Source organism: Salvelinus alpinus, chromosome 12, assembly GCF_045679555.1.
Source record: "Salvelinus alpinus chromosome 12, SLU_Salpinus.1, whole genome shotgun sequence".
NCBI classification, from domain to species: Eukaryota; Metazoa; Chordata; class Actinopteri; order Salmoniformes; family Salmonidae; genus Salvelinus; species Salvelinus alpinus.
Window position 1 is genome coordinate 46,315,298 of NC_092097.1, and position 144,179 is coordinate 46,459,476.

Here is a 144,179-nt window from a genome sequence, read left to right on the forward strand (position 1 = left end):
TGAGTTTGTTTTTATTTACCCATTTTATGTGGAGCCATTCACTCAGTTTGTTGTACTGTCTGGGAACATGTTACCCATAAACAAATGGACCCTTCACCTCATCTGGACAAAAATGTGTTTGCAATGAATCCTGGGACAGAGTGTAATTTTTTAGAGGAGGAGGAGGGATGGCTTGATGGAGGACGAGGTGGGGAGGGAAGAAGGGAGGGGAGTGAGTGAGCTCTTACGCCCCGACAATATCACAAGGGTGCTCAGCCTCAGATCTGTGTCAAGCACAGAGCGAGAGACCATGCCAGGGAGCGCGATCTCTCTCTGGGTCTCTCTCTCTCTCTGTGTGTGTATGTGTGTGTCACTTTCTCCTTTGCCCTACTATTGCCACAGCAGATGCTGTCCTTCTTGTAATTTGAGTGACAGTTACACCTTACCATCATGGCCTTCGTTTTCAAATACAAGCTTGCAGGGTTAAAGGGATGATTGGGCCATATGTGAAATGTCTATGGACAAGGAGAGAGTGCAATCCATGCTTTGGTTTAGTTAAACTAGCCACTGCCACCAACTGCTAAAATGACAATTTTGTAACTAAAGGCCAGTACTAGTCAATGTCCCCCAATTAGCAAACTTCATATTTCATGCCCAAATCATCTCTAAAAGGGATGTTGTAGCTGACTTTGAGATGATTACTAAAATACTGCTTGCTCTGCAGTAAAGATGGCAAAAACAGTATTAATGATTGACGTATTTCTTTCTCTGTGTATTTGAAACTGGTTTGCAGTTGTCTTTTCTCCTCATCCCTGCTCTCCCGCCGCTTCCAGTTCTCTGACAGATGTGGTCTGACACAGCAGAATGAAGCACTGACAATAAGTATTATGGTGGAATGCAGACACTGCCCTGGCTTGCTAGTCTATCATGCCAATAACCAAAACAATGTTAGAGATTTACATTCCCAAGAACAAAAATGGCAAATATCGAAGACGCTTATCATTTTTTTTGTCTCTCTTGTGTTATGTAACAGGTCGACTTAGGAGGCAGGGCAAAGGTAAAGATATGTTAGAAACGTTTGTATGCTCCAACTATGTGATGTTTAGTGTCTATAACAGTCAAATCATTGAAACTCTTGGAGGGAAAGCTACACGAAGGGTAGTCCAAATGAACAAGCGCATTACTTTTTAAAGCACATAATGTACAGTATGGTGTGGTTTTGCTTTTATTTCATAAGTCTTGTTTTGTTTTAAATAGCCAAATGGATTATTGATTGTGGAGCAAGAACATTTCAACACCTTTCCTAAAGGCCTTGTTTACAGTTTTTTGAGAATCTATCATGGCTTTATTACTCTGTCCTCCCACCAACCATGTTTATTGGTTAAGAAATGTAACCTTGTATTTAATAATCTCTCCCATTACAATTACACTTTCCCTTAAGTTCCTCACAGCAGTGTTTTCCCAAATTTACATTTACATTTAAGTCATTTAGCAGACGCTCTTGTCCAGAGCGACTTACAAATTGGAAAGTTCATACATATTCATCCTGGTCCCCCCGTGGGGAATGAACCCACAACCCTGGCGTTGCAAGCGCCATGCTCTACCAACTGAGCCAGACGTACTGGTGGGTTATTTTTCGGTCGCAGCTTTCTCTCCTGGGCCATAGACTACTTTCAGAGTAAGTGGAAAAAAGTGGTTGTTTGATCACTCACTTGGTTCCTAACCCACACTGGCTCCTTTCAGGACCTTCTGCCCTGAGACCCAGGGGGAAGCGAACATACCAAATGTCTGGATGGTCATTTGATCAGCAAACACAAATGATTCAGTCTGTCTAACAGCCACATGTCCATGTAATGTGTCTCCCTAATATATGTACATTGACTAGTATGCTGTAACTACAGCTAGATGGTTGTATATACAGTATATCACAAAAGTGAGTACACCCCTCACATTTTTGTAAATATTTGAGTATATCTTTTCATGTGACAACACTGAAGAAATGACACTTTGCTACAATGTAAAGTAGTGAGTGTACAGCTTGTATAACAGTGTAAATTTGCTGTTCCCTCAAAATAACTCAACATACAGCCATTGATGTCTAAACCGCTGGCAACAAAAGTGAGTACACCCCTAAGTGAAATTGTCCAAATTGTGCCCAATTAGCCATTTTCCCTCCCCGGTGTCATGTGACTCGTTAGTGTTACAAGGTCTCAGGTGTGAATGGGGAGCAGGTGTATTAAATTTGGTTTCATCGCTCTCACACTCCCTCATACTGACTGGTCACTGGAAGTTCAACATGGCACCTCATGGCAAAGAACTCTATGAGGATCTGAAAAAAAGAATTGTTGCTCTACATAAAGATGGCCTGGGCTATAAGAAGATTGCCAAGACCCTGAAACTGAGCTGCAGCACGGTGGCCAAGACCATACAGCGGTTTAACTGGACAGGTTCCACTCAGAACAGGCCTCGCCATGGTCGACCAAAGAAGTTGAGTGCACGTGCTCAGCGTCATATCCAGAGGTTGTCTTTGGGAAATAGACGTATGAGTGCTGCCAGCATTGCTGCAGAGGTTGAATGGGTGGGGGGTCAGCCTGTCAGTGCTCAGACCATACGCCGTACACTGCATCAAATTGGTCTGCATGGCTGTCGTCCCAGAAGGAAGCCTCTTCTAAAGATGATGCACAAGAAAGCCCGCAAACAGTTTGCTGAAGACAAGCAGACTAAGGACATGGATTACTGGAACCATGTCCTGTGGTCTGATGAGACCAAGATAAACTTATTTGGTTCAGATGGTGTCAAGCGTGTGTGGCGGCAACCAGGTGAGGAGTACAAAGACAAGTGTGTCTTGCCTACAGTCAAGCATGGTGGTGGGAGTGTCATGGTCTGGGGCTGCATGAGTGCTGCCGGCACTGGGGAACTACAGTTCATTGAGGGAACCATGAATGCCAACATGTACTGTGACATACTGAAGCAGAGCACGATCCCCTCCCTTCGGAGACTGGGCCGCAGGGCAGTATTCCAACATGATAACGATCCCAAACACACCTCCAAGACGACCACTGCATTGCGAAAGAAGCTGAGGGTAAAGGTGATGGACTGGCCAAGCATGTCTCCAGACCTAAACCCTATTGAGCATCTGTGGGGCATCCTCAAACGGAAGGTGGAGGAGTGCAAGGTCTCTAACATCCACCAGCTCCGTGATGTTGTCATGGAGGAGTGGAAGAGGACTCCAGTGGCAACCTGTGAAGCTCTGGTGAACTCCATGCCCAAGAGGGTTAAGGCAGTGCTGGAAAATGATGGTGGCCACACAAAATATTGACACTTTGGGCCCAATTTGGACATTTTCACTTAGGGGTGTACTCACTTTTGTTGCCAGCGGTTTAGACATTAATGGCTGTGTGTTGAGTTATTTTGAGGGGACAGCAAATGTACACTGTTATACAAGCTGTACACTCACTACTTTACATTGTAGCAAAGTGTCATTTCTTCAGTGTTGTCACATGAAAAGATATACTCAAATATTAAAAAAAAAAAATGTGAGGGGTGTACTCACTTTTGTGATATACTGTATATCCACGCCATTGGTAAGAGGGTTATATATATATACACATGCTGCAGGTATGTGAGATGTAAGTATGCTAATAACCATGTCTACACTGTAATTACATTATACTTGCTTATGTAGCTTACATGTAATAAGTGCTACATCATTATCTTCCTTTATTACTGATGTTTAGTCAGCCACTAGAGATAGCTGCAGAAAAATAAACCCATGCCAAACACTGATTCATTTCTAAAAGGCCTATACATATTGAAAGGCTGGTCATGGCTCAGATCAAGACCATTATAACAGAAACCCTAGACCCACTCCAATTTGCATACCGCCCCAACAGATCCACAGATGACACAATCTCTATTGCACTCCACACTGTCCCTTTCCCTACCTGGACAAAAGAAGGCTATTCATTGACTACAGCTCACGGTTCAACACCATAGTGCCCTCAAAGCTCATCACTAAGCTAAGGACCCTGGGACTAAACACCTTCCTCTGCAACTGGATCCTGGACTTCCTGACAGGCCGCCCCCAGGTGGTAAGGGTAGGTAACAACACATCTGCCACGCTGATCCTCCAAACGGGGGCCCCTCAGGTGTGCACGGCCTCATTCTCATTGACGGGGCTGTAGTGGAGCAGGTTGAGAACTTTAAGTTTCTTGGTGTCCACATCACCAACAAACTATCATGGTCCAAACACACCAAGACAGTCGTGAAGATGGCACGACAAAACCTATTCCCCCTCAGGAGACTGAAAAGATTTGGCATGGGTCCTCAGATCTTCAAAAGGTTCTACAGCTGAACCATTGAGAGCATCCTGACTGGTTGCATCCCCGCCTGGTATGGCAACTGCTCAGCCTCCGACCGCAAGGCACTACAGAGGTTAGTGCGTACGGCCCATTACATCACTGGTGCCAGGACCTCTATACCAGTGGTAGAAGAGGAAAGCCCTAAAAATGCCAAAGACTCCAGCCACCCTAGTCATAGACTGTTCTCTCTGCTACTGCACGGCAAGCGGTACCGGAGCGCCAAGTCTAGGTCCAAAAGGCTTCTTAACAGATTCTACCCCCAAGCCATAAGATTCCTGAACAACTAATCAAATGGCTACCTGAACTATTTGCATTGACCTCCCCCCCTGCTGCTGCTACTCTCTGATTATTATCTATGCATAGTCACTCTTACCTCTACTACGTATGTATATTACCTCGACTAACCGGTGCCACCGCACATTGACTCTGTACCGGTACCCCCTGTATATAGCCTCGTTACTGTTATTTTATTGTTGCTCTATAATTATTTGTTATTTAATTTTTTTTACTTCAGTTTATTTAGTAAATACTTTCTTGGCTTGTAAGTAAGCATTTCACTGTAAGGTGTGTACACGTGTTGTATTCGGCGCATGTGACATAAAATGTTATTTGAAATATCACTGTAGTAGTGAACGGTGGTGTATTGCCCAGAACTGATTGTTACCTGGGTATATGTAACAATGTCTACACTGTAATTACCCTACTTGCTTATGTAGCTTGCGTGAAATAGGTGCTAGATCATTAACATCTAGCTGCAGAAAAAATAAACCCAGGCCTATTCAAATATCACTGTAGTCATTCATTTTATACCAGGAATTAATTTGCATTGGTTCACTGAATATGCATCATATTTCTTTCCCAATTTCACCAACTATACTTTTGTGGGTGTAAGTATATTGAACAAAAATATAAACGCAACATGTAACAATTTCAAAGATTTTACTGAGTTAAGGAAATCAGTCAATTTAAATAAACGCATTAGGCCCTAATCTATGGATTTCACATGACTGGGCAGGGGTCCAGCCAATCAGAATTAATTTTTCCCCACAAAATGGCTTTATTACAGACAGAGACACTCCTCTGTCTGGAGTTTTTATTTCTGCTCATGTTGCTATATTTTTGTTCAGTATAACATATGATTCACCCATGCCACGTGCCAGCCATGTTTCTGGAAAGTAAAGAGTTAACAAAAAAAGCAAACGTTTGGAAAGAAGCTTCAACGGGCATATAAAACCCTTCATCATAAAATACATGTATGTTTTTCCCCTGGCCAGTTGTGTCTGCAACTAATTATTTGCTGGCTTCACATACCGTAAAGTGTCGCTTCTTTTGTTGCAACTTTTCAACGGCGCAGAACATGCGTGGATGTACATCAAAATGACGAATTGCACAAGTAACAACCAGCAATTTTACTTGAAGAAGAGGCTGTTCTATATGTACCCGGGCAATGTTCTCAAATGTCCAAATCCCTAACATTACTTGAGCGTGGGACGGTCATTTTTTCGCATGAATTACAAACGGATTTGGGTCGGATTTGTCGTTCCTTAAGATTCAGGATGAGAAAACCCAAAGTTAATCGGATGGTTCTTGCGATGTGCTTGGGGTGTTTTATAATGGTTATACTCTATTTTCAGAGCAACTTGAAACCAGGTGAGTCGAAAACACTGCACGAGCGTTTTATATGTCGACGTTAATATAGGTTCATAGTTTCACCATGTGTTGTGCATACAGAGTACCTTTGGAACATACACTATGTATATTTAAAGCTCTCAAATGGCATGCCCTACATTGGGATTTTTTTTCTTCTTCATATTAATAAGTATCCTAATTGTACAGTAATAGGCACTCAATATTTGCCAACAGCAATTCATTCCTGCCAACAGTATTCTCATAGTGTTCCTGAATGGTCCAGTCTCAGCCCTGACTTCAATCTGCTTAAAAAACTACTGAAGAGAATGTTTGAATATTGCTGTTCATGAATGATTCCCAAACAAATGTACTGAGCTTGAGCAATGTTTACTAAAACAAATGTTGCCCTACGAGAGTAAAGGTTGGTAGAATCGTATTCAAAATGATTCACAGCTGTCTGTAATGGCTGCCAAAGGTGCTGCCACCAAGTATTTAGCAGGCAGCTCTTTTTACATTTTTTAATTACATTATACATTATTATATATATATATATATTAGGTAGCCTAGTGGAACTAGCGTTGGATTAGTAACCGAAAGGTTGCAAGATCGAATCCCCGAGCTGACAAGGTAAAAATCTGTCATTCTCCCCCTGAACAAGGCAGTTAACCCACTGTTCCTAGGCCGTGATTGAAAATAAGAATTTGTTCTTAACAGACTTTCCTAGTTAAATAAAGGTAAAATAAAAAATAATGCCATTTGGTAAAATGATCATGTGGTTTTCATTATTGGACTCCCACATTCAAAGATTGTTCAAAACCAGTAAGTGAACATGAGAAAAACTTAACCTAATTTACCACATGTTTTTTGTACTAATTGTGTATAAAATGAGAAAATACGTTGTAAAATGTTTAAGATTGATTAAATTAAATTACATAATTTAAGATTGATTAAATTACTTAATGTTGTTTTACAATTAAGGAACTTTTGAAAAATATGCTCTCCTGGGTGGTTGAGTTGCCCGTTAAATGAATGCTATTAAAGGTGCACTATGCAGAAATTGCTCCACCATTTCCTGGTTGCAAAAATTCTAAGTTCGCCTAATTTTAGTTTGTGACAAAACAAGTAAATATAGAGTAGGGAATCATTGTACCTTCTAAACCACTGTAAAATATATTTTCCATAACCAAAAATATCGTTTTTTCAGCAACTTGAAGCTGGTGTATAAAACCAGAAGTAAAAGGCTTAAAAAACTAAACATAAGAAGAGGAAGCATAGAAATTAGGCACATAGAACAGATGTACAGTGTCTTAGACTTGCTTTCAATGAGAATGACAGATCTATAAATTATATTTATATGTGAATTTGGTCGGGTCGCTCAAAAACGTACATATTGCAGCTTTGAGTCAAATCTAGTGATAATGGAGAAATATTGTAATTAGATTTTGTTTGTGCAAATACAAAAAACCTTTCAAATCCATATCATTATCTTATCTTCAATATGTTTCACAATATCGTTCAGTACATGTCATTTTATTGGTATTCTAAGCATATAAAATGTAAACACATTCATTTACATGCTTTCTAATATTTATATTTTGACAGAAATGTATCATTTTATTATTTGAAGTCTGTCCTCATTTACTAGGCCTACATGAAGCAGACATACTGTAAATTAATGTGTCATATTTGAGATGATTTAATGCAAATTCCAATACAACATTTTGTTTACTCTAATTGGGCAACTCAGCCGGCTGGTTGAGATGTTTGACATGCATTATTTATCAAAGTTTAAGTCATGCAAACAAAAAGTCTTCATTTATGACCTATACTGAGGCTAAATACACACTTTACAGAAAAAATATTTGTCAGATATTTTTTTTCTTGGTGTGCCAGTTAAAGGGTTTATTCTGGGGTGTAAAGACACTCAATCAAGGCATCCTCATTTTGTATTTATTAGTAATTTGGAAAATGTTCTATAATTTTTATTTTACTTTGAAAATGTGAAGTAGGTTGTGTCGATCTATAGGGAAAAAAATCAAATGTAATCCCTTTTTTAGATTACATTTTAAGGCAGCAAAATGTGAAGACTGCAAAGTTTGTGTAGACTTTAAATAGCAACTGTATGCCCATTTACTTAGTAATTTGACTTAAGTGAGAAAGTTTGTCATTTTGCAGACTTGGCCTACACCACACTACAGATATAAACACATCTTCCAATGCCTTGCTGTTAGTGAGTAAACCACAGAGATGGTGTGTTTACAGTGTGTGTTAGTTATTGTTGTATTGCGTCTCCACCCCACTCTCAACAGCTTTCATTAATGTTTTACCTCCTGGCAAAACCTGTCTCCATTTCCCTTTGGGATGTGGACCAGAATGGAGGAAAACTTTGATTACTAGTCTGATTGGTTCAGTGTTTCCTCTGCTATGTGGAATAATGTGGTGAGAGTTTCCAGCTGTTTCTGCATTTATTTTACTGCGAGGCCTATCCCACTTTGGTCCTTCTTTGCCAATACAATTGCCATATTCAGACATGCCCAGCCATACTGAGACCAAGTAAGCCTTAAAGAGTAAATTTTTGGGCTTTTTATCAAACTTTTGAAAAGAATGGTCACCTCTGCCTGTTGCTCTGCTTGTTACAACATTGTTTTTAAGAACTTTTCCCATTTCTTAGTGAAAATGGTGCCGGAGAAGAAGGCAGACGTTTTACGTGTCCCCAACCGATTGTGTTTTTTGTTTGTTTATTTGCGTTGTTTGTAACGTATTTTTAAAATGTTGCCGCTACCGTCTCTTATGACCGAAAATAACTTCTGGATATCAGGACTGTGATTACTCACCACGGACTGGCAGAATCCTTTTTTTCCTTTAACGAGTCTGACGAGCCCTACGCGAACGATATACTGCTTTCACGGGAACAAGCCCAGATCCCCGTGATTTGCGTGAATAGGAGGCAGAGAAAAAGGGGCCAGAGGGCGGGCTGCCTTCTGAGAATTTGTAGGCGATCGAATAAACCCCTACTTCCTTCCATTCTACTAGCAAACGTGCAATCTTTGGAGAATAAAATTAATTACCTCCGCGCAAGAGTAAACTACCAACAGGACATTCAAAACTGTAATATCTTGTGCTTCACGGAGTCGTGGCTGAACGACGACACTATCAACATACAGTGGGGCAAAAAAGTATTTAGTCAGCCACCAATTGTGCAAGTTCTCCCACTTAAAAAGATGAGAGAGGCCTGTAATTTTAGTCATAGGTACACTTCAACTATGACAGACAAAATGTGAGAGAAAAAAATCCAGAAAATCACATTGTAGGATTTTTAATGAATTTATTTGCAAATTATGGTGGAAAATAAGTATTTGGTCACCTACAAACAAGCAAGATTTCTGGCTCTCACAGACCTGTAACTTTTTCTTTAAGAGGCTCCTCTGTCCTCCACTCGTTACCTGTATTAATGGCACCTGTTTGAACTTGTTATCCGTATAAAAGACACCTGTCCACAACCTCAAACAGTCACACTCCAAACTCCACTATGGCCAAGACCAAAGAGCTGTCAAAGGACACCAGAAACAAAATTGTAGACCTGCACCAGGCTGGGAAGACTGAATCTGCAATAGGTAAGCAGCTTGGTTTGAAGAAATCAACTGTGGGAGCAATTATTAGGAAATGGAAGACATACAAGACCACTGATAATCTCCCTCGATCTGGGGCTCCATATGAGGCTCTTTCCTCATTTTGTCTGTCATAGTTGAAGTGTACCTATGATGAAAATTACAGGCCTCTCTCATCTTTTTAAGTGGGAGAACTTGCACAATTGGTGGCCGACTAAATACTTTTTTGCCCCACTGTACAGCTGGCTGGTTATACGCTGTACCGTCAGGATAGAACAGCGGCGTCTGGTAAGACAATGGGCTATGTATTTTTGTAAATAACAGCTGGTGCACAATATCTATGGAAGTCACGAGCTATTGCTTGCCTGAGGTAGAGTATCTCATGATAAGCTGTAGACCACACTATCTACCTAGAGAGTTTTCATCTGTATTTTTCGTAGCTGTTTACATACCACTACAGTCAGAGGCTGGCACTTAGACAACATTGAATGAGCTGTTATCCGCCATAAGCAAAGAAGAAAACGCTCACTCAGAGGCGGCGCTCCTAGTAGCCGGGGACTTTAATGCAGGGAAACCTAAATCCGTTTTACCAAATTTCTATCAGCATGTTAAATGTGCAACCAGAGGGAGAAAAAAAATCTGGACAACCTTTACTCCACACACAGAGACGCATACAAAGCTCTCCCTTGCCCTCCATTTGGCAAATCTGACCATAATTTCATCCTCCTGATTCCTACTTACAAGTAAAAATCAAAACAGGAAGCACCAGTGACTTTGATGGCATTGAGGAGTACACCACATCAATCATTGGCTTCATCAATAAGTGCATCGATGACGTTGTCCCCACAGTGACCGTACGTGTATACCCCAACCAGAAGCCATGGATTACAGGCAACATCTGCACTGAGCTAAAGGCTAGAGCTGCTGCTTTCAAGGAGCGGGACTCTAACCCGGAAGCTTATAAGAAATTCCGCTATGCACTCCGACGAACCATCAAACAGGCAAAGCGCCAATACAGGACTAAGATCGAATACACCGGCTCTGACGCTCGTCGGATTTGGCAGGGCTTGCAAACTATTACAGACTACAAAGGGAAGCACAGCCGAGAGCTGCCCAGTGACACGAGCCTACCAGACGAGTTAAACTACTTCTATCATTGCTACGAGGCAAATAACACTGAAACATGCATGAGAGCACCAGCTGTTCCAGACGACTGTGTGATCACGCTCCACGCAGACCTTTAAACAGGTCAACATTCAAAAGGCCGCAGGGCCAGATGGATTACCAGGACGTGTACTGCGAGCATGCGCTGACCAACTGGCAAGTGTCTTCACTGACAATTTCAACCTCTCCCTGTCAGAGTCTGTAATACCAACATGTTTTAAGCAGACCACCATAGTGCCTGTGCCCAAGAACTCCAAGGTAACCTGCCTAAATGACTACCGACCCGTAACACTCACGTCCGTAGCCATGAAGTGCTTTGAAAGGCTGGTCATGGCTCACATCAACACCATTATCCCAGAAATCCTAGACCCACTCCAATTTGCATGCCACCCCAACAGATCCACAGATAATACAATCTCTATTGCACTCCACACTGCCCTTTCCCACCTGGACAAAAGAAACACCTATGTGAGAATGCTATTCATTACAGCTCAGCGTTCAACACCATAGTGCCCTCAAAGCTCATCAATAAGCTAAGGACCCTGGGACTAAACACCTCCCTCTGCAACTGGATCCTGGACTTCCTGACGGGCCGCCCCCAGGTGGTAAGGGTAGGTAACAACCCATCCGCCTCGCTGATCCTCAACACAGGGGCCCCTCAGGGGTGCGTGCTCAGTTTCCTCCTGTACTTCCTGTTCACTCATGACTGCACGGCCAGGCATGACTCCAACACCATCATTAAGTTTGCAGATGACACAACAGTGGTAGGCCTGATCACCGACAACAACGAGACAGCTTATAGGGAGGAGGTCAGAGACCTGGCCGTGTGGTACCAGGACAACAACCTCTCCCTCAACGTTATCAAGACGAAGGAGATGATTGTGGACTACAGGAAGAAGAGGACCGAGCACACCCCCATTCTCATCGGGGCTGCAGTGGAGCAGGTTGAGAGCTTCAAGTTCCTTGGTATCCACATCACCAACAAACTAACATGGTCCAAGCACACCAAGACAGTCGTGAAGAGGGCATAACAAAACCTATTCCCCCTCAGGAGACTGAAAGGATTTGGCATGGGTCCTCAAACATCACCACAAAATCTACGGGAATAGCTTGAAAATTCAAGACCCTTGGGTGTTGCCTTAGATTTACGTTAGAAGTGCACATCCCAAGAAGGCTCAAGGTCATTGGCCACAGATAAAATGATGTCAAATCATATATCTACTGTAGCTTTAATTGGACTGATCATGTCAACATCATACTTTCAAAATCTTAGTTTGCAAGCTAGACAAGCAGTTATCATCATGAGTCAAGTCGACAATCTTATGGCAAATCCTTTTCAACCCTTGTCATATGAAGAGAAATTCTCGATGAAACGTATCGGTCTTCATCGGCCATTGGACATAAACATTACACAACAAGTTGGAAATCGAGTGGTTTGGAAGGAATCAGTGGCTAACTGCAAGTGTTGCAAAGCAATCACTAGCCTGCTATTCAGTAGAGAGGGTGTGTGGTCCAAGTCTGATTTTAAGGGTCTCTTTTCCAAACTTAAAAAGGATAAACATTCACATGCAACACCATGGGCCAGAAGAGGTTGAATACATTGGCCATTCTGTCAAACCAGCATGACTTCTGCCACGTTCAAAACAACTGGGAATTCTCAGACTTCAAGTGAGATCAAGACAACTGGGAACTCTGGGAAAAAATCTAGCTCCGGCTTGGAAAATATGTTTTGAATTGTCATCCAACTCGGAATTCCATGTCGTGAACTCTGGCCTCTTTCTAGAGCTCTGACCTGAAGATCACTGACGTCATGATTCAACTTAGTTTTTTTCGGAGTTTTCAGTTCTCTTGAAAGCACCGTAAATCCAGAGAATGCCAGACTTTGACAAAGTTTGATGACAAAATTTGCCCACAATATGGACCTCCTTCCACCTTCCTGTTAAAGTGATTACAGCACAACAAGGGGAGTCCAAACATGTATTGTATGCTGCTGCATAAATTATGTAATATTGTAGCTAAGAAAGTAATAGGTATGTGTTGTGTAGTAAGCTGTTAGTAGCCCATGTGTCTCACCATAATAATTTTGTCCCTTTCCCCTCATAACTTAGCCTACTGTTCTGACTTGGTGGTGCACATGTAGCTTATAACCTGTTTTAGAGAAATGTAATCATTGAATATTGTAAGAGATTTCATTGTCTGCTTATATGCCCCCTTTATTTATCGTACGGTTCTGACTTTGTGTACAGGGATAATACTGTAAGAACAGCCCATGTTCTGAATTCTGTTGTTATACAGTACAAAAGTGCTGAACAAATAGTTATATTGACTACATCCATCTTAGCTCACTCATTAATGTCTTAATCGAAATTACTGATTGCCTCTTATCCACTCATCTTATGCCATAGTATGTACTATGTACATTTCAATTTTCTGTAGAAACCACATTTGTTTAAGCAAGTCAGCCCTGTCAGCTATGTTTTTTTCAAAAGCAGTAAATGAGGCTGAATTAACTTTTTCGCTGCCAGACAAGGCTCTGCCAGACAAGGCTTTTTCGCTGCCAAATAGCTAGGTGTAGCGGTGGTAAGGATTCATTCCATTGTGCTGGAAAGAAAGCTCTGCTGTTGGAACAGCTTTATGTAGGCCCGAACAGTTTGTGGGCACCATTTGTCACAGTTATAGTGCAATTAATGTGTTGTGTAGTGGCTTTCCTGGGATTTTTGGGGGGGTTCTATCTTACACAATGAAGCTGGTCCCCACCTCATACATGCCTTGCCTGGGCTTGACTCAAGGGCATTACGGTTATATAAGATGTACCTGCTCGACACACGAGTGTCAAGAACAACTGCAGCACCACAGACTAATAAAAATCCCCTTAGGGGCAAATCTGTACATTCTGTTTCCTGTCAGAAGAGTAGGAGCACAGTCTTGAAATATGTTCCAGTTTTTGAAGTGTTTGGCATTGTTTGACTTCAGTCTAGAATGTAGTGTCCCAGAAGCGATAACGACTGACTGTCTCTCATTAAGTAGATCTCGATGGCACTCAGTGTCCCAGGTGAAATCAGTTCTGCCTGGGATTTCCGTCAGATCTGTAGCCATCTTGGAATATTGATGACAGCTCGATTAAGCCCCACTGTTCTTTCCCCCTGCCAGCTGCATATTCATGATGACCAAGCACTCCAGGATTAGATTATTTTGTGATTCCAGAAGACTTATTTCTTCGCTCACTCTAGGCTTGGTTCATAATTGGCCTCCATTACTTCCAGCTGCTCTCACCAAGGCACAAACCCCACGTAGGATTTGATTATCTTCTCACACACAGAGGACTACTGGGAATGCCAATCGGAATTCTCTCCAGATTTTTGTCTTGCATAATTTGTATGTGCTTCGTAAGCTTTTTTTTTGATCTACGGTCAGTCTTGCACTGTCACCCAAATGTTAGTTTTGACGTTAAAAATGTTTCAAGATCTGTGGTCACCTTATCTGCCCATGCTGACTTAACCTTGATCTGGGAAATTGCTGAGTGCGTTAATTAGATGTAAATTCCCCTGTTTTGGGGACCTGCGTTGTTCTGGTACAGGTTCTGACTGACATTTTCACTTTTTCACTCGGAATGGCCGATTTAATTACGGCCGATTTCAAGTTTTCATAACAATCGGAAATCGATATTTAAAAATATATATATATATATTTTTTTTACACCTTTATTTAACTAGGCAAGTCAGTTAAGAACACGTTCTTATTTTCAATGACGGCCTAGGAACGGTGGGTTAACTGCCTTGTTCAGGGGCAGAACCACAGATTTTTACCTTGTCAGCTCAGGGATGCAATCTTGCAACCTTACAGTTAACTAGTCCAACGCTCTAACCACCTGCCTCTCATTGCACTCCACGAGGAGCCTGCCTGTTACGCGAATGCAGTAAGAAGCCAAGGTAAGTTGCTAGCTAGCATTAAACTTATCTTATAAAAAGAATCAATCAATCAATCATAATCACTAGTTAACTACACATGGTTGATGATATTACTAGTTTATCTAGCGTGTCCTGCGTTGCATATAATCGATGCGGTGGCATTCGCGGAAAAGGGACTGTCGTTGCTCCAACGTGTACCTAACCATAAACATCAATGCCTTTCTTAAAATCAATACACAGAAGTATATATTTGTCTACCTGCATATTTAGCTAAAAGAAATCCAGGTTAGCAGGCAATATTAACCAGGTGAAATTGTGTCACTTCTCTTGCGTTCATTGCACGCAGAGTCAGGGTATATGCGATAATAATAAACGTTTTGTTTTCGAAATGATAGTTTCCGGATTCTACCATATTAATGACCAAAGGCTCGTATTTCTGTGTGTTATTATGTTATAATTAAGTCTATGATTTGATATTTGATAGATCAGTCTGACTGAGCGATGGTAGGCAGCAGCAAGCTCGTAAGCATTCATTCAAACAGCACTTTCTTGCGTTTTGCCAGCAGCTCTTCACAGGTGCTTCAAGAATGTACTTGAGCTTGTGTCCTCAAAAGCAGCAGCAATTTATTTAAAAAAATTCCAGAAAGTTGAGATTTTAACCTTTCTTGGAGTTTGTAGCATTACTAGTTATTGTTTATAGACCTCTCATGATGAATAATTACTTTTGGGGATTACATTATATTTTCGATTACATTTAGATACATTTTAAGAGTTAAGAGCCTTGTTCTCCTCACTTGGCGAAACACTTGACTCCTGATCAGCACATGACAGGCATAGCACACAAGGTGTTCCCAGGACAGCCTTGCGAGCAATCAATCCATGAATTAAAGACTTAAACCTTGGTGATCACCCAATCACCACCTGGAAGACCCTCCTTGTGGAACACCATGGCCTGATTTGCTTTTTGGGCCTCTTCCTGCCTAGCAGCTTTGCTACTCTTTTTACCCCTGCGGATTTGCTTATAGGAAAACAGCCCCCACATGTTCTGTAATCCACACAATGTGTCTCTAGGACCAAGACCAAGAAGATACCTGTACCACATCTGCTAACACTCTGTTTTAAGACTCTCACTCTTGTTAAACAGATACCACACACGCGCCCGTGCATACGCACGAACACCCTTCACACACATTGCGGCAACAGCAGGGATCGGCCTCCACACAGCACAGTGTGTCTCTCACTAAAGCGCACTCTCTTTGGCAGACCTGGAGAGCCTGTGGAGGGGGAGGGGGGCCCCTGCTTCCCGAGGGACTTCCACACAGAGCAGTGTTCATGGCAGGGACAGGAGTAACGCATATTGGCCTTTCTATATTCTGCATCTACTAAGCCATTGCTAATGTACCAGAGAGGGAAAGAGGGAATCAGCATGGGGCCTAGTCAAGAGGAAACCAATAGCACTTAACAGATGGCATTAAATAGGTTTAGGGGGAGTGCTATAAACCCCTTTGTAGGGTAGACGGGTATCTACTTGGCTTTCACTGTTTACATTTTTCTCACTTAGCTAGTAGATGATCTTATTCTGAGTGATAGTCCATGAATTAGATCTTCAGCAGTTCAGATTGCAATGCTTGACAATGAAACGACATAGGAACAGTTGTAAGTGCTAGGCTCTAATGTGTACCTACTCTGTAATTAGCTGATGCATCAGAGGAATAGCTACAAACAGTGATTAGATTTTTTGTGTGTAATTTTCAATGGTTGTTGAATGATAATAACAGGAAGGTAAGGTACTAAGAGCACTTATTGGTTCAATGTCAATGTCGTCTCTGCTTATTCCTGGAGTACAGTAGCTAAAGTCACTTTCTGCCAGGTTATTTAGACTGACAGTACATTCAAAAATAGTACTGACGTTGCCTGTACTTCAGGCATTTTAATTAGAAAAAATAAATAAAGGTTTGGGAGTGGTCATATTTAAAATGTCTGCTGCCTGGACTCACAGCCGCAGTTTCCATAAGGAAGTGGTAATGTGTTTAGAAAACACGATAAAAAATGTATGTACAGTAACACTTCACCACAAAATGCCCCACACTTTCGCAAATGCTGAGCAAGGGCCAGGCTGAAGTGACAAAGCCCCTTCCATTGACAATGAGGCAACATGTTTTTGTGATTAGCCAACAAATAAAGCCAACAAGTTAACCCATGTCTGTTGAGAAAGTAACCTTTAAACGGTCTTCTGCATGGAAATAGTTGTTTCTCTACACAAATAACATTTGTACAATCTGTACAATGAGAAAGTTAAAATTGGCATGCAGTTATTCAGATCTAGTTTGCCAAATTTGCAGCTGTTGGGTTGAATGCAGATGGCAAATCTAGAGACTTCTATCGTTCCATCTATTGCTTCTCACACTCTCCCCTCTCCCTCATGGTGGTGCATAGCTCAGGTTATCCCCAGGTACAGTGGGTTTACAGTATATATATTTCATGCATGCCTTGCTGTGGCATGGAGCGTGTCAGTGGGTTCACTGTTTACATGCAGCTTGGCACTCAGACTTGCCAAGTCTCACACGAGTGTGGAGAGGGAGAGACACACACATCGCCTGTCTGCCATTTTCCTTGCCACACACACTACATTTTCCCTCCATACTCTCTATTGATCTTACAAATAGTATTACGTTACATTTATACATGGTGGAACTACCACAAGAGGCTTAAACAGCCTTGTAGACCACGGTGTCTGTCACGTAACACTAAACAATGCATTCAAATTGACATTGATAAATTGCCATTGTGTTCGTTGTCCGTAGCTTATGCCTGCCGATACCATAACCCCACCGGCACCATGAAGCACTCTGTTCACAACGTTGACATCAGCAAACCACTCGCCCACACGATGCCATACTGCCCGGTACAGTTGAAACCGGGATTTATCCGTGAAGAGCACACTTCTCCAGCGTGCCAGTGGCCATCGAAGGTGAGCATTTGCCTACTGAAGTCAGTTATGATACCGAATTGCAGTCAGTTCAAGACCCTGGTGAGGACGACGAGCACGCAGATGACAGTCGACAGTTTTTGACAGTTTGTGCAGAAATTCTTCGGTTGTCCAAACCCACAGTTTCATCATCTGTCCGATGTGGAGGTCCTGGGCTGGCGTTGTTACACGTGTGCAGTTGTGAGGCCAGTTTAGGGTAGCGAAATGAACATTAAATTCTCTGCCAACAGCTCTGATGGGCATTCCTGCAGTCAGCATGCCAATTGCACGCTCCCTCAAATGTTCCCTCAACTTGAGACATATGTGTCATTATTTTGTGTGACAAAACTGCACATTTTAGATTTGAATTTTATTGTCCCCAGCACAAGGTGCACCTGTGTAATAATCATGCTGTTTAATCAGCTTCTTGATATACCACACCTGTCAGGTAGATGGATTATCTTGGCAAGGGAGAAATGCTGACTAACAGGGATGTAAACAAATTTGTGCACAACATTTGAAATAAATAAGCTTTTTTTGTGTATGGAACATTTCTGTGAGCTTTTATTTTAGCTCATGAAACATGGGACCAACACTTTACATGTTGCGTTTATATTTTTGTTCAGTGAATATACATTATTTTAATAAGACACTGTAAAGTCCATTATTTCTCTGAATTAGGCTGTTTGAGAAGATCTGAATCCTAAGCAACCTGCATACACATTATTTGAAGTACACTAGACCAACATAGCTACTGTATTACGTAAAAGCTGTGTGCTGGAAAACCTTGGTAGAGCATGGGTGGAGTAGGCATTGTGGCGCTTGTGAATTTCTTTTAGTTTTTGGCATTAAACCAATGCCTACTTCTCACTTAAAAATGTCTATTTTTTAATTTCCATGTTTTTTACACCGGAAGGAGATTTTCTGTTAAAGGGTCATTATACAACATTTCCATATGCCAAGCCATATTTGTAATTTTTTTACAAACAAAAGTCTATCATTGCCAGTGCTATTGTAACCTTTAATTTGGCCTCTGCCAAAAGGTGGTGTGTGTGCATAACTGCAAGGTTTGTGGGTTTAAACCCTGGTCTGCTGGATGTTACCCTCTAATAACTAAAATCAGTTTTGAACTAACTGTTATAGTATGTTTAGCATTTACCAGGGATAGTCCAATGTAATTGTCTGTAGTTTTCAGAAGGCAAATAGCTCAATTGATTGTGACAGTTTTACATTGTAAAATATGACTCAATTCCCATTGAAAAGAGAACTGTTTTAAGTCATTGACTTTTTTCATGTCACAGCAGCATCATCCAATTGGATATAATGATACTTAACCTGATGGGTATTTAAAGAGCTTGGAGTTCAACTGTGTTGTAAATATTGTGATGGCATGCGAATGGTTGATTGGATTGGGCTCGGGCAAGATTATGGTTGCTATCAGAGCCGGCAATTCGATGTGATAGCATGAATGCTAACAAGACTAACATTGTCCTTAGCTCTTTTTTATCTACATTTAATTTCACATATTCATTTGTTCCAGGGGCACTGTACTACTATGGCATACCCTGTAAAACAACACATATCACTGCACCTATCCGGTGTATGTGACAATAAAACATCTATACGAATTATTGATGCACCCAGCCCTTCCTCTTCTGTCTGTGTGTGTTTAACTTAATCCACACAGCAGTTAGGTGTCACTTTCCTCCCTCTCTCTGAATGTATGCCTTTTGGGTTAATCCGTCTATAGCACATTAAGTTGCGTTGTTTACAGAACTGTTGAGGTAAAAAGTCCATTTGAGAAATCCTTGGGGCTTTGCGGGTTTATCTTGTCCGAAAGTAATTTTTCCAGAATAAACACAACAGTCACCATGAAATCATACCCTGACTCATGCAATAACTGCCTTCCAATAACTTTTATGTGAAAGTTAAAGCAAGGCTCATAAAGTTTGCTCTTAATACGGGTAAATTGCATAGTCATTTGCGTCGGGTTAGTGTCGCAGTACCATACTCAGAAGCGTGGAATCAAGGCTAGCGTTGGGTCCACATACAGATGCCACTTAATTAAAAATGGGGGAATCTTTCCTTTATCCTTTTTGTGCATCTCTGAGCGATTACTGTTCTAGGAGGCAGAAATATAGCCACTATGATGAGTTTTGCATTATATCATAGGTCTCTAAAGCCCTGCTTACATTGGCAGTGACTCAAATGCACGTCCAATTCTAATCCGTTTTTTTTCTGGCAGTCTGAACAGCCAAAAAGCACATGGAATCAGATATTTCAAGCCACATTTCAAACCACCTATGAATAGAAATCTGATTCCTTGCCATGCGACTCAAATCTGATTTATTTGCCCTCAAGTGGTTTTTAGACTTATTTGGCATATCTCATATCTTATTGGTTAGCTAGCTACTCTGTTGACAGTTTTAGAAGAACATATGATATTTAACTACCTTGTCAATTGTTTAGTTAACGAACAAATTAGTGAATGTGCTAGATAGCTAAACAGCTACCTAGCTAGCTGACTGCTGTGGCTAGCCAAAAAGGACTCATTCTGAAAGTAGGATGCTTTTATCCTTTGAGGGTTTAAAAGTGTTCTTACAATATGATTTTAAACATTCAAAGCAACTGGGAAGCATCCATGCAGTGGTGGAAAAATTACCCAATTGTAATACTTGAGTAAAGGTATTTGGTTTTAAATATACTTAAGTATCAAAAGTACATTTAATTGCTAACATATACTTAAGTATTAAATCATTTCAAATTCTTTATATAAAGCAAACCAGACAGCATCCATTTTCTTTTTTCTTTTTTTACAGATAGGGAAAGGGGGATACCTAGTTAGTTTTACAGCTGAATGCATTCAACTGAAATGTTTCTTTCCGCATTGAATCCAACCCCTCTGAATCAGAGATTTGTGGGGGGCTGCCTTAATTGACATCCACGTCATCGGAGCCCGGGGAACAGTGGGTTAACTGCCTTGCTCAGGGGCAGTACGACAGACTTTTACCTTGTCAGCTTGGGGATTACTGGCTCAACGCTCCTACCCACCAGGCTACCTGCTGCCCCCGCCAGGCTACCTGCCGATAGCAAGGGGTATCCTCAGACATAATTTACAAATGAAGCACGTGTGTTTAGTAAGTCCGCCAGATCAGAGGCAGTAGGGATGACCGTGGATGTTCTCTTGATAAGTGTGAATTAGACAATTTCCTGTCCTGCTAATCATTCAAAGTATTTTCTGTGTCAGGAAAATGTTATGGAGTCAAAAGTACTTCATTTCCTTTAGGAATGTAGTGAAGTAAAAGTTGTCAAATATAAATAGTTATTTACAGATACCCCAAAAGCCTACTAAAGTAGTACTTTCAAGTATTTTTACTTAAGTAGTTTACACCACTGCATCCATGACAGGTATTGTTGTCACCATAGCTTGCTACATTACTTTTGAGGGATCATAAACAGTAGCACCACCACCAATCAGCCTACCCCATTGTGCCACACCCATGGTTACTATGGCAACTAGCGTTAGTCACTTCTAACTTGCTGTTTGGACAGTGAGTATACCAAAAGTGATTTAAAAAACTAAACTGATTTGAGCATTAAGGCTTGCACTGTGAACAGGGCTTAAGTGCCTCCGTATAGCTTTACTCTAGAGTAAACATGGCAGGTTTGAGAAGCGCCTCTGTATAGCGTTCCTCTAGAGTTTAAACTCTTTGCCTTTGAACTTGAGACTGACTGCTTTTAAAGTCTTAACAGGACTGAGTTAGTACCAGTCATATTGACAGGAACAGTGCAGGTCATTAAAGCAGGTGAGAAGATATTAAAAGCAACAAAGCATGTGTACCTGCCTAACGAGCTGGGAATGATTTGACTTTGCTGCTTCTAAGAATCATTTAGGAATTTTCAATTGTGAAGCCTATGCTTAAGCAATACGGTCCGAGGAGGTGTGGTATATGGCCAATATACCACGGCTAAGGGCTGTTCTTATGCATGACGCAACGCGGATTGCCTGGACACAGCCCTTAGCCGAGGTATATTGGTCATATATCACAAACCCCCGAGGTGCCTTATTGCTATTATAAACTGGTTACCAACATAATTAGAAGAGTAAAATTAGTAAAGAGTAAATGTTTTGTCATACCTGTGGTATATGGTCTGATATACCACGGCTGTCAGCCAATCAGCACTCAGGCTCGAACCACCCAGTTTATAAAAGGTTTATATAGACCGCACCATATGTCCTTCGTACTGCTAGATTTCATGGTCTGGTTACAGTATGTGCTTCCGCTGTTTGCAATGCCCCTCAAACTTAACATAAACATTAACTGTCTTGCTTTTTCCAAATGAGCCAAACATATAGGAACATATGGGATGACTATATAAACATATTTTCTGAATGTTGATGTCCTCTTGTGCTGATGGATCTCGGGTGTGATGTGAGTAGACTACACATGCAATACTGGTTGAATCAAGCACTAGTGATAACGTTTCATTTTAGACCAATCTACCATGGTTGGGTCAGAGGACATTTGGGTATGTAGGAAGACCTTGTGCAATCAGTAGCAGGCTCTTCAGTCTAAATCTCTCCACCAGACTGGTGTGTAATGTAGGGTGCATGAGTTGGAGATGTTGTTCTCTGTTTGATCTTGTACAGTGTGTGTGTGTGTGGCGCTAGTGACACATCAGTCTGTTTTGCCCAGTCGCAGAAGAATGGTGGAATCTGTCCATTTCAACAAGACCCATTTTTCATGAGCTGAAATAAAAAATCTCAGAGATGTTTCATTCGCACAAAAACCTTATTTGTTTACATCCCTGTTAGTGAGCTTTTCTCCTTTTCCAAGATAATCCATCCACCTGACAGGTGTGGTATATCCAGAAGCTTGTGCTGGGGACAATAAAAGGCCACTCTAAAATGTGCAGTTGTGTCACACAACACAATGCCACATACGTCAAGTTTGTTTTGAGGGAGCGTGCAATTGGCATGCTGATTGCAGGAAGGTCCAACCGAGCTGTTGGCAGCTAATTGAATGTTCATTTATCTACCATAAGCCGCCTCCAACGTTGGTGTTTTTCTGTTTTTTAAGGATAAAATGGCACCGGAAGAAATAGCAGCAGTTTTACGGACGCCCAAACAATTGTGCTATTATGTGGTTTTATTCACGTTATTTGTAACTTATTTTGTACATAATGTTTCTGCCACCATATCTTACTGCAAAAAATAGCTTTTGCATATCAGGACAGCGATAACACACCTCGAGGTAGAGAAAGATTTTTTCTTCAACAAGCAGGACACACGGGATATACTGCTAACACCCGACAAGGCCAACATCCCCGTTATTGGCAAGAGGAAGAGACGCAGGTACAGAGGACATAGAGCAGGGTGCCTCGTAAGGATCCGCAGAAGGCGAGTGGGAAAGCTGCCGTTATCGTCAATATTACTCGTCAATGTGCAATCATTGGACAATAAATTCGAGGAGGTACGTGGTATATCCTACCAACGGGACATCAAAAACTGTAATATCTTATGTTTCACGGAATGTTTGCGGAATCGCAAACAGGAAACCGCTCACCCATAGGCGGCGCTCCTAGTGGCCGGAGACTTTAATGCAGGGAAACTTAAATCAGTTTTACCTAATTTCTATCAACATGTTAAATGTGCACACAAGAGGGAAAATTCTAGATCACCTGTACTCCACACACAGAGACGCGTACAAAGCTCTCTCTCGCCCTCCATTTGGTAAATCTGACCACAATTCTATCCTTCTGATTCCTGCTTACAAGCAAAAATTAAAGCAGGAAGCACCAGTGACTCAGTCTATTAAAAAAGTGGTCAGATGAAGCAGATGCTAAATTACAGGACTGTTTTGCTAGCACAGACTGGAACATGTTCCGGGATTCTTCCGATGGCATTGAGGAGTACACCACATCAGTCACTGGCTTTATCGATAAGTGCATCGAGGATGTCATCCCCACAGTGACTGTATGTACATATCCCAACCAGAAACCATGGATTACAGGCAACATTTGCACTGAGCTGAAGGGTAGAGCTGCCACTTTCAAGCTGCTGGACTCTAACTCGGAAGCTTATAAGAAATCCTGCTATGCCCTCCGACGAACTATCAAACAGGCAAAGCGTCAATATAGGGCTAAGATTGAATCATGTAACACCGGCTCCGACGCTCGTCTTATGTGGCAGGGCTTGCAAACTATTACAGACTACAAAGGGAAGCACAGTCGCGAGCTGCCCAGTGGCACGAGCCTACCAGACGAGCTAAATCACTTCTATGCTCGCTTCGAGGCAAGCAACACTGAGGCATGCATGAGAGCATCAGCTGTTCCGGATGACTGTTTGATCATACTCTCCGAAGCCGACGTGAGTAAGACCTTTAAACAGGTAAACATTCACAAGGCTGCTGGGCCAGACAGATTACCAGAACGTGTGCTCCGGGCATGTGCTGACCAACTAGCAGGTGTCTTCCCTGACATTTTCAACATGTCCCTGATTGAGTCTGTAAAACCAACATGTTTCAAGCAGACCACCATAGTCCCTGTGCCCAAGAACACTAAGGCAACCTGCCTAAATGACTACAGACCCGTAGCACTCACATCTGTAGCCATGAAGTGCTTTGAAAGGCTGGTAAAGACTAACATCAACACCATTATCCCAGAAACCCTAGACCCACTCCAATTTGCACACCTCCCCAATAGATCCACAGATGATGCAATCTGTTTTGCACTCCACACTGCCCTTTCCCACCTGGACAAAAGGAACACCTATGTGAGAATGCTATTCATTGACTACAGCTCAGCGTTCAACACCATAGTACTCTCAAAGCTCATCACTTAGCTAAGGATCCTGGGACTAAACACCTCCCTCTGCAACTGGATCCTGGACTTCCTGACGGGCCGCCACCAGGTGGTGAGGGTAGGTAGCAACACATCTGACACGCTGATCCTCAACATTGGAGCCCCTCAAGGGTGCGTGCTCAGTCCCCTCCTGTACTCCCAGTTCACCCATGACTGCTTGGCCAGACACGACTCCAACACCATCATTAAGTTTGCAGACGACACAACAGTCGTAGGCCTGATCACCGACAACGATGAGACAGCCTATAGGGAAGAGGTCAGAGACCTGGCCGGGTGGTGCCAAAATAACAACCTATCCCTCAACGTAACCAAGACTAAGGAGATGATTGTGGACTACAGGAAGAAGAGGACTGAGCACGCCCCCATTCTGTAGTGGAGCAGGTTGAGAGCTTCAAGTTCCTTGGTGTCCACATCAACAACAAACTAGAAAGGTCCAAACACACCAAGACAGTCATGAAGAGGGCACGAAAAAGCCTATTCCCCCTCAGGAGACTAAAAAGATTTGGCATGGGTCCTGAGATCCTCAAAAGGTTCTACAGCTGCAACATCGGGAGCATCCTGACTGTTTGCATCACTGCCTGGTATGGCAACTGCAAGGGACTACAGAGGGTAGTGCATATGGGCCAGTACATCACTGGGGCTAAGCTGCCTGCCCTCCAGGACCTCTACACCAGGCGGTGTCAGAGGAAGGCCCTAAAAATTGTCAAAGACCCCAGCCACCCCAGTCATAGACTGTTCTCTCTACTACCGCATGGCAAGCAGTACCGGAGTGCCAAGTCTAGGACCAAAAGGCCTCCTGAACAGGTAATCAAATGGCTACCCAGACTTTTTGCATTGTGTGCCCCCCCCAACCCCTGTTTATCATATATGCATAGTCACTTTAACTATACATTCATGTACATACTACCTCAATTAGCCCAACCAACCGGTGCCCCCGCACATTCGTTACCCGGACTATCTGCATTGTGTCCCGCCATCCACCACCCGCCAACCCCTTTTTTACGCTACTGCTAATCTCTGTTTATCATATATGCATCGTCACTTTAACCATACCTACATGTACATACTACCTCAATCAGCCCGACTAACCGGTGCCTGTATATAGCCTCGCTATTGTTATTTTTCACTGTATTTTTTACTGTTGTTTTTATTTCTCTACTTATCTATTGTTCACCTAATACCTTTTTTTAACTTAGAAATTTCACTGTTGGTTAAAGCCTGTAAGTAAGCATTTCACTGTCTACACCTGTTGTATTCGAAGCACGTGACAAATAAACTTTGATTTGATTTTTAATAAAGCCCTTTTTTGGGGAAAGACTCATTCTGATTGGCTGGGCCTGGCTCACCAGTGGCTGGCCCTATGCCCTCCAAGGCCGACCCATAGCTGCGCCCCTGCCCAATCATGTGAAATCCATAGATTTGGATTAATGAATTTATATAAATTGACTGATTTCCTTCTATGAACTGTAACTCAGTAAAAACATTTAGCATTTTATAATTTTGTTCAGTATAGTTGTCACGGCTCTTGTCGGAATGCATGGACCAAAACGCAGTGTGGTAAGTGTTCATGATGTTTTATTAATCAAAAAACACTCGAACAAAATAACAAAGAGAAAAAAACGAAAAAACAGTTCTGTCAGGTGCAGACACTAAACAGAAAATAACTACCCACAAAACCCAAACGAAAAAGGACAACTTATATATGATCCCCAATCAGAGACAACGATAGACAGTTGCCTATTATTGGGAACCACACCAACATAGAAATAAAGAAACTAGAATGCCCACCCTAGTCACACCCTGGCCTAACCAAAATAGAAAATAAAAACCTCTCTATGGCCAGGGCGTGACAAGTTACTGAAGTCTTGCTAACTAATTTAATTTTAATTCATAATCATGTCAGTAGCTGAATTCTCCATTATTGTACATTCCCTTAAAGGTAACACATTTTGTCTTCTATGCCATTTATTATGTAGGGTTTTTGAAGTTATGCTTGATGGTACCGAAATGTAGAACATAATCTCAGCCATGTCCTGTCTGTCTGCACCCTCACCTACCCCTCCCCTGCCCTGAGGGACCATATCTGTGACTCTTTGTCTCTTCCCAGCTAACAAATAATGTTCTGAGAACCATATGTGTCTTAGAGCTTGGTGGGAGCATGGTTGTCCTTTGGTTATTTTGCATATAACCTTCCCACAACGTTCTGGGAATGGTGCAAGATAATTGCTTAGCTTTGGAACATTCTCAGCACATTTAAGAAACTTGACAAAATAACATTATTTTGAAATACGTTAAATAACGTATTTCATTACTTCAGCAGAATGTACTGTAAGCTAGCAGTGTTATTGAAAGTCTTATTGAAACATTCAGTGAAAGTTAAGATATTCAAAACACTCAAAATAACCTATAATCTTCATTCTCAGAACGTTATTAAAACCTCCCAGGAAAACTTTAAAGGAACCAGATTATAATGTTCTCAGAACCTCCCAGCAACGGAAAAACAAAAGTCCCAGATTTTCACTTCCATTCTCAGAACGTTTAAAAAGTATACAGTTTTACTGGTCAGGAAACTCATGGCTTCGATCCCAGAACCAATGGGAAACCAAAAACTTGCGCTCCCACAACTACCAAGGAACTAAAAGAGCAACAGCATATGAAATGACAGCAACAACAATCTAAACGCCATGTCATGTTTCTTAAAGGAACTCTAAAGTAGTCACAGAGGTTTTCTACCTCTGTTTATACTCCATCTGCCCTCTTGGTTTTCTCTCATTGCTATGCCTCAGTACCCATGTGGTTTCGGGATTTTCCCTTTTTTCCCTCTCCTCAGCTACTTCCATAAAGGAGAGCTGTTTTCTGCAGTGTTGCTGCGTTGTATGTTTAGCGGAGCGCTACAGTAAGAGGTACATTAGTAGTCTGAATGGATGCACAGTCTTTTTTGAGGCCTGGTTTCTTCTCTTCCTCTTCTGTGTGTTTCTATGACAACCTGTAGTGTTGTATAAGATGTCGTTTTGGGTGTGCACCTGTGTGTTGGGGTTTAATGACCCTCAGGTGTGTACAGTTGAGCAATAAGGCCCGAGGAGGATGTGGTATATGGCCAATATACCACGGCTAAGGGCTGTTCTTATGCACGACACAATGCAGAGTGCCTGGATACAGAGCTTAGCCATGGTATATTGGCCATATACCACAAACCCCTGAGGTGCCTTATAGCTATTAAAAACTGGTTACCAACGTAATTATAGCAGTAAAATGAAACGTTTTGTCATACCCTAGGTATACGGTCTGATATACCACGTCTGTCAGCCAATCACCATTCGGGGCTCGAACCACCCAGTTTATAATATGTAATAAATGACCCATTGGCGAGTTTCTCCTCTGGTTTCCCTGAGATTCTCAATGGTACTTGTCTTTGTTATTAGGATGTAGGAAAGTGTCGGGTTGTTGTTGTATTCATACCTTTACATTTAACATGGTTAATGATTATCCCCCTTAGGAAGTTGTAATTTAGCTCGCTTATCAAGCATTTGGCTCAACATAAAATTGACATGACATTTGCATTTAGATGAGAAAATCAGTATTAAGCTGCCGTACCTCATGGGTTGCCACAATGGCATTCCATGTACTGTATATACCAAATCAGAATGCAGCAGAGATACAGACTCCGATGGTCTTGAGTGTGTACTGTAGGTAATATGCCTGTGTTGACCTTGACGTGTGTACCCGTCTGCATTTTCTCAGCCTCAGCACAGGGTAGTGGGAGGAGCAGCGGCCAGGGGAAGTCATGGAGGAGTCCACTCCAGACGCTCTATGACAGTGACCAGGTAAGTCCTGCCCACTACCAGGTAGGATTCACGTTGATGACCACTGAACTTGTTTTGGTCATGTTTTATGAGTTAGAATAGGTGATTTGTGAAAATAAAATTATTGGTAAGCTATTCAGTACTTACTGCTTACTTGCTGAAAGTCTCTTATCAGTGTTTCCCCTATATTAATTTAACTGCCGCCACTCCAAAAAATTATAAATGTTTTATTTTATATATAAATAAATAATTGTCGGGATGGTGAAATATTTTCAGTGTAAACTTAAATGACTAAAACCAGATATAAAGTATATATAAAGATAATGGAGCCAAATATTTTTTTTAATAAGATCATCTTTGAGAACTAACAATCACCAAAATAAAAACTAGACAGTCAGGGAGAATCTAAAATGTTAAACATTTCATTGCATGGGGGCCCAGCTGATTTTGTTACGTTTGAGTCACTCAGATAACACCGAATAAGCCATGACAAAATGTGTATAATTGCAGGAAATTAGCTTTAAAACAGCAAAATGCTGTCTCTGTGGCCAGGAGAAGGGCCTCAACATTTATTTGGATCGTGGATCGCACCAGTGGCCACACCCATTAACACCCATTTTTGGTTGTGGATCGCACCATTGCAACCCCCCCCCCCCCCCCCCCCCCTGAAAAAGTCCTAGAGTAAACACGGCTTATAATGTGATGGTGTTAACAACTGGAAATAAGAGTTCTCTTGTCAGCTTTCCTCAACCAATATTACATTTTTCAAGCAACTGCAGTATGATGATTAACATCTTTGGCATCTATGGGAATTTTGCCAGTGTAAGCCCCTAATAAAATACATTTCCAATCCATGTTTAGAATAATTCTGCTTCTGAAGTTACTGGTTTGTCTGTAAAAGCAGATTTAGATGAAATCATCATCATTAATCACCCATTGCTTCTACAGATGTTCCTCATGCTCCAAGGGTTTGGGTGTCTCACAATCTGTACTAATTTCAAGCCTTTCAAACTGTCTCCTGTAGTTACTAGTGACTGTCAGTGATTGATACAGGTGCAACCCTTGACCTTTCTGATGTTTTTGTTTACCGTCTAGTTAGGGTTGGAAAATTCCAGTAACTTTTCCAAAATTCCCAGGTTTTCCAGAAATCCTGTTTGGATAATTCCTGGAATCAGGAGGGAATAAGCAGGAAATCCGGCAATCCCCCAACCAGGGTATCTGGAAATGTTGGGAAAGTCACCGGGATTTTGCAAGACTTTGTCTACTACAAACAAAAGCCCTGACTTGACGATTCCAGACTGCAGTCAGACATTGGTTAGCAAAATCAAATTATTTTGGACAGGCACTTGATTGAAAAATATAAAACTGTCTCTTATAAAAAATTATAACCCTGGATTTGTCTCTATCTCCCGCCTCTCCTTCCCACCGTTGTATCTAGTTGGCTGGATGTCCTTTGGGTGGTGGACCATTGTTGATACACACGGTAAACTGTTGAGCGTGAACCCAGCAGCGTTGCAGTTCTTGACCCACTCAAACCAGTGCACCTGGCACCTACTACCATACTCCATTCAAAAGCACTTAAATATTTTGTCTTGCCCATTCACCCTCTGAGTGGCACACATACACAATCCATGTCTCAATTATCTCAAGGCTAAAAAATCCTTCTTTAACCTGTCTCCTCCCCTTCATCTACACTGATTGAAGTGGATTAAACAAGTGACGTCAATAAGGGATCATAGCTTTCACCTGGATTCACCTGGTCAGTCTGTCATGGAAAGAGCGAGCAGGTGTTCTTAATGTTTTATATACTATGTGTATGTAGCCTATAGAGTTGAATAGACTACTTAAGTATCCCATGTCATTCAACTTCAAAACAAATGTGTACAGTCAGTGTGTCACTATGACGGATTGAAATTTTGGTGTCAACTGAGGCCAAAGGATAAGCCCTGGGCCACAAACTCTCTACAATTATACAGTATGACATTACACAGGGACTGTTCCAGAACTAAGACTTGGAGAGAGCGTGAGAGAAATTAGCTTGGCTAGGGTACAGAAAAAGAAAATCTATAGGAGTGAGCTGTTGCCAATTATATCTCAGGGAGGGGAGTCCGAGGCCCATGCAAAAGGACTGAAGAACTCCTAAAGACATAATTTACTTTAAATCGCTGGCGGTTTTATTTTTGTTATTTTGCACTTAGCTCGTCCAAAGTGGAACCCTGTGGTGTTGCGATACTCTGGGGAAAGGGTTTGAATTTATGAAGACAGATAGCAAAACTGGAAGATCTTTATAACCAATTGTATTAATTTTACTTCTCTGTATATGCCTACAATAATATTTTGTTGGATCACTAAAGGGTGTAATTACTTCTTACAAGAAGTTTAACCTAAGCAAATGTTTTACAATGCATGTAGAGTTGACCTTGCATGCGTCAGTTACCCCTAGGTTTACAAGGAGCACGTTGTATCTACTTGAGGTAAATCGTAGCCAACAGGGACGACTCCAGATAAGAGTATGTGCCATTAAAATACATTTTGCTCCACAAATGAAGATACACTATCAGTGATAATGAATGACATTGACAAGTTACCTTGTGCCTCTGATGACAAAGATAAAGTAATAGTTGACTTGAGGTTTTACTTGAACTTCTGCCGTGACAAAATTGTTTGATAGAAAGATGTAACTACCCAGCTACACAGTGAGTGAAGCCTCCATTAGCATCGGTGTTGCCTGCTCCAGTGTGTCCTTGATATTTCAGTGTCAACAGTGTCTTCTCAAACCAGGACAGAGGACGACACATGCCACCAGACACTGAGGCAAACTGAGAGCCTCCGCATTTTGCTGAGTAAATACAGGAGAGAGTAAATACAGGAGAGAGTAAATACAGGAGAGAGTAAATACAGGAGAGAGTAAATACAGGAGAGAGTAAATACAGGAGAGAGTAAATACAGGAAGGAAGACACGTTGAACTGGCTGAACTGTAGTGTTAGTACAGCGGTGTGTGGATGGGAGAGATTGAATGTGATTAGGACATCCAGCTGCAGTGTTTGTGTGTGTGTTACAAGAGGGAGAGAGATGGGTCAATAAAACTCAACTATGAAGTTTGACAAACAATAAGATCATTTAGAGAAGCTGTTATTTAGTGTCATTCAGGACGAACATACTCTTCTCTTGGTTGCAGACTCCGTAATGCACACATTTTCAGATTATTTTCTACCTCTCCTCATATTCTCTCAATTTCTTGGAAGACGTCAGCATGACGTCAAAACGCCAGTCACCTGTTCGTATCCTGTACAATGGATTAAAGTGAGCTAAATTCAATCTGCTTCTTTTTGATGAGTGCTCCAACTCCTTTCTACCTCAAATTTGTCCTTTTGGAAATGTTTCTTGCTAAGCCCTTCTCATGATTTTTGTCATTGTTGTTGAGCACCCCTCCTTTCCTTTGTATGCCGAAACATGAAGGTCCACCTGAACTCTCAATTTTCTGGAGATTAACTACATTGGACAGATTATGCCCATTATGGTTAATCTCCCAGACATTTATACTACTGCATAAGCATGTAGCTAATTCCTTTTCAGAATACATTTTTTCTGTGGGGGTAAATTCAAGGTGTTGATTTAATTATATGAAGTGACATTGGAATGCGAGGAATACACCAGCTCTGTCAGGAGGAATGGGCCAAAATTCACCCAACTTATTGTTGTTGGGTGAGAAGCTTGTGGAAGGCTACCTGAAACGTTTGACCCAAGTTAAACAATTTAAAGGCAATGCTACCAAATACGAATTGAGTGTATGTAAACTTCTGACCCACTGAGAATGTGATGAAAGAAATAAAAGCTGAAATAAATCATTCTCTCCTCTATTATTCTGACATTTCACATTCTAAAAAAAAAGTGGTGATCCTAACTGACCTAAGACAGGAAATTGTTATGAGGAATAAATGTCAGGAATTGTGAAAAACTGAGTTTTAATGTATTTAGCTAAGGTGTATGTAAACTTCCGACTTCAACTGTAAGGTCCCACAGTTGACAGTGCATGTCAGAGTAAAAACCAAACCATGAGGTCAAAGGAATTGTCCGTAGAGCTCCGAGACAGGATTGTATCGAGGCACAGATCTGGGGAAGAGTACCAACACATTTCTGCAGCATTGAAGGTCCCCAAGAACACAGTGGCTTCTATCATTCTTAAATGGAATAAGTTTGGAACTACCAAGACTCTTCCTAGATCTGGCTGCCCGGCCAAACTGAGCAATCGGGGAGAAGGGCCTTGGTCAGGAGGTGACCAAGAACCCAATGGTCACTCTGACAGAGCTTCAGAGTTCCTCTGTGGAGATGGGAGAACCTTCCAGAAGGACAACCATCTCTGCATCATTCCACCAATCAGGCCTTTATGGTAGAGTGGCCAGACGGAAACCACTCAGTAAAAGGCAGATGACAGCCCGCTTGGATTTTGCCAATAGGCACGTAAAGACTGAGACCATGAGAAACAAGATTCTCTGGACTGATGAAACCAAGATGAAACTCTTTTGCCTGAATGCCAAGCCTCACGCCTGGAGGAAACCTGGCACCATCCCTGCGGTGAAGCATGGTGGTGGCAGCATCTTGCTCTGGGGATGTTTTTCAGCAGCAGGGACTGGTAGATGAGTCAAGATTGAGGGAAAGATGAACAGAGCAAAGTACAGAGAGATCCTTGATGAAAACCTGCTCCAGAGTGCTCAGGACCTAAGACTAGGGCAAAGGTTTACCTTCCAACAGGACAACAACCCTAAGCACACAGCCAAGATAACGTAGGAGTGGCTTCGGGACAAGTCTCTGAATGTCCTTGAGTGCACCAGCCAGAGCCTGGACTTGAACCCGATCAAACATCTCTGGAGAGACCTGAAGAGATCTCTGGAGAGACCTGGAGAGCAGCAACGCTCCCCATCCAACCTGACAGAGCTTGAGCGGATCTGCAGAGAAGAATTGGAGAAACTCTCCAAATACAGGTGTGCCAAGCTTATAGCGTCATACCCAAGAAGACTCAAGGCTGTTATCGCTGCCAAAGGTGCTTCAACAAAGTACTGAGTAAAGGGTCTGAATACTTATGCAAATGTGATATTTCAGTTTTTTTTTTATTCACATTAACAACATTTTCTAAAAACCTTATTTTTCTTTGTCATTATGGGGTATTATGTGTAGATTGACAAGGAAAAAAACGATTTAATTAATTTTCGAATAAGGCTGTAATGTAACAAAATGTGGAAAAGTCAAGGGGTCTGAATAATTTCTGAATGCACTGTACATGAAGTGTCATAGGGGTTAGTTCTGGAGCCAACAATATTTAGTTCTGGAGCCAACACTATTTAGTTTCTGAGCCAAACTCCTTTAGTTCTGGAGCCAAAACACTTTAGTTCTAGAGGCAAAACATATTAGTTCTGGAGACAAAACCCTTTATAGATTGTTCAGCGCTTGTGCTCAGCCTCCTGACATGACATATTTTTGGTGTTCTCCAGACCAGTTTCTTGTCATCTAATGAACAATGAACAATGTTGAAACTTGTTCATGTGTTAACATGTTAAAATATGTCAGTGTGTTCAGTGACATGGATATAAAAATGTATCCCCGAGCAATAATCACTTGCCATCTCATTTCCTACTCTCCTCAAGCTCAATTAACTGTTAAACCACGCTGAGCCGTGTACCATTTGTGTCAGTGTCTGGAATCCTCTCCTCTCTTACAGCTGGAGCAGTCGACGGTGCAGGTGACCCACCAGGGTCGGCGGGAGCTGCTGGAGGACGCCTGCCGCTCGTACACGCGCAAGCGTCGCGTGCTCATCCCCGAGGACCTCAAGCACGTCATTGTGGATGACCAACACGGCCTGCTCTACTGCTACGTGCCCAAGGTGGCCTGCACCAACTGGAAGCGTGTCCTAATGGTCCTGACAGGCGCCGCTGGCCCCCACCGCGACCCCCTCGCCATCCCCGCCAATGAGGCCCACGTGCCTGGCAACCTGCGCACCCTCTCTGAGTATTCCACCTCTCAGATCAACCAGCGGCTGCGCTCCTACCTAAAGTTTGTGTTCGTGCGTGAGCCCTTTGAGCGGCTCGTTTCGGCTTACCGCAACAAGTTTACACGCAGCTACAACACGGCCTTCCACAAGCGCTACGGCACCAAGATCATCCGCCGGCACCGGCCCAGCCCACAGGCTGAAGCGCTGGAGCGGGGAGACGACGTCTCCTTCGAGGAGTTTGTCTACTACCTGGTGGACCCGGCCACACAGCGCGAGGAGCCCTTCAACGAGCACTGGGAGCGCGTGCACTCGCTTTGCCACCCCTGCCTCATCCACTACGACGTGGTGGGCAAGTACGAGACGCTGGAGCAGGACTCCCGCTACGTGCTGCAGCTGGCTGGGGTGGAGGGCCAGGTGACTTTCCCTGCCTCGGCCAAGAACACCAGGACTACGGGAGACATGGCCGCTCAGTTCTTCAACAACATCAGCCCCTTCTATCAGAAGAAGCTGTATAACCTCTACCACATGGACTTCCTGCTGTTCAACTACTCCACGCCGGAGTACCTGAAGTTTTGATGACGTTACGCTTCTTAGGAGGAGCCTTAGTTTGAACCATCTAGCATAAGCACTACGTCATGTAGTTGGAAGCGTGACATTGTGCCCGGCACCACTAGCTTATTGCTTGTGATGTATAGCTGATGTCAGCTCTTCTGGCGGCTTTTAACAGCTGTTGCTTATAACAACATTATGTATAACCTGTGACAGAGGGTTCAAAAGAAGTGGTACAGACACTTTTAACATGGGTCCCGGGACTCTTCAAAGCACAGTAATGTTTATTACAGAGAGGACTAACCTGGTGAAATATAAGGAACTAATGATATCTTTCATATCAAAAGTGAGAGTGGCCTTAAGATGAGACAATGGGGAATGGACACTTAAGATGAAGATGTTGTACTGTTAGCAATGAGCCGATGGAGATTAAATGATTGCTTCTGTATGTGTAAAATGCACCTCAAGTGCACATTAACTCAAAATGACCAAACTTTGACACTACCAACAAACTTTGGTTACAATTATTATTTTTTCTTTCAAAGTTTATTTTGTCACCACCCTTCTACAGTAAGACTAAAAGGAGCGCAGGCTATCTGAAGTAATAGGGGTGCTGAACGTCTCTCTATTAGTGCCTTATGACTTAAAGGTGTATGACATCCTCTGGAAATTAGTGTTTTCCTTATACTGTAGAGAGTTGACTCTCATTGGACGGTTTATTTATTGTGATATTTGTGTCCCAATGTCAACAAACTGCAGATAGACCACACATTTAGACATTAGGAATAACTACCATAACCTCAGACAGTCAAATAAACATATTTAAGCAGTTTTTGTGTGTCTGTGTCTGGAATGCTGGCGTAGCAGTCAACACAATGGGTAACAATCCATCTTTGCAACATGTTGAATTTACTGTGTATGTTTGAAATATTGAGGTCAAATCATGCAGTTTTATAGGTCCTGTGAACAAAGGTATGAGAAGAGAGCCCTTTCACTGCATTCAAAACAGAGTTGTGTCCAATTGTACAGGTAATAGTTTTATCAGTCTTGATGTCAATACTCTTCACATTATGCTAGTACCAACAGTGACCCTTCTGGAGGCTTGGACACCTGTCTGATAAAGTCTACCGAAGACAAGGCCCCAACATGTCTCTTACTTTGATAGTTCAGTGAAATTACATTTGTTGGCAGTGGCTAGTTTAACAAAACCAAAAGTGTGTAATGCCGTCACTCCTTGTCCACAAACCGCTTTCAAGGTAAATAAATCAATATCGTAACATGTAATTTTTTCCAAACTATCCCTTTAAGTAAAGGTCTAGCCATTTGTCACAGGCTTCACTCAATCTGGATACCTGTCATGTTCTCTGACACAATGTCAACACGGCACTTCTAGGGTATGTGCTCCACAGCCGAGAGACACGAACCTTGACCCCGACACGGTTCTATCCCTACAGCATGGGCATCGCTTTATGAAAACTGTGGTTTTGGTAACGTTTTACCGTGTGTGTGTGAGAAATAACTGTTGGGGTGTTCAGCACAGGTATTTATGTCCTCCCCCCCCTGTAGCAGAGGATCGGCCTGGGTGCCGTGGTGTTGAAGTACAGGGTTGCCACAAGGACGTGTTTGAATGTTGCTGGTGGTGAGGTCACATTTTATTGATCTGTTCTGTAAAATCACATGACATGCGTTGAATCTACTGTAATATATGTGGGGTCATAAAATGAAAGACAGGCATTGTATGTGAATGGTTTTATTCCAACAATGGAACACATTGATACAAATTGGGTTACTAAAATAACTTGCTCTCTAGGTACAATCTGACTATTGTTCATGTAACAGTTTAACTTTAGTCCGTCCCCTCGCCCCGACCCGGGCGCGAACCAGGGACCCTCTGCACACATCAACAACAGTCACCCACGAAGCATCGTTACCCATCGCTCCACAAAAGCCGCGGCCCTTGCAGAGCAAGGGGAACCACTACTTCAAGGTCTCAAAGTGAGTGACGTCACCGATTGAAACGCTATTAGCGCGCACCACCGCTAACTAGCTAGCCATTTCACATCGGTTACACTAACACATACATACTAAGTCAACATGTCGAACTGTTGAAATCTTTGGTGAAAGTTATATTGTTTGTGTCATTGCAGAGCATCAAATGTGATTTAAGCCTGTTTTTAAAAGTATATATTAATTTACTTAAAAGGACCCATTTATTTGAAGAGATAAGCATAACACTTTTGGCACAAAAATGTTATAACAAAATGTGGGCAACAGTGGTACAGTATGTGTTAGAGACGTTGATACAAACATTCACTTTCAAACCAATTCACTGCAGCAGACTAATTGCCGATCAAGCAACATTGCCGATGTCATTACTTGACTAATAATAAGAAAATAAATACTGCACATGACTCCTGTAGTTTCTACAGTAATGGTTTAAAGGCTCAAATGAAAATAGCAGTGGTCGATCATTGAAATTGTGACACATGGATTTATCCCATGTCCTCTATTGGTTTATAGTGTGTATATCCCGTGAGTGCATTAGTACATTTATTGTGACTAAACTCACAAGTGAACCATTTTTGAGCTTAAGGATAAATGTATAGACAGTCAGCAAACAAACAAGCGCAGACAACATTATTGCTTTGGTACAGTGCATTTGCCATTTTACCATTAAAGCGTTTACAGAGGCGATCTCAACAGGTAGCTTCTATGTGGTTACTGGGTGCTGAAAGACTGTCGAGCTACAGTATACAGCATCTCCCTTATCAGCATTCATTTCTTAAGCCCTGTTGATACCTGGTTCTAACATGCCGCCTTTTCCCTGATCTTTTCCACATTCTGATTGTGTAGACTTTTAAAAGACGCATTGTGATCAGATCTTATAAGTGTAAACGGACAAGATCAGGACGAAGGACGTATGTTAACGGCAGGCATAAACAGGGCTTCTGTGGAGCCAAGCTTGGTGGTTGTCGGAGGCCTGTGAAACTACAGTGTGTAGGCCACGTTGTTAAATCTTAACTTCAGTCGCACTAGACATGGTGGGCTGGTATAGATTGAATGGCCCTGAAGATCAGGGCCAGGAAGCCGGTCCCCAACAGATCCCCCAGAGCCGTGAGGTACGGGATAGAGTAGTTATCCGGGTCCAGCCCCCTCCGCCACATCCAGCGCACCATTAGGTCAGCCAGGTACAGCAGAATCACAACCTGTGAATCAGTTGACAGCACGATGAGTAACCCACTAGTGCAGGTAACTGAGGGAAGTTGGACAGTGCAGAAGCTGTAATACAATGTCCCTTCACCCTGGGAAAGATGTATAGGCCATGTTCAATAGCTTCTCTGTTATACTGTCTAGTAACATCCCATTATAATGTAGATTACTGGCAACCCACACTGTATGTGAACAAGTAAAAAGAAGTTGAGGTCATGTGAACAATAAACATTAAGGGCAAAAACGCGTACATGGTTCACACTGTCTGTATACATTTATTTTTGTTTTTTCAAGTATCTAAAAAGTTGCTAATGACACCACAGGTCATATCAACTCTACTGAAAAATATGTTTAATCTGAGAAGTAGCAGGACTAAAACACTGGGCTGGTGTTCTACAGATGTATCGGTATACTGGTCAGCATTTTCAGCGACGTGTGGTTTGAATTGCAGCGCCGGAGTTTGGCAAGAGGGCTGAAAACAGTAAATCTCTTATTAACATTTCTACTAAGGCCGTTGTTTATATCGGCAATGGCTCTCGTAGTGTAAAACTATGATTTACTCAAACCAAACCCTCAATGTGTGAGATCCAAACAAAAGAGAGGCGTAGTGTAAAGGAACATCTGTCCGTGAAATTGACATAGGCTATCCGGAAGGCCAAAGTTAGTTACTTTAAGGAGCAGTTCTCTCTCTGTGGGTCTAACCCCAGAAGTTCTGGAAAACGGTTAAAGACCTGGAGAATAAACCCTTCTCCTCACAGCTGCCCATGTCCCTTAAAGTTGATGATGTGGTTGTTACTGATGTGGTTGTTGTTTAATGACCACTTCATTAAGTCAGGATTTCTATTTGACTCAGCCATGCCTCCTTGCCCGTCCAACATTTCCTAATCTCCCACCCCTTCTAATGCGACTATCCCCGATGCTTCTCCCTCTTTTACCCCTGCCCCGATACAAAGTTTCTCCCTGCAGGCAGTCACTGACTCCGAGGTGCTAGAGGAGCTCCTGTAACCTGACCCCAAAAAACCATCTGGGTGAGATGGTTTATACCCTTTCTTCTTTAAGGTTGCTGCCCCTTCATCACCAAGCCTATCTCCAAACTTTTTAACCTGTCTCTCCTTTCTGGGGAGGTTCTCATTGCTTGGAAGGCAGCCACGGTTTGTCCTTTATTTAAAGGAGAGATCAAGTCGATCCTAACTGTTATAGGCCTATTTCTATTTTCCCTGTTTATCAAAAGTGATGGAAAAACTTGTCAATAATCAACTGACTGGCTTTCTTGATGTCTATAGTATTCTCTTGGGTTTGCAATCTGGTTTCCGCTCAGGTTATGGATGTGTCACTGCAACCTTAAAGGTCCTCAATGATGTCACCATTGCCCTTAATTCTAAGCATTGTTGTGCTGCTATTTTTATTGACTTGGCCAAAGCTTTTGATACGGTAGACCATTCCATTCTTGTGGGCCGGCTAAGGAATATTGGTGACTCTGAGGGGTCTTTGGCCTGGTTTGATAACTACCTCTCTCAAAGAGTGCAGTGTATAAAGTCAGAAAATCTGCTGTCTCAGCCACTGCCTGTCACCAAGAGAGTACCCCTAGGCTCAATCGAACTAACCCTGATTCAGATGGCCGTCCTACCCATGCTAGATTACGGTGACATAATTTATAGATCAGCAGGTAAGGGTGCTCTCCAGTGGCTAGATGTTCTTTACCATTCGGCCATCAGATTTGCACCAATGCTCCTTATAGGACACATCACTGCACTCTATACTCCTCTGTAAACGGGTCATCTCTCAAGACCCACAAACAAACAAACACTCAAAGACTCAATCATGGACTCTCTTACTGACAGTTGTGGCTGCTTTGCGTGATGTATTGTTGTCTCTACCTTCTTGCCCTTTGTGCTGTTGTCTGTGCCCAATAATGTTTGTACCATGTTTTGTGCTGCTCCCATGTTGTGTTGCTACCATGCTGTTGTCATGTTGTGTTGCTACCATACTGTGTTGTCATGTGTTGCTGCCTTGCTATAATGTTGTCTTAGGTCTCTCTTAATGTAGTGTTCTCTCTTGTTGTAATGTGTGTTTTGTTCTATATTTATGTTATTTATTTTATTTTTTAATCCCAGCCCCCGTCCCCGCAGGAGGTCTTTTGCCTTTTGGTAGGCCGTCATTGTAAATAAGAATTTGCTCTTAACTGACTTGCCTAGTTAAATAAAGGTAAAATAAAATAAATAAATATAATTGACATAAAATTGACATGAACGTTCTCTTAATTTATCACAAAGTTCACAGGTTTATGGCAATACAGACTTACGACTTTATTTTTGCAGTGTCACTATGGAATAACTAGGTTCAATTAAATTCAATAGAATAAAATACTATAGCATAGAAGTATCAAAATAAAATTCCCCAGGGGCCATATTCAGTCTTCACCAAGGCCAGTACTTTTTTTAAATTAATTTTTCACCATATGTCACCTTTTAAAGTAGGAGTGGTACAGTGTGTCATGTCTGTGGTACATATGAATTTGACCTCTGACCTGTAGCAGGGCCGCACACAGGTAAAGGCAGACAAAGGCAGGCCTGAGGGCGCCATGGCCGCCATTCAGTAAGTGGATGGTGTAGAGGAAAAGCAGGTGACCCGGAACTACCAGGAAGACTAGAACCCTCGCTGACTTGGAGTTGACCCCTGTTGATGTAAACAGGAGACTTAGAGGACATCTTAAAAATAAGCAGAAAATAAGCTAAACTTCCAAAACCCTTTTAATGTCTAGGAGGAAGTGTACAAGAGAGGGCAGGGTACTGACGACTGTTACAGGTTAGTAATATTGTGTGTAGATGTGTGCAGTGTTCATTTGACCACTCTGCTTGTTTTGTGTTTCTTTTAAGTTTGTTTGACTGGTTAGCTGAGGAGCTGAAGGTCAGGTAGGGGTCACGCCAGTGTTGTGAAGCACAGGCAAGGGTCAGGGCAGTGTTGTGAGCTGAAGGTCAGGCAAGGGTCAGGGCATTGTCGTAAGCTGAAAATCTGGGAAGGGCAGTGTTGTGAGCTGAAGGTCAGGCAGGGGTCAGGGCAGTGTTGTGAGCTGAAGGTCAGGCAGGGGCAGTGTTGTGAGCTAAAGGTCAGGCAGGGGTCAGGGAAGTGTTGTGAGCTGAAGGTCAGGCAGGGGCAGTGTTGTGAGCTAAAGGTCAGGCAGGGGTCAGGGAAGTGTTGTGAGCTGAAGGTCAGGCAGGGGTCAGGGCAGTGTTGTGAGCTGAAGGTCAGGCAGGGGCAGTGTTGTGAGCTAAAGGTCAGGCAGGGGTCAGGGAAGTGTTGTGAGCTGAAGGTCAGGCAGGGGTCAGGGCAGTGTTGTGAGCTGAAGGTCAGGCAGGGGCAGTGTTGTGAGCTCAAGGTCAGACAGGGGTCAGGGAAGTGTTGTGAGCTGAAGGTCAGGCAGGGGTCAGGGCAGTGTTGTGAGCTGAAGGTCAGGCAGGGGCAGTGTTGTGTCATCTTGTGTGTTTGAAGTTGAAGTGTGTTTTGACTGCTGACCTGAGGAGCAGAAGGTCAGGCAGGGGCCAGGCCAGTGTTGTGTCATCTGGAAAGGCAGGGACCCTGGCATACTCCAGTAGTGTAGGTAGGTGGAGATGCGGCTGGCCTGGATGGCTACCAGGTTACCTCCCACACCTGGGTGAAGGGAAGGAGCCGAACAGTCGTTGAAATACCAGTAGGCATTTTTATAATCGCATTTTGTTGAAGTTGTATGTTGGTCCTTTGTAGCTCAGTTGGTAGAGCATGGTGCTTCTAACACCAGGATACTAGGTTTTGATTCCTGGGACCACCCATATGTAAAATCTATACACACATGACTGTAAGTCACTTTGGATAAAAGCGTCTCTATATGGAATATTATAATTAGTTATTTACATATTTAGGCTTGAGCTTTGGGTTTAGTTAAATTATAGGTATTTATAAGGGTATGATGAAGCGTCTTCAAGGTAATTTTATTTGATTTTGTTTTTCTGCAACTCTTTCTAGTTAATTATGTAGGGATAATTCTGATGTGAATGTAATGGCATATCTTTAAAGTGAGTTTGTGTGCAGAGATAGCATGATCTTGTGTCCATTGGAGGTAAGGAGGGTAAGGAGGATGGAGGGAGAGAGGTGGAGAAGTACAGAAAGATTGATAGGCAGAAGGAAAGAGGGAAGAAGAGAGAACAAGATTGGGAGGCAGAGGGAGAAAGGTAAGAGAAGAATAAACAAGGAGGGAGGGAAAAAGAGAGTGCGAAAGAGAGAGAAAAAAACACTGAATTGCAATGGAAATGTACTTCCTGTCTTGAAATGCCGATTAATGCGAAAAGCTTTGCTAGCGCTAGCTGAGGCTGGCAAAGATATAGAGGAAGTCCTCTGAAGCAGACAGTACATAGTTGTCATTCTAAAGAGGTTTATGTAAACCTTATTGTTAGTCTTCTCCAGCGATGGTGGCTAGCCGTGGGCAACAAACATTGCCATGCTAGTCTTAGGCTGTGTTTACACAGTCAGCCCAATTCTGATTGTTTTTTCAGTAATTGGTCTTTTGACCAATCAGATCAGCTCTGAAAAGAATATGCTGTGAAAAGATCTGCTGTAATTGGTCCTAAAGACCAATGAGTGGAAAAAATATCAGAATTGGGATACTTATTCAGTTGCACAACTGAATGCATTCACGTGTCTTCTGCATTTAACCCAACCCCTCTGGATCAGACATGTTGGGGGGGGCTACCTTAATCGATGTCATCAGCGCCTAGGGAGCAGTTGTTGTTGGGGGTTAATTACCTTACTCAAGGGCAGAACGGCAGATTATTTTCACTGGCAGCTCAGGGATTCAAACCAGCAACCTTTCAGTTACTGGCCCAACGCCCTTAACCGCTAGGCTACCTGCCGCCCTTAAAACGTTACACTATAAAATGACATTGTTTACAATAGCGCAGAGGCTTCATGTAATTAGTCACACAAGTTACAGTAATTTACTGTCATACTTCAAAGACTGTTTAAATGTAACAGGACAAGAACCACGCCTGTCTATTATTTTGTCAAACATGCCATCTATCTTTCCACCAAGACAACCAGATGTTGTCTTCTAAGACAAGGAGTACCAGATTTTACATTTAAGGTTACATCATATGTTACAGTAGTGGACAGGTTAGGGATGAGTGGAACTTAATGCTCTTTTCATAACCACTTGAGACCAATAAAGCTATGGCTTCTCGACTCGTACCCATGTCCAAATGAGATTTCATGGCGGTTTTACAAGATACATATTTAGCAATGGTAAGCAGCATTGCAAATGGGGTAAACCTGTTTCTAGTTTTGCCCATGCAGCTGTTTCTTAGAGGGCTCCTTGTGGATATTTGTTAGTAAGGAGGAAGTAAGAACTCTTCAACAATGAAATAATATTGAGACAAAATTGAAATCTGAGCATTGAATCACATGCCCCACTCATTGATCTGAGGAGTTAGGTTCGGTCCACTCACCGTTGATTACGGGAGTGAACACCGCCAGGCCCTCAAAGTTCGGGTCGCTCACTGTCTTATCCAGTATCAGGCCCCCAATACTGTGGTTTACAAGGATACAATGGGACACAAACGTCACATAACATGTTCAAAGTTGTAGATTGTCTAAGGGGCATGTGATAAGTTCCACTCTGTGTCCTCCATCTGCACTGATCTGAAAGGAGAGGATAGGTGAAAGTGATATGGTGCATTTATGCCTACTGAGCAGTCGCTGTCACCTGTCCAGTTCTGTAAAATCAGTTTGGATAAAGGTGACAAAAGGCCTTCAAGTTGCGCTTGTAACTGCAAGTGAATATACTGCATTTTTGTTTCTTCGAAATCTAGTTGAAAGCTCATGGATTGAACATTGATAGAATGCTGACAGCCCCAGGCATTTACCTGCTGATGGACATGGCCATGATGACGGGCTGCCACCCAGACCTCAGCACCTCTCTGATTGGAGGAGAGTGCCGGGCGATGACCACCCACAGCGGAATGAGAACCAGGAAAAAGCCACACACCAGAGCAGGCAGGTACCACATCTCTGGAAGACAGGAAAGGTAGTGTGTGTGTGTGTGTGTGTGTGTGTGTGTGTGTGTGTGTGTGTGTGTGTGTGTGTGTGTGTGTGTGTGTGTGTGTGTGTGTGTGTGTGTGTGTGTGTGAGAAAGTGGGCACATTCCACATACACATTTTCTATGCAGGTAGAAAATAAGTGTTACATCTGCAAGACATATTGTATGTCAACATGATAAAATTATCCTATAATCTGGGCAGACCTGAATGGAAATTGCTGGAGCCCACCCTGTGTACTGTGTTGGACATTTATTAAGCAGACCTGAACTAACTAGTCGTGAAAGAAACTGTGCTGCCCTCTACCGATGACACAATTGAAGTACCGAATATTAATTTTCTTTCGAGAGAGTTGAGGATATTTTATTTGGAAACTAATAAGAGATTTTTTTTTGACTACAAAGATCAATATGATTTGTTTTTATGCCTGGAAAGGAAAATGAATGTGAAATAAAATAATGGTGAAGTTATGTAAGATATCTTGTTGGTGCTCATAGTCTATTCCAGTTGGAAATAATGAGAGATCAGTTTCAAACCAACACATTCTACTAAATACTTTGAACATTTGAAAGAACTGGCCTACTGTCTGATTCTTTACCCTTCTCGTCAAAGAGTGCTTCGTGGATTTAAACGGAACGGATTGGTGTAAGAAATATTGTGGAAACTCCATCTAGTCCACCCCATGCATACATCAATTCAAAATGTTTAAATCCATGAGGGGGAGTGAACAAGTGTAGGGAATCAGAACCCAGGCATAATGGAAATGGCTCCACCAAGGTTTTGCCCTAGGAATCATCAATATGGGCCTGGTCAGTGATAGGGGTTAAGGTTCAGATAACATTTGGGCCTATTAGATGTCAAACATCCTTTCTTACTTTTATATATATTTTTCGACTGGACAGAAAGTCAGGGGGACAGACAATGAAAAAGCAATGACAGGTAGGATGGGGGCAAACAGTGGCTGAGCCGAGGCTCGAACCCCGTCGCCGGGGGAGCATGTGTGGTCTGGGAGTCGAGTGTTACCGCTCGACCAGACTCCGGCACATACCAGTTATTCTGCTGTGAGTGATCTGACCTTTAAACCGGAAGAGGAAGCTGCTGACCCCAGCCAACAGAGAGAGGGTGATGAGGTCACCCAGGCTGGCAGCGATGGGCGTGGCCACGTTGTCAGGGTTGATTCCCACTTTCCTGGAGCCAATGATCACTCCCACCATCACCAGGCCTACCGACACAGAGAGCGGACTTTAGATCTAGAATAATCTAGTTGTAGATACATTTGTTGGATAAAAACCCTATTGTCAAAATCAAAACTCAGGAATCCATAATAATTCAAAAATGCCCAGATATAAAACATTATTCTTTGAAATGCCCACTGAGATTGCCATCTTAATTCTGTATTCCATCTGAAAGATGGAAGTGACACTACCTAACACTATCACTGGCTAGTGGCATGACAGCTATTGTGGTTTTGTCTGGTTGACTTGCCCAATGACAGGGCTGCTACAAAGGCTGTGGTGATGCTGCTGGCACATAAAACAGCAGCCTGCAGCAGGTCTACACGACCCCTGGTCATCGCGCCCAACCCCACTGCAGCTACCGCAGCCAGGAAACCCACCACTGTGGCCTGGACCTATGGAGGGAGAGAGAGAGAATAGGAGTGGTAGGGAGGGGAGGGGGAGCAGAGAGAGAGGGGGGGGGGAGCAGAGGGAGAGGGAGCAGGTAGAGAGGGAGAACAGAAGATGCAGCAAGGGAAGAGAGAGAGAGAGAGAGAGAAGGGAGGGAGGGAGGGAAAGGGAGAGAGAGTGGAAAAGGAGCAAGCGAAGGGAAGGGAGAGCAGGAGAGGCAGGGAGCGAAGGGGAGAAAGAATGAACAGAAGAGGCAGCAAGGAAAGAGGAGAGGGGGGCAGGAAATAAAGGAGGGAGATGTAGGGGGATAGAGGGAGGGAGGGAGAATGAGGCATAACACTGAGACATGTCATTGCCTTGATACAGTGAACCCTCTTGTGTCCTCTGTTGGATTCACAGATAAAGGTACTTTATAATAACGTGACAGCACTGGTTTGATAAAATGCCATTGGCTGTGTTTGCTGAAGGAGAGGTCAGTGTCACCTGAATGAGAGCCAGGTTGCTACACACTATCCTCCACTGCTGCTTTGGATCATCCAGCTGCCGAGTGTTCGCCTGATAGGGACATAGACATAAAGTAACGGGAGAAATACTTAACATTTTAAATGGTGTGCGTGTGAGTTTGTATGTAAAATCTAGTTTTAGTTTTACATTCAAACATGTTGTGGCAGCGTTGAGTGCGTGTATGTGTGTGTCAGCAGTGTCTGTGTGTGTGTGTGTGCATGCATGCCTACGTGCGTGCGTGTGTGTGTACACTTACTGCTGTAGACAGTCTGGATGCCAGTGTCATCTCCAGGTTGCCTTTCAGTCCCACCAGGGCTGGCACCAAGATAAACACCTCTGTGATCTCCTTAAACACTTCCCAGTGCTGAAACATACACAATGACCTCTTCAAACATGTCCCAGTTCTAAAACCTCAATAATTATCTCCCTAAACAGTTCCCAATGCTGAAACATACACAGTGACCTCTTTAAACATGTCCCAGTTCTAAAACATGAATAATGATCTCCCTAAACAGTTCCCAATGCTGAAACATACACAATGACCTCTTTAAACATGTCCCAGTTCTAAAACCTCAATAATGATCTCCCTAAACAGTTCCCAATGCTGAAACATACACAATGATCTCCTCAAGCACCTCCCAGTGCTGAAACATAACAATCCCTCCCAACACTGCCAGCCTGGTTGCCAAATATACAGTACTCATCCATTAGCCAACTGCTTGGTCGTTGTCGTGCCAAAACAGAAAGGAGTTGGATCAAGCACAAACAGATCTGGCAACCAGAATAATTCACTGTAACAGGAACAGACGATTACCGTTATTATATCATTTCTTTATTCAGATGAAAACCATAATCTGTTGCTGTTGTCATCCCATTATAATCTAATAACAATAATCTGAACATGTTAAGTATTAGTGACACTAAAATGACAGTCTTACTGTAACTTAGTGGCATACAATAACTTTTGTTGATTACAGGTGAACATTTTTTTTTTTTTTTACGTTTTCATTTCCAATTGAAAAGGAACAAAATCCCTGAGCTTCAGTCAAAGTCACTACCCAACCCACCAACCTATTCCATTATTCAGGGAGTCAGTCACGCCATGCGACTGCTGGGATCTTTCCAAAAGGTGAACCAGGGAAAGAGCTATTTTTCTGCTCTATACTTATTTGCCTATATGTCATTTGTGCTACTCTACTATCTATACACAATGCCTATCTGCATGTTTTATAGAATGCACTTTGAAGGGCAAGGTACTGACCTCATCAGTCAAGTGGGTCATCCATCCTCAAAATTTACCACGGAGTATAGCCACAAGTTAGCCTGAGTCCTAGTTCTGTTGGTGCTGTCGTGCCAACTCTTATTGACAATGACATAGGAGTTTGCAAGACAGCACAAGCAGATTTGGGACTCGGGCTAAGCTTCAAGTGCATGATCTATTCGATATTGACACACATTTTCAAATGGCTGCAGCACTCTCGTGTCGTGGATGCTCTTTCTAGCTGTCATTTATAGCCACTGTCAGGGATCTTCTGACTGCTCTTTGAAACAGCTTTGAAGTCCCCAGATAGATTTGCAGCTATCCTCCTGTCGTCTGTTTATCAGTCTCTCCTATATTTTCCATACCATGCATGTCAAAGCACCTCCTACATTTAAATTGGCCTCTTTATCATTTCATGCTACATTTCCCACAGTTCTCAATGCTTTCTTGATAGTTCCTTCCTACATTTTTCATAGCAAACAGCTCGGCTTCTCTCGTGACACAAGCGTCACGTTGCCGGCGATGACTCAATAGTGCATGCGTCCCAAATGGCAACCTCGCTGATACAAAGCAATCTGCCAATGTAGACACCTAAACCTCTGTGGCAGCGCATCTCTCTCACCTGTTTTTTGCTTAGATTGAAGGGGATTTACTCATCACAGCATGCCCGGATAAATACAACACACACACAAACAAACACATACACACACACTCAAAGTTAGCCCATACTTGAACCAAGTCCATGACTATGCCTGCCGCCACCATGCCCAGGCCGGCCACCACGTAGGGCAGTAGGATCTGAGCCAAGATGAGCCAGGCACTCTCAGGCAGATAGCCATGGGGGGAGTGGGTCAGCTTACAGGTGAAGCCCCTCAGCTTCTTCCCCTGGTAGCACAGCTCTAGCTCTAAATGGGTGACTACCATGGTCTCCGCAGGTCCCAGTTACCCCATCTGGAAAGTCACCAGTAGTGGTTAAGGGAGTGACAGCTTCCCCTTTTCACACCAATCTCCACCACTAATGTCTTCTCTGTGGTATGTTCTCCTCTTTGATAGTTTAGTTTAGTGAATGGAAGTTTCTTCTGAGGAGGGAAGCCTGGTTTTGACGACAACAAGAGGGGAGATTCCTTCCAGTCGACAGCAGCAAATCGCCAAACGCTCTTCAACCAATCCACTGGGCTCTACGTATTTCAGAGGCTTTAGAATGACAGTTTGTTTGTCCTTCTGAATGAGAATGACATTAGAATGACAGCTTGTCCTTCCATCTTTAGTCAACGTTGCTAAGATAACACAACAAAGAATGCCAATGGTTGTGTTATCTTATCAGGCTGAAGAACGACATAGACTGCCTTTGACCTCTGGGGTGGAGGTCACATACACACGCAGATATGGGTCCTCCAGATAGGACACCCGCCGCAGACAGACAGACACAAACACTCACACACACACTCCTCACGCTTCGCTCTTCAGTAGGCGAGCTGCCGAGGAGCTCCGCTGGAAGCAGCCGGTGCGTTTGCCGCCGCGGGGTCTGAAAAACGTCCACGTTCTCTGCGACAAGGACAACCAGAAGGCTGCTAACTTTTTCTCTGCCCTCCCCAGCCGCTGCTCGTGATGCCTCTGCTCGTCCCACTGCCCTGTGTGAGCAGCCTGGCTGGCCTGGAGTCCCTTTCTCATGTTGGGCTGGAGAGACGTGACGTGTGGCGCTGGTTGGTGAGTCGCAGATGAGAAACGAGGTGATAATAGATGACGGTCCGTGGTTCTAATGCTCGGGAAGGCGAAGGACTGCAGGGTGACATTGAGTGAGGATGATGAGGTGTGAGTCCCGAGGCGAAGCGTTAAGAGTACCTGTCCAGTCGCTGGCAGGGGTTTCCTCTCCTCTGGGACGCAAACAAATTGGGTCGTGATGGTATTTCTGTGCAAGTGGGAGAGAAGGAGGGGTGCTGCTGTCGTCTGTGCGAGCAGGGCTATCAGACTGAAACGGGTGGGAGAGAAGGAGGGGTGCTGCTGTCGTCTGTGCGAGCAGGGCTATCAGACTGAAACGGGTGGGAGAGAAGGAGGGATGCTGCTGTCGTCTGTGCGAGCAGGGCTATCAGACTGAAACGGGTGGGAGAGAAGGAGGGGTGCTGCTGTCGTCTGTGCGAGCAGGGCTATAAGACTGAAACGGGGTCTCTATCTCTCTCTTTCTATCCCTCTCTCTCCTTTGCTCTTTCTATTTTCATTCTTTCTACCTTTCCCTCTGTCTCATGATAACTCCATCTTGTTCCTCTCTTTTCTTCCTCGTTGTTTCATCCTCAGTGCTAGCATGTGTTGTACCTGTCACCAACACGTGGCATTAGCCTGGTCCCCTCTAAAGGACATCTGTTTTCCTTTCTGATTGTCTCCCCTCCATTTGCGTAACATCTTCTGAGTTTTTTGGGTTTTGGCTCTTTCTACCTGTTAGTATTATTAGCCAGTCTCTCACCCCCTGTCTTTGTCTCTATATATCCCCCTTTCCTTCTCACTTAAATTCAGATTGAAACACCACATTGACTAGAGAGACATTTAGTAAATATTTGCCAAACACTGGAAGTGACGTAAATATCAATAGCTTCTTAATCATTCATGACCATGACAGACATTTGAGACCTGCACGCTGTTATCCAGAGAGAGAAGGAACCGAGTTCAGCTCTTTATCCCTCCTTGTCCTATAGCCCCCACCCCCCCCCACCCCACACACACGTGCGCATACACACACGCACACACTGAAAGTGACTCAGCTGAGGCGTCCCTGAGACGTGGCGTGGACAGTCTGTTGCCTCCTGCTCCGCCACTGACACCTTGTTGGAATTTAGAAGCACGGTTTATACCTGGTTCTAACTTGCATCCTTTGTCCTGATCTTGTACACATTTTGATTGTCTACACCTGTCTAAAAATGTGGACAATCAAAAGACACATTGCGATCAGATCATCCTGCCCACTTCCGGAGGTAGTCAGACACGCTTTGTGTCTGGATATCTTACAAGTGTAGACAGATCTGGACAGAGAAACCATTTAAATCATCATCATTATTCTGCCCTCTAAAATCATTGACAGATGGCACTATTGACTGATTACATCAACAAGTGTCTTACAGTAAATAAATATGACTTTGAATGAATAGCTGTGAACACATTTGCATAAAGGAAGGAACCAGGAAGTCTGGTCACAATGCAGAGACAGTGGATGGATAACAGACACAGTTTAATACCATGAGTAGCAGTGTAGGCTGCTGAGGGGAGGACGGCTCATAATAATGGCTGGAAAGGAGCTAATGGAATGGCATCCAACACATGGAACCCATGTGTTGGATACCATTCTATTTATTCCACTCTAGCCATTACCACGAGCCTGTACTCCACAATTAAGGTGCCACCAACCTCCAGTGATGAGTAGACACATTTCTGGAAATGTGGGCACAATCAGAATGTAGACCAGATCAGGACAAAGGACCCATGTTAGCTCCAGGTTTAAACGGATCTAAACTGTAAACTCATGACTATGGGACACGTTTATAATTGAGAGATTATTTGTTGCTTATACCCACAAGATAATGGCAATAAAAATATAATTACTTCATTAATCATTCTATTTATATGATAATGCCTGCTCTGATTTTCCAATTGTTGACCTGAAATGTCAAAATTCCTACCACTTTAGGATCTATGGCCCTGTCCACACACAGGTTGTACAACTAATGTACAGCGCATTTGACACAATGGTTTGGTACAACTGCTATTTTTGTGATACATTTATGTGCAGACAAGCTTTCAGTTGTATACACACAACCATTGTGCAGTCTCCACAATGCTTGTGTAATTATTTTTGTGAAGAAAATCGATCAAAACCACTGTCAAATGTGCTGTACAACAGTTGTACAACTTGGGTGTGAACCTGGCCTATTTGAGCCATATAATCATCAGTGTGTGTGCAGTGAAAACAAAGTTTAGTGAAACTTACAAGCTATACATGTAGTAGTCCACACTGACATATTGATAGCAATGGCCTTTGGGTTTGTTGTTATATGGCAAGTCTATGGGACTCAATGACAGGCTAGACAACCCATTACACACCTTGAGTTGGATCCAGGATTACATAATGAAATCCAAGGAAAGACTGTCTGGCACTTGCTATGCAGAGCTTGTCTTTAGACCGAGGTTGTTGTAGACGTGGTTGCATTTTTTTATTAGGAACTGTACAGATCGAGACGAATGTGATGCATTTGTGTATGTTATACTGTACTACCTTCTCTGTCGGACTGTGGTCCGTCAAAAGTTTAATGCTTTGACATATGTAAACTCTTCATTAAGATGGACAACAATACTGAGTAAAAACACGGATAGCCTGTTTGTCACTTCCAACCTGAAAGGGACTGGCCAAAGGGCAGATCGGGCAAATGCCCGGTGGGCCAGTCCATCTTTAGGCCGGTGGGCCAGTCTTATGAGGGGGAAAAAAGGGAGAGAAGTGTAACTGTCCACACTAATAGGCCTCTGTTATCCCGTTGTACCAAAAATGACATGTTCCTAGTGGTGGCGTGCCATTGAGGTCCCTGTGACCCCCCACAATGTCCCAGCTTCTCTCTGAGCTGTGACCTTTACATTTTAACGTGGATCTTCCGCGATATGGATTGAATGCAGCCCTTACATTCCCTTCACCCACCTGTACAGCATCCAGAACTATACCTGCAGTCATCATCCCCAGCCCGACCTCAAGTTACGGCGCCACCACCTGTAGACAGATCCTCCTGGAGCTCTCTGTTGGACTTGTCTTTCTCCTCATCTATCTTATTATTAGTCCAAGACAGGGCAGGAGATCTCCATTGAAGATCATTGTTGGTGTGTGAAACTGTCTAACACGCAAGTATGCACAAACAAACACTCACACATTTGCTGCCAACCAGGATTCCTCCATGACCGGTGTCTCTTTTCAGCCTGCCCTCTCCCTTGGATACAGTCCCTTGGATACAGTCCACCAAAGTACATTTGAATTAGCAATTTAACAAATGGAATATGTAAGAGGCAAAGACCAGTCATATTACTGTATAAACCTTTGTGATTTTAATGAATCAGGAAAACTAGTAAAAAGGTGCTTGTTCAAGCTCTGATATGGAGATCATCATTCATAAAGTCCCATTGTCATCCAGTATTGTCCATGAACACAACACATCTATTGTGTAGACCAGGTATTCCCAAACTGGGGCGCAATGTCGTCGGGGGTACGCCAAATAAAAATGTGATCAACATGAATAAAAAATAAAATAAACATTTGACTTTATTTTCTCTCCACATTTTCAAACAGTCCATTTATATTTTCCAACAGGGCTATACATTTGGGTGAGCTTTTTTTAATCGTCTGAGTAGCTTCGTTTCACTGCCAAAAATAAAATAAAACCATCTAGTGTTCAGCGAAATAACAACACAATGTCAAATACAGGTAGCCTAGTGAAATAATTAACATCCAATCACATTAACCGTTACTCTCTCGTGGGAATTCCACTAACGGTCCGTATGTAGCCAAACATAGCTGCTGCTCATGTTGGTATCTGTACTGATGGTGCAAAAGCCATGACAGGGAGACATAGTGGAGTGGTAATACGCGTGTAAGCAGTTGCTCCCGATGCCACTTGGGTACAGTGCAGCATCCACCAAGAGGCTCTTGCTGCCAAGGAAATGCCTGACAACTTGAAAGACGTTTTGGACACTACAGTGAAAATGGTTAACTTTGTTAAAGCAAGGCCCCTGAACTCTCGTGTATTTTCTGCACTATGCAATCATATGGGCAGCGACCATGTAACGCTTTTACAACATACAGAAGTGCGCTGGTTATCAAAGGGCAAAGTATTGACACGTTTTTTTGAATTGAGAGACAAGCTTAAACTTTTCTTTACTGACCATAATTTTCACTTGTCTGACCACTTGCATGATAACGAGTTTCTCACATGACTGGCCTATCTGGGTGATTTTTTTTCTCGCCTGAATGATCTGAATCCTTGATTACAGGGACTTTCTTCAACTATATTCAATGTGCGGGACAAAATTTAGGCTATGATTAAGAAGTTGGAGCTCTTCTCTGTCTGCATTAACAAGGACAACACACAGGTCTTTCCATCATTGTATGATTTTTTGTGTGCAAATTAACTCAAGCTTACGGACAATGTCAAATGTGATATAGCGAAGCACCTGAGTGAGTTGGGTACGCAATTAAGCACGTACTTTTCCGAAACGGATGACACAACTGGATTCGTTATCCCTTTCATTCCCTGCCTCCAGTCCACTTACAGATATCTGAACAAGAGAGCCTCATCAAAATTGCAACAAGCGGTTCTGTGAAAATTGAATTTAATCAGAAGCCACTGCCAGATTTCTGGATTGGGCTGCGCACAGACTATCCTGCCTTGGCAAATCGCGCTGTTAAGACACTGATGCCCTTTGCAACCACGTACCTATGTGAGAGTGGATTCTCAGCCCTCACTAGCATGAACACTAAATACAGGCACAGACTGTGTGTGGAAAATTATTTAAGACAGACTCTCTCCAATACAACCTAACATTGCAGTGCATCCTTTCAAGCCACCCTTCTCATGAACCTGTGGTGAGTCATTCACCATTTTTTTGATGAACAAATAAAGTTTTATATGTAAAATGGTTAAATAAAGAGCAAAATGATTGATTATTATATTATTATTTGTGCCCTGGTCCTGTAAGAGCTCTTTGTCACTTCCCACGAGCCGGGTTGTGACAAAATACACCCTCATTCTTATGTTAAATGTATCGTATAGTGTGTGTGTGTGGCAGGCTTACAATGATGGCAAAAAACAACATTTGAGAGTGCGTTGACCCTGGTGCTAGAGGGGGTACACAGCTGGATGTTGAATGTTTGAAGAGGTACAAGACTATAAAAGGGAACCACTGGTGTTGACATTTTCAAACATTGTTGGTAGATTTACCAGTATTGACCAACTGCTACAACATACCGTGAATATTTCTTATTTCTGAGAGGGGGATATCATTTCACATGGTATTTCTCATCCATAAAAATATTACATTTCATAAGTAATTGTGCTAAACAGCACTAAGAAATATTAGAGGGTTAATCACATTTCAGAAAGACTGAATTACAAGTAGAATTGTTCATCAGGGCATGTGGAGGTATTACGTTTCCTTTCTGCCTCGTCTATCATTCACATTTAGTTCAGGAATTTGCTTAGTGACATATGGTCTGATTATAAAGAGAGAATACCCACTGGGCAAAAACTGTTTGGAATCAACATTGTTTCCAAGCCATTTAAAAATATATATATAATAATGTGTTAACGTTGAATCAACAGGAAAAAAAATATTGGATTGGCAAAAACGGAATGTTTTTTTTTACCAAACTTTTAACCTAAATCCAATGACATGGTGAATTTTTTGGGTTGAATTCGCGTTAGTTGACAACTCAACCAAATGTAAATCAAAACTAGATGTTGAACTGACGTCTGTGCCCAGTGGGTAGCTACCACACATCTCTCTATAATACAACTCTGTAAAAAATTAACAGACCACTGCAAAATTATCCGTTTCTCTGGTTTTACTATTTATAGGTATGTGTTTGGTTAAAATGAACCTTTTTGTTTTATTCTATAAACTACTGACAACATTTCTTCCAAATTCCAAAAATATTGTCATTTAGAGCCTTTATTTGCAGAAAATGACAACTGGTCAAAATAACAAAAAAGACAATCACAGCTTTCATGCGTCTTGGCATGCTCTGTCTCGCAACCACTGTGAAATTTGGTGGAGGATCAGTCTGATTGAAAATCAGGGTTATTCCACCAAATATTGATTTCTGAACTCTTCCTAAGTTAAAACATTAGTATAGTGTTGTTTAAAAATGAATATTAACTTATTTTCTTTGCATTATTCGAGGTCTGACAACACTGCATCTTTTTGTTATTTTGATAATTCAAATTTTCTGCAAATAAATGCTCTTCAATTACAATATTTTTATTTGGAATTTGGGAGAAATGTTGTCAGTAGTTTATAGAATAGAATAAAACAAAAAATTTAATTTTAGCCAAAAACATACCTATAAATACTAAAACCAGAGAAACTGATAATTTTGCAGTGGTCTGTTAATTTTTTACAGAGCTGTATATTTAGTACTCTACAGTGACAGCCTTGGTCTTCAGGTATTCGTTAAGAGCCTCTTGTCCTGTTGGAGAAAGCCAGTGATGTTGAGACAGGATATACATGCAATTGAATTGGCATTCCTAGAAAATGCATCTTTGGACTTTTCCCATTCTAGTAATTCTACTCCCACATGAAAAAATACTATAGTATACTATGGTATACATACATATGGTATTTACTGTAGTGTTTTGCCAATATTACTGGAGTATTTACAACAGTGTTTTAGTTTTATTATTTTTGATATAGAAGTAGGGCTTTCTCTGAGGAAACCTACTGGAGAAATACTAAAAGAGCTAATTTTCCATAACCTGTAGGTAGGTAGGACTGAACCTGCAGAGCTTCTGCCCTATTTCTATTACCTGTAGGGAACACAATATGGTCTATAGTTAGCATGTAGGTTTCTGACTTATGGGTGGCACAAATTGGGATATTGGGGAATCAGCAGGGTATATAGGGTATATACATTTACTATATACTACTGTATTTACTATAGTTAAAAAAGTGTAGTGTTTTTGCTGTGTTTACTATAGTATTCTACAGTTTACTAGAGAATTCTATAGTAAGTACTGTTGTATTCTATAGTAAACTGTAGTATTTTTTCCATGTGGGCTTCTATGATTAATCTAACCTGTGTGGAAACAATGTCCCAGAATCAGCAGGTCTTACCCAGGTCTTTGCCAAAGCCGGACTGCTTGAAGCCGCCGAAGGGAGCAGCCACGTCCGTCTTGTTGTAGGTGTTGACAAAGACGGTGCCGGCGTTGAGCTTCTCGCTGACATACAGCGCCTTGCTGATGTCACGTGTGAACACTCCTGATGCCAGGCCATACTCAGTGGCATTGGCCCTCCGCAGAACCTCGTCCACATCCCTTGAGAGAGAGAGAAAGGGATGAACAGAGAGGTCGAGAAAGGTCGGAGGAGAGCTAGTCGGAGGAGCAATGCACAAGATTTGAAACCCATGCCGACTCAGGTATGTAAGTGTTCTGGGGTCAGCTGAACCACACAGGACACCCATCTGACAATGACAAACACTGACCCGCTCTTGAACTTGGAGAGGATCATGACGGGGCCAAACGACTCCTCTATAGCAATGAACATGTGGTCCTGGACATCGGTGAAGATGGTGGGCTCAAAGAAGAATCCTGGAGAAAGGTACCACAGGGAAAGATATAGTAAACAACTTCTTTACTATTTTAGTCATTTTGTAGCTGATAGTCATCCCTTGAACTAAGAAATGGTAACACCACAAATGGACACAGTATGACATCCAATTCCATTTCTGAACGGACTGGAATTGGAGTGACATTTGCCCCTAACTCTGCCTCACAGCTAATATTAGTAAAATCTACAGCGCTATGAACTGAAAAAATAAGTCTAACCTGGGCGGGAGACCTGTTTTCCCCCATACACCAGAGTGGCGCCTTCCCTCACGCCTGTCTGGCAGTACTCCACCAGCTTGTCCATGTGGGCCTTGTGGTTCTGGGGTCCGTGGTCTGTGGAGCGGTCCAGAGGATCTCCGATCTTCATCTTCTTAACCTCCTCCACCTGAGATGAGGTAGTTAGAAGATGGCTAAGTTAGCATAGCACTGTGAGATTCAAATCTAATTGTATTGGTCACATACACATATTTAGCAGATGATATTGCGGGTGTAGTGAAATGTTTGTTTTCCTAGCTCTAGTGCAGTAGTATCTAACAATTCACACAAATCTAATGTAAAAGAAATAAGAAATATATAAATATTAGGACGAGCAATGTAGGAGTGGCATTGACTAAAATAAAGTAGAATAGAATTCAGTATATACATATGAAATGAGTAAAGCAGTAGTATGTAAACATTATTAAAGTGACTAGTGTTCCATTTTAAAGTGACCAGTGATTCCATGTCTATGTGTATATAGGGCAGCAGCCTCTAAGGTAAACTGTCGAATAACCGGGTGGTAGCCGGCTAATGATGGCTATTTAACAGTCTCATGGCCTTGAGGTGTTTTTCAGTCTCTCGGTCCCAGCTTTGATGCACCTGTACTGACCTCGCCTTCTGGATGGTAGCGAGGTGAACAGACCTTGGCTTGGGTGGTTGATGTCCTTGATGATCTTTTTGGCCTTCCTGTGACATCGGGTGCTGTAAGTGTCCTGGAGGGCAGGCAGTGTACCCCAGGTGATGCGTTGGGCAGACCGCACCACTCTCTGGAGAGCCCAGCAGTTGCGGGCTGTAAAAGTTTGTGAGGGTGTTAGGGGCCAAGCCAAATTTCTTCAGCCTCTTGAGGTTGAAGATACGCTGTTGCACCTTCTTCACCACACTGTCTGTGTGGGTGGACCATTTCAGATCGTCAGTGTACGCCGAGGAACTTGACGCTTTTCACCTTCTCTCCTGTGGCCCCGTCGATGTGGATAGGGGCATGCTCTCTCTGCTGCTTCCCGGAGTCCACGATCAGCTCCTTCATTTTGTTGACGTTGAGGGAGAGGCTATTTCAGTCTCATGGCCTTGAGGTGTTTTTCAGTCTCTCGGTCCCAGCTTTGATGCACCTGTACTGACCTCGCCTTCTGGATGGTAGCGAGGTGAACAGACCTTGGCTTGGGTGGTTGATGTCCTTGATGATCTTTTTGGCCTTCCTGTGACATCGGGTGCTGTAAGTGTCCTGGAGGGCAGGCAGTGTACCCCAGGTGATGCGTTGGGCAGACCGCACCACTCTCTGGAGAGCCCAGCAGTTGCGGGCTGTAAAAGTTTGTGAGGGTGTTAGGGGCCAAGCCAAATTTCTTCAGCCTCTTGAGGTTGAAGATACGCTGTTGCACCTTCTTCACCACACTGTCTGTGTGGGTGGACCATTTCAGATCGTCAGTGTACGCCGAGGAACTTGACGCTTTTCACCTTCTCTCCTGTGGCCCCGTCGATGTGGATAGGGGCATGCTCTCTCTGCTGCTTCCCGGAGTCCACGATCAGCTCCTTCATTTTGTTGACGTTGAGGGAGAGGCTATTTTCCAGGCACCACTCCGCCAGGGCCCTCACCTCCTCCCTGTAGGCTGTCTTGTCATTGGTAATCAGGCCTACAACTGTTGTGTTGTCTGTAAACTTGATGATTGAGTTGACTGCGTGGCCACGCACGCCTCCATGGGTGAACAGGGAGTACAGGAGGTGGCTGAGCACGCACCCTTGTGGGGCCCCTGTGTTGAGTATCAGCATAATGGAGGTGTTGTTTCCTACCTTTTTCCCAAGACCACCACCTGGGGGCGGCCCGTCAAGAAGTCCAGGACCCAGTTGCACAGGGTGGGGCTCAGACCCAGGGCCCCGAGCTAAATGATGAGCTTGGAGGTTGAATGGTGTTGAAGGCTGAGCTATAGTCAATGAACAGCATTCTTACATAAGTATTCCTCTTGTCCAGATGGGATAGGGCAGTGTGCAGTGCGATGGCGATTGCATCGTCTCTGGACCTATTGGGGCGGTATGCAAATTGAAGTGGGTCTAGGGTGTCAGGTAAGATAGAGGTGAGGTGATATGAGCCTTAACTAGCCTCTCAAAGCACTTCATGATGACAGAAGTGATAAGGAAGAGGATGGCTAAGTTAGCACAGCTCTGTGAGATAAGTTAACGGATGGCTGAGTTAGAATAGCCCTGTGTGATAAGGTAGCGAGTGGTGGCTAAGTTAGCATAGCACTGTGAGATAAGGTAGCGAGCGGGTGGCTAAGTTAGCATAGCGCTGTGAGATAAGGTAGCGAGCGGGTGACTAAGTTAGCATAGCGCTGTGAGATAAGGTAGCGAGCGGGTGACTAAGTTAGCATTGAGACACGTACCACTCTCTTGACATACTGGTCATGGATGTTCTCTTCCACAAAGAGTCTGCCTGCTGCAATGCAGTTCTCTCCCTTGTTGAAGAATACAGCGCTCATTCCCTAAAATACACAAATAAATACAGTGAAATTGATGCCTTACAATATTCTGAAATATTCATATTTTATATTCTTTGATATACATATTTTTATATTAATGTTATGTAGTGACCAGCATTGAATTGAAGGCCCACTGACCATGCGAACGGCCTTGTCCATGTCACAGTCACTAAAGATGATGAGTGGAGATTTACCCCCCAGTTCTAGGGACACCTTCTTCACATTACTGACTGCACAGCTGAGATAGAGGAACGCACAAAAACAGTTGTTAATACACAAACACACACATACTGCACTACAGTAGTCACCAACCAGTGGATCGCGATAAACTGGTCGATCTCCAAGCCATTCCTAGTTGATCACAAAACATTTCTGTTAAGGCCTTAGGCATTCCTATTTTTTTTATTTGTTTCGCGCTGTTGGCGGTAGCTGCACTTTATTCAGCAGCCCTAACGCCGGGAAGGCGAAGTGTTCCCATTTTGGGAGTTTTTGATTATGCTAATTCGATTTCAGCGGGGGCATGGACATCGTCCTATTACACCGTACCCAAACCGGCCGCGCGCGTGCGCCATCGTGCACAATTTGATTTTGCCCCCCCACACCAAACGCGATCACGACACGCAGGTTAAAATATCAAAACAAACTCTGAACCAATTAGATTAAATTTGGGGACAGGTCAAAAAGCATTAAACATTTATGGCAATTTAGCTAGCTAGCTTGCAGTTACTAGCTAATTTGTCCTATTTACACAAGGTCCTCTACTCCGACAATAAATCCACACATAAAACTGTCAACCGAATCATTTCTTGTCATCTCTCCTCCTTCCAGGCTTTTTCTTCTTTGGACTTTATATTGCGATTGGCAACTAACTTTCATAAGGTGTATTACCACCACCGACCTCCGTTCGTCTTTCAGTCACACACGTGGGTATAACCAATGAGGAGATGGCACGTGGGTATCAGCTTGTATAAACCAATGAGGAGATGGGAGAGGCAGGACTCAGCGTCACAAATAGAACTGACTTCTATTTTAACGCTTGGCAATGCAGACGCTCGTTGGTGCGCGCGAGCAGTGTGGGTGCAATAATGTAGTCAGCATGTTAGCGGTGTGCTCAGAATGTTAGCAGTGTAGTTAGCATGTTAGCGGTGTAGTCAGCATGTTAGCGGGGTAATCAGCATGTTAGCGGGGTAGTCGGCATGTTAGCGGTGTGGTCGGCATGTTAGCGGTGTAGTCAGCATGTTAGCGGGGTAGTCAGCATGTTAGCGGTGTAGTCAGCATGTTAGCGGGGTAGTCAGCATGTTAGCGGGGTAGTCAGCATGTTAGGGGGTTTTAAGTCATGTAAAAAAAAATAATAATCTGAGCGGTAGATCTTGGCTTGAATTTTGACTCAGAAAGTGATTTTGACTCAGAAAAGGTTGGTGACCACTGCTGTACTACATACACATAAACAGTATGCTATTATCGGCCAAAGTCATGGCCACCACCCAGAACCTAAAGTCATGACCTCTCTGGACTGAGGTTGCCACAACAGTGACCACTCACCTCTTCATGATGTGTTTCCCTATCTCAGTGGAGCCAGTAAAGCCAAGCTTCCGGACGTCCGGGTGGTCGGACAGACGCTGGCCCACCAGAGCACCTGACAGACAGCAGAAGAGAAACCAGCACACCGTCAGCATCACAACAAAACCTTGTATCACCTATAAGTCAACTTTTCAGTCATCTGGGAAAAAATGGTGCACCTTCCCAGGTTCTCTATTGCAGGGGGTGAGAGGACAACTGAGATGCAGGCAAAAACCAGGTGTGTAAAGAAAAGATAGGCGCAACTCTTTTGATATGAACATCTGTATAAAACAACGATCAAAAACAGAAAAGCATGTTTACCTGATCCAGGGAGGATGTTGATCACTCCCTTGGGGAATCCTGCCCTCGCAGCCAATTCAGCAAACTTCACTGCTGTCAGTGGAGTCACCTAGGGACCATAGGAATATACACACAACCAAAATGATTGAACATGCTAGCTTTTGGCAATTCATATACCTTGACAAATGCAGGTATCTCAGGCATACTGTATCAAATGGATTGAAATCAGTTGTACCCCTGTAAAAAGACTGCTTCTGTAACTTTATTGAAGGACACGCTAACAATAGTCAGGAGTTGGCTAAACCCCATAGGCCAATCAATCAAATGTATTATATAAAGTCCATTTTACATTAGCAGTTGTCAAAAAGTGCTTTACAGCAACCCAGCCTAAAACCCCAAAGAGCAAGCAATGCAGAGGGAAATGCACGGTGACTAGGAAAAACTCCCTAGAAGGCTGGAATCTATGAAGAATCCTAGAGAGGAACCAGGCTCTGAGGGGTGGCCAGTCTTCTGGCTGTACAGGGTACAGATTTAATAGTAAATGTTGCCATATCGCTTTTCAAAAAGTTCAAATGGATCACGCAAACTAAATGCTCCATTGGAGAAGGGGTTGAAACCCGTGGAGGCTGCTGAGGGGAGGACGGCTCATAATAATAGCTGGAACGGAGCAAATGGAATGGCATCAAACATTTTCTGTACAGTATACAATTTAGTGTCTGGACACCAGTGCACTGCCCCCTAGTGCACAGTACAGTACAGAACATTTTACAATATCCCTTTGTTCCCCTCTTTAGTGAAAACATATGAACGGGATTGTGATGCTCCTTACTTGGGCAGGTTTGAGGACCACAGTGTTACCAGCAGCCAGACAGGCAGCTGTTTTCCAGGCCAACATCATGAGAGGGTAGTTCCAGGGAATTACGATAGCACACACTCTGAGAGTTAAAATGACAAATATGCTTATTCTCAAAATCTTGTTTTGACCCAAAAATTGATTGGCTATGTATTTGCATGTGGCTGGTGTATCTCACCCGATTGGTTCTTTCTTGGTGAAGGTAAGGTTGCGATTGGGTCGGGCCTGGTTGATGGGGATGGTGCAGCCCTGTAGAAGGAGACCGTCACTGATCATGAACATAAACTTAAACATCAAATCAAATCTAAGTTTCTTGGTCGCATAGAAAGTTAAGTGGATGTTATAGCGGGTGCAGCGAAATGCTTGAGTTGCCAGTTCCTCAACAATGCAGTAGAATGTCAAAAGAATAATTAAAAAATCTAGAAATATCAGAACAAATTCATATTACAATCCAAATAACACTACAACAATAACCCAGAAGAATAATTAGAAGCTTATAAAGTGAGTGTTATATTGCCTTATAAACATATACACTGAGTGTACAAAACATTAGGAACACCTGCTCTTTCCTTGACTTAGACGGACCAGGTGAATCCAGGTGAAAGCTATGATCCCTTATTGATATCACTTGTTAAATCAGTGTAGATGAAGGGAAGGAGACAGGTTAAAGAAGGATTTTTGGTGTCAACATGGGCCATCATCCTTGTAGAACAACTGGCCCCTTACCTGTGGTATTCAGAGTAGGTAACAAGTCTTTAATTAAAGGCCCAATGCAGTCAGAAACGTGATTTTCCAGTGTTTTATATATATTTCCACACTATGAGGTTGTTAGGATAATATTGTGAAAATTAGGATAATGCTGTTTTAATGTACAAGCTGTTTCAAAAGACTGCCTGAAATTTCAGCCTGTTTTGGTGGGATGGAGTTTTGGCCTTCGATGGTAACATCGCCATGTGGTAAATTAGTTAATAGACCAATAAGAAAGAGTTTCAAACCGGTCTTCCAATAACAGCTCATTTCCAGTTTTCCCTCCCCACTCAGACCAGTCCCAGACAGTCCTAGCTAAATTCTTGCTTGAGAAATTGCCCTTTATTAAGAACCTATTTTTGTTTCTTTTTGACCATTTAATAATTCAAGTACTTAATTGTTACCCAGAAACGATGTGATATTGAGATAAAAACAGCTGCATTGGATCTTTAAAGCATCTGCTTCTTTGTTGCACAAAATGAAAAACAGTGGGCAATATGGACAATGTTGTGATATCCCCCACTCTCTCACCTGGATCTTGTCACACCAGCCAGCGAAGTAGCGGAAGGTCTGGATGGACATGCCCACATGGGTCTTCAAGGCCAGTGTGTATACGGCCCCAGAATCCATGGACTCTATAGTGGCTAACTCCTCTCGGTGCTCCTCCATCAGGTCAGCCAGCCTGTAGGGGGCAGTGAAGGGTTAAATAGTTTCATTTAAACATCTGCTACAGCAACGCGTTAGTAATTTAACACTGAAAAATGCACCTTAACGGAAAATATTACACAAATCAAAAAGTGAAGTGTGACCTCACGTACGTCTTCAAAAAACATCTATATATTATCCTGTGTATCTTATAGACCCAGCGATACATGGTTGACTGCCTTGTATAGTTGCCTGCATTTGAATGTTTCAAAGACCACCTGTATTATTATATGTGCCTGGGTCTTAGTCTTGTGTTGCATCAGAAATGGAGCCCTATTTGATATGGAACCTATGGGCCCTATTCCCTATGGACCCAGGTTAAATGTACTGCGCTATAATAGGATGCTATTTTACATGCTGGTTTCTAATAGACTGACTTATATAGGAGTCTGCCTCTGTCTCTGGGGTTTATCTTTCCCCACTCTCCGTCCTCGAACGCCTCCTTGGCGGCCGCTACAGCTCGGTCCACGTCACTGGATTGAGCTAAAGACACATCACAGATAGCCTAAAGAGAGAGCGAGAGAGATGGGAAACACACACACACACACAAACACACATACTGTAAGAGTGATATAGTCACTTAATTTGTCATCGTCTGAGACAAACCAAATTGGTGCGAGCAGATCAAGTTATTAAGAACTTTAGGAAAACCATGGATCAGACATTAATGGACAGGTGAAAGCTAGCTCCCTACTGTTCCATCTGTGGGGTTGATGGTCTTGTAGGTCTTCCCTCCCTCTGCGTCCACAAACTCCCCGTTGATGAAGAGCTGGTGGGGCATCCGGATGGTCATGTTGTTGATGTTCTTCTCCACCTGGTTACAGGACATTTACATTACGCTTCCTTATCCAAAGGCCTTTCAAGGCTTGTTGTGTTCTTCCTTAGTGATCATGTTACTAACGCAGGAGACTGAAATAAGAACTGGAACGCCCTCCAAAGTTTCACTCCTGTTCCTAACGGCCTACATTAGATTAGAGTATTGAGGATAATGCTGATTCTGGTGGTAAGAATGATGATGATGGTTATGATAATGATGAAGATAGAGGATCATAGTAATAATGACGATGATGATGGTGACTCTTACGTAGTCAACGACCAGCTCCTCCTCGTCGTCCTCCCCTCGGAGCTTCCTCACACACATCTGGATGAAGTCCTGGAAGGTGGTGTTCATGTACACATCCTCATTCTGCAGCTGACACCCACTGGCCCTCAGCTTCACCTCCTCCACCAGCCTGACAACATAACATAGGATTAACTTTGTTGTACCAGAAGTAAAATATCATACTTTTTCATTGTCTAATTTTATGTATGCTTTGGAGTTATTTACTTACTGCAGAGAGAGGGGGAGATGGGGGGGAGTGGGGGATGGGGCTATGGAAAGGTGGGGGGTGAGAGGGTGTGGAGAGCGAGAGGGAGGGAGGGAAGCAAAGGAGGTGGTAGGGGTGAGATAGTGATGAAGGAGGTTGTAGGGGTGAGGTAGGGATGACGTAGGTTGTATGGGTGAGGCAGGGATGAAGGAGGTGGTAGGGGTGAGGCAGGGATGAAGGAGGTGGTAGGAGTGAGGCAGGGATGAAGGAGGTGGTAGGGGTGAGGCAGGGATGAAGGAGGTGGTACGGGTGAGGTAGGATGTGGTAGGGGTGAGGTAGGGATGTAGGAGATGGTAGGGGTGAGGTAGGGATGAAGGAGGTTGTAAGGGTGAGGTAGTGATGAAGGAGGTGGTATGGGTGAGGTAGGGATGAAGGAGGTGGTAGGGGTGAGGTAGGGATGAAGGAGGTTGTAGAGGTGAGGTAGGGATGAATGAGGTGGTAGGGGTGAGGTAGGGATGAAGAAGGTGGTTGGGGTGAAGGAGATGGTAGAGGTGAGGTATGGATGAAGGGAGTGGTGAATGGGGAAGAGGTGGCGTTCAACTCCAGCTGCTGTAATGCGTTTCCCTTTTCATAGTAATCATTGATAGAAAAAACATTTCCCACTTGGTGTACTGTCTAAAACCCATTGACTTGCAACCTTCGACCTTTTAGATGTCCATGCTGGTGTGTTGTTTACCTGACCACGTCCATAGAAGCAGCCCCAGACTTGAAGAAGTCAGTGGAGTCCTCGATGGCATCCACGTTAGTCAGGATGCTCTTCCACACACCCTGTCAATGGGACAGGACAACACTGTAAACACTGGTCTGGAGTCAGTTTATCAAGGGTTAAGGTGAGAGATAAACATTTACATTTACAACCTTGTTCAAATTAGCTGAAAAATCAGTGTAAGACAGACAGATTCAATAGTAAAGTGTTAGTACTTTTTTATTTTCTTACCCTCATTTGCTCAGCGAAGGCCTTCTCCTCCTCAGTGAGCTCCACAGAAGCGCAGCTCCCCGAGCTGAAGTACCTTGCCGCTGCGATCATCTTCCCATCCTCAAACTGCAGGTTCTTCACTAGCAACTGGACAGACAGACATCATGCTGTTCAACATGTCTGCATGCACTGGTTTAGTTTGTTTCAAACAGTTCAAAGTCATGCCATTATAATACACTGAATCAGGATTCAACTATCTATTCAGCTGGCTTCACATTAGGGAAAGGGGGATACCTAGTCATGCAGTACTAGGACAGTGACCAGAGAGGTTCTTACTGTCTTTGGAGCTACCAAAATGTTAACCAATAGCCAGGGTGCAGCACAAGTTCCTGTCTGGGTGGTGGGTTTGGAAGAAATAGCGATTTGAGAGTCAAAAATTAAAGATAAGGAGACGTATACTTGGATTACGGAGAAAGAATGGAGAGAGAGGGGCAGAGGTCGAAGAGAGAGAGGAAGGAAGAGGGTGAAGTTGAATTGGTAAAAAAAAAAAAAAAAAAGGGAAGATGGTTTAGTTGAAGAAGAATGGTAGAAAAGTGTAAGCAGTGAGCTGTAAGCCGGATCAAAGACAGGAGGAGAAATGGAAGTCGAAGAAACCTTGTCGATGTTTGTACCATGTTTTGTGCTGCTACCATGTTGTGCTGCCGCCATGTTGTGTTGCTACCATGTAGTTGTCTTGTTGTGTTGCTACCATCCTGTGTTTCCATGTGTTGCTACCATGCTATGTTGTTGTCTTAGGTCTCTCTTTATGTAGTGTTGTGGTGTCTCTCTTGTCGTGATGTGTGTTTTGTCCTATTTTATTTGATCTTTTATTTTTAATCCCAGCCCCTATCCCCGCAGAAAGCCTTTTGGTAGGCGGGCATTGTTAACTGACTTGCCTAGTTAAATAAAAAATAAAAATACTTCGTTTCCACTCCGGACAACAGGTGGCGATATAGTGCGGTATTGGGTTGCCGTGCATGCACTGTAAAATAGTAGAGTTAGCAGTGTTTACTTCCGGGCTCTCGGACTGGCACATTTCACAAGGATAAAAGAAAAAAAGCTTTCAATTTATTTACCTTGCAAATAAAATACAAGCAACAGTGTATTTACATTATGTCAAAAATGCAATTGCTCAATATGTTTCTGCGCGAGCGATTGACAGCGGCTGCTGTAGAGATATTTGGAGTAGTTGAAAAGACGATAGTGGAGTATCAAGAAGAAATCACCCGTTCGAAGGAAGAGAACGAACGTTTACAGAAAATGTTGGATATGGTCATTAAACCTCAAGTCAAGTTACATAGAGCAGGTTTGTAACGGCGTCTATTTCAATGTACTGTTTTGACTGGCTTGTAGTCTACTCTCTGTCACTGCCCTCGCGATGCTTGCTATGATTAAAAATATCGCCCCCAGGGTCAGGGATCATCAACTGAATTCAGCCGCGGGCCGATTGTTGGTCAGGGGGCCGGAACTTAATTACAAATAATTTGTAGATTGCAACTTGACAGCAAGAAGCCCAAACAGATAATACTTGACTAAAACATAATCATTTCAAACTTTGCTTTTGTACATTTGTGTACGATCACATATACACTACATGACTATAAGTATGTGGACACCTGCTCGTCGAACATCTCATTCCAAAATCATGAGCATTAATATGGAGTTAGTCCCCCCTTTGCTGCTATAACAGCCTCCACTCTTCTGGGAAGGTTTTCCACTAGATGTTGGAACATTGCTGCAGGGGCTTTCATTCAGCCACAAGAGCATTAGTGAGGTTGGGCACTGATTTTGGGTGATTACGCCTGGCTCGCAGTCGGCATTCCAATTCAACCCAAAGGTGTAAGATGGGGTTGAGGTCAGGGCTCTGTGCAGGCCAGTCAAGTTCATCCATACCAATCTCGACAAACCATTTCTGTATGGACCTCGCTTTGTGCACGGAGGCATTGTCATGCTGAAACAGGACCTCGCTTTGTGCACCGGGGCATTGTCATGCTGAAACAGGAAAGGGCCTTCCCCAAACTGTTGCCATAAAGTTGGAAGCACAGAATCGTTTTGATTCTAGAATGTCATTGTAGGCTATAGTGTTAACATTTCCCTTCACTGGAACTAAGGGGCCTAACCCAAACCATTATTCCTCCTCCACCAAACTTTACAGTTGGCACTATGCATTCGGGGAGGTAGCGTTCTCCTGGCATCCGCCAAGCCCAGATTCGTCCATTGGACTGACAGATGGTGGAGCGCGATTCATCACTCCAGAGAACGCATTTCCACTGCTCCAGAGTCTATTGGCGGCAAGCTTTTCACCACCCCAGCCAACGCTTGGCATTGTGCATGGTGATCTTAGGCTTGTGTGCGGCTGCTCGGCCATGGAAACCGATTTCATGACGCTCCCGACGAATAGTTATTTTGCTGACGTTGCTTCCAAAAGGCAGTTTGGAACTCGGTAGTGAGTGTTACAACAGAGGAAAGACTACTTTTATGCGCTTCAGCACTCGGCGGTCCCGTTTTGTGAGCTTGTGTGGCCTACCACATTGTGGCTGAGCCGTTGTTGCTCCTAGACGTTTCCACTTCCAATAATAGCACTTAAAGTTGACACGGGCAGAAATGTGACTAACTGACTTGTTAGAAAGGTGGCATCCTATGACGGTGCCACGTTGAAAGTCACTGAGCTCTTCAGTAAGGCCATACTACTGCCAATGTTTGTCTACGGAGATTGCATAGCTGTGTGCTTGATTTTATACACCTGTGGCTGAAATAGCCGAATCCACTCATTTGAAGGAGTGTCCTCATACTAGTGTTTGTATTACGCAGGGTAATACTTTGGAACATATTTAAGGTCATGTCCAACAATTTAAAAAATGTAAAGTTTTTGCACTGAAAACTTGGGGGGCGGGGGAAATAAAATCACCTACGGGCCAAATTCGTCCCACGGGAGGGCAGTTGGGGAACCCTAGCCTAGTCAAACATTATTATTGTTCCAGCTGGCTGGAACAGTGCCTTCAGAATGTATTCACACCCCTTGACTTTTTCCACATTTGGTTGTTTTACAGCCTGAATTTAAAATTGATTAAATGTACATTTTGTGTTACTGGCTTACACACAATACCCCATAATGTCAAAGTGGAATTATGTTTTTAGACATTTTTACAAATAAAACATTTAAAAGCTGAAATGTCTTGAATCAACAAGTATTCAACCCTTTTGTTATCGGGAAACTATACTTAAGTTAAGGGGCACAAATGTGCTTTACAAGTCACATAAGTTGCATGGACTCACACATAAGTACTTAACAGGATGTTTGACTGACTACCTCATCTCTGTACCCTACACGTATAATTATCTGTAAGGTCCCTCAGTTGAGTAGTGGATTTCAAACACAGATTAAACTACAAAGACCAGGGAGGTTTTCCAATGCCTCGCAAAGAAGGGCATCTATTGGTAGATGAGTAAAAAATAAAAAAAGCAGACATTGAATATCCCTTTGAGCATGGTGAAGTTATTCATTACACTTTGGATGGTGTACAAACACCTAGGTCACTACAAAGATACAGGTTTCCTTCCTAACTCAGTTGTCGGAGAGGAAGGAATCCGCTCAGGGATTTCACCATGAGGACAATGGTGACTTTATAATACACTGAACAAAAAATATAAAACGCAACATGTAAAGTGTTGGTCCCGTGTTTCATGAGCTGAAATAAAAGATCCCAGAAACTTTCTATATGCACAAAGTGTATTTCTCTCAAATTTTGTGCACAAATTTGTTTACATCTGGTTGAGATGCTTTTCCAACAGTCTTGAAGGAGTTCCCACATATGCTGAGGTCTTGTTGGCTGCTTTTCCTTCACTCTGCGGTCCAACTCATCCCAGACCATCTCAATTGGTTTAAGGTCGGGTGATCTGTTGCAGCACTCCATCACTCTCCTTCTTGGTCAAATAGCCCTTACACAGCCTGGAGGTGTGTTTTGCGTCATTGTCCTGTTGAAAAATAAATGATAGTCCCACTAAGCGCAAACTAGATGCAGAATGCTGTGGTAGCCATGCTGGTTAAGTGTGCCTTGAATTCTAAATAAATCTGTGTCACCAGCAAAGCACCATCACACCACCTCCATGCTTCATGTTGGGAACCACACATGCGGAGATCATCCGTTTACCTACTCTGCGTCTCACATAGACACGATGGTTGGAACAAAACATTCTCAAATTTGGACTCATCAGACCAAAATGACAGATTTCCACCGGTCTAGTGTCCATTGCTTGTGTTTCTTGGCCCAAGCAATTCTCTTCTTCTTATTGGTGTCCTTTAGTAGTGGTTTCTTTGCAGCAATTCGACCATGAAGGCCTGATTCACTCAGTCGTCTCTTAACAGTTGAGATGTGTCTGTTACTTGAACTCTGAAGCATTTATTGGGCTGCAATCTGAGTTGCAGTTAACTCTAATGAACTTATCAACTGCAGCAGAGGTAACTCTGGCTCTTCCTTTCCTGTGGCGGTCCTCATTAGAGCCAGTTTCATCATAGCGCTTGAGGGTTTTTGCGACTGCATTTGAAGAAACTTTCGAAGTTCTAGAAATGTTCCGGATTGACTGACCTTCGTGTCTTAAAGTAATGATGGCTTGTCATTTTTCTTTGCTTATTTGAACTGTTCCTGACATAATATGGACTTGGTTTTTTACCAAATAGGGCTATCATCTGTATATCCTCCTACCTTGTCACAACACAACTGATAGGTTCAAACGCATTAAGGAAAGCAGTTCCACAAATTAACTTAACACGGTACACCTGTTAATTGAAATACATTCCAGATGACTACCTCATGAAGGTGGTTGAGAGAATTCCAAGAGAGTGCAAAGCTGTCAAAGGCTGGCTACTTTCTAGAATCTCAAATATAAAATATTTTGATTTAACACTTTTTTTTGGTTACTACATGATTCCATATGTGTTATTTCTTAGTTTTGATGTCCTCACTATTATTCTACAATGTAGAAAATAGTAAAAAATAAAGAAAAACCCTGTAATGAGTAGGTGTGTCCAAACTTTTGACTGGTACTGTATGTTGTCTTCCAAGTAAGGAATTGAGGAAGTATCGCCAAGTAAAGATTGGTCAAAAATATCCTGTGCTACGCTTAACATTACCTACTTCACAACACCGATCAGCAACCTGGACCAGTGATAATGGCTGTATTTGTAATAGCTAGCTTGCTGCAAGCCTATAATGTCTGTCACCTTACTTGTCAGTTGTCCCCTGTTACCGGTCAATCAACTTGCTAGAACCCAATATCGTTGGAAGATTTGGTTTTCGTAATTAAGCATGCATTGTTACATAAGGTCCAATGTAGCCATTTTTATCCCAATATCAAATAATTTCTGGGTAACAGTTAAGTACCTTTCTGTGATTGTTTTCAAATAAATGGTCTTAAAGAAACAAACAAAAAAGCTTCTTAGGAAAGAGCAATTTCTCAAACAAGAATTTAGCTAGGACTGACTAGGAGTGGTCTGAGTGGGGAGGGTAAAACTGAAAACTAGCTGTTATTGGCAGAGAGGTTTGGAACTCTTTCTTATTGGTCTATTAACTAATTTACGGCATGGTGACATTTACGGCAGTCTTTTCAAATGGCTCTTACATTAAAAAAAGGCATTCATCATTTTCATAATTTCACAGTATTATTCCAACGTCATAGTGTGGAAATATACACTTACCTCCCTCAGAACAGCCTCAATTCGTCAGGTCTTGGACCTGGTGTCAAAAGTGTTCCACAGGGATGCTGGCCTATGTTGACTCCAATGCTTCCTACAGTTGTGTCAAGTTGGCTGGATGTCCTTTGGGTGGTGGACCATTGCCGATACATACGGGAAGCTGTTGACCGTGAAACCCAGCATCATTGCAGTTCTGGACACAAACCTATTGTGTATGTGTCCCATTCAGGGGGTGAATGGGCAAGACAAAATATTGAAGGGCGTTTGAACGGGGTATGGTAGTCGGTGCCAGGCGCACCGGTTTGTGTCAGGAACTGCAATGCTGCTGAGATTTTCACGCTCAACTAGGGCTGGGCGGTATACAGTATTTTACTATATACCGGTATTTATGGGTTTTTACTTTACCTTCTATAACGGTATTTCAATGTTTGGTTTGTTAAATGTGATACGCTGTGTGTAATGTCCATTTTTATAGTTTACTCTGGTACTTGAGTCATCCCTCTCCGGTCTCTCTCTCGCCATGCCGCTTTCCGCACAGACCTGTCACTCAAGGAGCGCATTTGTTGTTGCTTGACCATGAGACACTTTCATTCAGTCTGCATGGTCAATGCAGCACATACAACAATGTTGATGACAACGATGTTGTTTCCACTTTGATCTTAATATAAATCCACAAGCGTTCTATGATTACAATATTAGTTTGTGTTTCTTACATCTGCAAACAGCTAGTTTTTATTTTCTTAGCAAGTTAAGCTAATTCGTGTTAGCTGGCTAGCTAAGTACTGAGTCAGTGCAAACGTAGCTAGCTAATACAGCCTGATACCAGTACTGGTGGAGGCTTAAAATCAGCATGTTGTTTGTGCAACAGTATCTTCAAAGAGGAATAGACGAAGCATGAACAGAGTTGGGTATGGCTGCCTTTTCCTGTTACGCTCCTTGCCTATGGAATAGCCTGCAGACTAAACTTGAGACTCTTGTCTCCCTTGCCCATTTTAAATATTTATTGGATGATTTTTGTATTGATTGTAACTGTTTCGGGTAATGCAAGTTCTTGTGCTGTTAGGGGAATAACCTATGTGTAAATGTAATCTGTTGCTGTATTTGTTGCTGTGTTATTTGTGATCGTTTTGTTGGTCTTGTGTAGTTTCTTAATCATTGTACCTAAACTGTGTGTAAACATGTATACGCAGGGCCCAGCTGTAAAAGAGACCTTGGTCTCAGTCTGTGTTCCTTGTTGAAATAAAGGTATAATAATATGTTGGCTATATGAATAAAGATTTAATGTAACCAAAGATTATAGGGTCCCCTAGGAAACACTGTACATCACTTTGGTTCCTACCCTGTCACAATAACTCATCCATGGCATTTATGTCAAACAAGACTGTATTGAAAGTGCCCACTATTATTTATATTCTAACTATAGAATTAGAATAAACATTCTATTTCCATGATTCCAAAAGTTCACCCAAGTGTTTATCTAAATTGCAATTGCAACATTTGGTTAAAAAAAACACCTAGTACTTTTGCCCATATCGTGGTAGTGTGGAAATGATCTCAAATGAGTGCAGGAAATGCAGAAATGGATGGAAATGCAGGAAATTATTTTAGGTTGAAGTTGAATTGAACAGTATAAAACAATCCGAATGGAGAAAGACCCATTTAAATAATTTAGAATATATGTGTTGCCACCCTAGGGTCACGCACTACTCATAAAGCAAATGTAGAACTTTTTTTATTAATCAAAAACATAAAATACTGTCAAATCTGAAAAATACCATGATATGATATTTTGGCCATATCGCCCAGCCCTACGCTCAACAGTTTCCCGTGTGTATCAAGGATGGGCCACCACCCAAAATACATCCAGCCAACTTAGCAAACTGTGGCAAGCATTGAAGTCAACTTGGGCCAGCATCCCTGTGGAATGCTTTCGACACCTTGTAGAGTCCATTCCCCAACGAATTGAGGCTGTTCTATTGGCAAAAGGGGGAGTGCAACACAATATTATTAGGAAGGTGTTCCTAAATGTTTTGTACACTCAGTGTATATAAAATAAAGGAAAATCACATTTTTTGAACGCACTTGGTCTTTAAACATTGAAAATATTAATGTCTATCTATTGAATAACATTTATTTGCCTGTCCTTCCCTCCAGACCCTAGGCAGCTCCATGTCTCTGAAGAAGAGGTTCCCCTTGAGCAGGAGTGGAGGAGGGAAAGTTCAGAGCTCACACAAAGTACAGAGGAACAGGACCTCAAAACCAATCTGGGAGAAGAGCAAATGCAAGGGCCTGAGACTCATGGTCATAACATAGAGTTCGGGTTCACTCCTCCTTGTGTGAAAGGTGATTTTGTCCAGGACCCTTGGCCCTCACACCTTTTCCAAACCCAAATTGTGGAGGACAATGAGATGAATAATCTATCAAGCACCCTAGTGGAACACATTAAAACAGAACCTGATGGAGGAGAGGACTATGGAGTACTAACGAGTGACCCACAGCTCATGTTTGCAGTAAACGCACACTGTTCTGCAGCTCCGAGTGAAAACATGCATGGAACAGAGATTGGAGGCGCTCTGCAACGGAAAACAAAGACAGGAAGACCATTCAGACATATAGGAACGCTGTCTGAACTTAAGAAGAGACGTGCTTTGTATGAGCGATTTCGTTGCCATGTCTGTGGAAAAGGGTTCCCAGCAAGGAATGGTCTGGGAGACCACATGACAACTCATACAGGGGAGAGACCACACAGCTGTCACCTCTGTGGGAAAGGTTTCAAAGTGAAGAGTCATCTGAAAGAGCATATCAGGGTTCACACAGGAGAGAAACCCTTTGTCTGCCCAGTCTGTGGGAAAGCGTTCAGGCAGGATGCACATATGAAAGGACATTTGAGGGGGACTCACAAGGAGAAACCATACAGATGCCATGATTGTGGTGAAAGCTTCAGTCAGATGGGAGAGATGCAAGTGCATAGGACAGTGTGCTGTGGCCCAATTGTCCTGGGCCCAAATTTGATGTAACTTTCACTCCCTTGATGCCTTCGGTGACCAGGACGTTTTAGACTTGCAGCCATGATAAGGACCATTTAAATGTGTTATATAACAAACTAAGGAAGAATGATCTGTCCACAGTTATAAAAGTTTGAGAGCGCATCTCCTATATTTGTCAAAATTCATAAATGGGAGGGCGTTTCCAGAAAGCATGTAGCCTATGTGGTTGTCTGTATGTGGTGGTTGGCAAGTTTCAGTGTCCCATGAGAAATAGTTGTCAATTTAAGTAGTTCTCTGGTACCTCATATTGTTTAAATATACCCAAAAAATATTTGTGGAGCACTTTGAGTCCCTGATTGAGAGGTATGTGACCCATTTTGTGGGCTGTGTCTAATATCAATAATATTCTGTATATCTTGGATATAATTTCCCCCCTCCTGTTAGCTTTCTATGTGTTTTTGTGAATGGAAGACATTCTCAATTTTGGAGAATCTCTCATAAGATGGGTAAAAGTAATGTACAACAATCCTTTATGTAAAATAATAAATAAATGGTTACTTCTCTGAGAACTTTGAATTGTCAAGAGGCGTAAAACAAGGTTGCCCTCTGTCACCATAACTATTTATTATGGCCATTGAACTGTTAGCTTTAAAATATAACATTAATGGGCAAAATTAAGGAATTAGAGACAAGAGTATCAATAGGCCAGTGATTGAAGTTATCTTGAGTCCTCAATCTTCAACCTTGAAGGGCCTCGTTGAGGACCTGGATAACTTCTCCAATTTCTCTGGACTAAAAAGTGTTACATTATGGATTGGGTCTCTAAAAGAAACTATAAATTGCCATGTGGTCTCCCAATTAAATGGGCAGTTGTTGAAGTTGCTTTCCTTGGTGTGCATATCCTGGAAAAGTTAAGCAACTAATTTTGATGAAAAAAAATGAATCTTGAAACTGTGGAGAGGGAAAAACCTATCCATTTACAAGAAGATTACCCTGATTAATTATATAGTGATATCGCTGTTTAAATATTTATTCTTGGCTCTACTGACTCCAGGAGAATCCTTTTTCAAATCATGTGTGAAAAAAACATCACTTTCACAAATACCATACCCCCCCAAAACAATTATAACCTTCCATTCTTGTAATATCTTGGTGATAAGATATTTGTGCGTGTAACTTACTCACTCATCACTATTCACGATTCAATCAGGACTATGCGTAATCATGGTAGCATCCAAATTAATGTAGAAGGGTTTAGAAACATTTTATTCTTATTTACAATAAAAGTGACTCAAATGACACAATAATATATTTCATTTCTATTGGGCACAAAATTATCTGAAACACAAACAAAACAAACAGAAAATGCATCCAACAAGTTTGTAGAGTCACAAGCGTGATGTAATCATTGCATGCTAGCAATATGGGACCAAATACTACACTTTTGACACTAATACACAAGTGAATTTGTCCCAATACTTTTGGTCCCCTACAATGGGACTATGTTCATAAAGTGCAGTAATTTCTAAACGGTTCACCCGATATGGATGAAAATACCCTCAAATTAAAGCTGACAGTCATTGTATCATTTCAAATCCAAAGTGCTGGAGTGCCAAAACAACAAAAACATGTGTCACAACAATTGACACAATTTCGTTCATTTAAATTTAAGCTATTATATAAAATACTTGCTACAAGAATAATGCTCAATATATGGGGCATTGAATAGTCAGCCTTGTGCAGACTCTGCCACGAGGAAACGGAATAAAGATAACATTTTCTGATACTGTTCCTCGGTGGCTTGCTTTTGGAGTCAGGTCCAGGAATAATTGTTCTATCATAATCAGGGTTCAGATGGACCTGCAAACTGTTGTTGTTAGAGGATCTGAAAAACCTTGATCAGTGAGTGGGAAATATCATTATACTCTTGGGTAAAGAAATTTATTTTTAGGGCACTATCGGTAGAAATGTTACAAATAGAGAAGTTATGGACCCTCGTAATTCAGTAAAATGGATGGATTTAATGCAAAAATAAATAGCATACTGGGGAAAATCTGGGGCGGCAGCCTAGTGGTTAGAGCTTTGGGCCAGTAACCGAAAGGTTGCTAGATCGAATCCCCGAGCTGATAAGGTAAAAATCTGTCATTCTGCCCCTGAACAAGGGCCGTTCCTAGGCCGTCAATGTAAATAATATTTTTTTTCTTAACTGACTTGCCTAGTTAAATAAAGGTTAAATAAATGTAAAAAATCTGTGGCATCGGAGGGTTGGAGTTAATGAATGGTGGATTGGCTACTGTGGATGAAAATCCATCACTTGAAGAAAGAGGAAATTAGGAATATGTAAAATTATTTAACTACAGGTACTGTAGATGTGAGCGAAAATAGCTGTAAATAGCAGCAGAAGTATTGTTGTCCGTTAATTTACTCCAATCAGAGTAGGGATGATAGGGTAGGGGGGGAAAAAGTGTGATTATACTGTATATAAAATTTTAAAAGCCAGAGGCATATACTGTAGATTTTAGACCTGAGCCCTATACTACAAATGTAGTTTGAGGGGTTAGCGAGGTAACTTTGGTCAAGGCTGAGTTCAACTTGGGATAACCAGTACCACAAATGTGGCTCACATTTTAGCCTGGTAAATTTCTTTGGCATTGAGTCCTTCAGATCTAACCTGCTCCGGGGCAGGCTAAATACATTTATTCTGAATGAAGTGTCTGAGCCGTGAATCGAGGACCAATTAAATAATTTGAGGAAGACAACTGATTTAAATATTGTATTAATCAAATGTTTTTATTTGTAAAAAAAATAATGTGTCATGTTAAAATACCTAGCACATTACACTTAATAATTACAAATGCATTTGAAACTTCACACACAGTAAAACTTATGACTTAACAATTATTTTTATCATATGAGTGGGAAATAAGGTGATCGTGCATTGATAACCACACCTGTCACGACTTCTGCTGAAGTCGGCTCCTCTTCTTGTTCGGGCGGCGTTCGGCGATCGACGTCACCGGCTTTCTAGCCATCGCCGCTCCATTTTTCATATGTCCATTTGTTTTGTCTTGTTCCATACACACCTGGTTTTCATTCCCCAATCGATCTACATGTATGTAGTCCTCTGTTCCCCATCATGTCTTTGTGTGTAATTGTTCATTGTTAACGGTGTATGTTCACGTGCGATACTTTTATAGTTTATGTTCTGTGTTTTTGGGCACTTATGTCATTTTTTTGTGCCTATTGTTGAACGGAATAAAAGTGCGCCTGTTTGCTCTCCTGCACCGGACTTCGCCTCCCTTACACAGCCTTAACAGAATTACACACCAAACGAGTCAGCAGGAGCAGGTACCCCGGTTAGAGGAGTCGAGGAGCGCGTCCAGGAACATTCAGCTATGTTAAATTATCTTGGTGCCATGATGGATCGCGTTGTCCAGACTATGGACCGCTGGGAGAGACAGGAGTTCTCCCCAGTGCCTCGACCAGCGCAACCGGGGTTCCCTCTACCCGTCCCGTCCGGAACCAGTCCCAGTGGGATACGCCTCTCCCTTCCCAGGGAGTATGATGGGACGGCAGCACAGTGCCAGTGATTCCTATTACAACTGGACCTCTACCTGGCCACTGTGCAACCAGCTCCTTCGGGAAGGGAGACAGTTTCTGCCCTCGTCTCATGCCTGTCAGGAAGAGCTCTGGAGTGGGCAAACACCGGGTGGGGAGAAGGAGACGCGTCGTTGGACCACTTCGAGGAGTTCACCCGTCGCTTCCGGGCCGTCTTCGACCATCTGCCCGAGGGTAGAGCGGCGGGGGAACGGCTCTTCCATTTAAGGCAGGGGACGAGGAGCGCCCAGGATTTTGCCCTGGAATTCCGGACCTTGGCCGCCGGAGCAGGCTGGAATGACAGGACCCTCATCGACCACTATCGGTGCAGCCTGCGTGAGGACGTCCGACGTGAGCTGGCCTGCAGGGATGCCACCATCTCCTTTGACCAACTGGTGGATTTGTCCATCCGGTTGGATAACCTGCTGGTCACCCGCGGACGTCCAGAGGGGGCTCTGTTGGTGCCATCTTCCAGCACCCCTGCTCCGGTGCCCATGGAGTTGGGAGGGGCTGCTCGTAGGGAGACTGGAGGAGGAGCCATCACGTGCACCATCTGTGGCCGCAGAGGGCACACTGCCGGTCGGTGCCGTGTTGGTTCCTCTGGGAGTCGAGGCAACAGGCAGGGCACTCTGGCGTCACCCCAGGTGAGTTCGCACCACACTCATCCAGAGTCGGGGCCCCCTCGATCGTATTAGCTCCTCGTTCTCTCCTTGTTCGGGCGGCGTTCGGCGTCACGGGCTTTCTAGCCATCGCCGCTCCATTTTTCATATGTCCATTTGTTTTGTCTTGTTCCATACACACCTGGTTTTCATTCCCCAATCGATCTACATGTATGTAGTCCTCTGTTCCCCATCATGTCTTTGTGTGTAATTGTTCATTGTTAACGGTGTATGTTCACGTGCGATACTTTTATAGTTTATGTTCTGTGTTTTTGGGCACTTATGTCATTTTTTTGTGCCTATTGTTGAACGGAATAAAAGTGCGCCTGTTTACTCTACTCTGCTCTCCTGCACCTGACTTCGCCTCCCTTACACAGCCTTAACAACACCAAAGTAATAAAATAACATTTCATTTTGATTTCAGCACTGACGTGGACATGGATTGATGTTTCAGCATTGTTTCAATGAAGAGTTTGACTAGCCACATGCGACGTGCACGCGCAGTTACAAGCCTGCTAGAGTTAACGGCAGGCGGACGAGAAATATCCACCGTAGTAGTATGGATGAAGCCTGAGCTGGAATGGGACGCTAACTGAACCTGGCTAGCTTTAGAAAACCCTGCGTAGATCTAGTTTGCTTCGTAGTATAACCCCTTTCAAAGAATGTAAGTTCTCAAATTGAGAACTTTGTTACGAAAATATTGACTATTATTGAAGGGAATTAAGTTTGTGTACACCTATTAATTATTAAAACCAATTTGTTCACTGAAAGTGTGCTTTGTTTTTCAAACATGCATGCAGGGTAACTGTATCAATTCACTTTTATAAAGTCCTAATTGCAAAGTCAAAGTCCTAACTATTGCAGGCTGATTTTGAGCACTGTTAAAACTCCAGGGGCACGGGATGGAAAACCTTTCGCAATGTAAAACAGAAATTAGATTTTTTTTATACATTTTCTTCAATTTGTTGTACCTAATGAACACAACCCAGGTAGACTCTCCCTGTCTTCACAATGAGACACATGGAGTTTGTATGTGGGCAGGAGATCACCAACAATTTTATTTAGCTCCACTTGTATTACAATTTATGACCAGTAGAGGCCAGAAAAGCCTGGGTCATATCGAGACCGAGACTGTGCAGTAGACTCGGGTCATATCCTATACAGTCTATGGTCAACCCAGATTGCTCAAATAAAACACTTTATTGCAGGACTCATTCTGGGCTTGGATACATTACTTCTTGCACATATACCCTGTATGCGTATTTACAACCCAATAGCATAACATGACAACAAATATGGGCATAAAAATATATTCAGAATGTATAAACCTGTAAAACACGTACAGTATGTCCTTATACTATTTCCCCTAAAGTAATGTGAGATCGTGGGGAACAAACAAATTTAGAGCCGATTGAGGAGAAGTCCCCGGAACTAATTCATCTTCCTGGAAATTCCATGGCATTCAGCCCATAGAGCTGACTGAAAAGAGGTAAGACAATGGAGCTACTAAACACATTAGTCTCCCTATGATTCATTAACACTGGGCTGCCTCAACTCTCTCTTTCGTTCAGTCAGTCTCTAACACACTCTCTCACTCAAAACCCCCCCATCCTCTTTCTCTCAATTAAAATTCAAGGAGCTTTATTGGCATGGGAAACATATTTTTACATTGCCAAAGCAAGTGAAATAAACAAAAAGGGAAGAGTCTCGGTCTACCCTCTCTCTCTGCTACATATTACATAACACCACACAAAGAGCTTTTCAGCGCAGGCCAAAGGTCATTGGCCCAGCTCTGACAAAAGAAAAGTACAGTACTAACAGACCAGTTATTTCCCCTGCTAATAAGGTGGAACAGCCAGTCACCATGAGATGGCAGGGTATGATCACCACATTATGCAGCTCACCCTGCACTATCAGCTCCAATGTAAATAACATCAGTAAGTCTACCTCTGATATGCTTCCCAGTAAAGCATTAAAAACAATCAAGCAACCCAGAAAAGTGCTAAAAATAGCCCATATTAACATATGTAGCCTAAGAAACAAGGTCCATGAAGTCAATAACTTGCTTCTAACAGATAACATTCATATTCTGTCTCTGAAACTCACTTAGATAATAGCTTTGATGATAGTGCTAGCAATACATGGTTATAACATCTACCGAAAAGACAGAAATGCCAACGGAGGCAGTGTTGCGGTCTTTATTCAGAACCACATTCCTGTAAAGCTTAGAGACAATCTAATGTTAAATACTGTTGAAATAATATGGCTACAGGTTCACCTGCCTCACCTAAAGCGAATTATTGTGGGAAGCTGCTATAGACCACCAAGTGCTAACAGTCAGTATCTGGATAATATGTGTGAAATGCTTGATAATGTATGTGATATCAATAGAGAAGTATATTTTCTGGGTGATTTAAATATTGACTGGCAATTATCAAGCTGCCCACTCAGGAAAAAACGTCAAACTGTAACCAGTGTCTGCAACCTGGATCAGGTTGTCAGTCAACCTACCAGGGTAGTTACAAACAGCACAGGAATGAAATCATCAACATGTGTTGATCACATTTTTACTAACGCTGCAGATATTTGCTTTAAAGCAGTATCCAAATCCATAGGATGTAGTGATCACAATATAATAGCCATATCTATGAACACCAAAGTTCCAAATGCTGGGCCTAATATAGTGTATAAGAGGTCCTACAATAAGTTTTGTAGTGATTCATATGTTGATGATGTAAATAATATTTGTTGGTCTGTGGTGTGTAATGAGGAGCAACCAGACGCTGCACTTGACGCATTTATGAAACTACTTATTCCAGTTACTAATAAGCACGCAGACATTAAGAAAATAACTGTAAAAACTGTTAAATCCCCTTGGATTGATGAGGAATTGAAAAATTGTATGGTTGAGAGGGATGAGGCAAAAGGTATGGCAATTAAGTCTGGCAGCCCAACTGATTGGCAAACGTACTGCAAATTAAGAAATCATGTGACTAAACTAAAGAAAAATAAACTACACTATGAAACAGAAATTATATAAAGAATGACAGTAAAAAGCTTTGGGGCACCTTAAATTTTGGGGGGAAAAGCCAACTCGGCTCCTTCATTTATTGATTCAGATGGCTCATTCATCACAAAGCCCACTGATATTGCAAAATACTTTTAATTACTTTTTCATTGGCAAGATAAGCAAACTTAGGGATGACATGCCAGCAACAAACGCTGACACTACACATCCAAGTATATAGGACCAAATTATGAAAGACAAGAATTGTACTTTTGATTTCCGTAAAGTCAGTGTGGAAGAGGGGGGGAAAGTATTGTTGTCTATCAACAATGACAAGCCAACAGGGTCTGACAATCTGGATGGAAAATTACTGAGGATAATAGCAGACGATATTGCCACTCCTATTTGCCACATCTTCAATTTAAGCCTACTAGAAAGCGTGTGCCCTCAGGCCTGGAGGGAACTTCTGGGAAAAAATGTGTTTGATCAGATACAATGCTATTTTACAGTAAACAAATTGACAACAGAATTTCAGCATGCTTATAGGGAAGGACACTCAACCAGCACAGCACTTACACAAATGACTGATGATTGGCTGAGAGAAATTGATGATAAAATGATTGTGGGGGTTGTCTTGTTAGACTTCAGTGCAGCTTTTGACATTATTGATCATAGTTTGCTGCTGGAAAAACATATGTGTTATGGCTTTACACCCCCTGCTATAATGGGGATAAAGAGTTACTTGTCTAACAGAACACAGAAGGTGTTCTTTAATGGAATCCTATCAAATATAATCCAGTTAGAATCAGGAATTCCCCAGGGTAGCTGTTTAGGCCCCTTGCTTTTTTCCATTTTTACTAACGACATACCACTGACTTTGAGTAAAGCCAGAGTTTCTATGTATGCGGATGACTCAACACTATACACGTCAACTACTACAATGATGACTGAAATGACTGCAACACACAACATAGAGCTGCAGTTAGTTTCAGAGTGTCTGGCAAGGAATAAGTTAGCCCGAAATATTTCTAAAACTAAAAGCATTGTATTTGGAACATAACACTCACTAAACCCTAAACCTCAACTAAATCTTGTAATAAATAATATGTAAATCAAGCAAGTTTAGATGACTAAACTGCTTGGAGTAACACGAGATTGTAAACTGTCATGGTCAGAACATATTGATGCAGTAGTAGCTCTGATGGGGAGAAGTCTGTCTATAATAAAGCGAAGCTCTGCCTTCTTAACAACACTATCAACAAGGCAGGTTCTACAGGCCCTAGTTTTGTCACACCTTGACTACTGTTCAGTTGTGTGGTCAGGTGCCACAAAAAAGGACTTAGGAAAATTGCAATTGTCTCAGAACAGGGCACCACGGCTGGCCCTTGGATGCACACAGAGAGCTAAATTAATAAAAAGCATTTGTCAATCTCTCCTGGCTGAAAGTAGAGGAGAGATTGACTTCATCACTACTTTTATTTATGAGAAGTATTGACATGTTGAATGCACGAGCTGTCTGTTTGAACTACTGGTGCAAAGCTCAGAAACCCATACATACACCACAAGACATGACACAAGAGGTCTCTTCACAGTCCCCAAGTCCAGAACAGACTAGGGGAGGCACACCGTACTACATAGAGCCATGACTACATGGAACTCTATTCCACATCAAGTAACTGACGCAAGCAGTAAAATTAGATTTAAAAAACAGCTTAAAAAAAAACACCTTATGGAACTGGGTCTGTGAAGCATCACAAACATTTGCACAGACACATGCATACACACACACATATGATAACATACGCACTATACATACACATGGATTTAGTACTGTATATATGTGGTAGTGGTGGAGTAGGGGCCTGAGGGCACACAGTGTGTTGTGAAATCTGAATGTATTGTAATGTTTTAAAATTGCATAAACTGCCTTAATTTTGCTGGACCCCAAGAAAAGCAGCAGCTAATGGGGATCCATAATAAATACACATACAAATACTACAAACTGTGCCATAAAAGCCCTGACCTGAAGGCCAGGTAGTATAGCATGTTTGCATGCAGGGATGCTACATACACCTATGTTTATAGTCCAAAAGTTAGAAACAAATGTTTCTTCATCCAAAGCTTACAACCAAAGGAAAAGCTGTGGTCTTATGAAATTGTGATATGAAATTAGGCTTTAAAAACAAATCAAGAATCCCTGGTAGTGGTAGTAATATAATTATAATCTTTAAATGATGTTTGTGTAACATTAAGCGACCTACCGTTTTGCCGTCGTTGCCAAACAGCATCAGGCCCGCCTTAGCGACCAGACCGGGTTGACTGGCACCAGGGATCTCCAGGGGCTGCCCAATAGCAGTGGCACCACTGTCTAGCAGAGAAGAACCGTAGAACGTCACCTTCTAGAGGAGAGACAGGAGAGACCACAATGGAATCAGCCTTTGGGTGGAGCTCAATAGTCTAGACTGGCCTCCTTTCCTTTTCTCCTATACCTCATCTGCACCGATGTGACTGAACAGGTGAGAACACGGCTATATTATTCACATTTTATTAGACAGTTAGAAACAGGAAGGGTGGACACAGGGATTTGAACACCGGTCTCTGGGGGGGAGCAGGAGCATTACAGTTAGACCACAGGCTCTGCATGTACTTTACTGTCTATTGTCCCCTTGGGGGAAATGTGTTGCCGTATCACGTACTTGTTTCAAAATGCTGTTTAATTAAAGGACAATACACATTCATGACATGTATACACAGTAGATACAGTAAGAAGCCCAGCCTGCTGGTCTCAGTGAATGGATAGTGGTCTCAGTGAATGGATAGGGACATTAGCTTGAGCTATTTAGGAAAGGAAAGGGGGAAACCTAGTCAGTTGTACAACTGAAATGTGTCTTAATTTAACCCAACCCCTCTGAATCAGAGAGGTGCGGGGGGGAACTGCCTTAATCGACATCCACATCATCGGCGCCCGAGGAACTGTGGGTTAACTGCCTTGCTCAGGGGCAGAACTACAGATTTTACCTTGTCAGCTCGGAGATTCGATCAAGCAACTTTTCGGGTACTGGCCCTACGCTCCTAACCGCCAGGCTACCTGCCGCCCCCAAAGGGATATCACATTTGGTAAAAATGATTGTTTAGTGCTGTTTTTACTGCAGGGGGGTGCCCTATACCTGCACCCAGAGGGGAATAGTTCAAAGTCCAGGTACAGGGGGTAGCTTGGGTCTAAAATTATTTTGTGAGCCTTGCTGAGGGCCCTGACCTTGAAGATCTCATCGAGCCTGTCTGTTTGACTTCAAGTACCTTCCTTGCTGTGGTGATAATCCTTCTCAGCATGTTCTTTTGGCTGGCTGGCTGACAGTGGCATTACCGAACCAACAAACAATACGCTCAGTAAACAACTATATTCTTACCTGTCCATCAACCTCTGCCCAGGCTCCAGGCACTTTGTCATTTCCTCTGATCCAGTTGTGTAGGGCCTGTGCAGACTGGTTCCAGTCAATCTACAGAAAAACACAAATCATAATAACTAATTACCTGAAATCAACATAGACATGCATATCTGAAACAAACAATAGGAAATATGTGGTCCTATGTTATATGTAATCTCAGTATGTAATATGTGGTCCTATGTAATATGTAATCTCAGTATGTAATATGTGGTCCTATGTAATATGTAATCTCAAACATAGTGTTACAGGAGTGCTTGAGCGGTCTACTGATCTTGTGGTTAGAAGCAAGATGGCAGGAGCAGTGTGTGTAGAGAATTTAGTTAGGGTCTTGGCCTACCTTGGCATTGTCTTTCTTCTGAATCCCCTCATAGGTGGCTCCCTCCTCTGGCTGGACGATCTTTGGAGCATTCCCTGCTGCGATCAGCCTCACTGCATCCACCTGTGAACCAGGTAAACTTGACAAACATGCTCAAAGATTCCCAACAGTACGGAATGGGTCTCACCCTCCATGTGTTGTTGTACTATACTGCACTTTCTTTTTGCATACATGAAACTCTGCTTCAAACAATATTTGTTGATTTGGCTAGCCCTATGTGACAGACAGAGAAAACTCTGCATTCCTCAGAGTACTGAAGTGTGGCCTTGTTGTATCTCTTTGACTTACTGTGCCTTTCACTCCCTCAGGGAAGAGGAACCTCTTGTAGATGGTGTTGACAGTGTCCTCAGGCTCAACATCACACTCCCTTTGCAGCAGGATTGGTCCAGTGTCCAGTCCGTCATCCGCCCAGAACACTGTGAACCCACCTTTCTTGTCCCCGTGGATCAAGGTCCTGTTGTCAAACCCATGGAGAGGGTAAAGTAGGCCTAACATACTCAAGCTACTGACGTTTTTTAGTTTACCCATGCAAGCCTCTCACCTCTTTTGTCCAATCAGCAGCTTTATGTTTTAACCATGTGTAAATCAACCAACCAAACAATCAGTCAACCAACAAACTAAGCCATCAATAATCAATCAGATAAACAAACAAATTACAAACATTTTGCCTGCTGTGGAAACAAGATCAAAAAATCAACTAACCAAAACACCAACCAACCAACCCACTAGTGTCCCAAAAACACCACCCAACCAACATCCATCCGTTTGTCCATCCACCCAACCAACATCCATCCGTTTGTCCAAGCAGCCACCGACTCACCAGTTGATGGCGGAGGCACCCCTGTGTCGGGGCAGCAGGGAGGGGTGGTAGATGATGGAACCGTGGGCCGGGTGGTCGATGACCTCCATGGGGATGAATTGGGAGCAGAAGGGCATGACGTTGAGCTCGGCCCCCGTGGCCTTGTAGACCTGCACCACCTCCGGGATGCCTTTCCCCTTCAGGCGCCAGCGTGGGAACTTGAAGACGTTCACGCCATCCTTCTCAGCCTCCGCGCCTGTAGGTGTAGAGGGGAGAAGACAGGAGTGATGTTTCTCCCATACCGTATGTAATTCAAGTCAAATTGCCATGGTCTAAGGGGCTTGCCCAACCATTATAGTAATTCTATGATTTCAAGTTAATATCAAATGTGAAATGCCTTTCTTGCAAGCTCTAAAACCAACAGTGCAGTGATCAATGTCAATGTAGTACAAAAAAATAACAAGGTAGAACAAAAATTCACAGGAAAGTAAGAAGCTATATACAGGATCAGTTCCAGTAGCATATTTACAATGTGCAGGGATACTGGAGTGATAGATATAGATATGTATAGGGGTAAGGTGACTAGGCATCTGGATGTATGATAAACAGAGTAGTAGCAGTGTAAATGAAGATTGTATGTGAGTGTGTGTGTGTAGAGTCAGTATAAATGTGTGTACATGTTATGTGTGTATTGGAGTGTCAGTGTGCGTGAGTGTGTATTCCTGTGAGTGTGGATAGAGCATATAAATATAAGGGCCAACTCAGAAAGTCTGTGTAGCTATTTTGTTATCTATTTAACAGTCTTATGGCTTGGGGATAGAAGCTGTTCAGGAGCCTGTTGGTGTCAGACTTGATGCACCGGTACCACTTGCCATGCGGAAGCAGTGAGAACACTCCTTGGCTTGGGTGGTTGGAGTCTTTACTGATTTCACACCGCCTGATGTAGAGGTCCTGGATGGCAGGGAGCTCAGCCCCAGTGATGTACCTCCAGTGATGTACTGGGCTGTTTGGGGCAATTTCATGGAAACGGAATTACGCCAAGACATATATTTTTCACTTTAAAATGTATACCAAACAAAAAAAAACATTTGTTTCAACATTTACCAAACAATACAACTCTATGCATAAGTACTAGTTTTAACAATTTCCACAGAACATTTTACAAAAACACATTTACAGGAAGAACTGTGCAGATACAAAGTTTGGTAACAGAAGATTTTTTACCTTAATTATCTTTTTTTTACTGTGCAAATTGTTCAAAGTAGTCATTTTGCATAGAGTTGTATGGTTTGTTAAACTTTTTTTGTTTAAAGTGAAAAATCGGAGTCACAGCGTAATTCCGTTACCATGGAATTACCCTTTGTCCTTGGCCCTTTGTAAGTTCTTTGTAAGCAACTGTCGTCCTTACTGGCGTTGCACACAGTATGTACTTCCAAAAAAGATCTAAATAACAATGATCTATTATTTTTAACCAAGTGTGCATGCCCACCTCCAATAAAATCACTCATTACTGCCATGCACAGGTCGACTTATCCAGCAGCAATACAGTATCCCGAAATATAATTTATTTTATTTAGACTTTTTTTTGGAAGTACATACCATGCGTAATGGCAGTAATGACTAGAGTTGCTCTGCGAAACTCCATATTTTGACATTATAATGTTTGCAGAGCTGCTTAATAGGACTTTGAATTGATGGATCCTAGGTGTCAGAGGAGATCCCGTCATATTCATCATCTCCTCAAGCCCAGGTTCTGGTTCAGGTTGGTTAGGGAAAAGTAAGTGTGCCACTGAATAGAGTTCACAAAGTCAATCATGTCAGATCAGGCTACATCAAGGGACACGTATTTAATGTATTCAAACAGGGCATCAATATTTTCAATAGAGCCAATGTAAATGGTAATTACCATGGGCAGACTGTATGTTTATACTTGTTTATTTTGATTAAGAAAATGCATTGAGGACAGAGGACATGGGGGAAAGGATTGGTGTGATCCCACTGGGCACAATGTCTCTTCCACGTTGGTTCAACGTAATTTCATTAAAATTACGTGGAAACAACGTTGATTCAACCAGTGTGTGCCGAGTTGAATGTATCTAATGTCTACTTTGGTCTGGGGTGAACAACAGGACCTTGTTTCCTTTCAACATTTTAAGAAGAATCCATTGATTTTCTCTTATAGTTTGGGACAGGACTGTTCTTTGACTGATAATGTGAGAGTTCAAACTTCACTTGACATTAAAAAGATTATATTATGTTTGCCCTCACAATATGTGTTCTCTGTGTAGTCTTTGGTTTACTTTATGTACTCTGGTGTGAGGACAAAACCTGAAAAGGGTAGAAAATTCAATATGCATACTGTTTATCCAAAGGCTTTGAGCGGGTTCTTGATATCCAAGTAAAAAAGTAAGACTCCCACCACTATGAGAATATCTCTCTTTTGTGTTTCATATGCAAATTAATTTTGCATTATAGCAGTGTAGAGACAGAGGGTCTTGTTTTTGCTGAGGAAAAAAGGTGCTGTCATGCCTGCTCACCTAGAGGGTCAGCTTTGCCATCCTTGTCAGGTATAGTGAACACTCCAACGATGGTGTGGCCCTCCTTCCTCAACTCCTTGTACACCTCCAGGCCAAAAACACTCTGACCAATCACAGCTATCCTCATCATGAGCGATCACAAACTACTGGCAGAAAAAGGAAACACCACAGAAAAACAGCAAAAGAGCATTTTACTTTCTTCAAGCACTTCTCGAGATTTATAACAGAAGCATTTGAATATGATCAATTTCAATATAACCAGATTATATTTATGTTATCCAGAAGTTTTCCATTTTCATTTGTGTAAAATCAGGCAAATAGATCAGCAAATATCAGATCCATTTGTTAGATAAGGTCATGAAAAGTGGTTGACAGTGGGCGCGTTTGAATGGTAAGGCTCAAGCAACCGACTGTAGACGAATGTCGAGGATTCAATTCGTTAGAGGTTCAACTGCGACAGCCGAAAGTCAGACACTGATGTGGTTTTCCAACAGCAAGGCTCAGATCAATATGGCAGTGTTGCCATTATTTATACAAGCTGTTCTTTATAATGTCTCCAACCCCCATATCACACTCACAAACTGAACATATATGTGTGTACATTGTACAATCAATTAGTGAGAGAAAGACTCATCACATTAATGTATATGTATATCTACTGCATCTGTATACACAAATTGTGACAAAGTTGGTTCTTGTTTCAGTCATGTCTTTTATCACGTTTGCATGGGTCAAACAAAAAACCCTAATTATTAGAGCCTCCCACAATGCAGGCCATGGTTGCAGGAGGAAGTTGGTGAATAGCAACTGCAGAAACTTGCAGTCGACTGCAATCAAAACTTCATGACCTGTGAACACACGATTTTTGTAAAGTTCATACAGTCGACAAAATAGATGCAAATCAGATCATTTTTTTCTTCCCAATAATGCAACACACTTTGAAAGGCAGTGTGCAACGATGGTCCCCGGCTAGGCAAAAGTGACCCGCTGGAACGCGCCCAATGACTTTCACTCAAAAAGGGTCTTTTTTCTCCATATTTTATAACTGGGGTCGCACTTATTCCAACCAATCACGTTGCAGAGCAGATCCCTGCCTATGGAGGATTGACCAATAGAATCGACGTAGCTCTACAGTACACTAGACTTCTATGTGCAAAAAGCCTAAATATATCTTCCCGACAATGAAAAATGTGCAGAAAAACATCTTTGAATTTATTTTTGATGATGCACAGTGAAGTTTGACTTTTGCAGTAAACTCTCCGATAGAAAACACAAATGAAAGTTGCTACACCACAAAGTGAGAACTTTTTTGACAGCGTCATATGAGTTTATTACAGTGTGAGCAAGCTAACTTGCAGGTTGGCAACATTGCAAACCTTTATAAAGTAATGTATAAACACAACGATGTCAAGTACGTAAAGCTAGGCGCGCGACCCAGAACCAAACGTCAAATTCTAGAACATTGTGCACTGTGCAATCTCGAGATAGCAAATCTCAACACATAGAAATATGCAGTTGAATATTAAAAATGATCATTACCCTTACGTTAATGCTGGCAAAAGTCTCCCCTACTGGCGTGCAGAGAGGGATCGTGTGGACACCGTTGCTCTTTATTTCGGGCCGAGAATGTCAGAAGGCTGGTTGCTGCATGTGAGCGACTGTAACAGCCATTAGGAATTACACAACAGTTGAAATCGTGGGATATGATAGGGCGGTCTAGCCGCAAGGGGAGGTCGTAAACGTAATCAGTGTATGGTATTTCTTTCAGTAGAACTTAATATGGAATCATACTTTTCCCAGACCAGTTGAGAAGTGTGTGTGGTATAGTTTATGACAGTAGTTTATGACAGTCTCTAAAATGTGATAATTTCCTCATTGTTTCATATCTATACCATAAAACAGGTTGTTATAGAGACAGAAAGATAGGACAGCAATGGTCAGTAGGTTATAGCTTAGTTTACCACTCCCATTTACCATAAACTCCTGCAAATGTCAATAAAGTTAAAGCTACAACATGTAACTTTTGGGGCGCCCCAACCAAATTCACATAGAAATGTGAGTTATAGATATTTCATTATCATTGAAAGCAAGTCTAAGAAAGGGTAGATCTGTTCTATGTGTTCTATTTCTACAATATGCTTCCGTTCTTAAGTTTAGTTTTTGTGTCTTTTACTTTTAGTTTTGTACACCAGATTCAAACAGCTGACGTATAGAAAATATATTTCAAAGTAGTTTAGATGGTACAATGATTCCCTCCACAATGACTGCTTGTTTTGTCACAAACTGAAGTTAGGCAAACTATTAGAATTTTTGCAACCAGGAAATAGTGGAGCGATTTTTGCATAGTGTATCTTTAATAATTGTCATCATATTGGTCAATTAACTGTATTGACCTTCGCAGTAAGTTATTCAAGGTTCACACAAATTGCAGGTTTGTGCTACCGCCATTAATGAATGAAAAGTTATGATAATAGCTCAGGTGATTGGGGCATAGTTGTACCAATGTTAGTATTGTAGCAACCACACAGGTTAAGTTAGGACATTACAACTCTACTAATAGTATTGCCATTTCCCACAGTTCGTTGTGTGCTAGCCATCAGAGCAGGGTCACTAAAATACAAGGGACAGTCACTGTGACTCAACTGTATCCTTTTTCTCGCAAATGTTGAAATCCTCAGGCCATAGTGCTTGCGTCACACACAGCGTCTGATTGTAACCCAGTTTAGTTAGAGCCAGTTTACACTAGTAACCCGTTATCATTAGGGTTAATGAGTGATAGGAATGGAGTCACCTGACTGCATCAGACCAGCACAGCAGACAGTGGTGATGATATACAGTGGAAAGAAAAAGTATGTGAACCCTTTGGAATTACCTGGATTACCTGCATAAATTGGTAATCTCTCACATAAAGCCCAGATTGGTGAAGTGCTGTAGAGACTGGTGTCCTTCTGGCAAGTTCTTCCATCTTAGCCAAGAAACAGAGTGGTTATTAGGTTTTTGGTCACCTCCCTGACCAAGGTACTTCTTACCTGTTTGGTCAGATGACCAGCTCTAGGCAGAGTCTGGGTAGTTACATATTTTTTTTAATTTCCCAATGAAGGAGACCACTGGGTTCTTGGAAATGTTCAACACTCTAGAAATTGTTTTAGACTTTCCCCAGATATTAAAAAATATATATATTTCACATTTATTTAATTAACCAGGTAGGCCAGTTGAGAACAAGTTCTCATTTACAACTGCGACCTGGCCAAGATAAAGCAAAGCAGTGCGATAAAAACAACAACACAGAGTTACACATGGGATAAACAAATGTATAGTCAATAACACAAAATAAAAATCTATGTACAGTGTGTGCAAATGTAGTAAGATTAGGGAGGTAAGGCAATAAATAGGCCATAGTGGCGAAATAATTACAATTTAGCATTAACACTGGATTGATAGATGTGCAGATGATGATGTGCAAGTAGAGATACTGGGGTGCAAAAGAGCAAAAAAAATAAGTAAATAACAATATGGGGATGAGGTAGTTGGGTGTGCTATTTACAGATGGGCTGTGTACATGTACAGTGATCGGTAAGCTGCTCTGACAGCTGATGCTTAAAGTTAGAGAGGGAGAAATTAGTCTCCAGCTTCAGTGATTTTTGCAATTCGTTCCAGTCATTGGCAGCAGAGAACTGGAAGGAAAGGCGGCCAAATGAGTTGTTGGATTTGGGGATGACCAGTCAAATATACCTGCTGGAGTGTGTGCTATGGGTGGGTGTTGCTATGGTGACCAGTGAGCTGAGATAAGGTGGAGCTTTACCTAGCATAGACTTATAGATGACCTGGAGCCAGTGGGTTTGGCGACGAATATGTAGCGAGGGCCAGACAACGAGAGCATACAGGTTGCAGTGGTGGGTAGTATATGGGGCTTTGTGAGTCTGGAAGGAGAGTTTACAGTCTAACCAGACACCTAGAATATGTGGACAACTACAAAATACCTATGTCAGAACCGTCCAGAGTAGTGATGCTAGTTGGACGGGCGGGTGTGGGCAGCAATCGGTTAAAGAGCATGCATTTAGTTTTGCTTGCATTTAAGAGCAGTTAGAGGTCACGGAAGGAGAGTTGTATGGCGTTGAAGCTCGTCTGGAGGTTAGTTAACACAGTGTCCGAAGAGGGGCCAGAAGTATACAGAAGGGTGTCATCTGCGTAAGGTGGATCAGAGAATCACCAGCAGTAAGAGCGACATCATTGATATATACAGAGAAAAGAGTCGGCCTGAGAATTGAACCATGTGGCACCCCCATAGAGACTGCCAGAGGTCCGGACAACAAGCCCTCCGATTTGACAATTTGACACACTGAACTCTATCTGAGAAATAGTTGGTGAACCAGGCGAGGCAGTCATTAGAGAAACCAAGGCTGTTTAGTCTGCCGTTAAGAATACAGTGATTGACAGAGTCGAAAGCCTTGGCCAGGTCGATGAAGAGGGCGGCACAGTACTGTCTTTTATCGATGGCGGTTATGATATCTTTTAGGACCTTTGAGTGCGGCTGAGGTGGAGAAGTGGAGAAGGTATGGTGCGATTCGAAATGACCGTTGATCTGTTTTGTTAACTTGGCTTTCGAAGACTTTAGAAAGGTAGGGCAGGATGGATACAGGTCTATAGGTCTATAACAGTTTGGGTCTAGAGTGTCTCCCCCTTTGAAGAGCGGGATGACCGTGGCAGCTTTCAAATCTTTGAGGATCTCAGACGATACAAAAGAGAGGTTGAACAGGCTAGTAATAGGGGTTGCAACAATTTCGGCAGATAATTTTAGAAAGAAAGGGTCCAGATTTTCTAACACAGCTGATTTGTAGGGATCCAGATTTTGTAGCTCTTTCAGAACATCAGCTATCTGGATTTGGGTGAAGGAGAAGCAGGGGGGGGCTTGGGCAAGTTGCTGTGGGGGGTGCAGATCTGTTGGCCGGGGTAGGGATAGCCAGGTGGAAAGCATGGCCAGCCGTAGAAAAATGCTTATTGAAATTCTCGATTATTGTAGATTTATCGGTGGTGACAGTGTTTCCTAGCCTCAGTGCAGTGGGCAGCTGGGAGGAGGTGCTCTTTTTCTCCATGGACTTTACAGTGCTACAGGATGCAAATTTATGTTTGAAAAAGCTAGCCTTAGCTTTCCTAACTGACTGTATATTGGTTCCTGACTTCCCTGAAAAGTGACATATCTCGGGGGCTGTTCGATGCTAATGCAGTACGCCACAGGATGTTTTTGTGCTGGTTAAGGGCAGTCAAGTCTGGAGTGAACCAAGGGCTATATCTGTTCTTAGTTCTACATTTTTTGAATGGGGCATGCTTATTTAAGATGGTGATGAAAGCACTTTTAAAGAACAACCAGGCATCCTCTACTGACGGGATGAGGTCAATAACCTTCCAGGATACCCGGGCCAGGTCGATTTAAAAAGGCTTGCTTGCTGAAGTGTTTTAGGGAGCCTTTGACAGTGGATGAGGGCTGGTAGTTTGACCACGGACCCATTACGGATGCAGGCAATGAGGCAGTGATCGCTGAGATCCTAGTTGAAGACAGCAGAGGTGTATTTAGAGGGCAAGTTGGTCAGGATGATATCTATGAGGGTGCCCATGTTTACGGATTTAGGGTTGTACCTGGTAGGTTCCTTGATAATTTGTGTGAGATTGAGGGCATCTAGCTTAGATTGTAGGACAGCCGGGGTGTTAAGCATATCCTAGTTTAGGTCACCTAACAATACGAACTCTGAAGATAGATGCGGGTCAATCAATTCACATACTGTATGGTGTCCAGGGCACAGCTGGGGGCTGAGGGGGGTCTATAACAAGCGGCAACAGTGAGTGACTTTAGTCTGGAAAAGTGGATTTTTAAAAGTAGAAGCTCGAACTGTTTGGGCACAGATCTGGATAGTGTGACAGAACTCTGCAGGCTATCTCTGCAGTAGATTGCAACTCCGTTCCCTTTGGCAGTTCTACCTTGTCGGAAAATGTTGTAGTTGGGGATGGAAATCTCTGAATTTTTGGTGGCCTTCCTGAGCCAGTATTCAGACACGGCTAGGACATCAGGGTTGGCGGAGTGTGCTAAAGCAGTGAATAAAACAAACTTAGGGAGGAGGCTTCTGATGTTAAAAACCTCTTAGGGATAGGCGTCCTTAAGAAATAAACTACAATATTTCATACGGAAAGAAGTAGGTTCAATAGAAAAGTAAAATTAGTAAGCGTGCGTCCTCTTCATTATAAGAGCCTGGGAGCTCAAAAAAAAAGAATTCCAGTTGATTTTTCTTTGGAATTTCACCTAGCATATCAATTGTGTTATAGTCTCAGACAGAAACGTCAAAGTGTTTTCTATTCAATGCTACCAATTATATGCATATCCTGGCTTCTGGGCCTGAGTAACAGGCAGTTTACTTTGGGCACGTCAGTCAGGTGGAAGTTCAGGAAAATAGACCCTAGCTCAGGGGTGTCAAACATACGGCCCGCGGGCCGGAACCGGCCCCCAAGGAGGTTCGATCAGGCCCGCAGGATAATTTGAAAGTGGAAAAAATGCATAAAAGACATGGAATTAATATTTTTAATTCGCTGCAATTCATGGATTATCCGCTAAGGGGCGCACTCTTTCCATCAGAGTAGAAGACAAGCCGCATCACTGAGACAGACTGAAAACAGCAGACGGTATCAATGCGCCATCTGCTGCTTGTTACGACGTTGTTAATACCTTGGTCTCTACCTCTCCGCTACACCCTCATTAGCCAAAATGTCGTTATCCAAACGGAGAAAAGTAGATAAGGAGTGTAGAATTTTCAAAGAAAAATACAAGTCCAGACTAGACTAACACCTTTAAAATGCTGCCTTAGATACTGTTTGCATTGAAAGAATACAGCTCTGTGAAGATGAATCCTTACTGTGGTGATTTAAAAAATGTGCACTTTAATGTTAGTCAGCAGCTTCAAAACAAAAGTTGTGTGATGGAATTCTACTGTTCATACAACTCCATAAATTTTCAGTATGTATTGTATGTGTATGTATGTTTCATGTATGAAGTTTACAGATTTACAGGACAGGCGAACACTTTCTTCATTACACATTTAAAATCACTCTCCTTAGTTTGTAAGGTGTACGCAGGGATTACATTTAGATTTTATATGCGTATGTGTAAGTGGTTTAAAAATTCCTTTCTTTAAAAGTCTCATTTAATCTTAAAGTGCATTACTATATTTTTCAGTACCAATTAAAGTTTTGTGCCTTTGTACAATCAGTGGGATCAGTTGCAATGCATATTTGTGAATGATAAAAGTAAATTGCACATTTGTCTAAGGAAATATGAGGTGTTTCATGAAATGTTTTGTAAAAGGATAGTTCATTAAATTTCAATATTTTCCTAATGTTCTTGTGCTTCTTTACACCAAAACAAAGGAAAGACATGATATTTTGGTTATTTATAGCAGAGTATGGTATAATTTTAATGGTCCGGCCCACTTGACATCTCCCTAGGCCGTATGTGGCCCACGATGCGAAATGAGTTTGACACCCCTGCCCTAGCTCTAAGATTAACATGCATGAAACCAAGGCTTTTACGGTTACAGAAGTCAACAAATGAGAGTGCCAGGGGAATAGGTGTGGTGCTGGCGGCTACAGGGCCTGGGTTAACCTCTACATCACCAGAGGAACAGAGGAGGAGTAGGATAAGGGTAAAGCTAAAGGCTATAAGAACTGGTCGTCTAGTGTGTTGGGAACAGAGAATAAAATGAGCCGATTTCTGGGCTTGGTAGAATAGATTCAGGGCATAATGTACAGACAGAAGGGTATGGTAGGATGTGAGTACAGTGAAGGTAAACCTAGGCATTGAGTGACGATGAGAGAGGTTGTGTCTCTGGAGGTACCAGTTAAGCCAGGTGAGGTCTCCGCATCTGTGGGGGGTTGGACAAAAGAGCTATCTAAGGCATGTTGAGTGGGACTGGGGGCTCTACAGTGAAATAAAACAATAATAACTAACCGAAACAGCAGTAAACAAGGCATATTGACATTAGGGAGAGGCATGTGTAGCCGAGTGATCATAGGGTCCAATGAGCAGCAATAGGTGAGTCAGGGAGCCGTTTGGTAGTCGCTTCGACGCTAGGCGAGTGGGAGACACGGCGTTCAGAATGGTAGCGGGCCTGGTCTAGCAGATGGGTCTTTGGCGACATCGCAACGGAAAAGCCTCTTGAAACCACATCGGAACATTACGTTGGCAGACCAGTCGTGATGAATCGATCGGGGCTCCGTGTCGGCAATAAAGGGTCTAGGCCAGTTGACAAAAGAGGTATTGTAGCCCAATAATTAGCTGGTATACCTCTTCGGCTAGACGAGAGATGGGCCTAGCTCGAGGCTAGCTCAAGGCTAACTGGTGCTTGCTTCGGGACAGAGGCGTTAGCCAGCAATAGCCACTCGGTTGCAGCTAGCTAGCTGAGATTATCCGTTGTAATGGTCCAGAGCTTGCGGCAGGAATCCGGTGATGTGGTAAAGAAAAGCAGTCCGATATGCTCTGGGTTGATATCGCGCTATGCAGACTGGCATGTATTGACCGAGCTAAATCTGGCTGGTGTCCGAGCTAAAGGTGGCTAACCACTAGCTGTGGCTAACTGACTACTAGCTAGTCGCTAGTTAGCTGGCTAGCTGCTGATGGGGGTTCCAGTTAGAAAATATAAAAATAGCAGATCCGTACCACATTGGGTGAGGCGGGTTGCAGGAAAGTGTATTCAGTTCGTAGATGGAAAGTGAGATTAAAATATATACGAAAAAACGAAGAACCCGACTATTTACACGGGACAAGACAAACACACGTCCGACTGCTACACCATCTTGGATTACTTGGCTATATGCCTCATGAAATTATATCTTGGAGAACATCGGACAGTTCCTTGGACTTCATGGTAAAGTTTCTGCTCTGACATGCACTGTCAACTGTGGGACCTTAAATATATATTTGTGTTTCACCAAACACTTGAATTGGCAACAATTGGATTTCAGCCACAGAGGGACAACACTGGTCTGGCAGGTTTTTGTTACATATATTTCAGCCACAGAGGGACAACACTGGTCTGACAGGTTTTTGTTACATATATTTCAGCCACAGAGAGGCAACACTGGTCTGACAAGCTGGATGTTACATCTATTTCAGCCACAGAGGGGCAACACTGGTCTGACAACCTGGATGTTACATCTATTTTAGCCACAGAGAAGCAACACTGGTCTGACAACCTGAATGTTATATCTATTTCAGACACAGAGGGACAACACTGGTCTGACAAGCTGGATGTTATATCTATTTCAGCCACAGAGAGGCAACACTGGTCTGACAACCTGGATATTACATATATTTCAGCCACAGAGAGGCAACACTGGTCTGACAACCTGGATATTACATATATTTCAGCCACAGAGGAGAAACACTGGTCTGACAAGCTGGATGTTATATCTATTTCAGCCACAGAGGGACAACAATGGTCTGACAGGCTGGATGTTAAAGGGCCTTCAGAAGCTATTCACACCCCTTGACTTTTTCCACATTTTGTTGTGTTACAGCCTGAATTTAAAATGTATTAAATTGCTATTTTTTTGTTGTTGTCACTGGCCTACACACAATAAACCCCCTCAGGAGACTGAACATATTTGGCATGGGTCCTCAGATCCTCAAAAAGTCATACAGCTGCACCATCGATAGCATCCTGACTGGTTGCATCTCTGCCTGGTATGGCAACTGCTCGGCCTCCGACCGCAAGGCACTACAGAGGGTAGCGTGTATGGCCCAGTACATCACTGTGGTCAAGCTTCCTGCTGTCCAGGATCTCTATATCAGGCGGTGTTAGAGTAAGGCCCTAAATATTGCCAAAGACTCCAGCCAAATCAAATCTAATTTTCAAATCAAGTCAATTTTTATTTGTCACATTCGCCAAATACAACAAGTGTAGACCTTACAGTGAAATGCTTACTTACAAGCCCTTAAAAAACAATGCAGTTTTAAGAAAAATAAGTGTTCATAAAAAATAAAAGAAACAAATAATTAAAGAGCAGCAGTAAAATAACAATAGCGAGGCATTATACAGGGGGTACCGGTACAGAGTCAGTGTGCGGTGGCACCGGTTAGTCGAGGTAATTGAGGTAATATGTACATGTAGGTAGAGTTAAAGTGACAATGCATAGATAATAAACAGAGAGTAGCAGCAGCGTAAAAGGGTGGTCTGGGTAGCCCTTTGATTAGCTATTCAGGAGTCTTATGGCTTGGGGTAGAAGCTGTTTTGCACTCAAAAAGGATTCCAATTAAATAAATACATTTCAAGTTTTATATTATCAGCTATGTATTTTAGCGATGTACAAATAGTGGGGGAAGATAAATATACAGATAAATATTGGTTGTATTTACAATGTTTTGTGCTCCACTGGTTGCACTTTTCTCATGGCAATGGGCCACAAATCTTGCTGCTGTGACTTCACAGTACGATATTTTGCCTAACAGATATGGGAGGTTATCAACGTTTGATTTGTTTTCAAATTCATTGTGGGTCCGTGTGATCTGTGGGAAATATACATCTCTAATGTGGTCATACATTTGGCAGAAGGATAGGAAGTGCCACTCAGTTTCCACCTCATTTTGTGGACAGTGGGCACACATCCTGTCTTCGCTTGAGAAGACCTCTTTTAATAGCAATGCTATGCTCACTGAGTCTGTACATAGCAGTGTTGTGTTCGAGACCACCTAAAGCGAGACCGATTGAAGACCAAGACCAGAGCAAATCGAGTCAGAGTCATGACCAAGACCAGAAAAATGTGAGTCCAATTCAAGACCATGATTGTAATTGTGTCAAATCACCACCGTAATAAGAGTTCAAAATGTCCAGTATTTCTGTGTTCATATTTCAGAACAACATGTGGATTCTTTAGACAGTCAGAATAGTGAACAAATACATACTGAGGGAAAATAGAGCCACTCTACAAATTATTACTAACCCAAACACAGTGGAGAACAATGGGCCTTCTACACCTTCAGAGAAGGGCTAAGGATTTATAAAATAATGATTATAATTATGATAATTATATTATTATTTTCAATTATGTTCTGATTTAATCTCTTCAGTTTGTATTATTATTTATTTTTGTACACCCCCTTTTCCTCCACAATTTTGTGATATCCAATTGCAATCCAATTACGATCTTGTCTCATTGCTGCAGCTCCCCAACAAGCTAGGGAGAGGCGAAGGTCAAGTCATGCATCCTCCTAAACATGACCTGCCAAACCGCGCTTCTTAACACCCGCCCACTTAACCCGGAAGCCAGCCGCACCAATGTTTCAAATGAAAAACCGTTCAACTGACGACAAAGTCAGCCTGCAGGCGTCCGGCCTGCCACAAGGAGTCGCTAGAGTGCGATGAGCCAAGTAAAGCCCCTCAGGCCAAACACTCCCCTAACCTGGACCACACTGGGACAATTGTGCGCCACCCTATGGGACTCCAGGTCATGGCCGGTTGTAACACAGCCTGGGAAAGAACCTAGGTCTGTAGTGATGCCTCAAGCACTGTGATGCAGTGCCTTAGACCACTGCGCCACTCGGGAGGCCCTAATTACTTCAGTTTTTGTTGGAAAGGAAAGGGTTAACGATGAAGAGAAAAAATATCCAATCAGGATTTTTCCTTGCTGGTCTCTGGGGGGATAAATCTAGCTGGCTAAGTCATTAATTGGCTATGCCATCAGAAGCTAGATAAAGGCATTTGCCGTTCAACTGTATTAGGGCAACATTCTGGAGTGACAGTGGAATCAATCAATCATATTTTGACTTAATGGGCGACCGTTTTTACAAAAACTTATGAAAACTTCTGCCTTCTTGAAGGCCAACATGTCACTGTGCAATAGCGAGCAGTAGTTTTCCCATGGTCTAGCTAGCTAGCTTTTGTTGTCGGCTAGTTTACATTTTTTAGCTTAGCTCTTTTCAAGAATAACTTTCAACAAGAAGTTAAGTTTCAAATGATCACCATCTGGTGAGTGGAACAGTGTTTTTTATTGCAGCGCGCTTGCTGCTGTTAGCCATCTCTTTGATAATAACATGTGTGTGTGAAAAATTATTTAATTTAAAGTGGAACTGAAAGCATTTTAGCAAAAAAAATCTAATTAAAATCTGGTCATGTACACCCCCAGGAAGAATATGATACTTAAAAAAAAAAACTTACACGTGACCACTTAGATATGGTCATTTTTCACGTTTTCATAAATTCTAAGAATGTTTGGGAATTACGTATACTAATGCATTTGTGAAAATTCTATAGTAATATAGAGTGGGAAAGCAGCAGTGCATTTGGACAATTAATAGACACTGCAGCAAATAAAACCGAATAAAAACATCTGTCTTGTCCAGGACCGGAGTCTACACAGACCAGTGCTGTGCGCTATAGCCAATCAGAACTACAGTAGGCCTTTATACAAACAAGCCATTTGCCACACAGGCCTGCCATCATTCACTTTGAACTGGACTTTGTGTTTACAGGTAGTTGCAACAGCGTGACTTTAGATCATTACAACGCATTCACCAAAAGCTACAAAATACACCTGAATGGATTTCTGCAAATATGTAAATACCACGGAGTCCTCTTACATTTGAGTCCTATTGATCAAACAACCATGAAAAGGTAGACTCTCTATCCTTCAGTTATGCACATCAACAACAACAAGATTGACAATTAATGCTAGCCAGAGCAAGATGAGCTAAAATCGAACGAAGGAACATTAGATAAACCCTCTCAAACTTTTTCAGCTAGTTGGCTGTCAATTGCCTGCCAATGCATGCTTGTCCCAACCAAACACCCAAGCTAAATGGCTAAAGCTACTTCCAGACACAAATGAGAGAACACCTCACTCTGACCATTTTACTCGCAGCAGCAGAGCTGGTTAGGCTGTTTACATGTTATCTAGAGCGTTCTTGACTAACTATGACTTTTTATGCCTACGTTTTCTGATACCGGTCATATTCAGTTAGTAATGCACATTCAGAAATTCATCAGTTGTTCTGTGCTCTGGCATACTCAGACGAGAGTGTTCTGAAATCGGAGTAGATAGTAGATCGGAGTTTGTGAACGCAAGAGATATCCTAACTGGATAACAGTTATTCAAGTGGATAACTGGATAACAGTTAACAGTCGTTCAAGTTCTTTCTAGCTAACCAGATTACAGCTGCATCTCTAGCTGTGTATAGCCATCGAAAAAACAATATGAGGGGATAAAGTCAGTCACTCACCCACTCCTCCAATGGCATGACATCCTCCTAGCCGCTAGCTAGCTCTGTGTTTTAAGCTTGCTACATAAATAGATATGCTAGCCTATGAGCCACATTATGACTGACTTGTGATCATTGCCCTTGCTAGTTTGATTGTATTGACATTCCCAGCCTTAGTTACAGTGCCTTTGGAAAGTACAGTATTCAGACCCAATGACTTTTTCCAAATTTTGTTACGTTACAGCCTTATTCTAAAATGGATTATATTTTTAAAAATCCTCAGCAATCTACACACAATACCCCATAATGACAAAGCCAAAACATTTTTTTTGAATTTTTAGTAAATGTATTAAAAATAAAGTCAGAAATAACTTATTTACATAAGTATTCAGGCTGTTTGCTATGAGACATGAAATTGAGGTCAGGTGCATCCTGTTTCCATTGATCATCCTTGACATGTTTCTACAACTTGATTGGAGTCCACCTGTGGTAAATTCAATTGATTTGACATGATTTGGAATGGCACACACCTGTCTATATAAGGTCCCACAACTGACAGTGCATGTCAGAGCAAAAACCAAGCCATGAGGTTGAAGGAATTGTCTATAGAGCTCCGAGACAGGATTGTGTTGAGGCACAGATCTGGGGAAGGATACCAAAAAATGTCTGTCAGTGGCTTCCATCATTCTTAAATGGAAGAAGTTTGGAACCACCAAGACTCTTATTAGAGCTGGCAGCCTGGCCAAACTGAGCAATCGGGGGAGAAGGGCCTTAGTCAGGGAGGTGACCAAGAACCCGATGGTCACTCTGACAGAGCTCCAGAGTTTATCTGTGGAGATGGGAGAACCATCCAGAAAGTCAACCATCTCTGCAGCACTCCACCAATCAGGCCTTTATGGTAGAGTGGCCAGACGGAAGCCACTCTTCAGTTAAAGGCACATGACAGCCCGCTTGGAATTTGCCAAAAGGCACCTAAATGACTCTCAGACCATGAGAAACAAGATTCTCTGGTCTGATGAAACCAAGATTAAACTCTTTGGGCAGAATGCCAAGTGTCACCTCTGGAGGAAACCTGGCACCATCCCTACGGTGAAACATGGTGGTGACAGCATCATGCTGTGGGGATGTTTTTCAGTGGCAGGTACTGGGAGACTAGTCAGGATCAAGGGAAAGATGAACGAAGCAAGGTACAGAGAGATCCTTGATGAAACCTGCTTGAGTGCTCAGGACCTCAGACTGGGGTGAAGGTTCACCTTCCAACAGGACAACGACCCTAAGCACACAGCCAAGACAACGCAGGAGTGGCTTCGGAACAAGTCTCTGAATCTACTTGAGTGGCCCAACCAGAGCCTGGACTTGAACCCGATTGAACATCTCTGGAGAGACCTGACAATAGCTGTGCAGCGACGCTCCCCATCCAACCTGACAAAGCTTGAGAGGATCTGCAGAGATGAATGGAAAAAACTTACCAAATATAGGTGTACCAAGCTTGTAGCGTCATACCCAAGAAGACTCAAGGATGTAATTGCTGCCAAAGGTGCTTCAACAAAGTACTGAGTAAAGGGTCTGAATACTTATGTAAATGTGATATTTGCGTTTTGTAAAAACATGTTTTGGCTTTGTCAATATTTAATCAATTTCAGAACATGGCTGTAACGTAACAAAATGTGGAAAAAGTCAAGGGGTCTGAATACTTTCCAAATGCACAAAACATTAAGATGACATGAGACATGGACTGTGTACGTGTGTCATTCAGAGGGTGAATGGGCAAGACAACATATTTAAGTGGATATGAACTGGGTTTGGTAGTAGGTGCTAGGCACACCGTTTTGTATCAAGAATGGTCCACCACCCAAAGGACATCCAGCCAACTGTGGGAAGCATTGGAGGTGTGATGGTGTGTGGTGCTTTGCTGGTGACACTGTCAGTGATTCATTTACAATTCAAGGCACACTTAACCAGCATGGATACCACAGCATTCTGCAACGATACGCCATCCCATCTGGTTTGCGTTTAGTGGGATTATAATTTTTTTCCCAACAGGACAATGACCCAAAACACCCCCAGGCTGTGTAAGGGCTATTTGACCAAGACATAGAGTGATGGAGTGCTGCATCAGATGACCTGGCCTCCACAATCACCTGACGTCAACCCAATTGAGATGGTTTGGGATGAGTTGGACCGCAGATTGAAGGAAAAGCAGCCAAACAGTGCTCAGCATATGTGGGAACTCCTTCTAGAATGTTGGAAATGCATTCCTCATGAAGCTGGTTGAGAAAATGCCAAGAGTGTGCAAAGCTGTCATCAAGGCAAAGGGTGGCTACTTTGAAGAATCTCAAATATAAAATATATTTTGATTTGTTTAACACTGTTTTGATTATTACATGATTCCATATGTGTTATTTCATAGTTTGATATCTTCACTATTATTCTACAATATAGAACATTGTTTTACTCCAATTTTTGTAAACATTGTGCATGTAAACAACCAATGTAAAGCCTCATAACATGGTTAAAACAATAACTTTGATATCATGGATGTAAATATATAAATCTGAGAGTAGTTACATTTCTTCAGGCCCAACTTCAGGCCCAACCCTCAGCTTTTTACTAAAACAGAGGCAGGGCATCTGTTTTTTTGTTTAATTTATTGTTTAATCTGTGGATTTGCCCTTTAAACAGCTGCATATTATCAAGATATCAAAGTGTCACCAACAAAAAGGTCAACAATAGGTCTATAGCAAATGCAGCATATGGCATTCATTTTTCACATGTAAACAGCGCTTTTCAGAAGTCCTCAAAGCATGCCATTCCATGAGCGCAGCATTTATTTTTCAACTCAAATCAATCAGTCCAATCAGTCCTCCATGACAACAAAATCATAAACAACAGAGTAGGGCTGGTTAATGTCCTTAGTTTTGGGGTTATGCTTAAGTAAAACAATTTGGCTAATCTATACTTCCATATTTTCAAATCCTATTCTTGAAGATCAAGGTGTATGACATTTATTGGAATGACTGGAATAATGATAGACTTTGGATTTTAAATATAAATATATAATTTAATCATATTATTTTATCCTGCAATAGATGTAATTACAATTGCTAACATACATTTATTTTCTTCTTCTAATGCCACTTAAGGGGAAAGTAATCTAAAAGTAACTGAATGTAATCAGATTGGACGTTACTGAGTTTGGGTAATCCAAAAGTTACGCTACTGATTACAATTTTGAACAAGCAACTAGTAACTGTACGGATTACATTTAGAAAGTAACTTGCCCAACCCTGCTCGGGGGGCATATTGGTTAGGGAATACTGTCACCTCCAGGTAGGTGTTTGTCCCCCTGTGTGCTGAGAGTGTCAGGTTCTTGTCCAGTTCTGGCATTTAGGTCACCACAGACTAGTACATGTCCCTGGGCCTGGAAGTGGTTGATCTCCCCTCTAGGATGGAGAAGCTGTCATTATTAAAGTATGGGGATTCTATTGGGGGGATATAGGTAGCACACAGATGTAAAATGCTCCTGTTTTTATCCTGTTTTTATTTAATTGAACTGAGTGGGTTATGTCTGATCTATACCAAATTTGCATACCCCCTGAGCCTTTTCAATGTTTCACTCCTGGTAGTTTGGTGGATTTGACTTCCAGCTCACTGTAACCTAGAGGGCAACAATGTATACCATGTTTATTTGGTGAAGTCTGGATTCCTGCTCTTTAGGTCAAAGGCAGATGACCTCAGACCTTGTATATTCCAGGATGAGATGATAAAAGCTTTGCGTTCCATAGTGTCCAGTATTGTTATTCGTGTGGTTTAGTTTTGGACCATTAGGTTATATCTATTTCAGCCACAGAGGGGCAATACTGTATCAGAAAAGAACGCCATTGTCTGCTTCCAATTTAGTTTATGTTATAATCTCAAATAACAGGACATTAATACCGTAAGCATGTTTAAAGACTCAACAGTAGAGTGAAGTAGCCCCAGGAGTTGAACCTCAAATCTCTCGTTTAAATCCAAACCCCTGCAGCATGTGGATTGTTTTGGTTAGGGTTATAGATGGGTTGTGGTTATGGATTGTTTTGCTTGGGGTTATACAGGAATCGCTGACATCAAAACCCAGGAATTGAAGAGTGTCCACAGATCTGCTCTGTTTATATCCACAGTAAATCAGTACCTTAGTGCATGTGTGTGTGCGTGTGTGTGTGTGTATTCAACTCTTCGGGGTTACAGTAAAGAGTGAGGGGTTACAGTAAACTCATCGGGGTTACAGTAAAGAGTGAGGGGTTACAGTAAACTCATCGCGGTTACAGTAAAGAGTGAGGTAGTATGAGTATTTGAACACTTCAGTGGCGATTTTAGCATGTAAATCTTGGTGGGGAGAAAAAAAGTGGGATGTATGCCAGCAAAGTCACAACACAACACTAAACAATACATTAATTGCACTATAACGGTGACAAACGGTGGCAACAAATTGTTATGGCCTACATAAAGCTGTCCCAACAGCAGTCCCAACATCTTACCACTGTTACACGTGGCTATCAGAGGAGCCTTGTCTGGCAGAAAAACAGTTCATTCAGCCTCATTTACTACCTTTTAAGAAAACATGTAGCTGATATGGCTGACAAATGTGTTTTTTAATGACAATTGAGATGTACAAACTATGGCATAAGGGGATGACAAGTAGATAAGAGGCAATCCGTAATTTCGATTAAGACGTTAATGAGCGAGCTAGGATGGACGTAGTCAATATAACTATTTGTTTAGCACTTTTGAAATGTACAATGACAGAATTCAGAACATGGGCCGTTCTAATTGTTCTCCCTGTACACCAAGTCAGAACTGTAGGATAAATAAAGGGGGCATATGAGCAGACAATGAAAGCTCTTACAATATTCAATGATTACATTTCTCTAAAACAGGTTATAGACTATATGTGCACCAGCAAGTCAGAACATAGGCGAAATTAAGAGGGGTAACTAGACCAAATTATAAGGTTGAGGCACATGGGCTACTAATATCTTACTACACAACATACACTTAGTATTCTTAGCTACAGTACGCATATCTCCCTTGCATATTACATAATTTATGCAGCAGCATACAATAAATTTTTGGACTCACCTTGTTGTTCTGTGCTCATTTGAACAGGAAGGTGGCCCTTCATGGGCAAATTTTGTTATCAAAGTCTGGCATTCTCTGTATTTATGGTGCTTTTAAAACAAATGGGAGCACAGGGGGAAAAAACAAGGTTGAATCATGATGACGTCATTGATCTTCAGGTCATAACTCTAGAAAGAGGCCGGAATTACAATTCCGAGTTGGATGACCATTCAAAATGTATTTTCCCAGTCGGAGCTTGTTTATTCCCAACTTCCTAGTGTCTTGAACTCACTGAAGTCAAGTTTTTGCAGTTCCGAGTTGCTTCATTGGGGCGGCAGGTAGCTTAGTGGTTAGAGCGTTGGGCCAGTAACCGAAAGGTTGCTGGATCGAATCCCCGAGCTGACAAGGTAAAAATCTGTTGTTCTGCCCCTGAACAAGGCAGTCAGCCTACCGGGGAACAGTGGGTTGTCATTTTAAATAAGAATTTGTTAACTGTATTCCCTAATGACTTCCCTATGTATATAATAATTGACTGCATGGCCAATGTTGGATGTTTATAATTTTAAACTTGGAAAAGAGCCCCTTAACAGGCATGCCCCCCCCCCCCCAAAAACAAAACATTTTGTTAAAAATGTGGAGCTCAAAACGAGCCCCACCTGCCCTGAATGACGGGTCACCACTAGAACACTTTTTGTTACATTACAGACTTATTCTTGTCAGGCCCTGACCATAGAGAGCTGTTAATTCTCTATGTTGGTTAGGTCGGGGTGTGATTAAGGGTGGGTTATCTAGGGGAATTATATATCTATGTTGGCCTGGTATGATTCCCAATCAGAGGCAGCTGTTTATCGTTGTCTCTGATTGGGGATCATATTTAGGCAGCCATTTCCGCTTTTGTGCTTTGTGGAATCTTGATTATGCTTGTGTGTAGTTGCTTCTGCACTGCATTGTAGCTTCACGTTTCATTTAGGTGCTTTATTGTTTTTGTTCTTTAAGTTTTCTCTTCCAAATAAAAGGATGGCAACATACCACGCTGCATCTTGGTCCACTCCTTATAATGAACGTGACAATTCTAAAATTCATTAAATCGTTCCCCCCCCTCAATCTACACACAACACCCCATAATGACAAAGCAAACACAGTTTATTAGAAATGTTTAATTTATTAAAATAAAATATTAAATATTACATTTACATAAGTATTCAGACCCTTTACTCAGAACTTTATTGAAGGTCCTTTGGCAGCGATTACAGCCTCAAGTCTGCTTGGGTATGACGCTACAAGCTTGGCACACCTGTATTTGGGGAGTTTCTCCCATTCTTCTCTGCATATCCTCTCAAGATCTGCCAGGTTGGATGGGGAGCGTTGCTGCACAGCTATATTCAGGTCTCTCCAGAGATGTTCGATCGGGTTCAAGTCCAGGCTCTGACTGGGCCACTCAAAGACATTCAGAGACTTGTCCCGAAGCTACTCCTGCGTTGTCTTGGCTGTGTGCTTAGAGTCGTTGTCCTTTTGGAAGGTTAACCTTCACCCCAGTCTGAGGTCCTGAGCGCTCTGTAGCAGGTTTTCATCAAGGATCTGTCTGTGCTTTGCTCCGTTCATCTTTGCCTCAATCCTGACTAATCAAGTGGGCTCTAATCAAGTTGTAGAAACATCTCAAGGATGATCAATGGAAACAGGATGCACCTGAGCTCAATTTCGAGTCTCATACCAAAGGTTCTGAAAACTTACGTTAAAAACCTCTTTGCTTTGTCATTATGGGGTATTGTGTGTAGATTGCTGATAAATGTTTTATTTAATTCATTTTAGAATAAGGCTGTAACATAACAAAAGGTGGGAAAAGTCAAGGGGTTTGAATACTTTCCAAAGGCACTGTATGTGTGAAATATATCTAAATAGCCCCATTCCATCATGTCATATTATAGTTGAATTATGAGATATACATTATATATGAACAGTATACATATAGGCCTAATCGTGTAATAGGAGTTAATCATTTATACTTTCATAAAAAATGAAATTAAAGCCACAAACTTTGATACAGGCCTCTCTCATCTTTTTAAGTGGGAGAACTTGCACAATTGGTGGCTGACTAAATACTTTTTTGCCCCACTGTATGTGCATTAATGAAAATACTTTAATAAAATGTTTAGATGCTATTTTTTATTACTGTAGCAAACTGTAACGGCAGCCTTCCTCCTCTTCACGAGAAGAGAGGGTGTAACAGGGATCGGACCAACACGCAGCGTAGCCAGTGCTCAACATGTTTAATAAAACGATAAAACAGTGAACACTTAACACGATACAAAATAACAAAATGTGGCAAACCGATACAGTCCTAGCTGGTGCAGAGAAAACACAAAGACAGGAAACAACCACCCACAAACCCCAACACAAAACAAGCCACCTATATATGATTCCCAATCAGAGACAACACAACACACCTGCCTCTGATTGAGAACCATATTAGGCCAAACATAGAAGCAGACAAACTAGACACACAACATAGAATGCCCACCCAGCTCACGTCCTGACCAACACTAAAACAAGCAAAACACACAAGAACTATGGTCAGAACGTGACAGTACCCCCCCTCCTGAGGTGCGGACTCCGAACGCACCCCCTAAAACTCTAGGGGAGGGTCTGGGTGGGCATCTGTCCGCGGTGGCGGCTCCGGCGCTGGACGAGGACACCACTCCACCATTGTCTTTGTCCCCCTCCTTAGCGTCCTTTGAGTGGCGACCCTCGCCGCCGACCTTGGCCTAGGAACCCTCACAAAGGGCCCCATCAGACTGAGGAGACAGCTCCGAACCGAGAGGTAGCTCAGGACAGAGAGGTAGCTCAGGACTGAATGGCAGCTCATGACTGGCGGGCAGCTCATGACTGGCGGGCAGGCAGCTCAGATGGCACTGGGCAGGCAGGCAGCTCAGATGGCGCTGGGCAGGCAGGCAGCTCAGATGGCGCTGGGCAGGCAGGCAGCTCAGATGGTGCTGGGCAGGCAGGCAGCTCAGATGGCGCTGGGCAGGCAGGCAGCTCAGATGGCGCTGGGCAGGCAGGCAGCTCAGATGGCGCTGGGCAGGCAGGCAGCTCAGACGGCGCTGGGCAGGCAGGCAGCTCAGACGGCGCTGGGCAGGCAGGCAGCTCAGACGGCGCTGGGCAGGCAGGCAGCTCAGACGGCGCTGGGCAGGCAGGCAGCTCAGACGGCGCTGGGCAGGCAGGCAGCTCAGACGGCGCTGGGCAGGCAGGCAGCTCAGACAACGCTGGGCAGGCAGGCAGCTCAGACAACGCTGGGCAGGCAGGCAGCTCAGACGGCGCTGGGCAGGCGGATGGCTCAGACGGCTCTAGCGGCTCCTGACTGACGGGCGGCTCTAACCTGCTGAGGCGCACAGTAGGCCTGGTGCGTGGTGCCGGAACTGGTGGTACCGGACTGGAGACACGCACCATTAGGCGAGTGCGGGGAGCAGGAACAGGGCACACTGGACTCTCAAGGCGCACTATAGGCCTGGTGCGTGGTTCCGGCACTGGTGGTACCGGGCTGAGGGCACGCACCTCAGGGCGAGTGTGGGGAGAAGGAACAGTGCGTACAGGGCTCTGGAGACGCACAGGAGGCTTGGTGCGTGGTGCCGGAACTGCTGGTACCGGGCTGGAGACACGCACCACAGGGAGAGTGCATGGAGGAGGAACAGAGTTCTGGAGACGCACAGGAAGCCTGGTGCGTGGCGTTCGGCACCGATGGTACTGGGCTGTGGGCACGCACCTCAAGGCGAGTGCGGGGTGCTGGAACTGGAGAGCTGGTGCATGGGGCTGCCACAGGAGAGCTGGTGCGCTGAGCTGGCACAGGACGTGCAGGGCTAGGAAGGCGCACAGGAGGCCTGGTGCGTGAGGCTGGCACAGTCTTCACCAGACGGCTAGCCCGCACCTCAGGACGAGTATGGAGAGCTGACATCAAATCCCCGACATGCTCCGTCGGGCGGATGTCGTGCCTCATGCACCAAACCAGCAAATCCCTTATTTCTCTCTCCTCCAATTTCCCCATTAGATCCTTCACAGTCTCTACTTCGCTCACCTCCAATACCGCCCTCACCGGCTCTGGTTCCATCCTTGGCTCCTTACGGTAAGCAGGGGGAGTTGGCTCAAGTCTTCTACCTAACCCAGCTACACCCCCCTTTAGCCCCCCCCCCCCCCAATAATTTTTTGGGGGAGCCTCTCGGGCTTCCAGCCGCTCTGCCTTGCTAGCGCCTCATAATGCCGCCTCTCTGCTTTTGCTGCCTCCAGCTCTGCTTTAGTGCGGCGACATTCCTCTGGCTCTGCCCAGGGTCCTTTTCCGTCCAGCTCGTCCTCCCATGTCCATTCCTGAACTCGCTGCTGCTGCTGCTGCCGCCCGTAGCCACGCTGCTTGGTCCGAGTTTGGTGGGTGGTTCTGTAACGGCAGCCTTCCCTCTCTTCACGAGAAGAGAGGGTGTAACAGGGATCGGACCAACACGCAGCGTAGCCAGTGCTCAACATATTTAATAAAACGATAAAACAGTGAACACTTAACACGATACAAAATAACAAAATGTGGCAAACCGATACAGTCCTAGCTGGTGCAGCGAAAACACAAAGACAGGAAACAACCACCCATAAACCCCAACACAAAACAAGCCACCTATATATGATTCCCAATCAGAGACAACACAACACACCTGCCTCTGATTGAGAACCATATTAGGCCAAACATAGAAACAGACAAACTAGACACACAACATAGAATGCCCACCCAGCTCACGTCCTGACCAACACTAAAACAAGCAAAACACACAAGAACTATGGTCAGAATGTGACACAAACAATTGCAATAGTATGCACAACAATCATTCAAACATCAATACGTTAAAGAAGTACTCTTTAAATCAAACAGTCCAGGCTACATTTACAATACAAAGGGATTGCATTGGCTGCATTTACGCAGGCAGCCAAGCAAGCCAGCCCATATCTGATATTTTTTCCACTACTTGTTCTTTTGACCAATCACAGATCTTTTCAGAGATAATCTGATTGGTCAAAAGACAAATGAGTGAAAAAAATATCATAATTGGGCTGCCTGTGTAAACGCAGCCATAGCCTTGGCCACCACACACCACATTCATACGACACTCACAGTCAATAACACATCTCTAGGGTTCCATGTTGGGTTGGTTCAAAAGAGGCTAAGGATTGCAGGTGGGGGCATTTAAAGGCATAGCCCTGCCTCTTTCAGGTGAATGTGATCTGGTTGATTACATTGAATGAGGTGTGTGGCCACCAAGAGGTGGGTAGATTAGATTAGATGAGTTCATTAGTCATATGCACAGGATCGCCAATGTCATCGCAGGGTAAAGCTAAATTCTTATGCTCCGAGCTCCAACAGTGCAGGTCAAAAAAAGAGAAGTGAATGAGACAATAATACAAATTCTAATAATAATAATAAAATATATACATTCACAACTGTAGCAATGAAAAACGTCCATTGGGGTGGGGGCAAGGTAAGGGGGGGAGTAGGATGTCCGAGGTGCAGGAGGGGGACAGGGGGAGCAGGTAGCTGTCTAGTGGCTATACAGCATTCTGATGGTCTGGGTGTAGAAGCTAGTCGGACAGTTCTTGCCATGATACTCCTATACTGTCTGTGTCTGAGAGATAGAAGTGGGGAGAACAAGCCCTGGTTTGGGTGGGAGGAGTTTTGTACTGACTCAAATACACTCCCATGCATTTAACCCAGGTATTTGAAAATAGTATTTAAAATAAGCTTTGAAAATACTCTCAAATACAGGTAGACTTTTGTTTTTACAAATAACGTTTCAAATACTTAAAACCTCTTAAATGTAACTACATGTAATCTAAAATATAATCTACGTAATCCCCAAAAGTTATTATTTACCATGAGAGGGCCATAAACAATAACTAGTAATGCTGCATACTCCAAGAAAGGCTGAAATCACACCTTTCTGGTAAAAATAGTTATACATTGCTGAGATGTAGTCACAGGACACAAGCTCAAGTATACAGTACAAATATGATAAAAATAGGAAATATATTTCCTACTCTACAAAACTGAATGAATAAGGCTTGAAATTAGTTATATGCTTTTCTAAATTGTCACGGCTCCTCCTCTGCAGTGCAGGGGGCGGTTCCTCCTGCAGGCAGAGGAGGGTCGTTAGTGATTGGAGTCACCTGGGCTCAGGGTATTTATAAACTGTTTCACTAATCACCTCTCTCTCTCTCTCTCTCTGCTCCTCCAGGTATGATCATGTTTTTGTTTGTTCCTTTGTAGTTTTGCATAGTTTTCACTCAGTCATATTCACACACACAGATTCACGCATCCATGCACTTTACATACACCTTACATTATGATACTTCCACACCTCATTCCTTTTTCTTAGTTTAAAGTTAATAGTTTTGTTTATAATAAAGAACACTTTTAATTGGCCTATACCTGTTGTTCGTGTCCCCTCATTTTTGTCACAGGCTATGAGCCGGCTTGTGACAAAATATAGTATAATCAATTTATAAATGACTAACTATACGATTTCACCTTCCATATAACTGTAAAATACATATTTGTATATTTAGTGTTAGAGAAAATGTGCATATTTTCTAAAGGTCTCTCGATCAAAACGTCTGCCCCCACCGCTGTGAATGTCACACAGAGCTTTAGCTTAGCTTCCTGAACTCGTTAGGAACTCGTCTCATACTAATCTCGTCCGTCTATGACAAACAGAAAGTGTTTTCTGTTTAAAATCTATGAATTATTTTAGATGAATGGCTATAAACAAATCTCTGAATGTACTACAATGACGAAACCACTCTCTCCTGCTACACTACCATGTACGGGTTGCAGGCATGTGCTTTGTCGGTGGCTGAGATGTACGGTTCACCCAGCAGTTAATAGACAGTCGGAATTAAATGGTAGGAGGGACATCCCAGCTTCAAGTGGTTTCAGATTTCAAATCATACATCACACAGACGCAAAAATATACTACTTTGTGGGAACCAGGGCTATTGCTCAATGCAAGCCATTTTGATCTACGGTGTCCACAGATCGATGTATAAGAAAGAATGACGGTCGGAACTGGTACCAGAACCATGCAGACCCCCTAAACATGGGATTTTATATCTATAATATATCTAAGTACTTGTTTTGGGCTGAGTATTTGAACACATGTATTTGAACCCAGCAGGTGGGGGTTGAACCTCATTTATTGCATTTCTATACAATAAAAACACTTTTAAATGCTATTTGGAGAACAGCCAAAACAAGCAAAAATTATCCCAACCGTTATCACCTTGGCTGCCAACTAGCTATACATTTGTAATGTTATATTGCTGAAAGGGGGAAGTATGATAAATGATTCACACTGACATGTAGCATCAGTGGCGAAACAAAAATGTATGACGTTTTTGTTTTTACTGTATTGTTTGCGTTTTGATTGCATTTTTATATAGGCCTATAGAAAAGATAGGCCATGTGGAGATGTTCAATTTGAAACATATCTCTTTTTTCGCCCTAACTTGTTAGATAAGATTAGTACCGATTTAATCAGGGGACCCAACATGGGGCAAGTTTGGGAACCACTTTACTAACCTCTCTTTCTGTCTCTTCTGCTTCTCCTGCATGCATTGCAGCCTGCCCCAGCTTCACTACTGAGCGCCACATCATTGTCTGTCTCAGTAGCCTACTCTCTGTAAAGCAAAGTTATTATGAGAACTTAGTTGCGTATATTTTGCTCCTGCTGAGGTAGGCTCCATTTAATATTAGCTTCTTACTTCATCCTTCTAGTTGAGTAAGTAATACTAGCCAGAGCCCTTCAACGTTACTTCAATAGAAGTCTCTGCCAGCAGCTAGCCACCTGACTGATTGACATAATCTATAAGCGACTATTTACCAGTTGTGCACTATTTCTCAGAGAGTCGGTTTTTGTTTGTTTGGGGCTATGTCTGCAGACACAGCAGGTTTGGCGGATGCCAGGAGAACACTACCTGCCCCAATGCATAGTTCCAAATCTTAATGCTACAGCATGCAATGACATTCTAGACGATTCTGTGCTTCCAACTTTTTGGCAACAGTTTGGGGAAGGCCCTTTCCTTTCTGAACATAAAAACTCCCCACATAGCCTTGTAGAAACAGTTTTACACATACTCTGTGTGAGTATAACCAACCTCAAGGGGGAGGCACACTGAGCTCTTGTTCTTTTCCTCTGCCTTTTACTTACATCAGAACCAGTGAATAAGTCGTGAAAAATATCCCACTGCTCCCAACAGTTGGAAACAAAGTAACCCAAGGCCTGTTCTGCCCTTAACGCAAGGGCCTGTGTATGTCACACACAGAGGGGCAGTGGGAAAGCCATACATGGACACATTGGATACCAGCACAGAGCCATGCGCTTAGCGAGCCTCCTCTTCCATTTCCTTTTCAACCCTTGCCTTGCAACTATGTGGAGAGGAGCTGAAAGTCCAGCAGACTATCTAATCCACACCTCTGTTTCATTGTGGAGGTTCAAGCACCATAGCGTTCTTCATTTCTCTGCTTATAGCTGGCACAACTTTTTTCTAATAATAGCATAATGGAACTCATTATTTTACAACGTTTTTGCATTTGTTTCGAAGAGTTTTTATTCCCTTACTCTTCATTTTGGTTGGCAGGCGGTGGGGAGAACATGTTTTGGTGGAAAATTGTGTGTGTGAGTGAGTGAGTGAGTGAGTATTTGTGTGTGTGTGCAGGGGTTGTTACTGGAACTAGAGTATATAGACTTTGAGTTAAGTTCCAGTAACATCCCCCTGCACACACACACACACACACACACACATACAAACACACACACATACATACACACACCACAGAGGTACTCACAGAGTATATAGACTTTGAGTTAAGTTCCAGTAACATCCCACAACACACGCACACACTCTACTCACTCTTATCGGATACCGGTACTTCACCTTTTAACTAATCTATACTCGACCTTATCGTGTTTACTATCTAAAAAGTCATGAACTACACCATTTCAAGTTCATTGATTTTAATGAACAATTCACAAGCCTCCTCTTCTGGACGTTCACAGCCATTCTCAAGCCTCCTCAAGAAGCCCACAGCCATTCTCAAGCCTCCTCAAGAAGCCCACAGCCATTCACAAGCCTCCTCACGAAGCCCACAGCCATTCTCAAGCCTCCTCAAGAAGCCCACAGCCATTACCAAGCCTCCTCTTCTGGACGTCCACAGCCATTCTCAAGCCTCCTCAAGAAGCCCACAGCCATTCACAAGCCTCCTCTTCTGGACGTCCACAGCCATTCTCAAGCCTCCTCAAGAAGCCCACAGCCATTCACAAGCCTCCTCTTCTGGATGTCCACAGCCATTCTCAAGCCTCCTCAAGAAGCCCACAGCCATTCACAAGCCTCCTCTTCTGGACGTCCACAGCCATTCTCAAGCCTCCTCAAGAAGCCCACAGCCATTCACAAGGCTCCTCTTCTGGACGTCCACAGCCATTCTCAAGCCTCCTCAAGAAGCCCACAGCCATTCACAAGCCTCCTCTTCTGGACGTCCACAGCCATTCTCAAGCCTCCTCAAGAAGCCCACAGCCATTCACAAGGCTCCTCTTCTGGACGTCCACAACCATTCTCAAGCCTCCTCAAGAAGCCCACAGCCATTCACAAGCCTCCTCTTCTGGACGTCCACAGCCATTCTCAAGCCTCCTCAAGAAGCCCACAGCCATTCACAAGCCTCCTCTTCTGGACGTCCACAGCCATTCTCAAGCCTCCTCAAGAAGCCCACAGCCATTCACAAGCCTCCTCTTCTGGACGTCCACAGCCATTCTCAAGCCTCCTCAAGAAGCCCACAGCCATTCACAAGGCTCCTCTTCTGGACGTCCACAGCCATTCTCAAGCCTCCTCAAGAAGCCCGCAGCCATTCACAAGCCTCCACTTCTGGAAGCCCACAGCTATTCACAAGACTCCTCAAAAAGCCCACAGCCAGTCACAAGCCTCTTCTTACCTTTTATTCTATGATAGGGATTTATTTTTGCTCTATTCAAAGCAACTTTACCGTATCTGGCCAGATGTGTTATGAAAGTATAGTTTTTCTGGTCGGCAGTCAATTCTTTAGTGGCGCTAGGGGAAACTACATTATGAATTGAGCCATATTTTATGTCTTAGAAGCTATGGAAAGTGACTGTTTTCTTATAAGGAGGTGATAACAGTGAGACAATGATTGGTATCTCAATTGGGTACATGTTTGAGATTGGATTTGACAGCACTATTTCAGTTGCATTACACAGCAGTTCCACCTGTGGAAATATTTCCAGAATCTCAATCCATGCTCACCTCACTCACCATAAGCAAGGCAAGTGAACTCAAGCCTGGATTACTCAAATCTGGCTAACTTAATCCTGGCTAACTCAAACTGCTTCAGTCGGTACATATTTTGTTTCTGACCCAGCACTGAAAGTTGGATGCCGGAATACAAAAAAGGCACATATGGTGGCCAAACCATGAGTAATTTTCATTCCCAAGGGCAAATCCTCATTGCTTGTGCTGCTAGGTCAAGTGTACATGAGTATGAGGGAGAAAAACTGTATTTAAGAAATCGACAGAAATGGCTGTTTATTTTCCCTCAGACCAACAGGAGTTGACTGATTTGTTTTCAAGATCTCAGACAGCAATCAAAGTCATAGCACAAAGTGTGCAGTTTCTGAGAAAAACATGTCTGAGCATTATGAGACATAGCCTATGCTATAATGGCAAAGTAAAGTTACACACTCAATAATGATTTTAATCTTGCTTATTAACAAAGTTTGGCATGCTCAGCCTTAATGCAATTTACAGTAGGCCTCTATATCAGTGTGAATGCTATGTATATATTTCCACATTGAAGCCAAACACTTAGGGCTCTATGTGAACTAACCTAACTCAGTGGTAAGTCTAAGCGCTGGCAGTAGCGGTATAGGTTCGGGGGTGTCAGAAATATTTTTTGCTATTTTCACAACCAAATATTATTGGCGCAGTGTTGGCGGTGGTGCGAAAGGGCTGTGTTGTGATGAAAAAACAACAACTGGTCAATCAGAACTCGTTCCATGGATAAAAATATATGGTTGCTTGGTTATTTACGGTATTTTATGTATTGCCTTGAATCAACTCCAATTCCAACGTTAGTCTGTTATAGTTTGTTAAATAGCTTACAGCAACTAAATAACAAAATGTAGACCTATCTTATCTTTACTAAATACAGTATGTTAACTTGAACCTGTTTGCAGTTTACATTGTTCTAAGTAATTGTTTGGCTTCAATGTGGAAATATATACATAGCATTCGCACTGATAGGGTCTAGGCTATGCTTGGTTTTTAATCAAGTAAAATGAAATGGGGGAAAAACATTAGTGTTTTATGTTTCTAAATACAAAGTATACAGGCACCAAAATAACATATTTTTTCCATGCGCATATGGGCACAGTGCGTCACGGCTGGATAGGCTGCGTTTCCGCTGTCAAAAGTCATGCCATCACCAACTCCATAACCGTACAGCTAAGATATCCCTACCAGCGCTGCCTGAAATTAGCACTTTGGATCAAGATTTTAAGGACACGCCTCAAATATTTCCACCTCTCCCACTTGAGCGCAAGCGTGCTGATGTTAGACAGGTAAATTGTCGAACCTGTCATTAGAGCTGGAAAATGCCAGTGCGCATCATGAAATTGCAAAATAACGTGCGTTTGACACTAGCGCCGCCTTAACGCCAGCCGAAAATAGAGCCCATAAAATCCCATGTACTGTATATCATTATTGAGGAAAGCTGGCTGTTGTTTTTGTGAACATTTCAAGGAGACCCCCTTTCACTAAACTGTGGAGCAGTTACAACAATCCACAATGGTTTGATTTGTACCTATAATTTTGGAGGTTGCAACGTATTGCATAACTTGATTATGTGTTTTTCACCATGGTTACTGTATTGTGAAGCTATAACATTATATGTTTTAATCCCTCACGCACACACACGTCTGGGGCATATCAGCCTGCGCTGTTCCACATGTGTTTGTGATTAAAGCTCCGGTGCTGTCCTTGCTCCTGTACCAGTCATTCCAGTCTATCTTCTCTGCTCCAGTTTCAGACCTATACACTACTGTACAGTACTCCTCTCAGTCTCATCAAGCAGTTTCAGACCTATACAGTACTGTACAATACTCCTCTCAGTCTCATCAAGCAGTTTCAGACCTATACAGTACTGTACAGTACTCCTCTCAGTCTCATCAAGCAGTTTCAGACCTATACACTACTGTACAGTACTCCTCTCAGTCTCATCAAGCAGTTTCAGACCTATACACTACTGTACAGTACTCCTCTGTCTCATCAAGCAGTTTCAGACCTATACACTACTGTACAGTACTCCTCTCAGTCTCATCAAGCAGTTTCAGACCTATACACTACTGTACAGTACTCCTCTGTCTCATCAAGCAGTTTCAGACCTATACAGTACTGTACAGTACTCCTCTCAGTCTCATCAAGCAGTGTCAGACCTATACAGTACAGTACTCCTCTCAGTCTCATCAAGCAGTTTCAGACCTATACAGTACTGTACAGTACTCCTCTCAGTCTCATCAAGCAGTTTCAGACCTATACTGTACAGTACTCCTCTCAGTCTCATCAAGCAGTTTCAGACCTATACAGTACTGTACAGTACTCCTCTCAGTCTCATCAAGCACTGTCATTTTTCATGTACAAGCAGTGGTGCTATGACAGCACCTAACTGCAGGGGCCAGTCATTGGTAATGTAGTTATAACCATCATGCTCAATGACCAACATGACAGGTCTATGAAGTTCAAATGAAGGACCCTCCCTGGTGATAATCAACTCCTGTTATGAGTCAGAGGATACATTTTGTTTAGTTGGAATGTAGGCTATCGTTGACAATGGATAGAGGCATGCTTGTGTCATGTGGTATTTCTTTACTCTGGATTGGTGATCCAAGGCTCATTTACTTTTGGAATGACATACAGTATGTGAGTATAAGACTGTGTCTTTGTTTACCCTCTACAAATACGGTATACACTCATCTCAGTCCTGTCCCTCAATGCCCATGCAGTGACAAGAAGACATGACCTCATACCCGTGTTTCCATGGCAAGGCACATCCACGGCGACACAGTAACCCCTACACACGGTGTACAGTGCGTGCTCTGTTTTCATCCCTCTCCTTAATTTAGTTGTAGTTTTTAAAGCGCAAATTCATTGTCAGCGCAGAGCAGAGTAGCTGGCTTCCAGTTCAGGTTGTGGATAAGAGTTAACAGGAGAGTGCTTCTCTGCAGGACAGAGAGACCTGTCTGGGAGAGAGAGAGCCCTCAGAGCTTCGCTATCAGTGGTGCTACGATGAGGTGACCACTCCAACACAAACAAACATCTGGGAAGATCGTGGAATTACATAACAAACCTCAGTCAATTACATGAAAAGGCATCTGTGCAATTCTGCTACTCCAAGGTATTTGCCACATGTGGAGGTGTAGGTGTGTGTGTGTGTGTGTGTGTGTGTGTGTGTGTGTGTGTGTGTGTGTGTGTGTGTGTGTGTGTGTGTGTGTGTGTGTGTGTGTGTGTGTGTGTGTGTGTGTGTGTGCCTGTGTACATATCCATACATTTATTCATGAAACTGGCGCCTCTCCTCCAAGGTTTCCGCTTGGTGTTAATGATTACAGCACATTCCTAGATGATTCCTGGAGGTGAGGTTGACCCACTATACTCTAAAGCTCATGGGTTTCATTCCTAGATGATTCCTGGTGTCACGCCCTGACCATAGAGACCTTTTGTTTCTCTATGGTGTAGTAGGTCAGGGCGTGACTAGGGGGTATTCTAGTTTATAATTTCTATGTTCTGTTCTAGTTTATATTTTCTATGTTGGTGTTTTGTATGATTCCCAATTAGAGGCAGCTGGTAATCGTTGTCTCTAATTGGGGATCATATTTAGGTAGCTATTTTTCCCACATGTGTTTGTGGGATATTGTTTTGTGTTTGTGCACCATGTAGTCACGTTTAGTTGTTCGTTTATTTGATATATTTTGTTATGTTTAAGTTTCTCTTTGTATTAAATATGTGGAACTCAACATCCGCTGCGCCTTGGTCCCGTTCTTACGACAGCCGTGACACCTGGAGGTGAGGTTGACCCGTAGTACTGTAACAATCAAGGTTTTCCAAGTCTTTTGGCCCTGACTCATTCCGCCAACCTCTCCTTTTCCTCGCCACCAAACTACACTACAGTGGCCAGGCACAAGAACAGTCATTGTGGTTCTCAGAACGCTGTGCAAAAGTAATTTTTCTGATAACTAAAATCAAATTTTGAGGGAACGTTGAGGAAACGTTGTGTTTGTTGGGCTATGTCTATTTTAACCAAACCCCCCTCTACATCCTACCCCATCAGACCCATCTTCCTTACCCTTATTTCATTAGTGTCCTTTCTAGTAGCCATATGCTGAAACTATCCACAAAGGAATATAGCAAAGCGAACTAACTGAAAGTCAACTTCAATCCAACGTCCCAGCAACTTTAGCTCAGTACAGTGTCATAACAAAGCCTTTTTGAGATCTTCCAATTAAGACAGTCTCTGTAATATTGGTTTCATTTCTAAAAGTTATGTAAGCTTGGTTCTACTTTGCGGCGACATGACAATGGTTGATTTATTTGAGACCCAGGCCTCTTTCAGACCTCTTGGAGTTCAAAGTCTCCCTTGGAGGAAAGTTGTAGCGGTGCATATTCATCTCAAAACCCACTGTACCGAAGAAGAAATGTAAAAACAACCAATTAATAATTGATTCAGATACAAGGTTAAGATCTTCTCAGACTGGTCTTGCAACATCTCCGTGGTTACAGAACCATGCAGCTCTGCTTTTAGTGAAGGCAGCCAAGCTGTCGAAGGTGTGGCTCAATGACAGTGGTGGTGAGTTCTGGTACGCATCATTGATAATTGCTACGTAGAGAGCGCCGCCTTTGCATTAAGTGCTAATAGACCATGAGTGGCTAAAATGTTTTGAGCCATGCAGGCCTTCATCCATCCATCTGGGAGATGTGCCTTTGGGGACCAAAAAATGTATTCCCATTTAAAAATGTTTTTTCCCTAATCCTTAACCTAACCTAACCTTAACCCTAACCTTAAACCCAAACCCCTAACCTGAACCCTAAAACTGAACTTAACCCTAATTCTAACCCTAACCCTGATTGTAACCCTAATCCTAAACCTAACCCCTAAGCCTAAAATAGCCTTTTTCCTTGTTGGGACCAGCGAAATGTCCCCACAAATGTCCTCAATTCCAAATGACACAACGACTAGGTTCCAGTTTAACAACGCTTACTTCACTGTATCTCCACAGAACATAGTTGCCATCACACTCAGGCCCGGTCCAAAAGAGAGGGAAACTTCTGCGCAGGTGCACTAATGATTGAGAGCGAGAGCACTGTAAAAACAGAAGTATAGGGATACTTAAAACATGAACTTCGAGCTGGGCGATATGGCCAAAATATCATATCATGGTAATTTTCACATTTTTGACGGTGTGACAGTATTTGACGGTATATTATGTTTTTGATTAATAAAAAAAGTTCTACATTTGCATTATGAGTAGTGCGTGACCATAGGGTGGCAACACGTATATTCTTAATTATTTCAATGGGTCTTTCTCCATTCGGATTGTTTTATACTGTTCAATTCAACTTCAACCTAAAATCATTTCTGCATTTCCTGCAGTCATTTGAGATCATTTCCACACTGCCATGATATGGGCAAAAAAACTAGGCCTTATTTTTAACCAAATGTTGCAATTGAGATTTAGATCAAAACACTTGGGTGAACTTTTGTAATCATGGAAATAGAATGTTTATTCTAATTCTATAGTTAGTATATAAATAATAGTGGGAACTTTGAATGCAGTGTTTGACATCACAACAAATGAAAATGCCATGGACGAGTTATTGTGACAGGGTAGGAACCAAATTGATGTTCAGTGTTTCCTAGGAGACCCTATAATCTTTGGCTACATTAAATCTTTATTCACGTAGCCAACATATTCATGCTTCGCCTATTCCTCTTTGATTTAGCAGATACTGTTGCACAAGCAACATGCTGATTTAAGCCTCCACCAGTACTGGTATCAGGCTGTATTAGCTAGCTACGTTTGCTCTGACTCAGTACTTTTATTAGCTAGTTAGCTAGCCAGCTAACTAGCGATTAGCGGCTAACACGATTTAGCTTAACTTGCTAAGAAAATACAAACTAGCTGTTTGCAGATGTAAGAAACACAAACGCATATTGTAATTATAGAACGCTTGTGGATTTATATTAAGATCAGAGTGGAAACAACATCGTTGTCAACATTGTTGCATGTGCTGTATCGACCATGCAGACTGAACAAAAGTGTCTCGTGGTCAATCAACAACAAATGCGCTCCTTGAGTGACGGGGTGGGACTAGGTCTGTGTGGAACGCGGCATGGAGCGAGAGTAGAGAGGGATGACTCAAGTAGTGGAGTAAACTATACAAATAGACGTTACACACGGCATATCACATTTAACAAACCAAACATTCAAATACAGTTATAGAAGGTAAAGTAAAAACCCAAACCGGTCCGTGCTTCAACACCGGTATATTGTAAAATACGGTATACCGCCCAGCCAGCCATACATGAACTTAACACACACTTGTCCGAATTGTCCTTGTTTTACTATCCTTGTGAGGACTTTCAGTACCCACATGGATAGTTAAACCAAACCACACACCCACCCACACACAAAGAACACAGCCTGAGAGTTGTTCATTTACTGTAGCTATGCCATTTACTTATGCCTCGAGGGCCTCTTTTTCTCCACACAAGTTCCCTTGGAAGCATGTGTGTGTGTGTTTATGTATCATACTGTATTTAGACCCTGGAGACAAGACATGCAGTCCTTTTCAGTACTGGGTATTCTAGAAATACCATTCCATTAAAAGGCTTTCCTTTCCACGATTCCTTTCCAGGAAAGGAACACAACTGGTCATCATAACCATGATAGAGTGAACGTTGCATAAAGCACCAGGAATAGTATATTTTGTTTTGCCACTGAAACCACCACGTGTCTACATGAAGTCCAGCTGGAGTCCTACAGTTAAAAAAAACTAAGACAACCAATCCACTTGTGACATGAATGACCTAATTGAGATTATTTCCAGGTACTAACTGTAGTATGGAAAGACAACACAAGAGAGCTTAACAGCTCTAATAAAAGAGGAACAACATTGATTACATTTAACCCTAACACCACTAACAAGGCCCTTTAATAAAAATAAGGCTCCCCCTCCCCTTAGCCCGTCCCCACGATTTGCTTCTCATTAACTGTAAGTGTTAGCGATAGACAACACTTGTTGTAACTCAGAAATGTTAGCTAGGCTAACTGGCTTTTACCCTCTCATTGACCTATGGTTGGGCTCTGGGGCCCAACTGGAGTAGGTCTTGGCAGGGGCGCAACTTTGGTTTTGACTGACTGGCATCATGGGAGTGTGCCAGCATGTGAGACTCTCGTGAGAAGGCATCCCATGTCAGCTGATAAGGGAGCTGGGAAGCGGGACAGGGGCTTGTTGACGCCCTCATGTCACACCACACAGAGATAGGCAGGCAAACACACACAAACAACACACACACCCCTTGTGGTGTAAACAATGAGAACATCACAGGCTTCAAAATAGACACAGACTTTTTCAACAAATTCCATACTCCAGTTATTAATCAAGAGTCTATGTCCGCACCCTCGCGGAAATTGCAGCTTTTTATATAGTTAAAAAATGTGTGTTTGAGATAGAGACTTCCGGGGTCTTGCATTGGATTTGTCTCAAACCACTAAATCCGCCAATGTCGGCCATTAGCTTGTGCTGTGGACGGGGGCAGAGCCAAAAGCGGTGATTGTGAGACTAGGGAGGATCTTCCGAGGTTTGACCCATTCTGAAAAGACTCTCAGGAACATGCACGTGTTGTCTGTTTCGCTTTACGACACTCACAATCCTCGCAGGACCCAAGGACGCCCACGTCTCAACTCCCCACGTTTCAACTCCCCACAAAATGACTTTGTGTTGAAGTGACAGGAAGTGAATGGGGTTTTTCTATGTAGAAGATAATACACGAGTAGTGATTTTTTTTCATCCCTGATGTTTTCCTACTTCCTTCTGATTTATCTCGTATTGTATTTCTGTGTTATTGCATTTCTATGTGCTAACTTGTTTACATCCCTGTTGGTGAGCATTCCTCCTTTGCCAAGATAATCCATCCACATGTGTGGCATATCAAGAAGCTGATTAAACAGCATGATCATTACACAGGTGCACCTTGTGCTGGGGACAATAAAAGGCCACTCTAAAATGTGCAGTTTTGTCACACAACACAATGCTAAAGATGTTTCAAGTTTTGAGGGAGTGTGCAATTGGCATGCTGTCTACCGGAATGTCCACCAGAGCTGTTGCCAGATAATTTTATGTTAATTTCTCTACCATAAGCCGCCTCCAACATTGTTTTAGAGAATTTTGTAGTCCAACCAGCCTAACAACCGCAGACCACGTGTATAGCGTCGTGTGGGCGACCGGTTTGCTGATGTTAACGTTGTGAACAGAGTGCCCCATGGTGGCGGTGTGGTTATGGTATGGGCAGGCATAAGAGATCCTGAGGCCCATTGTCGTGCCATTCATCCACCGCTATCACTTCATGTTTCAGCATCATAATGCAGGGCCCCATGTCGCAAGGATCTGTACTCAATTCCTGAAAGTTGAAAATGTAAAAAGGTAAAAGGTAAAATACATTATGCATGAAGTTACTATTTCTCTATTAATTCTCTATTAACTTGGAGAAATAACATAATCTTTTAATAAAAACACAAAAGAACAGGTCAATGTATCTATTACAATGCAGGAATTATTGTTTATTTCCTTACATTTACTAGACCTACACCATAAACTCCTGCTATAATACTCTGTGCTCCCATCAATTTTATATTGAAACTCCATCTGGTATTTTATCTGAGGAGTGAGGAGAAATGACAGCAAATACCCTGGAACAAATACAACTGGAGAATCTATCTTGGGTGTGTGTCTAGAGAGAATAGAGGTCACTTTGCCAGGTATAACACAATCCTGGTTTGCATTGTTCTACGTAGTTTCTCAATGTGATCTCTTCCCTCACCTAACTGGCTAAGACCCAAGCCTCTCAATTATAGAAGTCTCATAGGACAAACTTGAATGAGAGTGGATGTCATAGAAGACTGCTGAAATATTAGAAATGAAATGAGAAAGTGATTTTCTTTATTGCTTTATTGATTCCATGTCACAGCATTGCAGTTCTTGCCAGTTGAGTGATATGATTCTTGACTTCAAAATACCAGCGTTACACAAGTACCACAACATAACATTGTAATAACATTTGTAATAAGCAAGTATTGTAAGTGATTGGTGCAACACAGCAACTCCAAATCCCTGTCCATTTTCATTTGTGAAAAGATACACATTTTGGACAGACAATTTCACAGTACTTGCCTATTTTGCATATTCTTTAAATTATCAAGTTGGAAATCTTATCCTATATACTGTACATCAAGTCATGAGAAAAAGTCATGAGAATGGGTGGCCAAATCCACTTCCACATGAACAACATTGTAATATTATGTAATATTATGATGATTATATGACCACATGCTTAGCTCCTTTTGAGAAGAGGTATCGTATTTCTAAAGCAGCACTGACTAGGGATTCAGAAACCATCCAGGCTTTTCCTGAACTCCCCTGGCATCCCTGGAAAAGGACAGGCTGGGGAGGGGACCATGTTTGGTGACACTCTGTCTGGCATTACTCATCTCATATGTATATACAGTTTTCTGTACTATTCTACGGTATTTCATTCACTTAATAATGTTTACATATCTTGCATTACTCATCTCATATGTATATACTGTATTCTATACTACAGAATATACTATTCTTAGTCCGTTCCGCTCTGACATCGCTGGTCCATATGTATATAGTCTTAATTCATTCCTACTTAGATTTGTGTGTGTTGGGTATATGTTGTGTAATTTGTTAGATATTACTGCACTGTCGGAGCTAAAAGCGCAAGCTTTTCGCTACACCCGCAATAACATCTGCTGATCACGTGTATGTGACCAATAACATTTGATTTGATTCGACTAAACAAAAGGAAGTGACGCGGGTGAGAGAAAGGAATGGGGATAAGATAGTAGAGGTGGTGGAAGCTGACAGTACAGCTGGGGATGTCATTGTAAACTAGCACACCCCCCAGTACACACTGCACCACAGGACAGCACTGTTACTTTATGGTCCTTCCAGAAAAACCGCTATAGCATCATCTGAGAGGATTTGACAGGCATTGTAAGCAACATTCCATCTAGCCAGTCAGAGGTCAGCATGGAGCTTCAGCACAACCATATTGTTTATCCAATCCTTTGAGATCTAGAGAGGCCAGGGGTTGTTTCTGGACTGGGCTCTACACTGCTCAGGTGATGTCCTAGATAGACAGAGAGGGCTAGTACACACACTACTTTAACAGGCAGTGAGTGTTGATATCAAATCAAAAACAAATCAAATTTTATTTGTCACATGCGCCGAATACAGCAGGTGTAGACCTTACCGTGAAATGCTTACTTAAAAGCCCTTAACCAACAATTCAGTTCAAGAAATAGAGTTAAGAAAATATCTACTAAATAAACTACAGTAAAAAAGATATGACATAACAATAAAGCGGCTATATACAAGGGATAACGGTACCAAGTCAATGTGCGGGAGTACAGGTTAGTTGAGGTAATTTGTAAAGTGGCTATGCATAGATAATAAACAGCGAATAGCAGCAGTGTAAAATACGGGGAGGGGGCATTTGATTAATTATTCAGCAGTCTTCTGACTTAAGGGTATAAGCTGTTAAGTAGCCCTTTGATCCTAGACTTGGCACTCCGGTACCGCTCGCCCTGCGGTAGCAAAGAGAACAGTCTATGACTTGGGTGACTGGAGTCTTTGACAATTTTTGGGGCCTTACTCTGACACTGCCTAGCGTATAAGTCCTGGATGTCAGGAAGCTTGGCTGGGCCGTACGCACTACCCTCTGTAGTGCCTTACGGTCAGATGTTGAGCATTTGCCATACCAGGCGGTGATGCTCTCGATGGTGCAGCTGTAGAACTTTTTGAGGATCTGGGGATCCATGCCAATTCTTTTCAGTCTCCTGAGCGGGAAAAGGTGTTGTCGTGCCCTCTTCACAACTGTCTTTGTGTGTTTTGACCATGATAGTTTGTTGGTGATGTGGACACCAAGGAACTTGAAACTCTCGACCCGCTCCACTTCAGCCCCGTCGATGTTAATGGGGACCTGTTCGGCCCTCCTTTTCCTATAGTCCACGATCAGCTCCTTTGTCTTGCTCACATTGAGGGAGTGGTTGTTGAGATATCTATCTCTCTGTGTGTGTGTGTGTGTGTGTGTGTGTGTGTGTGGGAGGGGGGGGGGGGGGGTGTTGTATAAGAACAAGAGCACCAGCTGGTAGCCATTTGGTAAAGATCCCAAGTCTTCTCCCTTACACACACACATGCACGCACACACACACACACACACACACACACACACTCCTTCTCTCTCTCTCGCTCTCTCTTTTTACCCCTAATATCTCCCCATCTCTCCCCCTCTCTCTCCCCCTCTCTTTCTCTAGCTGTCTGAGAAAATCCAACTGATCAAATTAAAGTACTGTATTCCGATGACAGCTGTCCAATGCAGATCATGTGTTCTGATTTCAACCACAGCTGCTCCTTTGGCAGCGCAAAGGTAAACACACATTTGAAGTCATTGGATATCGTCAGACCACATAAACATAGGCCCAGAATACATCATACACTAACACCTAATCATACCCTAACTCCAATTGAAGCCGTTATGACGTACAGTTCAAATAAAGTGTTACCAAGATGGTAAGCTCGTTCCCAGGCTCAATTGTAGAGAAAGAGCCGGCTGGTGGACGAGATTACCGAAATGGTAATGGTATGCATAACTTTAGTCGCTTCCGCCGATAATGACTCTCTACCCATTCACTATGCTACATAATTATATAACACGCCATGCAATTAAAAGTACCACACACAAGTAAAGCACTGTTCTATGCACCGCCCCGGCACGTGCTTGTTTTCATTCAACCAAATAAAAATCAATAAACCTGTCCGGAGATTAATCATAAAAAATCCTTGATGAATTAAATCTGTCGTGTAAAAAATCATAAAAATGATAATAACTGTGGTTCCATGTATGGCAGCGATTTACAGAGTTTTAATAGGGTGGGTCGTGGAGGCACTTAGCTAATGTATGGATTTACAGGCATTCCTTCACGCGGTTTGGAGAAGAAGCCTCCGCCTGTTCCCTTCCGTTCCCCAGAGCCCCTGCTACTCTGTTACATAACACCGTAGCCCATTATCACAGCGGCTTTGAAGCTTTCCCAGCAACACAGACGTTGCCGCCACCACCCGCTATTTGTCACCGCCATGGAGGGGGAGGAGGGAGGGGAGGAGGGGGGAGGAGTTGAGGGGGAAGGGAACAATGTAAGGAGGGGAGATACGGTGCTTGGCTTGTGAGCAGTGGTGGAAAAAGTACACAATTGTCATACTTGATTAAAAGTTAAGACACCTTAATAGAACATTTCTCAAGTAAAAGTCACCCAGTAAAATACTACTTGAGTAAAAGTCTAAAAGTATTTGGTTTAAAATATACTTAAGTACCAAAAGTAAATGTAATTGTTAAAATATACTTAAGTATTAAAAGTACGAGTTAAAGTATAAATCATTTCAAATTCCTTATATAAAGCAAACAAGACGGCATCATTTTCTTGTTTTTTAAATTTACGGATAGATAGGGGCATGCTCCTTTCCTCCCATCCCTCTCCCTCTCCTCTCCTCCCATTTCCTCCCCTCCCCTCCCCTCTCCTCCACTTTTCTCCCCTCTCCTCCCTTTCCCCTCCTCCCCTTCCCTCTCCTCCCCTTTCCTTTCCTCTCCTCTCCTCTCCTTCCCTCTCCGCTCCTCCCTTCAACTTTCCTCTCCTCCCCTCGCCTTCCCTCTCGTCTCCTCTCCTCCCCTCTCTTCTCCTCCCCTCCCCTCCCCTCTCCTCTCCTCCCCTCCCCTCCCCTCTCTTCTCCTTCTTTATCTTCCATCTCCTCTATTTCAGTGACCTGTAGTTCCTGAGAGGCTTTCTCTTACCGGGTCACGTGGTGATGGGTCACGTGGTGACATTGTTTTTGTATGAGGGCCAAAGGACTATAAATGTCCTTGTGAGAAGTGGGGGGAGAGAGAGGAGAGAGGAGACAGGAGAGAGGAGAGAAAGAAAGGAGAGAGTGAGAGAGAGAGGAGAGAGAGATAGAGAGATAGAGAGAGAGTTTTAGAGAGATGGAGATGGAGAGAGAGATGGAGGAAAGTGACAACAACAACAACAATAACAACACGCTTTTTCTCTCACACACACACACACTCACACAGACACACTTTGGCCATGGGAGATAGTGACCAACACTCTTCCAACTTTCAAATTGCCTGGCGACATTTCAGGGTTTTTTACAGGGTGCAAACACATTCCAACTCCAAGAACTTGAAAGGACCCAATCTAAAAGAGAACACGTAAGGCAGCACATGACATATGTACAGAAGCTAGATGGGTCAATGCCTTGTGGAATGCCAACAACAGCACCATTGATGGCCTGTGCTCCTGCCCAGAGTCACCCTAGTGTATGTGTGTGAAGGGGAAGCTAAATTTCCCTGTGGCAGGGGGAATCTCACAGGCCTGGGTACGTTTCCTCAGGTAGGGAACAGGGTTATCTTTACATTACAGAACTAGTCCCTCAGGTAGGGAACAGGGTTATCTTTACATTACAGAACTAGTCCCGCAGGTAGGGAACAGGGTTATCTTTACATTACAGAACTAGTCCCTCAGGTAGGGAACAGGGTTATCTTTACATTACAGAACTAGTCTCTCAGGTAGGGAACAGGGTTATCCTTACATGAGAGACAGGTATGAAACAATGGAACTCTGGAGATGTCAGAATTCTCCCTACAGGGAGAGTGAAATATCCCAGACAGTACTGGAATAACAATACAATAGCCTGCTGGGGCCATGAAATATATGCATTACATTACCATTGAGATGGATGGTCAATTGTGTGCTCATCAGCTGCCTATCTTGATGGGGTTACTTGAAATGTGTACATTTTATGGCTTACCATGACATTTCTGGCGTCAGTGAAATGTAGAACTACATAGACACATACAGTACACATGATGGATTCATGACATTACTGTAGTCTGCTTACTTTCTTCCAGGTACAGATTTCCTAAGGCCAGACTTATTGAGTTGGTGCAGCAGTGCGAAGATTGTACTTGTTATTTACAGAATGGAAAAAACTGTCTTTATTTACAGTTTGTCCTGTTTGTCAGTTAAAACAAAAACCTCAAAGAGTGTCTGCAGATTGTTGAATGTGAATCCCAGGCTTCGTTCACGTTGTTGTCAAAAGCCAGGGGAACCTCATATTGGAACAGTGGGTATGAGTGGAGCACTGATTGCTAGCGGCTGCTATCTGATTGGCTGTGAGTAGACCCTTTCCATCTGTCTTCAGAAGCACAAATTATTCAGAGTAAGACAATTTACAGTGCTAGCATCGCTAGCATGCTATATTTTTTTCAAATTGACATTTTGGAAACGTGGTATAATTGTTTATGTAATTTGGCTATAATAGCCAAATTACTATATTATAACAAATTATTATAACTATCCCATGTGGAAGCCAGTGAAAATGATTGGCTATAGATTTTGACGTGAACTGTCCCTTTAGTGTTGCTCATCAACATACCCTAGGGCAGGGGTGGGCAGTTCCAGTCCTCGGGGGCCTGATTGGTGTCACCGTTTTGCCCCAGCCCCAGCTAACACACCTGACTCCAATAATCACCTAATCATGATCTTCAGTTTAGAATGCAATTTGATTATTCAGCTGTGTTTTCTAGGGATGGAGAAAAAGTGTGACACCAATCAGTTCCCTGAGGACTGGAGTTGCCCACCCCTACCCTAGGGGGACACGGTTAGAATGACAAGGATGACAAGAAATGATGACAACCTAGTCCTATAATGCAATACTGTTGACCATGTGAGCCCTATGTGGCTACTGCATTTTAACAGACTAGATCGCTATTTTGGATGAAAATGCAAGTCTTTGTGACGCTGCTTCCCCAGACAGAAAAGCATGGAGCTATTTTGAGCAGGAGGTAAAGAGCAGCAGACCTCCCTGGACAACTTCAAAGCATTCTTTCCCCCTGAGTGTGGTACTGCTATGGGGTAACCAGGGACCTTCAGTGTGAGGGTGAGAAAGCCACATTTTATTCAATTAGAATGAATTTGCATCCATTTAAGTGCGTTTAATTGAACTTAGTAGGATACTTTTGATTGATTTACTTAATTGAAAGTCGTGATTGTACTAATTTACCAAGTTAGCACTTCCATGGGCCACCTTTGGGCCAGGGAATACTCATTTCAACCTTGTATAGTGCCATACTGATATGTAACAGTGATCTTAAGTTTTCAAACAAGATCATCTCTAAACAGTACCACAATTGTACCGTTGTTGTGACAAACTAGCTCAGAGTTTTCCTTATTCAATCTTGTCTTCGGGCAGCTCAGATTGATGAATATTATAGTGAAAATTATCATGAAAATTAGTGAAAATAGGTGACTTACAACATCTGCAAGATAGAGGTAGACTCACTATATACACTGAGTGTTCAAAACATGAGGAACACCTGCTCTTTCCATGACATAGGCTGACCAGGTGAATCCAGGTGAAAGCTATTATCCCTTATTGATGTCACTTGTTAAATCCACTTCAATCAGTGTAGACGAAGTGGAGGAGACAGGTTAAAGAAGGATTTTTAAGCCCTGAGACAATTGAGACATGGATTGTGTATATGTGCCATTCAGAGGATGAATGGGCAAGACAAAATATTTAAATGCCTTTTAACGGGGTATGGTAGCCGGTGCCAGGCGCACTGGTTTGAGTGTGTCAAGAACTGCAACGCTGCTGTTTTTCCACACTCAAGTTTGTGTGTATCAAGAATGGTCCACCACCCAAAGGACATCCAGCTAACTTGACACAACTGTGGGAAGTATTGGAGTCAACATGGGCCAGCATCCCTGTGGAACACTTTCGACACCTTGTAGAATCCATGACCTGACGAATTGAGGCTGTTCTGAGAGCACCTATGTCCTCTATGTCCCTCCTACAGGGGCATCTGTGTTGAGCCATAAACAAGCTGTCACCCTCAGTTCCAACACAGATTGATCTTATCTTTCTATTATTTCTTCATTTTTTCTATCTTTCTATTTATTTGTTTCTATAATTTTTTTTATGTTTGTCTGTATTTTTGGGAAGAGCCTGTAAGTAAACATTTTACTGTTAGTCTACACCTGTTCTTTTACGAAGCATGTGACAAATAAGCATTTGATTTGATTGAACATGACACAACGGGTGACAGTGAGGCTCCCATAATGAGGCTCCCAGTGAGGCTCTCTGATGCTAAGGCAATTTTGTTTAGAAGTGCTTTCACCATACCATCTTTAGCTTTGGGACTTGAGCTGTGTTTCCCAATGACCCCAAACCCTCTTTTTCACGCTGCTGCTACTCTCTGTTTATCATATATGCGTAGTAACTTTAACTATACATTCATGCACATACTACCTCAATTGGGCCGACCAACCAGTGCTCCCGCACATTGGCTAACCGGGCTATCTGCATTGTGTCCCGCCACCCACCACCTGCCAACCCCTCTTTTACGCTACTGCTACTCTCTGTTCATCATATATGCATAGTCACTTTAACCATATCTACATGTACATACTTGTAACAGCTTTCTTCCTGGGATGAAGGAGAGGACCAAAACGCAGCACGGCTAGTGTTCAACATGTTTAATAAAGAATAAGAACGAGAACACTACAAGCTACAAAACAATGAATGTGAAAACAGTCCTATCTGGTGCAGAACACAAAGACAGAAAACAATCACCCACAAACCAACGGTGCAAACAGGCTACCTTAATATGGTTCCCAATCAGAGACAATGACAAACACCTGCCTCTGATTGAGAACCATATTAGGCCAAACAACAAACCCAACATAGAAACACAAAACATAGAATGCCCACCCAGCTCACGTCCTGACCAACTAAACAAAGACTAAACAAAGGAAATAAGGTCAGGAACGTGACAATACTACCTCAATCAGCCCGACTAACCGGTGTCTGTATGTAGCCTCGCTACTTTTATAACCTCGCTACTGTATATAGCCTGTCTTTTTACTGTTGTTTTATTTCTTTACTTACCTCTTGTTCATCTAATACCTTTTTTGCACTATTGGTTAGAGCCTGTAAGTAAGCATTTCACTGTAAGGTCTACACCTGTTGTATTCAGCGCACGTGACAAATAAACTTTGATTTGATTTGACCTTGACGCTCAACATGGTCTCATTGGATTAAAATAGTGACATTGAACAATATGTCACTTATGTAGACATACTGTATTAGTTCTACGGTATGTCATGCGTGGTGACATATTTCTTATACACTTTGTAACTATATTAGTTCAATGCGTAGCGAACATATTTATTTATTTCTCTCGACAACCCAAACTCACGCCCTGTGCCAAATGAAAGGCTCGATTCAATCCGTATTACGGAAGTTCAGCTTTACAGCGTAATTGAAATTTAAAGGCAATATTCCCGCGTTAGCGAAGACTGCATTCATGGTAAATGCTGAGTATGTCAGCTCAATTGGATGTTACCTTTACATTTCTATTGCAAAATCTGTAATGCTTCAGTGATGCTGATTGAATAGAGCCTTAAGGCTCTGGGAAACTCACCCCTGTTCTCCTTTGGTGGATAACTGTTTTTATTCACTGAAGGGAAGTTACATGGATTGTATGAAATGTCCTGTTTTTTTTCTCAGACTCATTTGAGTCCTGCTTTAAATCAAGATCTAACAAGATATTGAAATGTTTGCTGGATTTCCAAACTGAAATTCATAAAACAAATACACAACACCAATGTTTCATAACATCCCTGTTTTTCAGGTACTCTACTATTTCCACCCAGGCCCCCTGTTGGGACACTTGCGGTCATTCATTCTCTGTTGGAAATTGACCATGACTGCAAACACAGAGACCGTTGATGAACTGGACCGTGTCGGACTCAAACAAACAGCCATAAAGCGCCTTCTCCTGCCTTTTGACAGCCAGGAGGAGAGTGTTTATGTCCTGAGAACGGAAACAGGACTCTTAAAGCTAGACACACCAGCAGCATTGTCAAACGTTTTTCTTTAATTGTTGTTGCTGGCTCCCCCATGTGGGATTTTGTGCTCTCTGATTGGCTCAAAGTCAAGTTGTTGGCCACTGACAAGTGTTGCGATTCTACAAGTAGTATCGGTAGGTTCGTCGCTACCGGGTCGGCATGTAGCAGGTACCGCTTTTGTTCTAGCAAGAGAAGGAACGGCCTCCCACTGTGATAAGTAGATTGGCAGTCTATCGGCAGTGAGATTCTCGGTGTGTCTCATGATTTAAGCCTCAGCTGGATTCCAAAACACACACACACACACACACACACACACACACACACACACACACACACACACACACACACACACACACACACACAGAGGGACAAAAGCAACAGTTTGAATTGAAGAGAGAGTTCAGAAAGAGATACCTTGGATTGTAACTTTTACTGACACTGAATCACAGACAGAGGAAAATGAGAATGAGACAACATTTAACCACAAGCTGGCTACTGTACCTCAAAACATGCAGAGGTCTTTCAAACTGGATTTAGCATGATTTCAGAATTGGTTTAGATTGGAGGAAAGGAATCCTGTATGCTATGAGCCCTCTTCTGATAAACCAATCATACCTACAAGATCATCAACAATGTTTCTCAAATAGAGCATACAAACTATTTCCTAGTCATGTGAATGTCCAAATTGTTACTACCAAGCCCATAAACTCCAATGACTTAGCTTGAGAGTATACTGCTGCTTTGTAAAACAGCCACATTCTTTGCACCCACATAATGGCAACTGCATGGTCACAGTTGTAATAATTGGAAGGCACAGTGCACAGTGAAGATATATAGTTGACTCCTGATAAGTGCACTTTGGATAGGTGCGAATAATTTCTATGTGCAATACAGTTTTCCACGCTCTCACTGCAATTCCAAGCCATTGGCTTTAACAGGAGTCGACTGTTGGCTACTTACTTAGTCAATTGAAAAATACCACAATTGTTGTGATGTAGAATGTAGTATTATCATGTGTCCAATTATCATAGTATATTTTATCTAAAACAAATAGGGAATATATTGTATTTTAACCAGAGACTTTGAGTCACTGGTGGTGATTCCAATTTATTTTGTTTCTCTGAGGTGTTACTAAGCAACCAGTGTAGGCCTACCATATGCTGACCTTCTTTGAAATATTAAATCAATTAGTTTTTCAAACCGAGAGATTTCATGCCCTACTTCTTCCCCTCTGTGCCCTAGTTGTGTGTGTGTGTGTGTGTGTATGAACAAATTTCCATTAGATTAAAAACAAAAGCCTCACAGACAGTGTACACATGCATGTGTTTATCAAGTTTCACAGGAGGGTTTGTGTTTCAGTGTGTACATACAGTATGTGTACGTGTTTGTGTGTACATATTGTTGTGTACAGAATTTCACCATATCAGTGAGTCTATAGAATAATTATAGAAAAATTCGGAAGTTGGTGCCTTTTTCGGTTGGTGCCGAGAACAACAGGTGTAGACTTTACCATGAAATGCTTATTTACGAGCCCTTTTTCTCAACAATGCAGAGTTAAAAAGTACAAAACATTTTCCAAATAGAAAAATGAAATAGTAACACAATAAAAAAACAATGACGAGTCTATATACAAGCAGTACCGAGTCAATGTGCAGGGGTACGAGATAGTTTAGATAATTTAGTTAATATGTACACTGAACAAAATATAAACGCAAATGTAAACAGCAAATCAAACATTTTAATATGACTACTGATCTGTAGCACTCACGTCAGTAGCCATGAAATGCTTTGAAAGGCTGGCTCACATCAACACCATTATCCCAGAAACCCTAGACCCACTCCAATTTGCATACCGCACCAACAGATCCACAGATGATGCAATCTCTATTGCACTCTACACTGCCCTTTCACACCTGGACAAAAGGAACACCTATGTGAGAATGCTATCCATTGACTACAGCTCAGCGTTCAACATAATAGTGCCCTTAAAGCTCATCAATAAGCTAAGGATCCTGGGACTAAACACCTCCCTCTCTGCAACTGGATCCTGAACTTCCTGACAGGCCGCCCCCAGGTGGTAAGGGTAGGTAATAACACATCACGCTGATCCTCAACACAGGGGCCCCTCAGGGGGTGCGTGCTCAGCCCCCTCCTGTACTCCCTGTTCACTCATGACTGCACGGCCAGGCACGACTCCAACACCATCATTAAGTTTGCTGATGACACAACAGTGATAGGCCTGATCACCGACAACGATGAGACAGCCTATAGGGAAGAGGACACAGACCTGACCGTGTGGTGCAACAACCTCTCCCTCAACATGATCAAGACAAAGGAGGACCGAGCACACCCCCATTCTCATTGACAGGGCTGTGGTGGAGCAGCATCACCAACAAACTAACATGGTCCAAGCACACGAAGACAATCGTGAAGAGGGCATAACAAAACCTATTCCCCCTCAGGAGACTGAAAGGATTTGGCATGGGTCCTCAGATCCTCAAAAGGTTTTACAGCTGCACCATCGAGAGCATCCTGAAGGATTGCATCACTTTCTGGTATGGCAACTGCTCGGCCTCCAACCGCAAAGCACTACAGAGGTTAGTGCGTACGGCCCAGTACATCACCGGGGCCAAGCTTCCTGCCATCCAGGACCTCTATACCAGGCGGTGTCAGAGGAAGGCCCTAAAAATTGCAAGGACTCCAGCCACCCTAGTCATAGACTGTTCTTTCTGCTGTACTGCGGTACCGGAGCACCAAGTCTAGGTCCAAGAGGCTCCGAAATAGCTTCTACCTCCAAGCTATAAGACTCCTGAACAGCTAATCAAATGGCTACCCAGACTATTTGCATTGCCCCCCCCCCACCTTCTGGAACACTGCTGCTACTCTCTGTGATTATCTATGTATAGTTACTTTAATAACTCTACCTACATGAACATACTACCTCAATTACCTCGACTAACCGGTGCCCCCACACATTGGCATTGACTCTGTACCGGTACCCCTTGTATAGCCTCATTATTGTTATTTACTGCTGCTCTTTAATTATTTGTTATTCTTATTTCATACAATTTTGGGGGTATTTTCTTAAAACTGCATTGTTGGGTAAGGGCTTGTAAGTAAGCATTTCACTGTAAGGTCTACACCTATTGTATTCGGCGCATGTGACAAATAACATTTGATTTGATTTGATTTTGAAATTTGTTTACATCCCTGTTTAGTGAGCATTTCTACTTTGTGAAGATAATCCATCCACCTGACAGGTGTGGCATATCTAGAAGCTGATTAAACAGCATGATCATTACATAGGTGCACCTTGTGCTGTGGACAATAAAAGGCCACTCTAAAATGTGCAGTTTTGTCACACAACACAATGCCACAGATGTCTCAAGTTTTGAGGGAGCATGCAATTGACAAGCTGACTGCAGGAATGTCCACCATAGCTGTTGCCAGATAATTTCATGTTCATTTCTCTACCATAAGCTGCTTCCAACATCGTTTTAGAGAATTTTGCAGTACATCTAACCGGCATCACAACATCAGACCACATGTATGGCGTTGTGTGGGTGAGAGGTTAGCTGATGTCAACGTTGTGAACAGAGTGCTCCATGGTGGCGGTGGGGTTATGGTATGGGCAGGCATAAGCTAAGGACAATGAACACCACTGCATTTTATCGATGGCAATTTCAATGCACAGCGATACCATAACGAGATCCTGAGGCCCATTGTAGTGCCATTCATCTGCCTCCCTCACCTCATGTTTCAGCATGATAATGCACGGACCCATGTCACACGGATCTGTACACAATTCCTGGAAGCTGAAAATGTCCCAGTTCTTCCATGGCCTGCATACTCACCAGACATGTCACCCATTGAGCATGTTTTGAATGCTCTGGATTGACCTGTACAACAGCGTGTTCCAGTTCCCGCCAATATCCAGCAACTCTGCACTTGTTTTAAAGGTATGTGTGACCAACACATGTATATTTGTATTCCCAGTCGTGAAATCCATAGATTAGGGACTCATGACTTTATTTCAATTGACTGATTTCCTTATATGAACTGTAACTCAGTAAAATCGTTTTAATCGTTGCATGTTGCGTTTACATTTCTGTTCAGTATACAACACACATTTTTGCATTGTGAAATGGGGTAGCCGTTGTAAAGATGGCCCAGTTTGAGTGTTACCTCAACTACCTCGACACCGGTGCCCCTGCACATTGACACATTGACTCTGTACCGGCACCCCCTGTATATAGCCCCGCTATTGTTATTTACTGCTGCTCTTTCATTATTTGTTATTCTTATCTCTTACTTTTTTTGTAGATATTTTCTTAAAACTGCATTATTGGTTAAGGGCTTGTAGTAAGTAAGCATTTCACTGTTGTATTCGGCACATGTAACAAATAATATTTTGATTTGATTCTATTTGGGGCTTTGTTTTGGCAAAACCAAGCATGACAGGTGTGGTCCCGCAGAAAACTAGGGGTTGCGGGACCTTTTCAACCCTGTGAAATACCATACTGACCTCTGGGATAGCTGACCGGTCATTTTTGTTGGTTGATTGATTAAAGTTACGAGATCATTCTAACAATACACACTTACCCATGGGAGGTTACCTCTCACATATGTTAAAAATGACCAAAGTTATTGATGATAACAATGTCGGATTGCGTTTATCCTATATAGGCCCTCGCCAGATGTGATGCAGATTAGAGTTTGCTATATTCAGTAGTGTTCTGAGGGAAGCTCTGCCTCAAGGCTAGATTAGTTAAGTATAGTAGTTTAGGCAAGAAATGTGATTGGTTAAGTGTAAAAAAGGCCAGCCCCATGCTGCACCACCCTGCGATCCCTCCACCGTCATCCTGGCTGTCATTGGACTGTCACTCCCTATTAAACTCCCTAGTGTTTTACAGTCTAATGTGTCGCAACCCCATGTATTGTCCATGTACTCTGTCTTACTCTGGCTCACACTCCCCATCGCCCTCTCCTTATGTTTGATTCATGTTTTCTTTTTGTGAATGTACTGTCCATCTGTCTGTCCGTCTGTCCGTCTCTCCGTCCGTCCATCTGCTTCTCTGTTTCTCTGTTGTTGATTTCTTTGTTGTGTTTTTATTTATGAATTATTATAATTTGTATATTTTTTTCTGTAAAGTGTGTTGAGAGATCTGGTCAAATGCACTTTAAATAAATTGTGATTTGATTTATCTGTTACATACTGCCCTTCTATTTTTGGTCCTTTGAGCTGAATCAACTTCTATTTTTCAAGTTTAGTTTAAAGGGTAAGGTTAGAAAACAAACATCCCACAGAGATTCGAACCAGCGACCTTGTGTATGGCAACCTGCATGTTGACTCTAACACGTTTTCCCTGTGGAGAGATAATGGAACTAAATGAGACAATAATACAACTGAGAGCCATACTGGCAACCCCTGGTCTTCACTATAAGGCATTGTATAGCGTAAGCCATCCTCTCTCATTCAAGTTTAAGGCAGAGGAGAGGTAGGGCAAGGAATGGAGCTGCAGATATCACTCACAGTTTAGTTTTGTGATTTATTTTTGTTGAATCAAAGAAATGTACAATTGAACCAAAGCAGTAATCAGGACCCACCTCCATAAAGCTCCTCATAGTATTAAGTGCTGATCTAGGATCAGGTCCCCCCGTCTATATAATCTTGTACTTTATGATCTAAAAGGCTACACTGATCCTAGATCAGCAGTCATTTTCTGAGGCGCTTCATGAATAGGGCCCAGGAGTTTCCAGAATGATATTCTTCCCACGAGAAAACACATTCGCATTCACATCCATTTATCATTCAAACTTTCTTTCATTCAACAAACAATGTTTTGATTATTACTTGTATGGCAGGACAAAATTAGTGTTGCTTCATTATATTATATTATATACCTGTGGCTTAACTAGAATTTGTATTTATAAATGTTAGATTTATTAGGACCCCCGTTAGTCAACGCCAATGGTGACAGCTAGTCTTACTGGGATCCGACACATAACGAAAAATACATTACAGACAAAATACTTCATACTTTACATACACCACCATTCCAAAGTTTGGGGTCACTTAGAAATGTCCTTGTTTTTGAAAGATAAGCAAATTTTTGGTCCATTAAAATAACATCAAATTGATCAGAAATACAGTGTAGACATTGTTAACGTTATAAATGGCTATTGTCAGAGTTTCTGATTGTTAGTCAGAGTTGCAAACAAAAAGCCATATCTCAGACTGGCCAATACAAATGAAAGATTAAGATGGGCAAAAGAACACAGACACTGGACAGAGGAACTCTGCCTAGAAGGTCAGCATCCCGGAGTCCCCTCTTCACTGTTGATGTTGAGACTGGTGTTTTGCGGGTACTATTTAATGAAGCTGCTAGTTGAAGACTTGTGAGGCATCTGTTTCTCAAACTAGACACTCTAATGAACTTGTGCTCTTGCTCAGTTGTGTACCGGTGCCTCCCACTCGTCTTTCTATTCTGGTTAGAGCCAGTTTGCACCGTTCTGTGAAGGGAGTAGTACACAGCGTTGTACGAGATCTTCAGTTTCATCTGCAATTTCTTGCATGGAATAGCCTTCATTTCTCAGAACAAGAATAGACTGATACAGAAGAAAGTTCATTGTTCTTGGCCAGTTTGTGCATGTAATCAAACCCACAAATGCTGATGCTCCAGATACTCAACTAGTCCAAAGAAGGCCAGTTTTGTTGCTTCTTTAATCAGGACAACAGTTTTCAGCTGTGCTAACATAACTGCAAAATGGTTTTCTAATGATCAATTAGCCTTTTTAAATGATAAACTTGGATTAGCTAACAGAACGTGCCATTGGAACACAGGGGTGATGGTTGCTGATAATGGGCCTCTGTACGCCTTTTATTCCATAAAAAATCTGCCATTTCCAGCTACAATAGTCATTTACCACATTAACAAGGTCTACACTGTATTTTCTATCAATTTGACGTTATTTTAATGGAAAAAATAATTGCTTTTCTTTCAAAAACAATGAAATTGCTAAGTGACCCCAAACCTTTGAACGTCACCATCAGGATCGTCACCATTATATCTGTCACCATTAGGTCTGTCACCATTAAGTATGTCACCATTGTATGTCACCATTATGTCTGTCACCATTATGTCTGTCACCATTAGATCCGTCACCATTTTCAGACACCATCATGTCTGTCACCATTAGGTCTGTCACCATTAGATCTTCCACCATTAGGTCTGTCACCATTAGATCTGTCACCATCATCTGTCACCATCCATTAGGTATGTTACCATTATATCTGTCACCATCATCTGACACCATTATTTCTGTCACCATTAGGTCTATCACCATTAAATCTGTCACCATTGTCTGTCACCATTATGTCTGTCACCATTAGATCTGTCCCCACTATGAACTCCTGTGTGTGTGTGTGTGTGTGTGTGTGTGTGTGTGTGTGTGTGTGTGTGTGTGTGTGTGTGTGTGTGTGTGTGTGTGTGTGTGTGTGTGTGTGTGTACACAATACACTAACCCAAACACACGTGCACACTTGTTACGTGTACCTTATCGTATGTGTACACAATACATAACTTCAAACAGACATGCATCTGCGTGTGGGCACAAACACGTTTAATTTGTGTTATTGTATACACCACGTAAAGATTAAGATCACTGTATTGATCAATCACACACAAGGTCCAACTTAAATTTGGCTTCCGCTTTTAACCCCTCCTAAAAAACACACATATAGTACCAGTCAAAAGTTTGAACATATCTATTAATTCAAGGGGATTTCTTTATTTTGACTATTTTCACCTTGTAGAATAATAGTGAAGACATCAAAACTATGAAATAACACATATGGAATCATGTAGTAACCAAAAAAGTGTTAAACAAATCAAAATATATTTTATATTGAGATTCTTCAAAGTAGCCACCCTTTGCCTTGACGACAGCTTTGCACACTCTTGGCATTCTCTCAACCAGCTTCATGAGGTAGTCACTTGGAATGCATTTCTCTTAACAGGTGTAACTTGTTAAAAGTTAATTTGTGGAATTTCTCTCCTTCTTAATACGTTTGAGCCAATCAGTTGTCTTGTGACAAGTTAGGGGTGGTATAAAGAAGATAGCGTGATTTGGTAAAAGACCAAGTCCACATTATGGCAAGAATAGCTCAAATAAGCAAAGAGAAACGACAATACATCATTACTTGAAGACATGGTCAGTCAATACGGAACATTTCAAGAACTTTGAACGTTTCTTCAAGTGTGGACGCAAAAACCATCAAGCGCTATGATGAAACTGGCTCTCATGAGGACTGCCACAGGAAAGGAAGACCCAGAGTTACCCCTGCTGCAGAGGATAAGTTCTTTAGAGTT

General features: G+C 42.6%; 4 protein-coding genes and 1 non-coding gene across 9 annotated transcripts; 2 read left to right on the forward strand and 3 right to left on the reverse strand.

Annotated features, from left to right (window-relative positions):
- Positions 1–5,537: 5,537 nt before the first annotated feature.
- On the forward strand, positions 5,538–35,655 carry LOC139536244 (carbohydrate sulfotransferase 11-like). The gene is made up of 3 exons (XM_071336601.1): positions 5,538–5,990; positions 28,223–28,305; positions 34,002–35,655. Exons 1-3 carry the CDS (start codon positions 5,798–5,800, stop codon positions 34,845–34,847), a joined length of 1,122 nt encoding a protein of 373 aa, XP_071192702.1. The 5' UTR covers positions 5,538–5,797; the 3' UTR covers positions 34,848–35,655.
- An 899-nt stretch (positions 35,656–36,554) lies between these two features.
- Positions 36,555–49,787, reverse strand: LOC139536242 (solute carrier family 41 member 1-like). Of its 2 annotated transcripts, none has more exons than XM_071336598.1 (10): positions 48,212–49,787; positions 46,478–46,585; positions 46,201–46,272; positions 45,578–45,722; positions 45,168–45,314; positions 43,922–44,066; positions 43,505–43,584; positions 41,544–41,678; positions 40,558–40,706; positions 36,555–38,026 (listed from the first exon to the last, which is right to left on the reverse strand). In XM_071336598.1, the coding sequence occupies exons 1-10, from the start codon at positions 48,404–48,406 to the stop codon at positions 37,853–37,855; spliced, it is 1,350 nt and encodes a 449-aa protein (XP_071192699.1). In that variant the 5' UTR covers positions 48,407–49,787; the 3' UTR covers positions 36,555–37,852. The 2 variants fall into 2 exon arrangements, with proteins under 2 accessions (XP_071192699.1, XP_071192700.1); XM_071336599.1 differs by having other exon boundaries at positions 48,105–48,327.
- A 2,742-nt stretch (positions 49,788–52,529) lies between these two features.
- LOC139536241 (cytosolic 10-formyltetrahydrofolate dehydrogenase-like) lies at positions 52,530–90,810 on the reverse strand. Of its 4 annotated transcripts, none has more exons than XM_071336594.1 (23): positions 90,673–90,810; positions 89,134–89,279; positions 86,618–86,852; positions 86,086–86,251; positions 85,759–85,860; positions 85,383–85,472; positions 84,237–84,374; positions 66,016–66,141; positions 65,755–65,846; positions 64,796–64,943; positions 64,406–64,525; positions 64,089–64,216; positions 63,538–63,688; positions 62,438–62,508; positions 62,236–62,341; positions 61,428–61,515; positions 61,089–61,182; positions 59,685–59,784; positions 59,451–59,549; positions 57,043–57,208; positions 56,700–56,805; positions 56,333–56,532; positions 52,530–55,688 (listed from the first exon to the last, which is right to left on the reverse strand). In XM_071336594.1, the coding sequence occupies exons 2-23, from the start codon at positions 89,261–89,263 to the stop codon at positions 55,633–55,635; spliced, it is 2,712 nt and encodes a 903-aa protein (XP_071192695.1). In that variant the 5' UTR covers positions 89,264–89,279; positions 90,673–90,810; the 3' UTR covers positions 52,530–55,632. The 4 variants fall into 4 exon arrangements, with proteins under 4 accessions (XP_071192695.1, XP_071192697.1, XP_071192698.1 ...); XM_071336596.1 differs by having other exon boundaries at positions 89,134–89,276; positions 90,679–90,809; XM_071336597.1 differs by having other exon boundaries at positions 90,679–90,808.
- On the reverse strand, positions 55,916–55,968 carry LOC139536615 (U7 small nuclear RNA). Its single transcript, XR_011667341.1, has one exon. It is a non-coding gene; the product is annotated as a U7 small nuclear RNA (small nuclear RNA).
- LOC139536243 (uncharacterized) lies at positions 67,018–75,281 on the forward strand. The gene is made up of 2 exons (XM_071336600.1): positions 67,018–67,339; positions 73,880–75,281. The coding sequence occupies exons 1-2, from the start codon at positions 67,147–67,149 to the stop codon at positions 74,740–74,742; spliced, it is 1,056 nt and encodes a 351-aa protein (XP_071192701.1). The 5' UTR covers positions 67,018–67,146; the 3' UTR covers positions 74,743–75,281.
- Positions 90,811–144,179: the final 53,369 nt, after the last annotated feature.

Excerpts from the sequence above, each read along its gene's own strand:
- LOC139536244 (XM_071336601.1), top strand. The coding sequence starts at position 5,798 with ATGTCCAAATCCCTAACATTACTTGAGCGTGGGACGGTCATTTTTTCG. Across the intron at positions 5,991-28,222 it reads TCAGAGCAACTTGAAACCAG|CCTCAGCACAGGGTAGTGGG; the intron begins GTGAGTCGAAAA and ends GCATTTTCTCAG. Across the intron at positions 28,306-34,001 it reads CGCTCTATGACAGTGACCAG|CTGGAGCAGTCGACGGTGCA; the intron begins GTAAGTCCTGCC and ends CCTCTCTTACAG.
- LOC139536243 (XM_071336600.1), top strand. The coding sequence starts at position 67,147 with ATGTCAAAAATGCAATTGCTCAATATGTTTCTGCGCGAGCGATTGACA. Across the intron at positions 67,340-73,879 it reads AGTCAAGTTACATAGAGCAG|ACCCTAGGCAGCTCCATGTC; the intron begins GTTTGTAACGGC and ends CCTTCCCTCCAG.
- LOC139536242 (XM_071336598.1), bottom strand. The coding sequence starts at position 48,406 with ATGGTAGTCACCCATTTAGAGCTAGAGCTGTGCTACCAGGGGAAGAAG. Across the intron at positions 45,315-45,577 it reads TGTAGCAGCCCTGTCATTGG|GCCTGGTGATGGTGGGAGTG; the intron begins GCAAGTCAACCA and ends CTGTGTCGGTAG. Across the intron at positions 40,707-41,543 it reads CCTGACCTTCTGCTCCTCAG|GGGTCAACTCCAAGTCAGCG; the intron begins GTCAGCAGTCAA and ends TTACATCAACAG.
- LOC139536241 (XM_071336594.1), bottom strand. The coding sequence starts at position 89,263 with ATGATGAGGATAGCTGTGATTGGTCAGAGTGTTTTTGGCCTGGAGGTG. Across the intron at positions 86,853-89,133 it reads TGGCAAAGCTGACCCTCTAG|GCGCGGAGGCTGAGAAGGAT; the intron begins GTGAGCAGGCAT and ends CTACACCTACAG. Across the intron at positions 86,252-86,617 it reads GGTGCCTCCGCCATCAACTG|GACCTTGATCCACGGGGACA; the intron begins GTGAGTCGGTGG and ends GTTTGACAACAG.